Source organism: Corvus hawaiiensis, chromosome 17 (assembly GCF_020740725.1).
Source record: "Corvus hawaiiensis isolate bCorHaw1 chromosome 17, bCorHaw1.pri.cur, whole genome shotgun sequence".
NCBI lineage: Eukaryota > Metazoa > Chordata > Aves > Passeriformes > Corvidae > Corvus > Corvus hawaiiensis.
The window spans coordinates 5,662,715-5,763,740 of record NC_063229.1 but is presented as its reverse complement, the minus strand read 5'-3'; the positions used below and the strand labels follow the sequence as shown (position 1 = coordinate 5,763,740).

General features: G+C 47.6%; 4 protein-coding genes and 2 long non-coding RNA genes across 11 annotated transcripts; 4 read left to right on the top strand and 2 right to left on the bottom strand.

The window, feature by feature from the left end:
* Window positions 1–2,715: 2,715 nt before the first annotated feature.
* On the bottom strand, window positions 2,716–11,741 carry ACTR5 (actin related protein 5). The gene is made up of 9 exons (XM_048322072.1): window positions 11,352–11,741; window positions 10,410–10,639; window positions 9,416–9,585; window positions 8,411–8,628; window positions 7,899–8,081; window positions 5,847–5,969; window positions 5,171–5,310; window positions 4,151–4,283; window positions 2,716–3,673 (listed from the first exon to the last, which is right to left on the bottom strand). The coding sequence occupies exons 1-9, from the start codon at window positions 11,733–11,735 to the stop codon at window positions 3,422–3,424; spliced, it is 1,833 nt and encodes a 610-aa protein (XP_048178029.1). The 5' UTR covers window positions 11,736–11,741; the 3' UTR covers window positions 2,716–3,421.
* A 3,015-nt stretch (window positions 11,742–14,756) lies between these two features.
* Window positions 14,757–18,393, top strand: ADIG (adipogenin). Its single transcript, XM_048321997.1, has 3 exons — window positions 14,757–15,019; window positions 16,307–16,602; window positions 17,824–18,393. The coding sequence occupies exons 1-3, from the start codon at window positions 14,893–14,895 to the stop codon at window positions 18,085–18,087; spliced, it is 687 nt and encodes a 228-aa protein (XP_048177954.1). The 5' UTR covers window positions 14,757–14,892; the 3' UTR covers window positions 18,088–18,393.
* A 94-nt stretch (window positions 18,394–18,487) lies between these two features.
* Window positions 18,488–56,494, top strand: ARHGAP40 (Rho GTPase activating protein 40). 4 transcript variants are annotated; one of them, XM_048321994.1, is made up of 16 exons: window positions 38,173–38,731; window positions 38,826–38,998; window positions 41,073–41,275; window positions 46,292–46,512; window positions 47,052–47,127; window positions 47,933–48,081; window positions 48,693–48,858; window positions 49,201–49,292; window positions 49,410–49,487; window positions 49,745–49,904; window positions 50,585–50,667; window positions 51,208–51,414; window positions 51,683–51,823; window positions 52,740–52,900; window positions 53,723–53,778; window positions 54,120–56,494. In XM_048321994.1, the coding sequence occupies exons 2-16, from the start codon at window positions 38,832–38,834 to the stop codon at window positions 54,224–54,226; spliced, it is 2,067 nt and encodes a 688-aa protein (XP_048177951.1). In that variant the 5' UTR covers window positions 38,173–38,731; window positions 38,826–38,831; the 3' UTR covers window positions 54,227–56,494. The 4 variants fall into 4 exon arrangements, with proteins under 4 accessions (XP_048177952.1, XP_048177953.1, XP_048177951.1 ...); XM_048321993.1 differs by having other exon boundaries at window positions 38,175–38,731; window positions 47,930–48,081; XM_048321995.1 differs by lacking the exons at window positions 38,173–38,731; window positions 38,826–38,998 and adding an exon at window positions 18,488–19,258 and having other exon boundaries at window positions 47,930–48,081.
* Window positions 56,495–81,234: 24,740 nt separating this feature from the next.
* Window positions 81,235–89,105, top strand: LOC125334776. 2 transcript variants are annotated; one of them, XR_007207229.1, is made up of 3 exons: window positions 81,235–82,185; window positions 83,988–84,113; window positions 86,770–89,105. It is a non-coding gene; the product is annotated as an uncharacterized LOC125334776 (long non-coding RNA). The 2 variants fall into 2 exon arrangements; XR_007207228.1 differs by having other exon boundaries at window positions 83,988–89,105.
* A 1,245-nt stretch (window positions 89,106–90,350) lies between these two features.
* On the bottom strand, window positions 90,351–93,701 carry LOC125334775. 2 transcript variants are annotated; one of them, XR_007207227.1, is made up of 3 exons: window positions 93,017–93,701; window positions 92,077–92,176; window positions 90,351–90,850 (listed from the first exon to the last, which is right to left on the bottom strand). It is a non-coding gene; the product is annotated as an uncharacterized LOC125334775 (long non-coding RNA). The 2 variants fall into 2 exon arrangements; XR_007207226.1 differs by having other exon boundaries at window positions 92,077–93,701.
* On the top strand, window positions 90,795–97,629 carry SLC32A1 (solute carrier family 32 member 1). The gene is made up of 3 exons (XM_048321937.1): window positions 90,795–90,880; window positions 93,881–94,641; window positions 95,461–97,629. The coding sequence occupies exons 2-3, from the start codon at window positions 94,270–94,272 to the stop codon at window positions 96,646–96,648; spliced, it is 1,560 nt and encodes a 519-aa protein (XP_048177894.1). The 5' UTR covers window positions 90,795–90,880; window positions 93,881–94,269; the 3' UTR covers window positions 96,649–97,629.
* Window positions 97,630–101,026: the final 3,397 nt, after the last annotated feature.

Sequence of the window (101,026 nt, the reverse complement as noted above, 5' to 3'; positions counted from 1 at the left end):
CGGAGGGGGAAAAGGTGTTTGTCAACTACATACAGGAAGCTGAGTGCCTGAAAAGAGCCTGGAAAACTCTTGGCAAACCATGCCTGGGGCTTGAGCCATTTCAAATCGAGTTCTGTTGAAGCTGCTGCTCAGGGAGCAGCTCACTCCCTGCACAGAGCAGTGGGAGTGAGCAAAGGGAATCAGCACAGCTGCTCTGTGCCTGGCGTTCTGAACCACCGGGTGGAAATCCCACCATATGACTTTGGGGATAATGTTAAATCCATTACAGCATTCTCCCCTCCTCTGCTCATCCCACACAAGCTTCAAAACTTGTGGTTTATGACTGACTGCCAGAGGATCATTGTGGGCTGTCTCCGGAGGGATAATCCTACATTTTTAGTGACAGTTCACGGGCATCTTCTCTTTCTTCCGAGATGCTGTCTTACACAGCACATTAAGTATTCCAGAGATTAATAACTGGAGCAGAGAGTTCTAATCTTAGTGTCCTAGCAGAGATTTAGCAAAGAACATGTTTGAAGTTGCTGTGGCACAAGAAGCATAAGAAGCCTTGAAGCCCCAACGCGAGGCTCGCCGGCAGCTCCAAAGGAAATCTGGGACATGGGACACGTGATGGATGTTCAGTCTCCAGGGCTGCTCACTGACGTGGTGTTTCCACCCAGAGCAGGTCTTGGGGACCCTGTGAAAGGTGGGACCCAGTTTGAGCTCTCTTTTAAATAGACCAAACTCAGCATTGCTGTGAAACTGTACTTTTGTATTCTTTGACCTGAATTAGGGCATAGCTGAATTGTATAACCAGGTTACAGGTTGCTTTGAACTTCATTTACCAAGGACCACATGGGGACCACTTGACCATCTCAGACCTGGCAATGGCACTGGGTCAGCTGGGGGGACACGTGCCAGGATAAACACAGCACTGATTCTGAGGCTGCTGGCACAGCAGCTCGCTCAACAGCAGCCCTGCCATCACTTGGCAAAGGCCCTCACAGCAGCACTTTGAGCTTCCTGTCCACAGAAGGATTATTTTTCCTCCTACTGCTCCTCACACAACCAAAAGTCCCATTAAAAGGGGGCCCAGCTGGTGTCTTCTGGCCTGCTCCCCTCTCAGGGAGCATAAACCAATGACAGGAGATAGTCCAAGCCCCTTCTGGGTTTGGAGAGCCCTGTGCCACTTACATGGAAAACAACCAAATTCTTCTGCACCTGGGGATGAGAAAACCTTGCCACCAGCGTCACAATGGTGAAGCTCCACAAGGACTCCAACACTGCTGTCCAAAATTACACCGTTGTGTCCTCCTGTCCTCAGCACCACACCGTCCTTCCATTTCTCTCCTGCCAGCACCAATGCTCAGGTAGCACCACAGGAAATCATCACTGGGAAACTGAACTGAAATGGGTAAAATTCATCCCATTCTGCAATGTTCGTGCTTTTCATGGCGCTGCTCCAAGCACCTGAATGGCCATCAGCACACTGAGAGCAGCCTGTGACAGTGATCCCCTTGTCCAAGCTCATCAGTTACTCCAGCTACTGTGGGCACAAAGTAACAAATTAACAGCTAATACTCAGGAGATTATAAAATTATGCTTCCTTAAAGCTGTTTAAGCAGCTGCTCTGGCACCTCTGTGCAGAATTAGACAGCTCTGCTTTGAATTAATGCAAGAGAAGTGGCTGGCACCATTTGGACAAAGATTTAGAAGTCGTATAATCACGCATTATACACGCCCTTCCAGGCCCTCATTCTGGAACAGTTTTATGTACAGCACACTTAGCAGCCAACACCAAGTATCAGAACAATTTCCATACCTTGAGTAGTCCCTCTGCCTAAAGCAGCTAAAGATGGGCCAGAAAGGAGTCAAATAGCAAGGGGACGTCATTTACTCTGCTCCAGGTCACTGAGATCAGGCAAGACATGTTGGGGTGTAACTGTGCTGGTTTCACCACAACATGTTTTTCCACATTCTTTACCACCCATAGAATTCCAGTCCTAAAATCTGCCTCCAGGCAGCCAGGGATAGGATCAATAATCCAAATTTGAGGTCACCTGGAGGCAGCCAGCTCCCTTCTCCTGCCCTGCCCAACAGCCTGTGAGGAGCAGGCAAAGGCTACCAAGACCTGTGTTCCAGCTGGGACTGGCCAGTGCTGGGTGCCACAGGAACTGCGTGAGAGCAGATCTGCAACAACCCTCCCCTCACAGGCTCTCTGAAGAACACTCAGGACACAGGTGAGACCTCAATATTTGCCCACAAAATCCTCTTTTTAAAAAAACTGTAAATCTCAGTAATACTTTTGAATCCAAAAACCTCATCCTGTGGCAACAAACTTCAGCCCAAACAAGTTCCTCATGTTCTTTGCTCTGAATCTGCCAGATGACAACTTACCTTGATGGTCTGCAGCCCTTGGGGCCAGCAAATCAGCACCTCTACACCTTCTTTGTATCAGTTATTGTCTGGTTATTTTCCCCATTACCTTGCCTTTTCCAGTTTTTGCCAAAGTGATGGAGTCCCCTTAGGTTTAGGTTCAGCATTCAGTATGGATTATTCTTTTGAGAAAGCAACAAGTTGATCAGTACAACAGCTGAATCCCCAGTCGAATTTAAGCTGGAACATATTGTACAGCAGGACAGCAGCCTGGCTGCAAACCTGTGTTTTTAAGCAAGGTACAACCAATCAAATCCATCCTTATTGCTCTAAAGAGGTGAAATCACTGAAACAGGTAAGTTAGTGGTAAAGCAAAAAGCTCTGCTTTATTGCTAAAACAACTTTTGATCCAAAAGTCCCATCAAAGAGCTGCCCTGCTCAGCATGGAGAACCACTCGAGGGCTGCACAAAGCTCGCAGTGCCTCTGGACTGTGCTTTATGGAGGGTTGTGTCTTCATGTGCCCAGCTCTCCAGTTTCAACCTCAGCATCGATATCTCTGACACCAACGGAGACAAGAAGTACCCACTGCGTATTTGGTGGTGGTTTAGCAGAACGCGCGTAGCAGGAGGGAAGTGGAACAGAGGCCTCGGGAAGCGAGGCTGAGCTCAGCCCCTCTGGTGCCCGGCAGCACGAGCTGCCCGACATGTCCCGACAGACGACTTGAGACGAGCAAGGGGGACCCCTGCTGGGCTGCCGGCCTTGCTACAGCCCAGCCGCAGAAACAGCCATGTAAAACCAGGACACTTCATTACATTTTCAAAAGCTGTAAAACATACACTCTCCAAAACCCCTGAGCCTTACTACGCCAGTCTCTAAGAGGGTGCTTTCCTCTCCCCGAGCTGCTGTGTGTGAGCAGCACTGAGCGCTCCGGCCGTGCCAGCGTGTCCCATCCTTCTTGGCCAAGGGCCTGGATGGGATCTCAGTGCTCCTGAGCAGCCAGCGAGGCTCTGCCCTGCTGCACAGCAGGAACTCTTCCCTGCAGCTTTGTGGGTGCCAAGGGCAGGGCTATGCCTGCTCACTGGGGTTCCCTGTGCCCGAGGCTCTGCTGGGAGCCGACGCCTCGGCCGCCCGTGGGGCCTGCTTGGGAAGGCGAATGGGAACATAGACGTTGGAAGCACAGTGCTCCTTGAGGTATTCCCCCCCTTTCTCCTCATAGTCCTTCCTGGTTATCCAGCCTTCCTCACGGTTCATGTATTCCACTGCCCAGTCCCTAGCCCCGTACCAGGCATCCAAGACAGGGCTGGAAGCAAGGTGAACCTGGATGGAAGGAAAACAGAAGAACAATGTCCATTCAGCACAGGAGATAAAAGCCCTTTTTACTCTGATTACAGTGGTATGTGACACAAACAACTGAATTTCAGAAATTTGAGCTGATTAGTCAGTGTCTCTCAGAAAGAGTAATGTCAGGAATGGGTTCAAGTGTGTTTTCACCTTGTTATCAATTCCTAAGCAATCAATCTGCAAATTTCCAGCCAAACACACTTGGGTGTGCACGATCCTTTAGCAGAAGCAGACTTTCCTTTTTTAAGGCATCGTCCCTACTCTCTATGCTGGAAGAGCAACCATATCTTTGTTTAACCTGCACCTTCTCAGGCCAAAGAGCTGTTTGCAGAGTGTTGTCTTAAAACCCTCTCCATGCCCATGCTCTAAGTAGCTCTGCTCTGCACCTCACCCAATTACACCTGAACACAGAAGTGCAGGCTGTTCACACAAACATCATGGCAATACACACACCTGAAAGGATGACTGGAACGGCCTCATTTCCAGGAGTTCCTTCTGGATTCTGGCTTTCAGTCCAGGGTACATCGTATTTCCACCAGTGAGGAAAACATTCTGGACAAGAAGAGCCTGTTGCTCCTTTGAATACCTGTGAAGAACAAGAACAACTTGAGCCTTTCTCAAGGACATCTGCCCTACGAACTGGAACAGCTGTGGGGAATACTGATACCTTGTCCCACGATTCACTTGGAGAAGCTCTCTTCATCTTCCTAGCACCAAAAACTTTTGTTTGTTTTCTGGAAATTCAAGGGGTGGCAGAAAAAATCCTGAAAGCACTCAGTACCCCGTAAATCAACAACTGGATTTCTCCCTTCTTTCCAGGGCTGGAATTCTTACCTTTCAGAAAATGTGATCTCCTACGTTCATACCGTTCAGGGGTGACATTTCATTAATGCTAATTTGTCTGGAAATGGCCAGCAAATGTGCCTATATCATAACTTTAAAATGTTACCCCTGATTTTGGTCTCTCAAAACCAGAGACTGCCAGCCCTGGTGCAAGGGTTTGTTGTTTCCCTCAATAACACGTTGGACCAGGGATCTCTAAAGTGGAGTGTGTGCAGAATAATCCAGTGGGGTGCAGGAAGATAAATTGATAAATACATTTAAATAGTGTTTACTTCACCTTTGTCTCATCATTTTTTAAATTCTATTTTTCTATATGTTTTAAAATGTTTGTAATACATTTGTTTAGTAGTAGCTGTAATTTATAAGTATACATATATTGGAGGGGTGTGCTCAAAAAGTTTTCATTGATGGGGCAACTGATCAAAAAACTTTGTAGATCCATTGACTTAAAACAAGCAGAGTTACACGTGGCTTTCAGAACAGGAAGGCAAGTCTAACCTGCAATGCTTGACCCCAGCAAAAAGAATTATTCCAACATATTTTCTCAAATTATTGTTAAACCCCCAGCATTTCAAAAGCTGGTATCAAATGAAGAATAGCTTGTCTGGCATAAATAGTTTTGTAACTCACCTCTCAAGGACATACTGCATGGTTTCTGCTATACCAGCCTGGTCCTCTCCTATCAGGGAGGGCTGGAAAACAATCTCTGGAGCCCTGATTCTTTCAGTGCCAAGGAAAAGCTGATGGTACTCTGCCAGGTTAAACACGGGCTTTAAAAACATTGAGAAGTAGTGGGCAATTATGTTAAAGAACAGTAATATTCTAGAATAAGCAAAGTTTCCAAACAATTCTGTACGAAACCCAGATGGTAATGCTCTCATGGAGAAACAGCATGATGCTAAAGGTTCAAAAAAGGTCAGGGAAGCTGGACTTTTCCTAGGATTTATTCTGCTTGGAGCCCCCCAGTTCTAAGGCTCAACCTCACAAGTTGAAAGCTGTGTCCACTGGGATGAGATACCAGGTATGGATCACAGACAAAAAAACTTGAGCAGGACTTTTTTCCCTTAATAACACAGCACTGCTACACCAGGCAGTGCCTGCAGAGTGAGCCAAGTGGGAATATTGTCCTTTTAAACCACCAGCTAAGATTGCCAGGACTTCTCCTCTCTTAATGTCCTGTTCAGGTAGTTTAAGCATCTCTTCCAAGAGCAGGCAAACAAAGTTTGCATGAGGAGAAATGTCAGCAGACTGGCTGGACAACTGGGATGCAAAGCCCTGGCACGAGGTGTAAATACAGAAACCAAACCTGCACTGCAGCAACAGGCTTCTCAACTTCAGGCTGCTCCTCAGCAAATAAAGGTTCAAACTCATTAATGCTTTCCACATCCTCCAGGGACTGTTCACTGCCCAGTGGATCCAAGTCAGGAGTCTGGAAACAGAGCAGGAATGTTATGGTAGGTTAGCTCAGGTGTGACTTCAATTCTGGTGACATGGCTGGAAAACTCAAATCCCAACTTTTTAACATGCCTGAAAGCAAATATCCCCAGAAAATAGAAAGACAGACATTCACTCAAAGCACAAAAATCAAACACTTCCAATAAATTTATCCCAATGCCAGGTCAGAAATCCAGGCCTCAGTCACCAGGCTGACTGGCAGGATCCCAGGCAGCCATGCCCTAAGCATAACAGCATATTAAAACTTAGTAAAATAGCTTTTTATATTGGTTAAAACTTGGTGCCCTCCCAGCACATCTAACTGCTCTATAATTACCATAAAATTCCCTATTTTGCTTGTGTGGGACTGGAAAACAAATATTTGCTAGTTACAAAGCCAGCACACTATGTCTGAGAGTTTCAACTGTCTAGTATTTGCTCACAGGATGCACCAAACCCCCTATTATTTTACACAGACGTGAAGCTCTTTCCTAATGAAAAGCATCACTCAAAATCCTACAAGACTCCTGTTGCGAGGTAGGAGCAGCATGTAATTATTTTTTGTGTTACACTGTTACCTCTGGGATTTTGTCGCAAAATATTTGTTGTGGTTATTTTAAACTTGAAACATTTGTTGCAATGCCAGGATGAGCTAAAATTATGTTCTTCAAAAATTCTTAAGTATCTATTTTATATCTACTTAACTGCAATTACTCAAACTGAAGTTTAGCAGTGTTCGTCGTTTACAGCAAAAAATGCAGTAAGGTGAAGTTCTGTTAAATCCATTTCTATCTTTAAAAAAAATGACAAAACCAGAAACACACAGAACTCAGCTCAACACTCGCTCTGACAAATGGATTCTGTGACAATTGTAGATGTTCTCTCAAGGCATCGACCACACAATAAGGCTTGTGGATTCATTCTGAGGTCTGAGATTGCACCTAGCAAAGAGCAGGAGTGTGGGAGATGTTGGAATTTAGGCACAGTCACTGAGAAAAATCACAGGTAGCTGCTAATCTTTCAATTCTCTTTTTTTTAGAGTATCTTCTTTTGACAGAAGGCAGAAAGATTCTTTACCACAATAAGCCCATCATCTCCTTGAATTTTGCTGAAGCACAATCATTCTGATTCTTGCACTGATAATCACAGAATCATGGAATGGTTTGGGTTGGAAGGGGCCTCAAAAGCTCATCCAGTTCCACCCACTGCCATGGGCAGCGACACCTTCCACTAAACCAGGTTGCTCCAAGCTGGCCTTGAACAGGGATGGGGCAGCCACAGCTTCTCCGGGCAACCTAAATAAGTTTCTCCCCTCTGTGCTTCAGTTTTCTGGTTTTCTCTCTACCTTTTCCCTGAATAGAGGCTGATAAAACTAAAAAAGCTCTGTCTTTTGTGACTTGAAAGGCAATTAAAAGCACGTGCACAACCAGCCTTAGAGCACCACTTAGCAGCAGCTGCTGTGTGCTGGGCCTGTGTTAGCCTGGCAAAGCAGACAAGGAGCTTCTCATCTTCAAGACAACTCCAACAACCAAGTGTAGCAATTAATCTTTCATTAAGGAACCAAAACAGAACATGCTGCTTAATTGCACCAAAAATAGCCAGAATGAAGGCAGGGTTGGTTGTTTACCATAAAGTTCTCTGCACCTGAAGGGGAAGAACAGAAGGGAAAACAAACACCGTTTTTAACAAAAAGATTGATGGGTTCCTCTGTATCTTTAATAGAAGGCTACTGAAGATTCAGGATGGTTGTCTCAGGACATTCTCTCTGAAAAGAGAGAAGCAGTTGCCAACTTAATAATGACTTGCAGTGTGTTAAAGAAAAAGCTTAGTTCATCAATGGAAGTCTGAAGCGACACATTTCCAAGCACAGAAGCTTAATTCCTTCAGAGACAAAATGAGCATTACGTTGGTGAAAACATCCTACCTCTGGCTTGCTGTCCACAACATCTACTTCAATATTGACTTCTGACTGTAGGATCTTCTGCTTCGTTTGTTCAACAGACAGACTCAGTTTGTTGATGTAAGACTGAAGCTCTTCTGCAGAGTCCATGTTCAGCTCCACCAGAGCTTTGTGGAATTGATCCATCTGACCATCTTCTAAAAGTTCCTGCGGACAGATCAGAGTTGGCTGTGGTGAACAAAACAGGGCAATCACAGCTGTCAGCACTGCATGTACAGACACTCTGCTTGCACTACTAGACACTACGATGTGCACACTTTGACAGCATTTGAAGTATTTCCCAAAAGAAGTGCTGTTCAGGAGCTGAAAACATCCCCTGCATCAATAATCTCTGTTATCTAACCTTGGAAAGCTCCTATCAGAGAACACTCAGGACAGTCACAGCTTCTTTACCACGATGTGTGACCTTCTGATAAAGCTCTGAGGGCAGCCTGCCCTCCTCCCAAGATACCACACTGAAACTTTGCCCTGATTACCTGCACATACAGCAACCTGTCCAGCCTCTCCTGGTCCAGCTGCAGTTTCTCCTCTCGGCGCCGCGCGTTGAGCTCCTGAAGCCGCCGCAGTTGCTGCTGCCTCTTCTCCTGCTTCTCCTCGGATGCCACAGTGCTGCCCAGCAGCTTGTTGGAGAAAGGCAGCTGCATCTTGTGCACATTGTTCTCATAGTACTCTGGGCACCGCCACTTCTGCAGCTCTGGAGGTTTGGAAAACAAAGTAACTTTTTCTTCTGTCGGCCCAAAACAATGATTTGCGCATTGTGCCCACCCCACGTGAAGGATGAAAGGTGAGGAAAGAAGGCAAAAATAGTCCAGCACAGAATTGTGCCGCCTCTTGGCAGCTGTCCCCAAGCTTGGTTGCCCCCTCTGAGCACTGCCTTCAGGTCACACACCCAGTGCAGGTGGCTCTGAGTGCTCCGACCTCCGGGAAACACCAAGTACTACAAAGTGCAAGTGCACACTGAAGTCTCTCTGTCTAAGAGGAGGGAGAGCTCTCACACATTTCTAAGGAAGGCCCATTCACAAGTGACAAATTTAAAAAACCACTTTTCCTCAGCTGCTACTTCAGATAACATTTGCCATGGAAATTATAAACCTTATTTAATTCACACAAAGTCATGAGAAATGTCCTGTGCAACTTTGGAAACCTTAGATATGAAACACAGAAATCCTAACCAACTTAGAGGTTTTGTTGACGTATAAAGGAAATAATAAGCTAATTTCAAATTCTTTTCTGCTGAAACCATCCCAATTTTTATGTACAGCATAATACAGGTTTTTTTGTAATAGTAGTAGTTAAATTTTATTTCTGTCTTAATTTTAAATGTTAAACCATTGCTAAGCACGAGGCAGGTTTCCACAAAGAAAGCAAAACAGCAGCAGAAAATTTCTGGAAGAATTCGAGCCAACTTCAAAACAAGAGGTCGAGAAGACAAATTCAGAGTGGGTGAGCATTATCTGGGGGTGAATTAGAGCTGGCTTTACCTTCTGTGTAGTCCTCTGCGATGTAGCTGTGCTCGTGCAGGATCTCCTCCATGCGGCTGAGGGTGATGGCTGCGAAATGCCCGGGGTACTTCAGCTGCAGCAGCCGCTGCAGGTACACGGCAGCCTGGCACCCGCCCAGGTTAATGCGCTTGCAGTTCTTGGCATCCAGCCTCAAAACGCAAACAGACACAGCTCACACTGGGGGAATCCACAGGAAAGCAAACACAGCTCCTGCTTTCTCTCGAATTATTTGGTTTCCATAGATGAATATTCACAGATAAATATTTCAAGGTTCAGTTGCCAGAGAATCTAACCCACCTGCTTTTCTCAGGCAACAGCACAATCACTGCTTTGTTTACTATGGTTTATTCTGAAAGGCTCTGTTCTGCCTTAAAAAAAAACCCCAAATACTAAGTAATTTTGGCTACAGCAAGGAGATGTTCTAACAAGAGAAGTGATGGTTAGTGGTGCTAAAAGTAGTTTTTTAACCTTTGTAACACTTCATGGTTGGATGGGTGTAAACCTTGAAAATTTGAAGCATTTATCAGATGTAATAAAGCCATTTCCTGCAGTAAGGATTAAAAAAGAGAAAAAAAGTAAAAAGAGAAAGTAGAGCAATGTAGCAGAATAACTGGAATGATAAAAGCCTCAAGCACTGCACAAGTCCCACACACAGAGCACTTCATTTTGTCCCAAAGCTGCTTTAAAACCTAACATATGTTTTTTAATGCCCAGTTTCACCTGGGGCAGATAGCCCCTTCTCCCTTTGAAAGTACACATCAAGGCATGAATAGCAACTAAAACACAACATTTACAAGAGCAGCACTGCTTCTTCAATTCAAAACTCAACAGAACTTAGCAAAATCTGCAGAGCTGGTTTTAACTCATCAGTCTAAATTAATACAAGAGTTAATAGTGCAGGGCTGGAGGAACAGGTATTTGCATCACTTGAAAAGTCAGTGGCTGCACCAGACTTAAGACACCCAGAACTCACCTGCCTTCTAAGACTGGCAAAATGTGTGTACACTGGTACCCTGAGGATATCACCAAGCCACTGCAGGGCCAGCTCTGCCTTCTGCTGTGATAAAAACTGTACAGGCTGTCCACGCCATAGGACACTTTTGGCACTTGGTAGCATTCAAAGAGGAGCTCAGACATCATTTGCCTTGAGTACAGAGGATTGCAAACTGCTTCAGTCAGAACAATTGGGTGATCCACACAACCCTGGGAGAGACAAGGGGAAAGAACACTAACAAAGGTATGAAGGGAAAATCCAGGGTTAGTTATCCTTGCTTCTTCTTTTAAGCATCAGCAAAAACTCCTCCAAAATGGCCACGAGAAAGCACTTTATGTGCAGACTATTAATCATGAAAGTTAAAGTACATCTAGTGTTTAAGAGGGTAAAAAAAATGTTAATGTTAATTCAACCAAAGAATAAACTCATAATGGTGGAGGAGAACGGGCTTTTAAAGGCATATATAAATTATAAAAAAATCTAAGTAACCAAAACCCATGCAATGGGGAGGTGAGTGAAAACCAGTGGCAGTTTAGCTCCACTCTGGGTAAAGCTTACAAACTGGTGTTGTCACGCAGGCAAAGGGCTCCATGGTCTGAGAAGCAACTCTCAACACAGCTGGGTATACAGATGGTCAGTAAAGACTACTGATAAGAGCATTAACCAACAGTAAGTTTAAGGCAGATTAGACATTAAGAAAAGATTCCTCCCTGTGAGAGTGGTGGGGCACTGGAACAGGTTGCCCAGGGAAGCTGTGGCCACCCCATCCCTGGAAGTGTCCGAGGCCAGGCTGCATGAAAATCTGAGCAACCTGGTCCAGTGGGAAGTGTCCCTGCCATGGCAGGGGGTGCAGCGAGGTGGTCTATAACGCCCCTTCCAGCCCAAACCACTCTGGGCGGCTCAGCCCCGGCCCGGCGGTACCTGCGAGGAGACGCCGAGGCGCTGGAAGACGTGGTCGAGGAGCAGCTCCTGCAGCTCCAGCTGGACGGGCACGTTGCGGTCGAAGGGCGAGCGCAGCAGCCACCGCAGGGGCTCGGGGCTGCCCAGGTCGTTCCCCACCTGCGTCTCCGCGCCGGCCCCGCCGCGGGCCCCGCGGCTCCGCGCCGCCAGCGAGCGGAACCGCAGCAGCGGCTCGGCGGGGACGGCGGGGTCGGGGCAGGCCCATCCCGCCCGCGTCTGGAAGGAGCCGTTGTCGATGACCAGCGGCACCGGGTGCGGGCTCCGCACGGCCGCGCTCGGCGCCAGCACCGGGTCCGGGGCCCAGCGCGCGTCCCGGAACGCGAACACCCGCGTGGGCGCCGCCATGGCGGGCGCGCCTCCCGCCGGCGTCCGGCCGGGAACGCGGGCGCGCACGGGGGTTCCGGGGGAAAGCGAGATTGTCTTAGGTGAGCGCGTTCTGTGATGGGAGATCTTTGTGTGCTCCCAGGCCTAACCGGCAGGAGAGCTGACCTAACCCGTGGGACAGGCAGCAGTCGGCATAGAATCACAGAACGGACCTTAAAGATCTCATTCCAGCCCCTGCCATGGGCAGGGACACCTTCCACTATCCCAGATTGCTCCAAGCCCTGTCCAGCCTGGCCTTGGACACTTCCAGGGATCCAGGGGCAGCCACAGCTTCTCTGGGCACCCTGTGCCAGGGCCTCCCCACCCTCACAGTAAAAAAAAATTCTTCCTAAGAGCCAACCTTAATTTTCCCTCTTTCAATTTGTACCCATTACTCCTTGTCCTGTCACTACAGCTCCTGAGGAAGAGTCATTCCCCAGCTTCCCTCTAGCCCCTCACACACTGGAGAGATGCTGTGAGGTCTCCACACAACCTTCTCCAGCTTGAACATCCCCAGCTCTCTCAGCCTGTCTCTGCAGAGAAGGTGGTCCAGTGCCCTCAGCAGCTTTGTGGCCTCCTCTGGACTTGCTGCAGCAGTTCCATGTCCATCGGATGTTGGAGACACCAGAACTGTGTGCAGTATTTGAAGTGGGGTCTCACTAGAGCAGAGTAGAGGGGGACAGTCATCTATTCCCATCTGCTATCATCCCTTGGAGAATCATTTGGGTTAGAAAAGACCTCTGAGATCATCGACTCCAACCTGTGACCCAGCACAACCTTGTCAATTAATGATCAGAGCCTCATCCAGTCTTGGATATTGTCCTTCCTGAATCGAAGGGCCCAGAACTGGACACAGGACTTGAGGTGACCCTCACTGGTGCCCAGCACAGGGGAGAAATCACTTTCCTGGTCCTGCTGGTCACATTATTCCTAAGACAGGCCAGGATGCCATTGAATTTCTTGGCCCCCTGGGCACACCTGGCTCATGTTCAGCCACTGTCCACCAGCACCCCCAGGGTGGAACCTGTCAAGATTATTTTAAATCAGGATGTTCTTTGATGTAAGACCTTTGTATGCTTTCAAGCCTAATGAGCAAGAAAGGAGACCTCGTCAGTGGAACACGGAGCAGGATCATCCCTTAGTCAAGGACATCCTGAAGCTTTAAGGACGTCGTAAATGAAGATGTTGATGTAGATCTACGTATATATTATATATTGCTAACCTCAAGGTCCTTGTGTTCTAGGGCTGAACATGTTCATTATAATACTAAAAAAAGACTCTTCCCCTGAGAATGCACAGAAATTGGCTGGGCTGACGTAACTTGAATGGAAATTACTGAGCAATCCTAACAGAGGGGCTGTGTTGGCAAAGTCACTAACTCTGAATTTCTGTGTATAAATAGCAGGGAAAGTCCATGGGGGTGTGCTGGATTTGTGGAATACCACTGAGCACGCAGGCTGGGGCAGCTCTGAAGTAAACAATCCTTGTCTCTCTCAAGTGTGTCATTATTGGCTTGTTGCACACCAGGTAACAAATCCAATTTTGTGGGTATCACCATCAGCCTGGGGGCTCGGCTGTACCCCTGTTCCCCTTCACACTGGGCCCCCCTGTCCTTTAAACTTGGGCTGTGAAACCTCCCCAAGGACTGTGGCTCGTGTGGAGGTGAAACCCCACAGCCCTGGCCCATGCCACTTGCCCAGGAGGTCACTGACACAGCTCAGGCATCTCCCACTCCTGTGCCCCCAGCCCCTCTGGAGATATGGGAAATGGGGAGGGCCTTTCCCCCTTATTTCAATCCCCCATTCCCTGGGGAGATGGGTTCCAGGGGGGATCCATCCTGCCACAGCAACAAGGAGGCCCCAGGCTGGCTCAGCTCGGTGAGAGCCAGCGTGGACTCCAAGAGCTTCCAGTGATGTGACTGAGAGACACAATTTGTCATTAAAATTAAACGGATCACAGCTTCAGCTCCTTGCCATCCCTCTCAGCACTGCATCTGTAGGCAAGCTATCAACAGCCTGATTTCCAGAGGTGCCCCCAACCTGCCACCCCCACTGTGTGAAAGGGGGACTCAAATATTGAGCATCCTTGAAGCTCAGGGCATTAATGGCTTTTCTCACTTGTTTACTCAAAGCACAGAGCAGGGCTAATAGCTTTCTTTTATCATGCAGAGGTGCTATTAATGTGAATTAATAAGAATTTGCAGAGTTCATTTAGATCTTGGGATTAAAAGGCTCATTTCAAGGGGCTGCTACTACATAAAAACAAACACACGCTCATGAGCAAGAGCATTAAGTGCAGGCAATCATCTGTAACTTTACATCACTGCTCTCTTCTCCTGAGAGCTACACAAACAATTAATCTAGCCAAACAACACTCTGTGAGGTAAGCAATAGATTATGGCTTTATTTTATGGAAGGAGGAACTCACAGCGTGATGAATATCAAGTTATCAAGTACATATCTGGTTCCTTCTTTGATCACTACTGAACTCCTTTACTCTTAAGCAATACTTTTATTGACACACGTCCTATGACATCTGCTAGTCACCTTTCTTGGAGGGGAGACAGGAGGGCAATTGAAATACAGAGGTTTATTTCCCTAAAGGATTAACTAATAGATGAGGATATACAGAGTAGGTTAAAAATAGAGTCAATACGGGACGTATTTGTGCTCTACATTGAATAAGAGCCTGGGAGAAGTAGCTTGTAGCTGCTCATCCCCTACACATCTCCGGAGGGTTGAATCTGTTTTACTGCTTTCTCAGCAGCAACCCTGGCTACTCAGTCTCAAAGTGGCCGAAGCACTTGGTTATCTCCCCTCTATCCAAAGACAAGAACTAACTCTAACTACAGTTTTAACATAAACTGGTTTAACATAAGCCTCAAAAGCTTCCTAACCTGTATTTATCCTTTAAATAGCAGCTCAAGAAAACATCTGACTTGATTGGCCGCTCTCTGGCTCTCAGTTGTTCTTATCCCATATTAATCCCTATTGCTCCCTCCCCAGCACGGGGCTGTCCCCTTTGCTGTGATATCTCTGCTCTTCTTGTGACCACCAGCGCTGCAATGAGAGTCATTAAAAGGCTGTTAGAAAGGGGAGCAGCCGAGCTGTTCTAAACTTAGCGTAACCTGAAGCAAGCCATGAGGTATCCCCTGGTTCCTCTGGTCAATGAGCTGACCTTTCCTCTGCTCTTCTTCTGGTTCTGTTTGCCTTTTGTAATGCTGCTGATCGTCGTGATTATCTGGCTACAGCTGCTGCTTAATGAAGGTAAGTTTGGCAGTTGATCAGATAAAGTGCCGCTGCATAAAGTTAACTTCATCTTTAAAGCACTCTGCTGGCTATTTTTAGGGTAATGCCACTTGTCACAGGAGGAAACTAGAGGTTTGTTAGTGCTAGTGGTAGCATATAGAAAAACCAAGCAAATTGTTACGCGTTTCTGTTGAAGATGTTCACAAGACAACCAAGCTGCCACCTACCCTTCTTACACTCTCCCTTCATCTCAGAGGTAATTTGGTTTAAGAAAGGCAAAGACAAGTAATTTTTATAGGTTTCTGTTTTAAAAATCTCCCAGAAAGCAAGCCTAATCCTCTAATTTGGTACACTTTAAATTCTGTCCTCACAGATCTCTTGCACCTCTCCTTTTTGGGAGGGCATGAAGGGTTTTACTGGGGGAGCTGGTAAGAGATTCTTTCATGCTGAGGCTGATAGAAAGTTTTGAAGGGAGTAAGACGTGCATTTTCATTTATTTGTGTATTTTGCCAGTTTGTTTTTCCTATCCATCCCTGATTCTTTCCTCTAACATGTCAGCAACCAATAACAGGCTTTGGTTTAGTTTAATAATAAGCTCATTGTTGCACTCATGAGGATAAAGTCTTGCTACTGTGCTCTAATGCTGGAGAAAAAAATCTAATCCCAGATGAGGAAGTTCAAAATCAGTCACAAAATACCTATTTTACATAGCTGTGCCACATCCATATGCTGCAGTTGAGTGCTCAAGCTTTTGTATGGACAGAGTAATTCTCTTGATGCCTTGAATGAGATTTTCAGGTTATTCTTGCTACATTTACAGCCACAATTTCTGGCCCTGTAGTGACAGTTGTTAGCACCAGGCCTCCAACTGTTTCCACAAATGCTCTAAATTGCATTTTAACAAGTAAGACATTACTAAATTTTTACATACCAGCATATTTACAGAATTAGAACATTAAAGCTTTTCTCAGTTACTAAGAGATAAAAATAAAAGTGCTCTTTTTAATATTTTCCTAACTGCTGTCCACTTCTCAGTCATATCCACTTCTTTTATGCTAGTTTATAGCAGGCACAAGTGAAAAATAGTTGCTGATTAATATAGTTGCTTCTTAAGAGCTAATTAGTTAAAATTAAACACTTGTAAAGGCCTTTTATTGTCTAGTTTGGTTTGAAAATCCTTTATTTCAGACGGAAAAAGTTCAGAGGAATCTTGTCCAGCTCCTAGATGGAATGTGCAAGGCTTGCAGCCAGGGAGAAAAAGTCCCATACAGGTGTTTTACATGTTCGTTTTAAACCTGCTTCTAGCACAGATGCCCAGCACAGAAATGATTAAGAAAGAATCTCCTGATGAGCCTGATTCTGACTCTGAAGATGAACTAACAGAGGAAGAATACCAGAGTGATGCATCCAGTACAGAGATGCAAGAGGAGTCACAATCCAGTGGACCTGTGGGAAGACTGAGGCCCAAGCCTGCTTATCTGAGCTCAAATCCAAAAAGCCAAAAGCAAAGCCTTCTTGCTGTGGCCTCGAACAGCTGGTCCCAGAGGCAGAAGATAAGATATTCCCATGCTGGAAAGAGCATTTTCTGTAACATCGTGATGGTGAGTAGGGGGACCAGGCTGCCTCCTTGTATATCTGCTGCTTTTGTGCCTCAGCTCTGACTTTTTCCACCTCTGCCTGACTCACAGGCCTCTTGGGTAACACAAAGCTTCAAGATTGGTTTCTGCCTGGTTAATGACTAACGGGAGGTTTTATTTTCTGCCTTCTCTGTTTGTAATGACTCCTGTTGTAAACAAGGTAAAGGTAACATAGAATTGTGCAGAATGACTGTCATGAATATATGTGTGTATATATATTTAAAAGTATGTATGCATATTTTAAAAGTCCTTGAGAGATGCATTTAAAATGGCAACATCTGCTACTTATTCCTCTAAGATAAGAAGTTAAACTCAACCATGTGTAGAAATTCTCCTGGTATTTATGGCTGATATTACATCCTTTTAAAAGTTGCTTCAGATTTCCTACAGCGGAGCATGTGACTGAAAATAAAATGTATTTCACTTGCTCAATAAGCACTGAGGCCAGAAGTCTCTTTGCAAACACAGCAACCCTAATCCTTTCAGGCTTTACACAAATCCCAAAAGATAAATTTCAAGCAGTGGAAGAGCTTCATGTCTTGCGTGTCTTCTCTTTCCCTGTTCTTTGACTGTTCCTTTGCAGAAGGGGCTCACAAGGGAAAGCTGCTCTGTGCCTCCACTGTCACTATTCCCAGTCCTGTCTGCTCAGTTACATTGCTGGGATTTTTGAATTGCAGCAACTGAGGTACTCACTCCTGTTTCCTTCCACCAGTTCTGGGGCAGTGCTAACCTTGGTTAGGCTGGACTAGCCAAGGACTGGAATAATCTTAAACTGCTGCAGTTATTTGACTAACACACCCTGAAGCTGAGCTTTCGCATGAATAATACCTCAGGTGAAAGCATTTTTAAGACCATTAACACCACCAAGGCAGTACCAAGTCAGTGTAGTAACCATTTATTTAACATTAATGAATTTCATACTTTTTTCAAAGGCTAACAATGAGCTTGGTCTTGTCTAGGGCACCATTTGGTTCTCCTAGAGCTCTTTATATGTACAACTGTTGACTTGAACACAGCAGCTTGAGCTTGTCTCTTGTAGGACATCATATTTGTTGGTTGTGTTGGGTGGATGAGGGACGGGAACAAGCACTGGTGGTTTCAAAATCCTGTATATCCCACTGAAAATGGAACCTCTTCCAAAAGCATCACTGCAGTGACAATTCTGTTCTTCCTTTTCTTCCCCAGCTGTTGTGCACCTTGCTTTCTTCTCTCACCTGGAATTTTGTCTGCCTGTTGCTCCAGACCTTTAACATCCTGAGGACTCTACTGCTGCCATCCTATCTGGTTACCTACATGGCTCAGCTGTTGGTTTTGCTGGGTGAAAAAGCTGGGAAAATCCTGGGCTCCCTGAGGCTGGAGAGCAGAGGACTGTTGCTTTCAGTCCTGAGGGGGAAACTGGAGCTGAGTCAAGCTTGGAGATCCTGCCTCAGGGTGAAAATAAAGCAGTGAGTCCCATGGCAATCCAGGTCAGCATCGGTGACAGCTGCTGCAGAACAGCAGAGGGAGGGGAATTGTCTGAAAAAGAAACCACTCAAGACTAAGTCAGCACCTACTCAGATCACCACAGCTGCTTTCAGTGTCGACTGCCTAAATATGAAAAGGATGACAGCAGCCAGTTTCTTGTCCACTCTGCTCCCCTCCCACCTCAGAGGGATAAGCTCCTTTTTTATAAGGACCACGCACTCCACCAGCACCAGTGATAGTTTCTGCTCACCTATACTAATCTTTGATTTCAAATAAATAAGATCAAGGCAATTTCTCTCTGTAGCAGTTCTTACTGGGTTTTAAACGCAGTTCAGCCCAAGGATTATTATACTCATAGTCCAAATAGCACTTTTCTGATCTGCAACTTGGCAGTTCTCAAAGTAGGAAACTACTTTTCAACATTTGGGTCTAACAGATGAACCAAGCCTGCTCCAATTAACAATAAATAATTAAGCCCTCAGCAGATCCTGAGCATGCATGTCCCTGATTTCCGTTCAGGCTTTGCTTCTCAGCACAGCTGGCAGGCTGATGTAAGGCAGGTTACAGCCTAGAGAGGCACTCACCAACAGCTTGATTTAAGCAGTTATTGTAACTACAAGGAGGGTGACGAGCCTGAGATGAGATTTTGTAGCCTAAGGGTTTATCCAGGTGCCGGGCTGTGAACGGAACAGCTGTGTGCTCTTGTGTTGATGCACACGCTCAACACACTCCTTTGTTTTAAAGAGGACCTGAAATACGAAGTCCCGTCCCAATGAATGCGCTGGGGCTTGTGAAAACCATTGTTTCTGCTGCCCATGGGCGGTGCCCGCCTCTCCAGAGCCTTACACGGGCACACCGTGCAACACCAGCCCGCAGCAACGATGAACCCTGCCCTGCTTGTGCTCGCCTTTCCCTCCCCATCCCCTGAGCTCCGCGTGGCCAAATATTTATCCACGCTCTTAAACAAAACTTGTCTGTCCGCATCTTTATTTTCTCAGCTCCTTTCTTTAGAAAGGAAAACGAAAAGAAAAAGAAAAGCTGTTTGCCGATGACATCCCCCTCTCCCGGGAGGGAGCTTCGGGGCTCTTCTCCAGCGGGGTTCCCCCGTTTCTTCCCCCGCCTGCCAGCGGCGAGCAGGAAGGGTTGGATGCTCCCGGTAGGTGAGGAGGGAGCGGGGCGAGCTCCGGAGGGGCGGGACGGGGGCGGAGGGAAGCGGGGTCTCCTCTCCTGGCCTCGCCTCCGCCGAGCTCCGCGCCCGGTCCTGGGTGGCTCTGGCCAGAGGGTGCCGAGCCGCGGGGTCGGGAGAGCCCCCCGCTCTCTGCTCCTCCTCCTCTCCCTCCTCTCCCTCTCCTCCGGCCGTTGTCCGCAGCGCTGGCCGCTCCAGGTAGGCGCTGGCCGCTCCAGGTAGGCTGATGCTCGGCGCTGGTGGGGGGCTCCGGCCGTGCCCCGCGGGTCTGGATGCCATAACGTCGTACAGTGCTGAATTGCCGCTTTTCTCCCAGAATTTGGCTTCTGCCCCGTTGGGGAATGGGGTTATTGTCTCGGCTGTGCTGACATCTTAAAGCTGTCTTCCCTGAGCCAGCGGGAAGGGCATTTGCTATATTCTCAAGGTTTATCTCTTTACCTTTTCTATCGTATGCACTTAAAACGTGTTGGCAAGAAAGGCTTAATCTTGTAGCGGCATCGTTGAGGCTGCCTCTAATACTGCAGCTGAACCCCTGGGGATGATACCTCCTGTCTCTATGGGATTTCACTTGTTTAGGCTACTTGGGTATTTTAGACTCCCTGTTAACCTCACTTCAAAAAGAAACCCTGCTATCTTGAGGCAGTTGCCAAAATGCCACAGCTTACGTTAAAAATGTTATACTGGGATCATCACTGCAAAGAAGTAGATGAACTGAGGTGAGTAAATAAACAATCTAAAGGTCTAGGAGAATATTGCTTCTTGTACTGCATGGTGATGTTCTAAAGCCTGGGGCTACCAAAGTGTATGCTTTGTGTAGTTTTTAGTCTGTGTAAATACACTCGGAATAGCTTTAGCTTGGCTGGGCTGGCTGTCCCTGGCAGTGTCACTGTAATAGCAGGGAGCTTGGTGCCAGCTTGCAAAAACCTGCTTGAGAAAGCTACTTTGAGGACTCCTAGTTCCTGCAGAGTTCCCCAGTACCACAGCTATGCTGATGGCACTAGTGGTTTAAACCTGGTTTTCCTGTCTCTGAGCTATGAGAAATAATGCACAAATAAATATTTGGCTGTTAAGAATAGGACTTTTGTGTGTGAATTTAGCTAAAAGTAGTATGGAAAGGGCATTTTGGTTCTGCTGTGGGTCCGTGCCTCTTACAAGAGGTTGGTGCTGTAAGAACGTGGCCTGGAGAACTGACACAGACCTACAGATGAGGGGTCTCAGTTTGAACCCTGTAGACTTTGTATTGTGATCCACATTTGTTAGAATGTTTCCTTTCCCTGAATCTGGCTGTAGTGCCTGCCCCTGTGCCTGTCTTTGCTGAGCATTTGGAGTTCACAGCATGAATGTAGCATGACCTTGCAGCTGCCTCGTAGTCTCCAAGTGCTTGAACAGCATCCATGAGTTTGTACTTTAATTTCCTTTTGCTGTTGTGTGCAAAAGCTGTTTCCTGGGCATCAGCAAGAGAACTTGCAGCCTTGGATGCTGTAGTAGAGCTCCTGCCAGTGTGGTTGTTTACAGTGACTGCGAATAGTTTTGGATTTAATTCACCTGAGGGTCTCTTGTTCACCTGGTGCATCATTTCTCATGTGCGTCCAGCAGCCTCCATCCCATTCCATACTGCAGCAAGCAGCTATTTTTCTCAGCTGAAAAGATACCAAAACCTGGACTGAACCTTTTGGAGCACAGCATTAGTGAGAGTTGTAATTTGGTAGTTCCTTTTGGCTGAAGTTAAGCCTCCTGGGAGGTGGAGGATGCATTTCTGTGTGCCAAACTGTGCTGTACTGCTTTGTGACCTTTTGCACATCACTTAATCTCTCTCTTTTTCCCCCCTTCTTATTTGTAAAGCCTTTCCTTTGCAAGCATGTTGCAGGGGTGGGTCTGTTAAACATTAAGACTCCGTTGGGAAGCATTGTATGTATAAAAACAGAGATAACAATTTCTTTCTCCTCTGAGCTCAAAACTCTAGAAGAAGTTGGTAAAAAGACCCGAACTCTAATATGGTGTAAACTGAAGTGACCTAACATGTTTTGGTGGATTTAAGTGATAAACGAATCTCAAGTCACTATGTCAGAGCATTTTGAAGGTCTTGCAGCATGTGGGGATCCCTAACTTGTCAGCAGGGCCTCTCTGAGTAACAGCTGGGTGAGCTGTGGCTGTTTACATCCTTCTCCTGCAGGAGTCATAGGATGATTTAACTTGGTTGACATCTGTTTCCAGTAAGGAGGAACTGGGGTTCTTGGGTCTAAGCTGCGTGAAGAAAAATAACACTGAAGGTTTGGCTCAAGCTCCCAAGAGAGCACAGCAGCCGAGCTCTTGGGTTAATCAAGACGCATTTTTGAAGTCAGGTTTTTAATACTGAAAGGAAAAAACCATAACTGCTGTTTCCCACTTCCCAGCATCTTTGGTTGGTTGGATAGAGAGCCATGTTACTTGTCAAAGCTTTATAAACTGAAATGGGTGAGTGTCCAGCTTGCCTTAAGGGAAATGTCACTCACTGGAGTGCTGAAATGGGAGCCTACAGAGGTGCTGGCACCTCAGTTCTTTACAAGACCCAACTGGCCAAAACCTTCAGAATCCTGCTCTGGCTTGTGCTTGACCCTGCTTTAAGCTGGGGGCTGGCTGACGTGGTGACCTGAGAGCCTCTCACATGTGCTTGTGATGGTGCAAACTGCTCCAGCAACAGTGCCCTTCCCTGTCTGCAGGGCAAAGGAGCCCCCACCCCTTCAGGGCCTCCTTAAAAATCACTGTGTGATTGCACTGGGATCTTCTCTTTTGGGTAAGGAGGCCAGTAGCGTGTACGTGCAATACACTCTTAGCTTTTTATGTACTTTAAAAGTTAAACTACCATCCCTGACCAAGAATGTGGTCTATTTTAGCTTCATATAGCTTTTAGGCTCCTAGTTCAGCAAAGTATTTTCTTAATTGGGGATGTTACGGCCCATATGCTTCTATTCCAAGCAGTTTAAATGCTTTCAGTTGGAGACATAAAAATATCTTAGTTGTGACATGATGCTTGAGCCTTCCTGCTGCGGATGCAAAATCCATATGGCAATGAGGCTTAATTGAAACCTGCTGGAGTTACTTCTCTCCTGCAACATATTATATGAAATATTCTTTATGCAGCTGGCCTGAAAGGGCTACCCTTAATTAGATATCTCTAATCAATTAGTGCTTTTGGAAATTCTGCTCCTTTCCAAGACTCATGATTTTGTTTTATGCAAAGTCCTTCAATTTGATGAACTACCTATCAATTACAGCCTGTGTGATTTATTCATTATTTTATTCCACAGACTTTAGGTGTAAGTCATCCACCACAGCGTTGTCGATTGTGTGGGTAAGTCCTTCCAGGTGTGTTGTGTAGTGAAAACCTTGTCTGAAATCAGAACTTGTTGCTTGAAGAGTTGGGTCTCTAAATTGGTTTGAGATTCAGATGTTTATAATATTTCCTGGTATTTGTTGCTGTTTGGTCAGACCGTTGGGTCAGTTTGCAGGGGAATATGTTTTGTGATTGCAATTAAGATTGGAGAAAGAAATACAAAAGCTGATGTAGCTTAAAGCATACTCCCCGAAGTAGATTACTCCAAGAGTCTGGAATGTGTTGGTGGGAGGCTTCAGTTTGAGTGAGATGTTGCTCCATGCATGCAGGAGTCCTTCCCTTCCTAAAAAATTGTTTCCATCTGCATGGCTTATTCCATCAGCCCCCAGGGCTGCCAGTGCCTGGACTGCTGAGCTATTAAAATCCATGTGTCTTGTAAAAATGAGGATCTTTCTCACTAAATCCTCTGTGCCAGCTGTGTGCAAAGGGAACTTTGCTCTGGTCATGCAGAAAAATAATAAGGCAACCCCCACTGGGGACCTTTTAAAATAAACAATGTTCTGGTATTTCTTAAAATTTTTAGCGGGAGAAATTTCAGGACCCTCGAATCTTCCTGCTTGCAATCTTCTGGCAAGCCCATTATTAATTCACTAGTTCTCTGAGGGCTGCCTTGTTGTTCTATAATATGGAATTTTGGCCATCTGGATATCTTGCAGGGTCTCTGGCTACTTGAATTGAAGGTTGCGGCTTCTGGTCTGTGCAGTGTCCTCGTGAACATACACACTCCCATCATATGGTGGAGCCTGAGCACAGGAAGTGACACGAGCCTGCTTGGCCAGTACGCACTGGTGGTTCAGCAGTAGCAGACTGGGCAGCCTGGGCATGGATGAAGCACTGAGAGGAGGCTGCTGGCCAAGAGTTATTTTATACTTCTCAGTTACCTCTGTCTGGGGCACCTAGGGAAGTGTGGAAGATGTACCATTGTAACTAAGAAACATTGGAAAGGCACAAATCTGGAGTACTCTTCACTCCCTTGCCTCTGCACTTTTCTCTCTGAAGGGTCTCATTTCTGAGTTAGATTTCAAGAGATGAACACTAGAAATAAAGGTGGAATTCCTTGTGTGTAAGCCCTTGAGCAAAGGGGAGCCTGGAACTCTTGTGAAGTCCATAGCAGGTGGCCAATATATAATGGAACTGGAAGGATATCCTCTTTAGGCAGCAAATAAATACAGCCTTGCTGATGAAAGTTGTTTTTCTCAGTCAAGGTAAAGCTGGGACAATGTTCCTGTTTGAAAACAGCGGGGCTGACACAGTGGAAGGAAATCCCTGCGTGTCTCCCAGCGGAAGCTGAGGCATGCAGGGCAGTATATACATCCCTGCAGCTGATCTCCCAGCCCCTCATTTGGGGCAAACATTCCACAATCCTGGCCTCCCTCCAGCTTGTGCACAAGCAGGGTAAAACTAGATAAAGGTAACAGCTGTATTTAGCTGCAGTGTTTCCTTTGCCTAAGGGGAGAGGAAGGATCCCTCCTGGGAGCAGCCCTGCGGACGATATCCCTCATCCAAGAGTTTCAGAGTTCATTCACTCCGCGCTTCCTCCGCTGCCTTGGCCAGCGCAGAGCAGGCGCGAGGCTGCCGGATGTTTGCAGGCCAGGAAGGGTTTGGAGCAAGCTCAGAGCTGCCAGGTCCCTTAGGAGAATCCAAGGCTTGATGAAATACCAGCACTCACTGAGGAACAAGCTTTTTTGGAGAATGGCTTTTTGCAAGGCTTATTCTAGCTGCAACAACGTCTTAGATGGAAGGAAACGTAACTGGGGGGTGCAGCTGATAAAAAAGATCAAGGAATTGCTGCTTGAAGGCATTCCTGTCAGTTCTGCTCGCGTGGTCTGTGCAGTTTTGTAAAGGATTAGCATCACCTCATTGCTCACTAAGCAGATGGCAAAGGAAAAACAGTCTCTGTAAAGGTAATGAAGCTGCTAGCTGGGGGTCAATGAATATCATTTAACCCCATAAAAGTTCTTTTTCTGACACTGGTACTGAGTCAGGCATCACAGTTCATTTGGAGCTCTTAGAGTTCCAGAAGGATGTGCACTGTGAAACCAACTTCATTATGTGAGCTCATCAGAAAAAATTCCAACAAAGGCTCTGTCCCCTCTCAGTGGGATAGTGTAGCTTGCTAATTCTCTAATTAATTGGTTAATTGACAAATTCCCTAATTCCCATGCTTATGAGGAAGCCAGATTCCCAGCTGATGGTGAGAATGCTCATCCCTCCCCCTCTAGCATGGTGCAAGTATCACAGTGGGCAGCCTGGGAGCCTCAGCACTGCAGATAGTGTTGGGTCAGCTTGAAAGCTTTTTGGGAAAGGTGATGTATTTACAACTTCCATCATGGAAGCTTGATTTCTTCCACTCCTGTGGGTTGTTCCAGTTATTTCTGAAGAGTTTTTCTTATCAGAAGCTGCCCGAGAGTTGCTTTTGCAGAGCTGCAAGACCAGCAGCTCTCATCTCCTCCTCTGCTTTGTCTCTGCCATATGTGTAGCTCTTGCTTCAGCCCAGTGGCTGCTCCCAGCATAGATCAGGCTGAGCTGTATCACCACTTTTTGGGCCAAAACCTGAGTAGGAGTTAGGTCAGCAACCACAGCCAGGTGATGCCTGTGTCAGAAAATGGCCACTGTACAGAAGTTTGGTTGCTTACAGCAGGGTTAAAATGTGTTTCTGAAGTTGGTTGGGTTAAAGAGTTTTATTCATCCGACTTATTAGCACTGTGAGGTAAAACAGAGTTGCTTTAGTTCTCCTGCTTGTGTGTTTTTAGGTTTATTTTCTGAAGTCTTTGTACTTTTCAACTCACCTGTGAGTCCAAGTTGAATTTCTGCTTCTTTCACTTGTTTGTTTTGACTGTGGTTTTTCAGTGGCTGATCTATCTGATGTCTGCTTTGGCCTTGGCACCCAGCACTGCATCACTCTGACCTTGCACAGCAGGTGCAAACTGAACAATAAAAATCAGTCTTGCACCACTTGACACTGATACCCGAGACTCTGTGTCCCATCTCCTCTCTGGCCCTCCAGTTAGAGCAGTGGATTTTACCCAGTAAACAGCACGTGGGGATTTATAGACACTGCTCTAATCCCTGACTGACCTTTGAGATGATCTTACACCAACCTCCCCTTCCCTGAGTTCTTCCTGTAAATTCTGCACTACAAAGCTGTTTGGGAATGTCTGTAGCAAGCTCCTCCATCCCCTCTTTGGCCCCCAAGCTAGATCATGTCTGACATCTTCCAGTCCTGGTTTTCATGAAGACTCCTGTAATTTGTCATTAAAATTTTGGAAAAACAAGCCCTCTTCTAATGAGTTAACAGGCTCTTGACTACTAATGGCTCTGTAAGAGCTGTGAGCTGTATTGTGCAATCAGGTTCAGCATCTCAACCAGTTTTGTTCCAGCTGTTGCATCGTTTATAGATGAAACCAGTACAGACAAGCTCTGTGTGGTGACTTCAGAGCCAGGCACCAGCAGAGCAAAAATAGTGGATGCTGACTTTTTTTTTTTTTTTTTTTTCCTTCACTTCTGAGCCTTTAAACAGCTCTCTTCTCAAGGACAAATGAGGAGAATGCCCATAAATATAAATTACAGGCCACTTGTGATCTCTCCCCACACAGAGAAGTTTGGATTCTTCCTGATGGACTTGTTACAGCTGGAGAGATGACAAAGTGGAACAGAAGCCTGTTAGGATAAGTGATGGTGCTTTGGAGTACAACAGAGCTGTTGCTTATGAGTGGGATAATTGGCACTTACAACTGCCTGGCTGCTAAATAAGAGCTTCTGCTGCCTGACTGTATCAAATCTTCTTTTTATTTTGGAAATAACTGATTGAGCAATTGGGATCTGTGAAAATGCAACTCCTTTGGAGACGGGAGTGTCTTTCTTTTCCCCTGCTCGGAGTCTAGTGGATCTCCTACCCACAGATGGGCACGGTGGCATTTCATTCCCAAGTAAACTCCCCATTCCCATGTGTGTAGAGACAATGTGTGGGGACCTGCCTGGTAATTATTTTTCTCTGAATCTTGGAGTATTTAGGTGAGTGGATTTAGGTTTTAATGTAATCATTCAACATGACAAACTTCAATAAGGGGGGGCGGGGGTGGATCCAGCCTAATTTCTGAAGTAGTTTCAGCTAGTCTGACCCAGTATAAAAACTTAGGAGGAGATTTTTAAAACCATAATAAACTAAAATCTGTTAAACAAACAAACCCTCCTAAATGAGACATTGCTTTGAAAACTCTATTTGTGCTTAGTCCATGCTCTGGTCTTCAGGTGTTACACTTTTAATCTTAACAAATAGCTTAGCTGTGTAGCTATGAGCAGGTCACTCCTACTTTTCTCCTCCCCTTGTCTTACCATCCTTGCTAAAACTCCAACTTATCAGCAGCTATCAGTAGATGTTGTTGAGCTGTCTCATAACCTTGGTAGCTGCACTGATTGTGGGGCCGTGCCATGGGCATGACTTCTCCCAGGAGTGGATGTTTGGCATTCTTCGGGCAGCAGCTCTTGTGGGATGCCCGAAAACAGACTGACTCATGGTGAGTTCAGCCCAGCGAGCCCATCCCGCTGCTGTGATTATGCTGCAGGAAATAAACAAGATGACAACCTAATCTATCACATCTTTGGGCTGAGAACTGGGGCACCAGAGTAAGAAAGTCCATTTCTGGCACTCTCTCTCTCTTTGTAGCTCTGTTGCCCCATCCCTTTCCCAGAAGGGAACAGAAACGTGCAAAACTCAAAATGAGGTTTGTGAAATCTGCTGGGGTGTGAGTTTGGGAACTGCAGCTTTTGCATATTCTTCTTCTGTGAAAATTAAGGAGGTGCAAAGTGCTCCGTGGAGGTGGTGCTGGGGATGAGCTGCGCAGTGTGGAGCCTGGAGAATTCCTGTGTGTGCTCAGCTGGCACAGCTGGGCTGGCACAAAGTGCTGGTCACTCAGTGCAGCTGGAGAGGGGACTGACCACTGGTCCCTGGTCCCACTGGCCTCTCCTCCAGAGTGATGTGTGGCTCTCTGTCACCTGGCTGCAGGGATGATAGGTCCCTGTGCTTGGAGGAAGTGAGCAAGCAGCTTGCTGGTCATTACTCTGGTGCCTGTCACTTCTTTCTGCCTTCAGTGTCCAGAAGGAGAGCGATTTTTTGCAACGCACAGCCCCCTGTAGATGTCAGGCATGTGTTTGAGTGGGAAGGTAAACGAGGTCATCCTTTGAAACCCACTAAGACTTCTAATTTTACACAGTCTTAAATGCCCAGGAGGCAGAGGCATATTCAATTTACATTAATAAGTAAGTCTTGGTTATTCATCAGAATAAGTGTTTTTGAGTGTTAAGAATAGCTACTATCTTAGTGCTTCCTCCTATTGTTACAGCTCTTCCTTGAGCAGTGGAAATGTTTTGGGTGATTTAAATTACATTTACAGTAGTAATTAGGTTTAAGCAACTTTGCAGTTGACTTATCTGAACACACATCTGTGTCTAAAGAGAGTAGGACTTTTTTTCCCCCTCCGCTTTCTTCTTCATTCTCCCAAGCCGTGACATTATCAAACAGGGTGGGCAACTGGAGATACTGACATTTATTGATATTGATATATTGATACTCTGACTCTCGTGGGCATGCCTGTATCTCTCCCAGTAGAGTGACAAGTTAGCTCTTGTCTCATTCAGTAAAGTTATGAGTGGAAGCCCTTGGTAGGGTCTGAGTGTTGCTGGGGCTGTTTCTTGGCAGCTCTTTTCCTGAGAGCTGCTGGTTTTCTCTCCCAGCTCAGGGCAGAGCAGAACCAGATGTGTTGCAGGCCCAGCTGCTGGGAGCTGCTGCTTTACCTAGACCTAGACTAGATTGCAGCTCATGCTGTGCCCCAGGCCACAGCCTGGCTGCTGCTCCCTGCCAGACTGGGAACAAGCTGGGGCTTGGATAATCTCACCAGTTTAGTGACTTCAGAAACTGTATTAATCTCTTAATCTCAATGGGTCAGTGTGATGGGTAGGTAAGACCACTTGAGGATTTTCTTGTGTGGTGGGATTGAGGGGGGATAAATGATTTTCAGGCTTCCCTAATGCTATGTACCCTAAAAATGAACCTGCTGGAGAAAAAGAATCTCATGTCACGGTACATCCAGGTTTTTCCACCCCACATTGCAGTGTATCACTTGCATTCATTTTTCAGGGTAACAAATTAATTTGCAGGTGCTTGAAAAATGTGATGCTGTCATAAGATCTCACAATGCAGCCTGTGGATGTTCTATTCCAGCTGATCTGAAGGCTCTGATGCCCAGCTCTGTTGGGCACCATGCAGAGTCAGCTCTCCCAGGCTACAGAGAGTTCCTGCAGTCTTTAGGTCTAGCCTGCTGAAATTCCTGACTATACAAAAGCACTTTGGATGTTTTTCCACCTCCTTTTGATCCTGAAAAAGTCAGGCCAAGTCATGTCAGTTTGGCAGGATGTGTGGATACCTTCAGAAATAACTTGTGCACTAAAGTGGTGACGGTAACAGCGCTGGGTCTGTTCCCATGATTCATTTGAACTAATTGGCTGCTGAGAGCATCATACGGCTCTTTGTCTCTGTATTTGAGTAAGATTCAGCTCCTGTGATCCGGATAATCTCATCCTAGTGAGCTTATCTCATCTCTAATGATGCCAGGAAGACTGTCCTGGAGCGTGAAACATGCTGGAGAGCTCAAAACCAGAGTTGGAATATTTACCCTGATTCACTCTGTCTGAAAAAGCAGACTCAGCTGGCCTTTATTCCTCCACCTTTTTTTCCTCACAAGCACAATCTAGGAGAAAAACTTACTGATTACTCCTCTCAAATACCATGAATAACTGAAGGGCAGACAGGAGTGAAGACGTGAAAGGCTGTAGTGCAGCTGTTATTATCCACAGAGATCAGAAACTTTCAGCAGTGCTTGTGTACTCTTTGTGTGAGTAATCAAAGCTGAATGTTCTCTTAAAGAATTCTGTCTTCATCTGGATGTTTTAAATTTGCCTCAGTTGTGCAACAAGCCTGGATGAGTTATTACCACTGCATGAGAAACCTGTGAGGATGAAACTGCCTGGTACGAGTGTCTGGGAGCTTCTGTCTCTAAATTGACCCATTAAAAAGGATGATCAGCTAGCTGCTGAAGTTATTAAAAGAAACTTAATGACAAGGAACACCACTGAGGGACAAAAGAAATATAGTTATGGGCTGTGGAGCCCATCTGCTTCCAGTGCTGGCAGGTTAGAGGTGATTTTATGTCCAGGAGAAGGAATGGCCTAAAACCTAACCCCTTGTTTCGGGTCGAGGTGTACTCAGTGGGGAGTGGTTTGGAAAGGCTGGGTGCTCCCTGGGGAGGAAAAAAATGCTTTTCAAAGTCTGTAAAAACAGCAAGTGAAGAGCAGCCACCTCTTCTCTCACAGAGGTTTGTGTTGTCATCCCTCCTTGCTCTCCCCTCCCATGTCTCACATCCTGAGCAGTGTGTGTGGTCACACATGATGGTGACGCTTCTGCAGCAGCTGTTGTCTGCGTGTCTGCATAAAAGCATGAGAAATCTTTAATTTGCTTTCTGTGTGCTCCTACAGTCTTCATTAGTGGATGAATTTTATGATTGGCTGCTACAAAGAAATTGGTCCCTGTGAGGGTGGGGAGGCCCTGGCACAGGTTCCCCGGAGAAGCTGCCCCATCCCTGGGAGTGTCCAAGGCCAGTTTGGACAAGGCTTGGAGCAGCCTGGGCTAGTGGAAGGTGTCCCTGCCTGTGGCAGGGGGTTGGAACTGGGTGGTCCTTAAGGTCCCTTCCAACCCATTCTGTGATGTGCTGCCAGTGAATTGTTCTGTGGTGCTATAAAACCTGTGGTCTGTGTGTTTTGGTTATTAACTGTGAACTTCACAAGCTGGGACTTTCTGTGGTTGATCTTGGTTTGGGGCTGATGTAGGAGGAGCTAGGTGGATAAAGCTGAGTTTTGAATTATGGGTGGAGGAATAAGTTTTACAGGAATTGTGGGTAAGGGGGGAAAGAGAGGAAATTCCCATTAATACTTTTGCATAGGGAGTGTGGGGAGTTGCAAATGTCCCAGACCAAACACCTTCCCAGTGCGAGCCCTGGGTCTGAAGCTGGGGAGTGGGGCAGTGTTCCTTCAGCAGCAGGGCGGGGTGAAAGCAGCTGGGCTCAGCAGTGGCTGGAAAAATAGCTGTGTGAGTAGGAACAAAACCAAGATGAGCTCTTTTATGCTGAGGGATGTCTCTAAAATAGCTGCTGCTGCCCTTTAAACTGTTGGAGGCAAAGCAGGCTGAGCTGTAGATCCTGCCTTACTGGGAATATGGGAAACACAGAGTGGAATTAGTACTTGTGCTGGATGACCTTTGCGTGCCCTCACTAAAAAACTAAAAAACTAAGTTACTCATCCCTTTAACTTCGGGATTATGAATAATAAATGTTAGAAGAAAGGAGAGTTACTGGAACACTGTGGAGACAATAACAAGGAAAGAACAAAACCTGTCAGGAATGGCTGCAAGGAATCCGATTGCTTTAACCCTTTGCTCACTTGTGCATTGATTGTTGATGAGATTTTTAAAGAATAATCTGGATCTTGCAAAATATTCTCTGTGGGTGTTACGAGTTTACACTGCTCTTTCCACGCCAGTGCCTTACATCCAGCTGGGGTTTACTCACTGCTCAGCTATGGCAAGAAATGCTGAATCGCTTTTTTAATAGGCACTCGCGGGGAGGGGGGGGTTTCTGCCCTCCCCACGTCCCTGGGCAGATATTTTGCGCTTTTCTCGACGTTCTCTCAAGTACAACTTTAAGGAGCGAATAGGCTGCTTGACTCCTCCTTCCTCGGGAGTTACTCTTCCACGTGGGCTGAGCCTTACGTTAATGTTTAGCAAGCCCGAGCTGCAGCCCAGCCTTGGAAAGAGCTCCGTGCTGTTTTCTGCTCTCTCTGGGTGCTGGCTGGGGGCTGTGTCCCCGGCGTGGGCGGCTCAGCCTCGGGCACCGCTGCCCGGAGGGCTCAGCCGGATTTGCGGTCACTCCTGCCGGGGCAGGGGGACACAGGGAGGGAGGAGAGGATGCTCCTCCAGTGGGCACCTCGTGGGTGACAAGGAGCAGCTCTCGGTTCCCAGCCGGGCACTCCGCAGCGGGTGGACAGGCACGGATGGACATGGACAAGCGCGGCACGTGTGGCTCCAGGATGGCCAGAAGTGGGATGGCCAGGCCCCGGGTGGTGCTGGCACCTGCCCGGGCAGCCAGCTGTGCCCAGCTCCTCAGCAGGTACGGAGCGTTCCCGTGGGATCCGGGCTGGTCCCGGCTGCTCCGCTCCCTAAAGCGGGACACGGGGCAAGGCAGCCCCTGGGGCGGGGTAGGTGGAAGCAAGGTGAATTTCTAGAGGTGAGCAGGCTGTTGTATGCTCTTAAAATAGCGCTTTGAGTGCATTGATCCTGAACGGAAAGCTGTGGAAATTCCCTTTCTTTTGCTTATCCTAAGCCTACGAAAATCCCTGCTCTTTTTTCTCGTACTCACTCTATAATTGGGCTGAGTGCAGCAAGCTGGGGAAGTGGGACCTGGGGGGCTGAAATGCTTCCTTGTGATACAGTGATAACCTGTCTTGGGGTTTGAGGGCTGTTCAGGGGTTTGTGGATCTACATGAAGGTAAGAACTGCTGATTTATCATGCAAGTAGTAGAGGATAGAACTGAAATTTGAACTGCTCTGCTTGGCAAACACCATTCTGCTTGTGTGTTTACTGGATATTATACGAGTTAAGAATTCATCTAGTGTGTATTTGCATCAGCTTAGGAGTTTGCATAGAGTTTTAGACTGTTGACTTGCTGTAGTGATCAAAATCTCTTGGTTTTGTGTGAATGTACTGACAGTGATTTTACTTCTAGTCACAGCTCACATTTTCATGTGTCAGAGCTCTCATTTTTTCTCGACTGATTTGACTAGATTGTGTGTTCAAAGCAGACAGGAAATCTTTAGAAGACCCTAGGCAAAATTTGAGCCGTGAAAAAAAAAATAATCGTAGGGGGACTGAGACAGGAGTAATATGGTAAATTACTTTAAAATTAGCCACGTGTGAGAGAAAGAGATTAAAACCTGGAGCATTGCAGGGTTTCTTTGATAAAAATTGAAATATTTGTTAACAACTTAAGGCTTTTGCCAAACGAGTCCATTGAGTTCCAGTGTCTGTGCTGGTGCCAGAACACCTCTGTGGCCAGCTCTGAAGAGGTGCTACAGCAGGAACCTCAAACTTGCTCACCAACTTTGCCCGAAACATTGAACTCCAGCCAAGTGACACTTCCCACCTGCTCGCTCAGGACTCACCACAGGCGAGAGGTGTCTGTGTGTATATGTGGAACTAAGCCTCTTTCCTAGGATTGCCCTAAAACCCACCTGTACTATAGGGCAAGGGTATGCCACCCTGGTCTTCTAATTAATTGACCTAATTAATTGTTTATTTTTGATCAGCAACTCTGCCATGCTCATTGAGTTCCCAGTAAGACTCCTACTGGCTTGAAAGGGGCTGGTGGTGCTGTCATGGCTCCAAAACAGCACTGAGCAAAAGCATTGAGCCAGCTGTGCCTCCCTCCCACTCCTCCTCTCGGTGTTGCGAAGCTCGTGGTACCTGAGGTGGCTCACAGACAGGGCTGGTGGCCTTGGGCTGGCTGGTGACACTCCTGTTACAGAATTGGTTATAAATCCCAGCCCAGGGTTTCCATGGCAGGGTAACAGCCAAGCACCTCATGTTATGTGTAATAACTCTGCCCTGAGAAATCCACGTGAGGAGCCTGTGACTCCTCCCTGTCTTCCTGCATCCCTAAAGCTCTCATGAGTGAAGCATAGCTGGATTCCAGCACACCTCTCCACTCCTGCTTCCCTTGTGCTGGTCAGCAAATCACTCTTGTGACTTCTCCAGCACCTCTGGGCTGTTCTCATGCAGCTGAGCAACAACTTGCAGTTACTCATTCTGTCCTCTAATGGAGGTACAGCTGGTAGATTGGGCTACAAGAAGAAATAAGGACAAGTTCTACCATCCTGATTTACTCCAAGTTCAACATTTAAGAAGCTGCAGGACAAGTGTTTAGTATGTGTGAACCTGCTCTAGTAAAAAGCCTTTGGGTTAATGAATAATCAAAAAGAAATAAATTCACAGCCTTTTTATAGTGGATTCAAACACGCTGGCAGCCTTTCCTCTGGAAGCCAAGTGGTTCCTCAGCCTTTTGTCCCTCAGCTGAGTGCCTGAGGTGTGCACAGGCTGAGCATCTCACCTGAAGTCCCAGCAGTGATGGCAATGAAGTGAAGGTGCCTCAGCTGAGGTAACGGTAGCGTGTTTTGAGGCTGTGTTTAGTGACTGGGAGGTATTGACTCATTCTGGCCTCAGCAAAATCCCTGGCAGTGTGTGCTCGGGACTGTGACAGCAAGGTCACCAAAGGGCAGTGATTCCTGGCCTGCTGCTTTCCTCATGGGCTCCTGTGCACGGGCTCAGCCCGAGGCAGCTTCTGTGTGGCAGAGAGGGGAGTGGGTGAGGACAAGATGTGGGAGCTACTGGGCTGTGGGGTTTGTAGCCCCACGCCAGCTGGGCTGACGGGTTTGGGATTCTGGTGCCATACTGATGGGTGGAATTGGAATGGCAGACCAGGTCCTTGTGGGAACTGGATGGACAAAGCTGCTGATGTATTTAAATGGATGTGGATTCAGTGGAGATGGAAGTAGGGTTAGGAATGCCACCTTTTAATTAATGACGGTCATCTAATCATCCTGTAGATCAGCTTTATCAATTCACAATCACATTAAAGATCCCAGTACTACTAAAGATTTGTTTTGCCAGGTACCCCTTTCTCCCAGCAGGATTTCCCTTTGGATAAAAGCCCTTTCCTGTTCGGCTTACCCTGCTAATGCAGGGAAAGTGAACAACAGGCTCGTCTGCAGTGACCTTACAGTCAAACACAAAACCATGCACAGAGGGGGTGTCTTGTGAGGCCAAAACAAATCCTAGTGTGATGGACAGACACCCAGCTAATAGTCTGAGCTAAACATGGCTTTGAATATTTTTAATTTGGCTGTATCTGCATGGGGTTATCAGTCATGTGTTTGTTCTGCTGAGTTTCTGGCTGAGATGCCTCCAGGCAGATCTGTCATTAAAGGCAACTTTCTCTATTCCTTGGCTTGCTTATTTAGCCCCTTACTACACTGAGTGAGGACAAATCTATTCCAGATGAAGGTCTGAGACAAAGAAGATGAGATGGAGTTTCTTTGCCCTTAAATACTTTGATAGAGACACTTATTGTCAGGGAAGTTACAGCCTGTGCTTTAGTTGAGATCTGATGCTGTGGTGGAGGTAACATAGTTCCAGAATAATGGAATGGTTTGGGTTGGAAGGGACCTTAAAGATCATAAAGTTCCAAACTGGTCCATGGGAAGGGATGCCCATGATCAGATCAGGTTGCTCCAAGCCCTGTCCAATCTGGCCCTGGACACTTCCAGGGATCCAGGGGCAGCCACAGCTTCTCTGGGCATCCTGTGCCAGGGCCTCAGCACCCTCTGGGAACCCTGTGCCAGGGCCTCACCACCCTCTGGACTTTTTGTCTGGCCCAGAAATTACTGGAGGTGCTAAGCTGAAGTCCTATGATACACACACATCTTAGGAGTCACATCTTTCTCTCCACACAGTCCTGGGCAAAGGATTGCTGTTTGCCTTTTCTGGTGCCACAGAGGATGCCAGGCAGGAGGTGAGGTTGTGCCTTCTTGCTGTTGGAAGGGGGGAAAGCTGGAGCTGGCAGGAATTACTCCACACACAGAGCACGATCTGGCACGTCCTCTTTATCACTTGCAGAACAGGCTTCTTCAAAACAACCTGAAATGACGCTGCTCCCCGAGCTGCTTGCTTAATGGAAGTTCTTGATGAGCTGATTGCTGTGTTACTGAAAACAAGCTGTAATCTTATTAGCGAATTGTGGCAGTGACATCTTAGCTATTCTCGCTGGTGCTGTAGAGACAGACCTTCAACTGTGCCATCCCCCATGTGCAAAGTCCTTGATAAAATGCCTTAATAGGAACACAAGTGGTGGTTGGCAGCAGTGCTGGATAAAATAGCCTGGGCTAAAGGCATTGTGACTTCTCACAGGCGATGCTCTCAGTGAAACTATTGAGTATGTGAGCAAATCTCTGGTCAGAGATATGCAGATGTACGTCAGCAGTGGCAGACTGCTGCTAAAATTGCTTTAATTCTGGCTCTTTAGCTGCTTTGGTTGAGTTAAACCAGGGAAAGGAAAGTGTGGTAAGAGTCTGTTGGGTAAGTTACTGTTCATTGCCACCACAGTAATTTGATAATTAATCTCTCTTTGCTTTTATGGTCTGGTCTGAGGAATCTGAACCAGCCACGTGCTTTCCATTTTCTCCTAAGAGCAAGCTTTGGTAGTTCTTTCCTGCATATTGGTGTGTGGAGAAAGGAGGAATTGGTAGTGGTACTTGTGTACAACATTTGGGGGATTTTAAGTGTAACTAATCCAATCCAGGCATTAAAGATTTGCAGCAGAGCTTTCTTCTGGTTTAGACCTTTGGTAGAGAAGTTGTGGAATTCTTGTTCATGAGGCATCTCCTGCATAACTTTTCTCTCTGTGGTGGGAATAGAATTTTGTGTAGTTCTGTGTGTCTGAATGAAATAGTGATCATGTGTATTTCATGTAAGGTTTTGATAAGCAGTACATTGATTTCTTCCATACAGGAACCTGTTTTTATACTTGCATTGATAATTTTGATAGACTGAGGTTTAAACCTCCAATACTGAGAATATCTACAGCTATATCTATGTTCAAAAAAACCAAAAAACAAACATATATATATATATATATATATGTGAGTTACTGCTTCAGGATTTTCCCAGTTTTTCAAATACTCCTGTCTGTTATTCCTGGATGCCTTTATCCCACTACGTGATTTTAAACAAGAAAACCTAGTGAACATGAACTGTGATGTGCTCGCTTTAGGTGACTTTTTTCCTCTTCGGAATTAACTACACAGTTCATCATTTAGGTTTGAACTGCTTGCTTAGGGTAAGAACCTGGAAGCAATGTGAGAAGAGCCTGCATGGACTTTTTGGTTGTTCCTTTCAATTTTTTGCTTTTGTACTCATCTGTTGTTTTTGGCCTTGAAGTAAACTGCAAGCAGGTAAGATGTGTGTGGTTTGACATTAATGTAGTTTTGTTCTCTGACTAAAGGTCTTCATCTGTCAGAATACTGTAACCAGTTGATAGACTCATCTCCCTTTTTTTCCTGCAGACACTTGCATTTCATGCTCATGTTATGAATGATTGTTATGATTGTTATGAATGGTGCTGTGGCTTGGTGTGCTGCTCCAAACTTGCTCTTGAGGTTAATTCAGACTTTCTGTCTCTTTCGTTGTTCCATGTGGGCCTTTGTGCTTGCTCCAGATCTTTGGGGATGTCTTTAAAGACTGGGTGCTGCTTGTGTGGCAGGACTGCCTTGTCTGCCTGAGTTCTTCTGTTCTTGTTGCCTTTTTCTCATCTTAGCTTTTCTGGAAGCAGTCTTAAAGGAATTCCATTTTCTTGGCTTGCACTTGTTTCCTCCTGGTCTGTTTGAAATGCTTGAGAAGGAACCTTTTTATTTATTCATCTGCTAGAGAGGGATTTCAATGAGGGAGGGATGTTGAGCAAGCAGAAAAGTAGCCCAGGCAGCTCCAGGTCCTTTGAGAAGCTCTCTCATGGGAGTGATTCAAGCCTGCAGTGAACATAGCAACAGAGTTTATTGTATTTTGCCATTCAAGAGGGTGAAGAATTACATGAGTGTTTGCAACATATTTGCGGTGTGCTGACAGTATCTAGGAGCAGATCAAAAACTGCTCTGAGAGTGCATTTTCCAGCCCAGGATCACTGAGCCCTCAGCAGTGAGCCAGGCAGGCAGAGTTTCCAGGGATCCACACGGAGGGGACATGGAGAAAAAACAGTCAGAAAATGAACTCTGTAAGGTCTGCACCAGCCTTATTTCTCATAGCTGTGTTATTAATGCTGTGAAGTCAGGCTTAGACTGAAGGTGCCAGGTGAATCTTGAGCCTTGTTAAAACTGGCTGTGCTCTTAAACAAGAGGAGAAGGCTGGATTAAGGTGCTCAGTCTCCCCACAGAGCCCTTCGTTTATGGTTGTCCCTAACAAGATCTTTCTGACAGTCTCTTTTTTGTTGGGTTAATTTTTAAAGCTTCATAATCTGCTGCTTTTTGTTATATTGACAGTGCAGTGGAGTGAACTTGATTATTCCACCTACTCTTTGCCCAGTTGCACTGAGCCATTAGCATTTTAAGCCAACAATCTCTGCTTTCAATCTCAACTGTTGCTGTGCTTGCACGTCACAGGTTGCCCTCCAGTTGACTTGGGAATGCAATGAGGAAGAACAATCCTTTAGGTGCACTGAAGCTAAAATTAGCCTTCCACCTGGGCAGCTGGATCTGCAAAGCACCGTGCACTGAGTTCAAGGAAAAAAAGGAACTTAGACCAGAAAATAAAACATTTTCTAAATGTGAAGGCCTGAGTTTTATGTTGTCCTGTGAGACAGGAGCAACAGCTCTAGTTTAGCATTTGCAGAGCTGGGCTTTGGGTCCTGCTGCCCCTCTGTAGTGCTTCTGTGTGATATTAGCATCCTGCAACTCGGTGAAATCAAGCTTAGTGCATCAATAAATGGGCCAATTGAGTAAAAAATTAGGATGGCTTTTGTTTGACACAAAAGTAGTTCAGCTATGGCTTTCCTAGAGTAGGTTTATAGTGTGATTGGTGGGCTTTTGGTGTCTGAGAACATCTGTATTTCCAGCTGTGGAAAGAAGCAAAGTAACTGTGGGTGACGTGGAAGCACCAGTTGGAGTGGGATGAGGTGCAGCAGTTCCCTGTTGTCTGGCAAAACTCTGTCCTTGCACCAGAACCCTGTGTAGGAGTCTTGATATGGACTGAAAGCAGATCAGACCCAGCTGCTGGCGAGGGCATAGCCTGAAACCTGGGCTGTAGGGACATTGTGACCCTCCTCAGATGTGCTCCAGGAATGTGCCCTAGTGCCTTGCACAAATAAAACTCCACTTGCAGTAATATCTCCTGGACTGAAACCAGCATTCAGAGCCTGGTGTCTGGGTAAGTCATGCAGAAGATCTAAGTCAAGAGCCACCCTTTGGAAAGAGCTGAAGATTTTATTTATGTTGGCTTAAAAATGTGTTGTTTTTTCCAGGCAGGCATGGGGAAGGGATTGTCACAGAGCACATCTGCTGGGTGCAAGCTGCTGGGCAGGTCTGGGGCAGGTCCTCCTGGAGCTGCAAACCTAAATTCTGTTTTGGTGTTGATCCATGGAGATTTCTGGGGTTTTATGAGCCAGCTCCAAACCAAGCTGAACACAAAGGAAAGGTACATTTCAGAGCTGCTTTAATCTGTATAACCTGGATCCCACAGGAGTATAGGGCAGTAATTTAAGGCAAGAAGAGTTGCCTTGTGCCTGTTGAAAGCCTGTAGTAGAGCAATTAGGAGAGCTCCAAGATGGTTCCTGAGTGTTGTGCACTGGGAGACTTCTTCAGTGCAAGTTTCTCTTCCAGTGTTCCTGATATGGACAAAACCAACTCCCTCAAAATAATCTGAATTCCTCCTTCCACTTAGTTTCACGTTGCAAGTGATGAGTTCTGTTGATTGGTTCATAACCGAATCCTAGCAAGGTATTGAACAGCTTTTTTTGATGCTAGCAAGGTGTCTTTGTTTAAATCTAATCTTATGAGATGGTTGTCAGCAAATGTGAGAAAATAGAGAGCAGTATTAAGATGAAGAGTTCATGTGAAGGATGCAACCAAAGTTTTTAACTCTTAAGATGGGTAAAGATAGCAGTAAAAAGTAGAAAAGAGAAAAAATAAATTGGGTTAGTAGCTGCAATGGAACTGAGAGAGTTGGACACGAACTGTGCAGGTAAAAATAAGTAAATCTTAGATTTATTTAAGTGCTCCATCAGGCTATAAATCAGTATCTTGTGTGTTACTTGAATATCCAGAAATAGGAAAGTGAGGATGGGGCTAAACAAGCAGACTACTTCTGTCCTTGCCTGTCGTGCGGCAGACTAGCTCAACTCAGTCTTTCAGTTTTGTGTTCCTGTAAAACAAACAAACCCCTCTTATTCTTGCTCTCAGTGCTGTGGCTGTCTCCAGATGTTCCTGGAGTGATGGTTATCACTGTGCTTCTGACCCTCAGAAGAGAGGGGCTGCCTGTGTGTGCCAGAGTCAGGTGTGAGTGTGATGTGCACGCACATGTGTAAATACAAGTGCAGAATGGCCTACAACATTTGTCTCTTAGTTGTTAGATCTTCCAATTTAGCTTTTTAAAATTTGAGATGCTTCTCATAACTGAAGCAAACTAGTGCCAGAACTGCTAATAAGGACTTTCTGGAATGAAAGGGGCTAAAACTTTCCAGATATTTCACCATCTATAACTTTTGGCTCCTAGGGCCAGGAGGCTAAAGAGCATTTTGTGGGTGTTTTGTTGTCATGGTTTTCAAGGTGTAAGGCTTAGACTTGATCTTTTTTTATTTTTTTTTTATGACACTAGAAAGGAATTTTGGCCTGCTTGGTGGTGGTGGCTGTTCATGGGTGTTTCTCAAACCACCCACATCCATCTCCTTAATTTTTTATTCATAAGTGGAACTACTGAGGTGTTCTCATAAGTGTGTTCCACTTATCCCATTTTTTTGGTAAGTCTTTGAAAAAATATGTGTAACAGGGCTTAAATGGCTTGGAACTCTTTGAAGACAATTATAGCTCCTTTTAGGAGAGGCACTGTTTTATGAAGTGGGGAGAACCTCACAGCACAGGGGCTGAAAGCTGAACGAGGCCAGTCTGGGACTTCGGCTGCGCGTGAGTGAATCAGCAGGGTGGCAAGAAAATTCCATATGCTTGGCTTTCCCAGGATGCTTCATGTTGTTTCACAGCTGAAAAATCTGGTCTGGGCAGGAAAGGGGGGCCTCAGCCCTGTGAGTTGTTTGTTGTGTGAGCTGAAGTGCCGGAGACGGAGCTGTGCCAGTTTTTGCATAGGGAGCACAAACCTGCTGGGTTTGGGCTGCTGTGGTGGGAGCTGCCAGGCTCCTGTCTGTGCCAGGTCCTTGGAGAACACGTGCACCGAGCTTGGAACATCCTGGGTGGCTGTGAATGCAGAGGGTGTCTGTGCTAACTTGCAGGGAAGGTGGTGTGTTGGAGGTCACTGGAGGGACAGCACTGAAAAGACTGTGTTGATCCTGTGTCCTCTCGCATGTTTGGACAGCAGTTTTCCCCATTCTCCAGGGGATTTAGTCCCAACCTTGTCTGTATTGCTAAACACTCAGCAAAGGAAGTTCAGCACTTACCTCTGTTTGGCTCTGCTGCAGTCATTAATCAGTGAAGGCTGGATGTGAATGCCGTATGTAATACGTGTAGCTTAATCTCTCTCTCCTTATCTCTTCCTCTCTCAGCACCAGACATTGCCCTTGGAAAATGAACCAGCTTCCTCCGAAGAGCCCTGTGGCATCCCCGGTGTCAGAGAGCACAAATTCCAGGGTAGAGGCTTTGGACAACTTGTCAATGGACAGTTTTTGGCTGGAAGTAGAGAACATTAAGCAGAGCGCTGAAGCCGAGCAGGAGGAATGCAGCCTTGCAGATGTCAAAACACAGGAGGGTAGGTTGCCAAAAATGTTGGGAGTGAGGAGAGGAATGTGAACATCTGAAACAGAAGGTTGGCTTAGGCACCTGAACGATTCAGAAGCCTGTTGGAGTATGGTTAGGATATTATCTGTCAATCAGAGATAGAGATATTATTTTAATTGGGTGGTGGATAATGCCCTGCAGAAGGGGAGGGGAGGGTTGGCCTGGCCTGGTTTCGGCTTCTGAAGCAAAGCTGACTCCAAAGGTCAGTCCCAGGAGCACATTCAAGGCTCTGGGTTTTTCAAGCAGCCACACCAAGGGTGGGGGCTCTCAGTCCAGTTCAGGTGGTGTATGGTAAACACTCTGTGAGAGCTGGGGCTGCTCTGGAAGCCTTGTTTGTGTGCATGGTTCTGAGATTCATCATAGTGGCTTTCGTGGGAGCTTCTTCTGTGGAAGGCAGACTGTTCCCTCCCTAATTCACTGTTCAAGAAACCACAGTAAACATCCAGAAAGCCTTGAGTCCAGCCACACAAGGTTTTTCCTGCACATCCTTTTTTGTTTCTTTGGAAGAAATGTGCATGGGGTGTTTCTAATGCACTTTCTGTATTGCTGATGTTATCCAGTGCTTTGGAATAATTGGAACCTGGGCTAGTTATTCCAAAATTTTTTGAATACATTTTCCTGCTATAGAATCATAAAATCACAGAATGGTTTAGGTTGGAAGGGACCTTAAAGCCCATCCAGTCCCACCCCCTGCCACGGGCAGGGACACCTTCCCCTATCCCAGGTTGCTCCAAGCCCCGTCCAACCTGGCCTTGGGCACTGCCAGGGATCCAGGGGAAGCCACAGCTTCTCTGGGCACCCTGTGCCAGGGCCTCCCCACCCTCACAGGGAACAATTTCTTCCCAATATCTAACACAAATTTCCCCTCTTTCAGTGTGAACCCGTTACTCCTTGTCCTGTCACTGCAGTTCCTGATGAGCAGTCCCTTTACACATGTGAAGTACGACACCCCGGGCTGCTGGAGGGGGGATAAATGGTCATAAACACCCGGTGATCCCACAGGTGGGGATCACACTTTTCCTGGGCCCATTTTGAAGAAATTGAGGCAGTTTGCTGTACATCCCCTTGAGCACAGGTCTGCAGCCTGCACAGCTGCTGTGCTGCCTGATACTGAGAACGGTCTGTGTCCTGGGGAAATGTTTGTGTGACAGTGCCAGCGTCTGCTGTGCTTGGGAAGGGCCAACAGCTCTTCTGGGGGCAGAGAGGCTCTGGAGAGCAGGGTGGGAAGGTCATCATCCCTGTCTGCCATCGTTGGGACATGGTCAATGTGAAGGTCTGCTGTTAATGTCCCTTTATAAAGGATGTAAGTTTGATTTTTAGAACTGGAAGAGATGCAAAGTGATTCAGAAAATGAGTGCACCAGGAAGGAGACTGGAAAAGAGACCATGCCGTGAGATGAAAGACTGTCTGGGATACCCTAAAGACTGATATGCTGGAGGCCATTTGATTACTGTGTGTAAGCAGGGACACAAGGAAAAGTGTCTTTTAATGCTGTAGATTAATCTAGCAGGCGGGAGCTGAGTGCTTCATTGGCCAATGAAACCAGACAGACTTGAAATGATGCTCCAAGTAGTGAAGTCTTCCCAGCAGGCTGGGGAAGGAGGTGGGGCAGGCTCAGGCTCCTGGTGCCTTCTCTGGAGGAGCTTAGGCAAATAAACCTCGTGCTGGGAGTGTTGGTGGCGAGGGGAAGCTTTGGATGGTGTGCAGGGTTTGGCTTTCACATCTCTGCAGCTCCTGCTTAGAGCATGGAGGCTGTGGGGCTCCCCGGAGCCAGAGGCACCTTCACTCTTTGCATAAATCCTGGGAAGCTGCACTTGGGCTGTCTGGAGACAGCGTGGCCCAGCCTGGGAGATGGCTGGTGATAACCACGGCTCAGGGACAGCGGGGAGGCAGATAAGGCACTGCAAAAACGTTGACCCAGCTGGGAACACCAGTCCCCTGTGCCAGCCCTGGGTGAGGGGTGGTGTCCTGGGAAGCTGCTGGTGACCTGGTGGCAGCAGGAGGCCAGCGTGTGGCTGCAGGTCTGGGGCAGCTGAAAGGTGCTGAGGGTACTGGTGGCCTTGCTAACAGCTGGTGGGAGCAGGAAGTAGCTTTTTCCTGAAATTCAGTGTTGTGCTGTCCTTGCTGTCACTGTTTCCCCAGCTCTCTCCAGGGCCTAGCAGCACAGCCATCTGAGGACACAGGCACTCTGCCACTAAAATACCTGTTTGTGACCTTACAGCATGTAACCATGGCTGAGAACTGTCTGCAAAGCACGATTCTTCACCTTCAAAAACTAGATAGGAAGCTGTGCTTAATGTTTAGTCTGAAATCGTAGGATGCTGTAGCTGTCCTTTAAATATTTGGGAAGTGATTACTTTATTATGAATGTTATTTTTGGCTAGGTTACGTTTCAAATAAGTTTATGGAGCTGGTTTTCTTAGTTTTGCAAAATCATTCCTAACTGTGCTCTCCCGAAATGCTGCTAGCCTGGAACTCACAAGGCAAATCTCAGCAGCTCCTCCTGGCTTGAACCTGTAGCTCAGCTTCTGTGGATCTCTCTGTTCTGACCTGTTTCTCTCCCATTTTTCCCTTTTGCCCATAAATAACCCATTTTGCTGGCTTCCTTTTGTGTTACTGGCAAACATAATGGGGCTAAAATAGTAAATAGAGGAATTACAATCTGGTGCTTTGGCATCAGATGGGGCAGCAGGCTCACACGGATGTCCGATGGAGGGGCTGCTGTTTGGTATTGTCTATAAGATTTGTTTCCTGTTATGACTGGAATTGGCTATTTTCAAAATTTGCAAGCAATACACTTCACTTCCTCTAGTTCTCAAAGGCAAAATAAACCAGGGGCGTTTTGTGTGTTGTTCTGCTGTGAAACCACGGATGTAGGACAAGAAGGGCTTTGGTGAGGAGCCCAGGGGATGCTGTTACTTGTTAACTTCTGTAAACCAGACATGGGAAAAGACCAAAATTTAAGACCATGTAGGAAAACCACACAATTTGCTAGAAGATTCACTTGGGGAAATACTTGACTTCAAGTTCAGCTCTATTTATTGTGGAGTGATGATGAAAACAGTTCTGTTTCATTATGACACCTAAAATCTCAAAGACCATGCTCTGAAGGCTATTTTAATTGTGTCACAACATGTGTTTGCAAGCTGCATGGACATGAGGTGCCTCCAAAAAAATTACATTCTTTCATCTCTCAAGGAGAGCTGCATGGCTGCTTTTTGTTGATGCAGCAGTGATAGCTGAGGAGGTGGATGTTTGCATAGGACAGGAAGAGTGGGAATGAGCTGCTCCGTGCCAATCAGATCAGTTGTGATTTTTCTTTTTCCCAATATAACCTTTGGTAGGGCTGCACTGGAGCTGCCTGCAGCAAATGAACGTGGTAGATGGAATTGAAAAGATAAAGGCTTTGTGGTGTTTGCTGTGTTGAGGTTAAAGTCACCTGCTAAGTTGTTTCTTTCATCTTTGAATTTCAAGTAGCTGCCTTGCTCAGGGCGCTTTCTCACTTGCACTTCCTTATGAGTGTATCCCATCAGAAAAAGAAATTGTGCTCTGTGTTTGAAGTGCAACTTTATATATATTGAAGAATGAAGTGGAATTGAGCTTGTTTGAGTAATGCTGCTGTACTGTCTCCAGGCTTCTCACACTTCCTTCTGGAACTGGAATGGTCTTTAATTTTAGTGATATTTTGAATAGGCCCAGACATAAAAGGAATGCACAGAGTAAAAGTAACATTTTTGCTTTAGTTGAGTGTATGGATACCAATCCACTTAAAAAAATTAAAAGAGTAGGGATGATGCAGACAAATAGTTCAGCAAGTATATTAAGTAAAATATATTTGAACCTACCAGGTCAGGATCTGGATATTTAAAAAAAAATTGTTGATGCCTAGACATGCATATAGATAAATAAAAAGTAATAGAAGCAACCAAGCCATTTGGAAAAGTACAAAAGCCAAACATGCAGTGTTGTGTGTTGTGGCTTCTCACAGACCTTTTGTCCATTCTCAAAGCTGTTGAAAGATCAGGTGGGATCCAGGGAAGCCCTGCCATTCCTTCTGGGGTGGCTGTGTGCTGCTGCCAGAGCTCCCCTTTGCACAGGCAGCCCACAGAAAGGCAGATTTATCGAGCCCACCTGACTTCCCTCCCATATCCTGACACAATCCTTGTCTAAATAGCACCCAGAGTCACACTTGTGCCCTCTTCTACCCAGCTTCTGTGGGAGCCTGAGTTTTTGTGCCTCCACAGTTTTTTTTCTTCTCCTTTTTCCTCACCTGGGGTGAGCAATAAGGACTGTGTGGGCAGCTACACCTGCCCAGAGAGCTGTGTGTCCCCTGGTGTCATCCCCGTACCCAGCTGGGCACTTGGGAATAGGGTTGAGATTTTGAGAACAGCCATGGCTTCAGAACAAAGCCATGCCTCCCTCTTGGTGATGTCCCGTGGCCACCCCACACAGGGAGCCTCTCAGGCTCCTGTTTTCTGCCCCTGAAGCATTGCAAGTGTTGCAATTATTAAAGGATCAGGAGCATGGATCATTGATAGAATTATGGGATCAATAAAAGAACTGTAGCAACAGCCTGCAAGCAAAAGGCCTGTGTGAGAAAAAGGCCTGGGAAACAAAGAGGGAGTTTTGAAACGATGCAGCTGTACTGATAAGATGTGCTAACCGGGAGAGAAGGGAGGTGACCTCTGAATTCTTTTAATCATAACATAACTGTAGAAGCTTGCCAATGTAAGTCCAATTAGGTAGAAGTAGAAATGCGCTTTGATAAGCTTTAAGCCACTTAAGAGTTAACAAGCTGGTATACTATATAAGTGCCTTTGGATTGCTAATAAACGGAGTTTTGCTCTTATCAACCATACTGGTTTTGGACTGCAATTTCCTCCCCCCGCCGGAGTCCCCGGGCTTCTCTTCTTTTTACAATTCCAACATGCAAGCACCCGGATCGCTGCTCTCTGCTCACTCTACCTTCTCATGCCCCGCTTGGCAGAGGGAGAAGCCGAAGCCGAGTGGCTGCAGGACACGGGGCTGTCCGAGCTCCTCGGGGACCCGGGCTCGGACAAGGACAACCTGGTGCTGCTGTCCACGCTGACCAAGACGCAGGCGGCGGCCGTGCAGCGCCGGCTGGACACCTACTCCCGCTCCCGGCGCAGGAAGAACAAGCACCCCGTGCGCGACGTCCGCGACATCTTCGGAGTGGTCAGCTCGGAGGTTTGTTGCTTTAGTGGGGTCTCCTAAAAGAGCTTCTTGCCTCCTGGGAGCTGACTTGGCTTTCTGGGTCTGGAGCTCCTGTTATGTCTCTATCTCTTGAGCTGAAAGGATGCAGAGATTGGAGAAGTCCTGGTTGCAGTGCTGAGAAGTTTTTGCAGAACCTGCAGATCCAGAGCCTTCCCGGACTGGAATAACATTCCTGCTGGAATGCTTCGGTATGGTGCTGACAGCAGGGCAGCCTCGTGGAGCACTGGCGTTGTTTGGAGCCTTTTTGTGTTTTCTTTGTTCCAGTGACATGTTAAAGCACCATTAACCCAAACAAGAGAGCTTCCCAAATTCCATTCTGATAAGCTGACCTTGTGGAGCTGGAAATCCTGGAGAAAGACTAACACTGCCTTTTTGGGGGCGGGGGGGGTTTGGTTGGTTTATTTAGATTTTTTTTTTCTTGGTAGAGAACTCATAACCACTGGCTTTTCTGCTGTTTTCCTGCAGTTCTGCTCTTTTGGTTGTGGCTAAACAACTTCTTTCCTATTTTTCAGGACACAGCAGCAGAGAAAGAGGAGTCCAGCCCAGATCCACTGTGGCACAATCTACGGACTTCAAACACCCAGAGAAGTAAGGAGGAAATTTTTAAATGCAGAGTAGGACTGAGTGGGGAGCAGGGTCTGAAGGAGGGCTGGAACTGGAAGGAAAGCCACACACTCACATGTATAAGTATATACAGGTTCTGAAACATTGACCTTGTTTATACTGGGGTTTGGGGATTTTTACATGATTATTCACACCTGTGGATTGATAAACTTTCCCAGGCTCCAGCGTTGTTAGGATTGCCACTCAGGCTGATCATTGTAACTTTCTGATAAAGCAATGGAAAGATGAAAATTAAATCAGTCTAGTAAAGATGATGAAGTGAAATCTTATAAATGCCACGTGCAGTTGTGTAAAGAGATGTCAGCCATAGGTGTGTCCTTTAATTTAAGGCTGTGGTTGTGTCTTACCAGTGACCTGGTGATTTTAACAATAATGTTATGACTTCGCACTAATCACAGAATCATTAAACTTGGAACAGACCTCTCAAGTCATCAAGTCCAACCATTAACCCAGCACCAGTGTGTTTGTCACTAAACCATGTCCCCAGGTGCCACATCTGCATTATTTTTGAACACTTCCAGGGATGGTGACTCTACCATGTCCCTTGGCAGCCTGTTCTAATGTTCTGATGCCTGACCACCCTTCCAGGGAAGACTCTTACCCTATTGGTCACTCTGTGCTGCGGGGACACTGTTTTCATGGGTTACTGCAGGATTTTTTACAAGCAGTGGTACCAAACCTGTCTCAAACTGCATTTTTAGCACGTTTGCTTTCGAAGCTTCACCCTCCTGGCTTGCAGAAATTCAAGACAATTTCTCCTCTGCAGCAGAAACCCAGGATTACTCCTGCACAGTTCGAAACCTTGGGAAAGAGGAGGTGTTCAACATGGATGTTGCCTACTCAGAGCAAGCAGCTGTCCTGCTCAAGGGATCGTTCCTGTCTGAATCCAGGAAGTTAAAGGATGGAAATGCCCTAATTGTAAGCACTGAAGGAATTTATCCTGTTAGAATTTGTTAGTCTCAGCTTGTCAAGAGCGCACAAGACCCTTTGATTGTGTGATCAGCTCTTGGAAACTTCTTCTATGGTCGCTGTTGTGATGGGTTTGTGTTAGGCAGGTATTTGTGGGCGGGTAGCACTGTTATCCTTGCAGTGTTGGGCAAGGATAGACATTGTGTAGTGGAGGGTCAAGAGAAGTAAGGTTTCTGTGTGAAACTAGTTATTGTAATACAGATTTGGGTTGTTTCCACTGAAAAATTATTAATAACTGGTCTTTCTGACTCTCAACTCTGACAGTTTTCTTCCCCACAATTGTACTGGATTCCTTCCAAAGTTCTGTTAGATTAGGATGCGTATCAGACTGTCTTTAACTTAGAGAAATTGAGATCTTCAGTATGATTATTGAAAAGGGAAAAGATTTATTAAACTGGTGGTTGAGTAGGAGTCGTTTTGGGCATACGTCTGGTCTTGAACACAGCAGGAAGAACAGATGCCTGGCTATGACAAAGAATAATAAAAATACAGCAAAAGTTTTCACTAGGGGGATTAATAGTGATAACTTGAACTGAACTTTTTGTGTCTCTTTCCCTTAGAGATATAAGATCCCTAAGGGCAGACTAGGAGTGACCAGGATTGGAGATCTCTCAGCTCAGGACATGAAGAAGATCCCTACACTGGCCCTCATTGAACTTACAGCTCTCTGTGATATCCTGGGCTTTGAGCTGAAGAGAAACAAAGCAACAAAACTGAAAACAACAGGTTAGTTTCACTTTTTTTTTGGTGCCTTTTTTTTTTTACACTCATCTTCTCATCATACACTCATCAGTTGTGTTTCAAATGTTAGAACAGAGGGTCTTTGATAAGAAACCTTGTGACAGGTGTGTTTTCCTTGGGCAGGATTTCTCCTGGAAGTCAGTGGATCATGACATCAGGACCTATTACCACATTTATGTCTGGCTGCACTTGTCCTGTTTAACTATTCCTCTCCTTCTCCAGTATCTGTGCTTACAGAAGTGCCTTCCTAGTCTGCAGTGGGGGGGTTTATCTCTTACACCTGTATTAGAGCTGATACAGGCTTACACACTGTTGTTTCTATTGTAGAGAAAAGGCTCTTTGGAGTTCCACTCAACACCCTGTTGGAAAATGACCAAAAGTTGCTGCCCAACACCAAGGTCCCTCTGCTACTCCAGGCAGTAAGTTCTGTGCTGGTTTCATTCACACCTCTGGTCCTCAGAGTCAGGAGCCTGTGATAAGGATGGGCTGACTCCTCATCCTCGGTGCCTAAGAGCTTTCTGTCTCCCCCTTTATAGCTGCTGTCCTGCCTGGAGAAGAGAGGGCTTGAAACAGAGGGTATCCTGAGAATTTCTGGGTCCCAGACCAGAATCAAGGTATGAGTTCCTTAGCAGTGTTTGAAAGTGTCAGAGGTGATCAGGGAGCATTTGCTGAAGCAAGTGCTTAAATGACCTAAATTGTCTTGTCCCCTTCCCAGTGCAACGAGAAACCTCTATTGCTGGGAACTCCAGGAGTGTGTGCTGAGGGTCTCTGCACTCTTTTGACTCGATGCGTTGCCTTCCCAGTGCTCAGCTATAAAATTTATCTCACATTTGCTTATTAAAGTGTGTGACAAGTTCCATCTTTTTCATAGAGCCTGGAACAGAAGCTGGAAAGGGACTTCTACAGCGGCCTGTTCCGCTGGGATGAGGTTCACCAGAACGACGTGTCCGGGCTGCTGAAGAGATTCATCCGAGAGCTGCCGGCCCCGCTGCTGACAGCAGAGTACCTGCCTGCCTTTGCTGCTGTCCAGAGTGAGTCCCTGCTCTGCCTGGCTAGCACCAGGCTGGTTTGTGCAGAGATCCACTGGTCCTGGGCTCTCCTGTCAGGTGTGTTGTGAGCCAGTGGATCCGATGAGGACACGGAGCACAGCTGGGAGTTGTAGTCACTGGTGCTTGGTTGAATATGTGCTTGTGTAGCTGCACTGTCCTGGGGTCTTCAATTATGTGTCACTTGAGGCTGCAAGGCTGCTGCCATCAGTTAGGACAAATTGATCAATCATGACACCCAGACTGAGCTGTGGTGATTGTCCAGGGCGCACAGGCTTGGCTTGTCTGCGTGTATTTTGATGTTCTGCAAGCACCTTTCTTTGAGGTAGGTGCCTCAGTAAGTAGTTTGGGTGTGTTAAGCTGTTTGAGTGCACAACTTTTTTGTTCAGAAAGTGGGGAATTATGGGTTCTTTTGCTGCCTTTCGAGGACATCAGAGTTGCTGGCAGACAGTGTACTCTAGAGGAAATGAGCTAGGCTTCAAAATATGGGTAGTTCACTTCATAAGGAGAGTATGAGTTTGAGTCACTTCTGTGAAACAAGGTCTCAGATTCTAGATGCCAAACAATTCAATAAGTAATTGTCTTATTCCTTGGAGGATTCCTGTGCTCAGAAAGAACAGTATCAGAAGCCTGAATCCTCTGTCCTGTTGTTATTCTCCTTCTAGATATTCCAGACCTGAAGCAAAGATTGCAAGCTCTAAACCTCCTGATCCTGATTCTGCCAGAGCCCAACAGAAACACTCTGAAGGTAACTGCTTGCTTTTTTTCCTCCTTGAGTAGTTCAGTTCCCAGGTATTAAAGGTAAGGCTGACTTAGCACCCTGCACACTCCATTTAGAGCACTGGAATATATAATCCAGTCAAGGATGATCTGTCATGGCTCTAGTGGAAGCGTGAGGTGAAAGAGATAATCCAAAAGGGTTTGTTTTTCCACATCTGGGAATGGCTTTGAGGGGACACTGAAGGAAAACAGGGGATTCAGCTTTGGATCCAGTGACTTTTACAGCTAGACTTTGTAAATTACCACCTGCCAAGGAGCTAGAACTCATCTGTTTCTCACACAGACTGTCTTTCCTGATTCATAAATGCTGGATAAACCTCTCTTGGTGTGGTTATTTGTTGCTATCCTAGTATTAGAAATTGGTCACTGTACTTCCTGACTGGAGAAAAAGGATTTGTGGATATGTATCAAGAAAAAGTGCTAATTAATGATCTCTCCAGCAATTGCCATGGTAGTTTTTTGAGTAATAATAATAATGGATGGCTTAAGTCTCTTTCCCTCTCTTCAGGCCCTGCTTGAGTTTCTCAGCAAAGTGGTTGCCAGGGAGAACAGCAACAAAATGAACCTCTGGAACGTTTCCACAGTCATGGCTCCAAACCTCTTCATGCACAAGGGGCTGCCAAACAAGATCCCTGAGGGGAAAGAGAAGCAGCTGGCGGAGGGGGCAGCTGACGTGGTGCGGATGATGATCCATTACCAGGATCTGCTCTGGACAGTAAGTTCCACAGGAATTATGTGCTGTGGTGTAGCAGTGTCTTGGTCTTGTTAGAACTGGGATGGGGGAAGGGGATGGACTTGGAAATTTCAGAGGAGTTAAACATCCTGTGTTGCCTGTAGGAAAAACCTCTTGTTGAACTCCAAGACTACCTGTCCTCAAGGTACACAGATATTTTTGTCTATTTAAGGAGTGAAAATGATGATCCTAAATTACATCGTCATCTCTGCTTGATTTAATTCCTGTTTTCACCCTCTCCCCTGCCCAGGTCTCCTCTTTCTTGGTAGCTCAAGTGAGAAAGCTGAACGAGAGCAGCAGCAAAAGGTACCAGTTCTGCGACAAGAGAATTAAAAATTTGTTGCGGAAGATTCACGCTGATAAAGACAAGGTGGAAAAGAACCAGGGAGAGGTGAGTTAGGGCTTGGGAAAAAACCCAAACCCGTTCATGGCAGTGTAAAATATTTTCCTGAGAACTCAGAAAGATGTAAGGCGTGATACTCTTGAAAAGAGTAAGAGGGACAAAAAAATGCAGAATAATAAGGAACGGTTTCCCAGACATTTTTGGCCAGGTTGTGGCAAAAACTGATCCCAAGAGCAAGAGCACTTTGAAATATTTGAAATACATTTCAGGCTACAAAACTCTTGGTTAAAAGCAGGTGAGGAGGGAAGAGATCAGGAGCAGAAATGTTTGTTTTGCCCCATGTGAAGAGCAAACTTCATATGGCTCTGAGTGTCCCGTGTGTTGGCACAGATATGTCTGCTCTGATAGAGACAGACTTATTTTCATGAACTTAAAACATAAATTTAGGCTGTTGCCTAATTTTCTTTTGCTCCGTAATGTCTGTTAAGGTGGCACATCACTTGGTGCTTCCTTTCTTTGGAAAGGACCTTTCTGGAATTCAATAGCCTGCAACCCAGATCTCTAAATTCCTTTCCGAGTAATTTAAATGAATTTCAGAGGAGTCGTTCACACTTGTGCAAAACAGTTCGTCAAAATTTCTTCTGACAAATGCTATTTTCATCCGAGCTGGTGTCAGTGCTGGGTTTGAACAGCAGAGAGCACCAGCGCACGCTGATGGGGAGAGCACAGGGCTCCTCTCGTGGCCACAGCACCGGAACACTGATGATTTATTCATAATGCTCACCTTGGTGCTTCCATAAGCTTTCAGCCTGTACTCCGTGTGTAAGAAAGAAGTCTAAATTCCCTGAACAGCTGCCTGGATAGTTTTAATTCTTCATATTCTCCAATCTGTTTTGAAACTTGATGTTTTGGCTGATAAGAGTCTTTCTTTAAGCACTTTTTTCTTTTTGCCTGCCTCATTCAGCCTTCCAAGATTGTGAAAGTCCACGCATCACTCCTCCTGAAAGACTCTCTGGAGGTGCACTTGAACAATGCAACCAGGGTTGCTGATGTCTTGAGGCAATTTCAGAAGAACCTGTGCCAGAATGGCTGGAATATTGTTAACACTGTCAACCTCCTCAGGTGGTAAATGGTTTTTTCTCTGCTTAAAAAAAAAGAAAAGAGGAAAAAAACTAAGTGGTCTAGCTGCTGTTTTCTGTCTTGAGGTAGAGGTGAGGTGGCAGCACAGTGAGTTGTGAGGAGAGACGGTTTTCTGCTCCTCTGTTCTAAGCTTAGGAAATGGTCTTGGATGGGGAAGGCAAATATTAGCTCCTGAGTGATTCCACTCAGTGCTCAGGCTCTCAGGAGGTCAGTGGTCCCCTCTGGGCTGCTGTTCACCAAGTGAACTCCAGAATCCTTGCTGAAGGAAAGGGGAAAGGGCAGGAACATCGACCGTGACAAGCACCCCCCCTCCAGCTCTCCTGCAGAAAAGCATCACCTGTATCATTTGCCTGGAGTAGTAATTCCAGTGTGCTCATGTTAATGTCGGGATTTCCTAAAATAAACTCTGCAATTCCCTCCTGTGCTCCTGTGGTGAATTGCTGAACTAATCCAAAAAAGGAACAGAAGAGTTCCTGCCCCCCTCTGCCACAGTTCCTGCAGACTGTCTGTAGCAGGTCATGTGGCAGAGCCTCTCCTGTGTCCCAGGAGGTGTCCAGACAAGGAGGGTGGAGGGGAAGTTAGTAGATATGGGTCAGCTGCTGTCTCACCAACAGCTTGCCTTGTTTTCTCTTTCACCAATTTTGGGTGCCCTGCACTGTGCAGGAGGATCAGCAAGGTCTCTGTACCATGGCCTCTTTGCTCATTGCTGGCCTCTGAACCATAAACAGTTCTTTTGGAAGAAATGCTACTAGACTACCTAACCTGTGTTTGCAGAGGTTTAACTTTGGTGTGGTTTTCTTTCTGCAGTAACAACTCCACAGAGTGCACGAACTTGCTCCTGTATGAAGTGGGAGGCAATATTGGTAAGTACAAGTGGTAGCTGACAATAAGGGTTGATACCCAGTTTTTATGCTTAGCTTCTTTTAGGAGACAGTTAAAAAACTTCTCTGGGCAACTGTGCCTCACCACCCTCAGAGTGAAGAATTTCTTCTTAGTATCTAATGTACATCTACCCTCTTTCCTCTCAAAGCCATTACTTCAGATCTGTGGAAATGCTTTGAGCAGTTGTAATATTGAAATGAATGTGAACAACTCCTAGTTTTTAGGTGGGGGCAAAAGCAACCAAAAAAAAAAATATCTAGCAACTAAAGGAATAAGGATATAAAAAATATGGGGTTTTTTTATGAATGTCTTGTTTTAACAGGTGAGCATTGCCTGGACCCAGACACTTACCTCTTGGACTTGTACCACATCAACCCCCATGCTGAGTGGATAATTAAGCAAAACCCATCTTATCCTCGGATGTTCTAAGGAACACATGAGCAAAACAAAGCACTTGGTTGCAGTTTTTGGAAGGTGTGGAAATAGAGACTTCCCTGCTGTAGTGTCACAGCAGACACTGCTTGTTTCCTTGAAGGAAAAGCACCTTTATTAACTGCTCCCATGGCAGCTGGCAGTGAGAGCACAGTAGCTTCTGTGCTGACAGGGGTGTTGGAAACAAGCAGCAATTATCATTGTGTAGCAGAGTTTGCAGGGGGAATGACTGTTCCTAAACAAAATATCCCCCGAAAACAAGCCCTGAAGGCAAAGCTACAGTGGTTGTGCAACAGAGATGGAATGGAAGAGAAGAAAGATCATCTTGAATAGGGTAGAAAGCACTTGTGTATTCTGGATTTGCTCTTTCTTTTGGAGAAGTGACAGTCAAATGCTGCAGTGGTGCTAGGGACATCCTTTTGGTAAGGTCCCTGGTTGCCTGTGGCACACCACCAGAAGAGTGTTTGATGCTGGGCTTCACTATTAAGCTCCCGCTATGTTCTTTGAAAAATAAAAAAGGATGTTTCCAAAAAGGCCAGATGGGATGTGACACTAACATCCTGTATTTCATGTCTGCAGTTAAATACCTACATACAACACAAGAGAATAACTTTCCTTGGAAAAAGGTATGGAAAATACAGCAGCCTTTCAGACATGCAGTGTGACAGGAAAGATGCCTGTCCCATGCAGCTCTGCTGGTAATGCAAACCCACATTGCCCCTGATGAGGGTAAAACATGCATTTATTTTGATGGACAACCTATATATCAACAGACAAGGGAAAAAATATCCTGAAGTTGCTGTGTAGTTGGTAATCTGACCTGGCCACGTGAACTGAACTTCTTTGTGGAAGATTCTGTGTGAATGTGTTTGTTCAAAAATCAACAAATGTTCCCTGAGATGGGAGGTGGCTGTACTGAGCCAGGCCCTCACTGCTCTGGTGGCACATTTCCATCCCACTCAGCACAGTGTGGCCACTGTGGGCTGGAGGGGCTGAGGAGAGAGAACACTCACACCTTGCTGCATCATCATCATCATCACCACCCAGCCTTGGCTGCAAGAGGACTGTGCCTGTGGAGAGGAGTGCAGAAGTGTTGCTTTCCTCTGTGGTGATGCTGAAATACCTCATGTGAGGGACCCCACTGTGCAATGCCAGGGGTGGAACACTCAGCCTGTCTGGAAATCTGGGCATCTTTCTCTAAATCCTGTTTTTAAGCACGGTTGGATATTTATTCATGCAGCAGAAGCAGGGCTGCCCTGCAAGTGCATACTCAAAGTATTTAATTTGCCAAATCCTAGCTGCACTAGTGACAATCTCCAGTATTATTTCTTTTGTTAAAGGAGTTTTTCCACTGCAATCTGAATTTTCCCTCTTCTCCTTTTTTTCTCCCCAGGATGATGTGTAGTTTTCCTTATTCATTATCTCAGACTCCTAGATTCTGTTGTAAAGGTGCTTCACTCTGTAATTAGTCTGTCTGTGTGGTTAAATCCTCTTGGTGGTTAAGATCCTTGAGGAACAGGTGAGCCACAGTCCATATTCTTTCCAGCTTGTTGTGAGTACTGCGTGAGTGGTGGTGATATCTTAAAATTATCCCTATATTAGAGAGTCTGTCTATTCTTTTTGGTTGAGATGATGCAGATGCATTGACTGGTTGGATCACATTCACAGATGTCTTCTTAAGAACCTGTAATAGAACCTCCCAACCCTGACCCAGATGTCAATAATTCTTGAGGTGCCTCTTTTATAGGGCCTAAATTGTGCCTGAAAGAGCCTGATTCTTTTCCTTGAGGATGGGTGATTTGTGTTGCTGGAAAGATCAAGCTGCTTTAAAACAGGGCATTAAAAACCAAAGGTACCTACAGAACATCCCTTCTGGAATTCTTTGTGGCAGTGATGGAGTAAAGATTGCACAGAGAAAATGCCAGAGATGTGATACCCTGAGAAATACCCAACCCATAAAGGTGTTAGTGTGAGCTCAAAGATCCTTTACAAGCTGAATTGCACCCTGCAGGATCACACAGTGCTGTGGTTTTTCCACCCCTCATATGCTGGTTTATTAAACATTCAGTCCATGTCTACTGAGGGGTCAAGACTTACATCACTGCTGCTGTGAGCTACGGATGAGTGGGGCTTTTTGAACACCAAACAATGTGAATCAGTGCTGTGAAAAACAAAGTTAGTGCGAGATTCTCATGAGACAAATATCAGGTCTTCAATATGAAAGGAAATGTAAAAAATAAAACCAGAACGGCTTTTTTCAGATGATGGATATGCTTTTTAAATTTTTTTTTCCTATCTTTGTATCGAAAAGTAAGTGTAAATTTTTCAGTCACTGATATGCAACCCACTTCTGAAGGCTGGCTTTTAATACCTTTTATTTTTTACGAATTTTTAATTCCATATTTAAATTTCATTTATTCGGTGAAGCAATAAAAATACAGTAAAATCTCTTGGCTCCATTTTCGTTAGTGCTTGAGAACAAAGTTAAATGGCACCACATCTGTGAATGCAGCAGGACTTGCTTCGTGCCTGAAGAGGGATGTACCTGGGGTCTGAGTGAGCTGGGCAAGAGTTTTGTGTTACAGCTTCAGGAGAAGTTCCTCTTGGCCTGATCCTGTGGATGATCCAGAAGGAGGAAGGGGGAGGTTGGTATTGGGTATAAAAAGCCCAGAGAAAGGTGGATGGGAGCTGAAGGTGAGCACCAAGGATTAGTGACTTCTGAAGGGAGAAGAGCAGTTGTTCAAGATTTGAGTGTGAGGATACGTGTCCATATCCCATGAGAAATCCCCTTCCCATTCTCTCAGTCCTGCTCAGCTGAGCCCTGCTCAGTGACTTGGGTGCTGGACCAGCCACACTGGCCAAGAGTAACAGGAACCAGTCTGGATCTTTGGTTAAATCACGACTAAGACTTTAGTGTTCAATAGTGATGAAATGTGGCATAAGTCCACTGTGAACTATTAGATACAGTGCAGCAGCCTGGCCAGCAGTGCTGGTGGAAAAGCAGGCCTTGCTCTCCTACCCAGACACAAAAAGAAAGGGGGTGGAGGATCCAAGCAGCTTCAGCAAGCTTTCAGAGCAATTATCTGAGGAAAACACCAGTTTATCAAACTCATTCCACCCATTCATCTTCAGTAGTATCAAAGTGCTAATCTCTCCCATCCCCAAGGGCTTTTGTGATTGATCATCACACAGCTCTCCCCTGCTTAGAACAGAAGCCCAGGATTTATTCTGAATGCAACTGTATGTTGTACTGAGATAAGGGACAGAGCATAAAAGAATCTTGCAAATGCTGGTTAGACATAGTTGTGGATGAAATGGAACTGAAATATCCAAATAATAATAATAATAATTTAAAAGAAATTGTAGTTTGCCTTAGGAAAAAGTATTTGCAAAAATACAGACTCTCCACAGGAGCAAGTGAAGCTTCAGCTCTTGGAGGGAAATGCCACAAGTAAATGCACTTCCTGGAGCAAAGTAAGTGACAGCAAGTATTGTTGTAAAGAGAATACAACTGCATTTGATTAAATCTATTTCTTTACCCCCATGCACTCCCCAGTGCTGGAAACAAGACAAATGACATCCATGGTTTTGCACGCTGAGAGAATGGAACTTTAAAGTTCTCTCCAAATCCTGTTTGCTCTTGTTTGCACATGAGGGCTGCACATGTCTTCACCTTGTGGGGGGGAAATAGAAGCTGGAGTTCAATATTAAGTCACTGGAAAAGAAAATATGCAGCTGCACTGATTTACCAGCTGGGAAATGGCCTGGGCAGTCTCTAGTCCCTCTAATCTCAGGTTTGTATGCTTTTTTTGTTGTTTGTGGTGGCAAACACCCTTTGTCAGAGCAGCTTTGTGTTTGTTGTCCTTCCCCAGGACAGCGAGGAATGGTGACCTCCCCTGCCAAAGTCCTTCTCCCCTGCACCTGGCAGGACCTACTGAGCTCAAGGGGTTGAAGCCTTTCCCTCCACACTGAGCTCTGTTATCTAGGCCTGGCCAGGGCTGACCTGAAGAATGGGAGTGGAGGAAGGTATTCCTTTTCTCCTTAGTCCTTGGAAGGGAATTTGAAGTGGTGATGTTTTCATCTCTGTGAGCACCTTGGCCGTCTGCACTTTCTAGCTGGTGAAGTTGTAGGGGTAATTACCTAGGGGGTAAAGCAGGAAAAGAGGAAGAAATCCCACAGAAATGGAGGGTGTGAGTGTACCTATGTGGGTTGTGTGTCATTTTGTTTGTTTTTCAGCGTTTGGAAGAGACACAGATGCACATGAGCTCTGCTGCCCTCTCCTCACTCATCCCAAACCTTGCTCTTGGCAGGCTGTAGCAGAAACCTGCTTCAGAAATTCCCTATCCTGTGCAGGATGAGGATGAAAGGTTGGTTTTCCCTTGCTTTCAGCTTCTGCCAGCTTTCTGTGCTGGAAGGGTGAGGTGAGCCCTCAGTACTGAATATACTTCTTGTTTGTCTGTGTGAGTGGATGGAAGCTGTAAGGTGAGCATGGACTGCTTGTGATTTGTGTTGAAACTTAATCTTTTAAGCCTTACTCAGAGTTTTAAAACTCCCAAGGAGGGTGGTTATCCGTAACTTTCTGGTGTTACCTCCCACCTCAGCTTTTTGTATGTGCCCAGTCAGTGCAGGAGGAGAAGAGTCACTTTTACCTGCCTTGATGAGTCCGGTTAAGCCTTCTCTGGACACAAGAGCAGCCACAAAGTGGAATAATTGCCTTTTACTTATAACAAACTGGCAGAGCTGTCTCAGGGTTTCAAGGAGACAATTAAAGATTTTACATTGTTTCTTTCAAAAAGAGAAATAGACCTGGGGGCTCCCTAATAGCCCTCCTGATTCTTTGCCGCGGTCTCGGAGCGTGTTGTTGTGGGTTGCATTTATTATGAGCCACTTATTATCCCTAATTATTGAGCAGGGGGTAGGGCTCTTGGTAACAGGCGGAGTTGTGACTTGATGAACACTCAGCTGTCTCTATTTAAGATAAAATTACTGTAATTAACAAATCGATCAACCCTACTTTCACTTTGCCTGGCTGGGACAGAACAAATGGGCTAAATGAGACCTATTTAGCACAAAAGTGGAGAAAGGGGTTTGCAGACCTCAGGATACACAGGCTCAGAGCTTTTTTTGTCACACGCTGCTTTTAATGGTAATGTCTCATAATTGTCCCTTGTTAGGCAATTTTGTCTCCAACAAAAAGCGCCCACGCTGCACTTTGTTCAGCTCAGCCCGGAGAGGCAGAGTCACGGCGGGTGAGCAGTCAGGTGGGTTGTTTGGTTATAACCTCCCCCTCGAGCAGGGCTGGCTTGGATTCCCTGTGTTCTGGGCTCACTTGTGACTCTTAGCAGGTTGTTTGCAGAATTTATGTCTTTGAGAGTAAGATTGATTCCTCAGGTTGTCTTTAGCTGGGCAGATGTTGCCTTCTCCATCTTCCCAGCTGCTGCTCTTCGTGTTACTTTGCTGTCTGAAGGTACCTGTGCTTTTATCGCCAGGAATCCTCCCAGCTCGCTGGTGTGGGAAACACTTGTCCCCAGCTCTTCTTTCAGAGCCATGTGCTTTCTAAAAAGCATTTGGCTACAGGAATTTGTCCCTCTTGAAGCTTGTGTGGTGTGTCCGTGCTCTCTGGCAAGCTGACACTGCATGTGTTGTCACCGACCTTCCCTGCCTGGCCACGCCAGGATCGTGTCACATCCCCACATGTATGGAGGGTGATCCCATGAAGGAGATGAGGTGCTGGAGGGCCCAGGAAATGCTCTGTTTCACTGTGTTCTGCCCTCCTGGGAAATGAGCTGATAAAGGGTAGATCTGCTGCAGCTGGGGAAGGGTCTGGAGAACAATATGGGGAGGAGCTGAGGGAGCTGGTGGTGCTCAACCTGGAGAAAAGGAGGCTCAGGGGGGATCTTTTCCCTCTTTACAACAACTGGATAGGAAGTAGACAGGTAGGAGTGGGTCTATTCTCCCAGATAACAAGTGATAAAATAAAAGGAAATGGCCTCAAGTTGTGTCAGAGGAAGTTTAAATCAGAGAATAGGAAAAATTTCTTCACTGAAAGAGTGGAGCAGGCTGCCCAGGGAAGTGGTGGAATCACCATCCCTGGCAGGGCTCATAAAAGGTGTGTGGAGGTAGCAGTACAAAATGGGTCTGCTTCAGCCTCAGGTCTTGCAGGAGGATGAAGCTGGTGCTCCTGCCAGCAGTGGTTGTTCTTGCTACACCAGCTCACCTAGGTTTGCCCACCCGTGCTGCATGAGACCATCACAGTCACATTTATTTCAACAGATTGTTAAAAAAATAACCTGTAAGTGCTTCAAGGGACTGAACTGCTTAACCTGGAGAGTTGTCTTCATTCTGGCCCTTTTTGCATAGGCCAGAGGAAGTTCATCCTCGCTGTCCCCACACCTGCAGGCAGCAGTGAGGTGTGGTGAGGGTATTAGGGCAGATGGACAAATGGGAACCAGAGAGTGTCTGGCTTGACCTGTAATGCTGATGGCTCAGCATTTCAGAGGGCTTGGTCATCACTGCCCAGTTCTGTCGCAGGCGTGGCTGCTCTCCGTTTTAGGGGCTGCTCTTCTCTTCCCTAGTGCTGTCCATGGCTCTCCACTGGGCATCTCTCCTCCATCCCGCTTGGAAGCACCCCTGACTGGAAGGGACAGCCAGTCGCTGCTGTGACTGTCACTTACGAGCAGGGAAAACCCGTGTTGAACTGTCAGAGGCAGAGCCAGGAGCATCTGAGAGCTTCATTAGCCGGGCTTTGTTCTGACGGCGCAGTCAGGCGGAGAAATAATGCCGGGAGTGTTATCAGCCATGTGCAGGAGGTGGTTGCGTAGCAACCCCGGCTGGGGACCGGGCCGCTGCTCCGCCGGAAAAAGAAATACTCATTTTCTTCAATTTAGAGGCATTTCAAACAGGAATTCATTGCTGATGGAGGATTTGCTTAAGTTTAACATCTCTTAAAGAGATGGCAGCTGGTGTTGGCCTTGTTTTATCATCGTGTGGGTGCAAACTCACAAGGTAAATGAACCTAAGATAATCCAGGTTTTGTCTGGGTTTTCAGCGCTGGTTTTCATCTTTTTGTCCTGCTGGGGTTGAAATGGGATGAGTACTGGAAATTGCATTGCTCCTTTCAGGCCTGATGTAAAGGCATGTCCAGGGAGCCCTCCTTGGCACCACATTGGTTACTCCAGGTGAGGAGGGTGATCATGGTCCCTCTTTCCTCTGTGCCCTGTTCAGAGAGCAAAGTGCAGAAAGGGTGTGTTTCTGCTGCTGCATCCCCTGGTCAGGCTGGAGAATTGGTCAGACTTCAGAGAAACTACAAACCCGCAATACCTGTGAGGCTGGGAAGGAGCACTGGATGTAAGGATAGGAAAGAGATTCATCAGTCTGCTTTTGTCTGGACACTGAGATGTTGAGATTGAGGCAGAGGCTGCCCAGGCCTGTTTTGAAGGGCAGCATGATTATATAGTGCAAGTAAGAAACAAATCCCAGCTCTGAGTGGGATTGCCAAGTGTGCAGGTAGGGCAGGGCACCCTGTGGTCTCCCTGTCCTGCTGGAGCTCTGGCTGTTTCACACACAAGGGGCTCAAAGAGCTTTTTCAAACTTCAGCTTTGGTGTGTGCTGTGCAGTAAGAGCAGTGGGGGAGAGTCAGCCTGCCCTGGAAGAGGAGCTGGGATGCCCAGACATCATGAGGGCGTCCCTAACGCATCTGTCGAGATTTGGTAGCTGTGTAGAGGGATTCACATTCTCCATGTGCCATTTATCTGGATGATGTATCTGGCTTTCCAAAAACTTGTGTGGACTTGCACCTACCCTTGTGCACTCCTCTCTGGTGCCTAGGACAGGCAGGGCATGCCTGAGTGCTCCCAGATAGAAAGATTAATAGGGAATTAACAACTACAGGATATTTACTGGTCCCATACAGTAATGTGGAAATTACTGTTTCATTCTTTGTTCACCTGTTACTGTCTCTATTGCCAGGGTGAGCAGGTAACAGCAGGAGGGTGCTGGTAGTGGCATTGGGATTTGGGATCCGTGACGCAGGAGAGATTAAATGAACATCCTCTGTGTGGCCTCACCTGCTGAGAATGTGGAGGCATTTTCTGTCACTGATCAGCTTGTGCATCAAGTGACAGCAAGTACAAAGAATGTCATTTGTACATGGAAAACTCCTTTCTCTGCTCTGTCCTCTGGCTTCAGCCTTTCAATATTGAACAATAATACATCTTCCCTTCTTATTAACAATTCAGTTTGAAGACTGATTCAGATTAACTTGGGCTCTCACTATATTAAGCACTTTAGGAAAAAAAAAGCCATACGAGCTCAGGATGTTTATGAAAAGCAATTTCCTCAGTGCCAGGCAGTTTAATCTCCATGGCCATGGCATTCAGGCTCATTTATTTTAAACTGTGTTTTCAAACTGTGATGGGTCAATAATAAATAAGGCAGGGTGGCAGACTTTGTGTGGAAGGGAGCTCAAAGGACACAGGCACGTTCAGACAGGAGCACAGAGAATCGTGTGGTTCTTGGGTCTGACAAATTAAAGGCTCATTTGAAAAACAAATCCTTCTTATAATCAATATTTCTCTGCTGAACTATTGAGAGCAAGTGAAAATTTGGAGCTATATATGGCAAAAGGGAGAAAATTCTGATCCTCTCTCTTCCAAACTGTTCTCTTGTAACAGTAAAATTGTTCTTCTGCGTGTTGGTCTGGATTTTCCCTTTAATCAAGTCCATGGTGGAAGGAGACACATAGCCCCAGGCGGGTTTTTGCACCTGAGACCTCCAATCTACTCAAGCAATAAATACAAGCGTCACAGAGTGCTTCAAAGGACTTGTTAAAAGTATTGGAAATCAGTACCTTGTAGGAAACAAAATAGGTTAATAGTATTTGTTGAAAACACCTTTTACAAACCACGTGGGACACTGAGCAGGTCAAGTGGAATGTGTAGAAACATTCACCTATCTCTTGCTTCCCTCTGTGGATATTCAGACAGAGATTTTGGTGGGTTTAGGTTTTATTATCTCCCTTTGAAACACAGAACATGCAGAAGAGCCAAGGTGAATTGCTCTGCTTTGCGTCCTGCTCTGCTTGCGGGAGCTTTGGGCTCTCCAGATCAGGAAGGGCTTTTCTTCTGCATATCCCATGTAGCAGGTTCAAAATGTAAACAAGCTTCAAAAAGCTGGAGTAGTCAGACTGGTGTTAGTACACGGATATTGGAAAATTGATTTCTGTTGGTCAAGTTTCCTTTCAGATTATTCCTGGTAGAAAGACACCCCCTCCTCTCTGTGGAGCATGAAGTGTGGTGGATTTTTCCTGGATAATCAAAATATTGAGTTTGATTAAAGTGTTATCTAACTCAACAGACCTCTTTGTTAGACATAATTTGTTAGATATCTATTTGTTAGATAACCTCCCTGCTCAATTACTCACAGAAGTTATCTCTGCTGTTCCCACCCAGCTGGAGGTTGGGCTGTGGCTGGCCAGGGAGGTGAGCTGCTTCTGCTTTTATTTTGGTTAAACAGAATATTTATAAATCAGGTGCTCAGCTTGAATGCTTATTTAAAAGTCCTAACTTTTTCCTTAATGTTCCTGAGTGCTCACTTATTAGAAGCTCACACTGTGAGCCCCTAGGAATTCACGAGATGTTTTCTGTATCTGGGTACTTTAAATAAATCTCACAAGTGCGGGCTGCAGGGTCTGAGGAGATGAACTGTTTCTGAACAGGCTTCCCACACTGACCTTCCCCTCCTCCAGCTTGGCAGGAAGAGCTGCACCAAAATCTTGGCGTCTTTTGCCTGTTGATGGACTTACCTGCAGAATTTCTCATTTGAAACAGAGGCTTCAGTGGTGGTCAGGGTGACACTGGAGCTGCAGGTGTCGCTGCCCGCAGAGGTTGTGTGAATAATGGTGTGAGCTGGGGTGAGTTGAGCCCGGCTGGGTGCCAGATGTCACCCAAAGCTGCTGCATCACTCCCCTCCTCAGCTGGACAGGGGAGAGAAGATACAGGAAGAGGTTCATGGGTTGAGATCAGGGCAGGGAGAGATCTCTTACCCATTACCACTGCAGGCAAAACAGACTTGACTTGGGGAAATTAGTTTAATTTATTACCGACAAAATCAGAGTGGAGTAATGGCAAACACAAACAAATCCTAAAAATACCTTCCCTCCATCCCCTTTTTTTTCTGGGCTCAGCTTCACTCCTGAATTCTTTCCCTCCTCCCCATGGTGGTACAGGGAGTGGGGTTGTAGTCAGTTCACCACACACTGACTCTGCTGCTCCTTCCTTCTCAGGGGAGGACTCCTCACAACCCTCTGCTGCTTCACCATGGGGTCCCTCCCCCAGCAGACAATTCTCCATGAGCTTCTCCAGTACTGGGCTTTCCCACAGGCTGCAGTTCTCCAGGAGCTGCTCCAGCATGGATTTCCCACGGGGTGCAGCCCTTCAGGAACAGGCTGCTCCAGCCTGAACCCCGCCAGGGTCACAGATCCTGCCCCAGCATGGGCTTCTCTCTCCGTGGGGCCACAGGTCCTGCCAGGAGTCTGCTCCAGCGTGGAGCTCTCTCTCAGTGCTGCAGCACTTTGAGGCTGTGTCTGAGACCAAGACCTGGATCTTCAAAGAGACAAGCCCCAGCTCCTGACCTTCTAAGGAAGCTCAGGCATAAAAATATCTTCACCCCCTCCTTCTTCCTTCCTCCTGTTCTGAAGCCCATGATCTCTCTGACCCAATGAAACAGGACTCTGGGCAAGTATCCCTTGCATGAGAGCGCTGCAGCTGGCAGGGTAATGAGACAGAAAAGTGATGGATCCTGAGCTCCCATCCCCTCCTCTGCTCCTGCTCAGTGCCCACACACTGCCTTGGCCGTGGGCCTGAGCCTGTGTGAACCTGCAGCAGGATGCAGGTGCAGGACACAGGGACACACTTCCCTTCTCTGCTGGTTCAAGGACTTTATTTTTTAAAGCTACCACAAGAAATGTCCTTACACTGGCAGGGATCAAGTGGGGAGAATGTGTTATGCCTCATCCTCCTGCAGTCCTATCCTCAAGGATGCCTCTGCTCTCAAAGCCATTCCTGAGTCATCTCTTGCTGGTTTGGCTACAGGGCACTGACCATGGGCTCCCGGGGTTTGTCTCGGTGTGAGGAGGGAGGGATGCCTGCTGCTACATCAGGTGACCAGAGCCTGCATTGCTGGCTGCTGCTTGGCTGCTTTTTTTATTCCCTTGATTTAAAACCATTCTGCAGCATCTGGGGATTCATTCTGTTTAGATGTGTTACTTACAGATCTGTAGAGAGCAAGAATTATCACCTTAATTCATAGTAATATTCCCAGGCAAAGCCTTTGATTGTGGGTGCATGTTTTTCTTGTCTATTTTGGCTCACAGAGGATTTGCTTTCTATCTGGGTTTGGAGGGATATGATTTCTTTGTTTGATTTTCCTTCCCAAATATCCCCATAGCTGCATACTGAAGGAAAACTTCTGTCTGAAAAATAGAATTTTACCTTATTTTAGGCTTCCCTGCCTTAATCTCTGATCAGGTAGCTGGAATTGTATGTAAAAATGAGGGAGACAGGAGATAATCTGCCAGTCTTTACAGCGTTCAGCTCTGGTGGTGGCATCCCAGCTGTTTCCAATCTTCACCTTGCTGGAGAACCCATTTCCATGATGATAATCATTTGTCAGCTTTTAATCTCCCAGTGCAGATGTGACAAAATAGTTTCATAATCCGCTTGCGTGCATCAGGCTGCTCACTTCTATTCTGGGAGAGCAGGGCTGACTAATGTGTAGCTCTGGCTGATGGTGTGTGACACTGCTGTGCCAAAGGCTGTCACAGTGCAGCAAATGCCTCCAGAAAGGGGGTAAATGCAGGGATTTTTTAGTATGAGTTGGAAACTGAAACAAAAACATCACACAAAGTCATGGAGAGAACCCTGAATTGTGACTCACAGGAGGAGAAGTCACTGTGTCCGTGCAGTCATCAGGGGCAGGGCAGGGGAGTGACATCCCTTGTGCTGTCCGTCTGCAGCCTGGCCCATCTCAGCAGTGTTAGAGGGAAACATGGGCTCCAGGCCAAAAATAGGGAATGGTGACTCACTCCTGCTTCAAAGGGGTGCAGAGCAGCAGGCAACAGCGTGTTCCCCCAGTCACAAGGGATGCCAGCTACTCCCCAGATCCCCAGGGACGTTTCTATGATTCATTTGTGGGATGAGAAAGTGGAGGGATAATGGGGAGCAATTTGAGCATTGTGTCATCTGAAGTGTGCTTTGCTGCAGAACTTGTGGGAAGGGGATAAAGCACCAAAATCTAACGTAGCTGCACTGAGTGTGGGGGAGCACTGGATTATGTGTCTGAATATTCCATCAGAACTTGCACACGTGGTCATTTGACTGTGTGGGCTTATCTGATTTGGTCTTGTTAAAGCTCAGAGAAAGGATGGTCAAACACTTGGCCCGAGTAAGTGCCTAAACATTCAATTGTTCCTAAACAACCAAGTGTGTTTGATTAAAAAAATAATTGAAATTTCAATGGGTCTCAATGGGTAGACAGTTCAAAATGAAGATGAAATGTGGTTGAAATATAATCAATATCTTGGTCAGTCAAGGAATTTATGTTTGGGAAGTGGCAGTGAGTTCTATGGGGGAAAAATGGCAAAAGACCTCGTTAGCTTGAGAGCATATTTGATTAAACCAGAAAGTTGGGAGAAAGAAAATGCAATTTCCAGTTGTGCCTCGTGAGCCCACTAACAAGCCTGTGGGATGTGTGTGTGGAAGGTTCTGACATTGTTGTTTTCCTAATAGTAATAATACTTAAATATAAGTAAAGATGGAAACTAGTCCACGGCGGAGTCCAGGCATAAATCCCACCATTTATCATCTGTGCTCTCCTGGAAATAAGAAGTGACTGGCATACATGCTTAATTCAGACTAAATAGCCTATAAAACAAGTTCCCCAAGGCTAATAATAATAATATCAGGAGAAATGAATATAAGGATGATTGAATACAGGATATGCTGAGGAGTGAATATGGGATATAGATACATATCACGCTGGCAAAGATGGGCTGGTGTTTATGGTATGCTGGGAACTCCAATCCATCATCTGACCAGAGAATATAATGCAGTTAGAATCAAAAAGGATGCCTCTGTCTGAAGCAATGCATGGATGTTATAAACCAGTAAATGCAAATAATCAATCAAAAGCAGCGAGTGGGCCAAAGTAGAATATCATCAAGCAATAATTCAAATCACAGCTGTGATTATGAGAAATAACCTTAAATCTGCTATTTAATTAACATTAAGCTCCTGACACCCTCTGGGATGGGGCACACAAACCTTCACAGGCTAATATGATAATAAAGAAAATATTATGTTCCTTAGAAATTTCAGAAAGGTTATTAACCATTGAAGGCTCTCAGATCTGTGTGTATAAACCGTGCTGTCTGCACCCCAGCACTGCTCAGGTAATTGCTGGTTTCCTGGGATCAAGCACCCCTTGTCAGAGACCCCAGATCAGGCTGGGGCAGGCTCAGTACTCCCATCACCTTAGGGGTCCCTCTTTTGGTGTTGATCCATGGTTTCTGTGTAGTCTGGTCCTTTTTGCCTCGCAGGAAAAAAGAGAGATGCCCTATGAGACCTTGCTGACTGAGGCTGGCAGCAGCAGCTCCTGGTGACTGAAGCTTAGCTGCCTTGGTGTGGAATGAGGGTGCCCAACCAAAGCACTGAGCTTCAGAAGAGATCCCAGAATAGATTGGGTTGCAAAGGACCTAAAACTCATCTCCATCCAACCCCCTGCCATGGCCAGGGACACCTTCCTCAGGAGCAGCTTGCTCCAAGCCCTGATGATGATCTGACACCTTCAGTAGCCCAAGGGACATGTAGAGAGGTGCCTTGCACCTGCTCCCAGAGCCTGGTGTTAGACACAAGCTGATCCAGAGCATGAAGCTCTTCCTAGGCAAGTGCAGATAGAAATACCTTTGTAGTAAGATTGTAGATTTGCATTTTACACTTAATGGAGTGACTGACTCCTGTGCCTGGGAATGAAGCAGCTCCCCCCACCTTCCTCTGCTTTGTGAGTGAGTGAGTGTGTGTGTGGTAAATGACCTTTGGAATGAAAATATTAACAGAAAAGGAAAACATGATTGTAATTTATGAAATGTTAGCCCAGCTGCCTCTGGGGGGGAACAGACCTTTCAGCCCTGCAAGCTGATACATCGCTGGGGGTGCCTGCATTGACACAGGTGCGTTTAAAGGGTCAATTAGGGGGAAGCTGTGTATTTACACAGCCTGGATTAATTTCATGTTTTGGCAACTTTCTTTTTAAACAGTCGAGACTCCTGATACTGCTAAAAGAGGTTACTAGTTGAGAAAGGACTGGATGAGGTTCCAGAGCAAAGAGGTGAAGCCCAGACTCTGGTAACAAAGCATTTGGGTGGTCACTGCACCCTGAGAGAGCATCAGATTGAACAGCCCCTGCCTGTGCTGGAGCAACTCTTGATGGTGGGATTTGGGCTCTTGAATGTTGGTAAATGGCTGCAAATAACTCAAATTTCCAGGGATGTTGTCTGCAGGAGAACAAAGGAAGTGGGTGCTCTCTTGGCAGTAGCTTTGTGCAATTCGATTTTCTGGGTAAAAACCCTGAGTTTCTGTCTTCATTACTGACCAGGGGCTTCCACATAGGGCTATTAAAACCTTAAAAGACTCTTTGAGGTAGATCAATGCAAAGTGAAATGGGGGAAAATTGTTTATTGCTGAGGAAAATACAGCACTGTGAATAACAAAGAAGAAAATGCAGCTGAAGGCTCAAATTGAATCTCTATTATGCCTGTGATTAAAGAAAATGTGCTAGGAGAGGGGATTACAGGAGGGTTTCTGTGCTAGGCTGGATGGCTAAAAACATGGTGATTGTGGCTGCTGGGCCCTCATTGGCCTGGGTTTGATATCTAAATTATAGGGCTATTACCCAGAAATGAGTTTGATGCTCTGTCTGAAAGGCAGAGCCCCTCCATGGCCCAGCTGGCTGGGGACACTTGTCCTGCTTGAGGCTTGGAAACTCCATCTCTCTATTTTCCTTGGCAACTAAGGGTTTGTAGTTCTTTGCATAACAGTTGTGGGGTTTTTTAATAGGCTTAAGAAATTAAAGATGGATAAGTCCTTCTAGTCACCTACATTCCCATGTAAACCCCCTGACAGTGGATGAGTGACTGCTTTGTTTTATAGCTGGGGTTTTTTCTTGTTTATTTTAATGAAGTTGATGTCCTTTATTGATGAGGGTGATGTGTGAGGTGACAGCACAAGATTTGTGATGTTTTCCAGAACAAACCTGCACATTTGTAAGTAGTTGAGGTTCTAAGTGATGGCTGAAGGGTTGTATTTGGCAAACTTAACTACATTTGAAACTACTTTGGGCTTGAACTCGGGAAATACTGCTTTCTGTTTTAAACAAAACTGTTCTCTAGGATGAGAAGAAGATTTCAATGACATGTTTGTATTTAGTAGGCTCAAGGCACTTTTCACAAACTTCAGAACCATTCAGCATCACAAGTTGTTTTCTCCAGGAAATCTTTCCTGCTCCGCATCCTCAGCCCCCACATGCCCTGATCTGGGAATTGCTGCTATCAGCTGCCTGCAGTGTTCTGCTCCCGGCTTATCTGCTGCTGACACAGAAAGGACGCTGGCAACTGCTAATCAACCTCGAGCATGCAGATCTCCCCAAAACATCAACAGCATCTGCACTGCTCCCTCTTCCTTATTCCCTTCTCATCTTATTGGAGGGGGGAGCATCCTTTGCTGTCTGCAAGCTCCCTAAGCTTAAAAATTGGAGCACAGTTAATTATGATTATTGAGTTGCTGCATCAACAATTAGCTGAACCTTAATTTGAAGCGCAGAGCTATTTGAATTTGTTTTATGCTACCCACCTAGTCTTTAATATTAAGGTCAGCTCTCCCTCTGGCCCCAGTAACACCAGTGTTTGTACTGTGTTGCTGGGTGGTGTAGCCCTGCTTCCAACCCCTTTGCTTTAGGGGACCTGCTGCAAATCCTCTTCTCTTGGAGCTCCAGCCTGGTTGACGGCTGCTTGTTGTCACCTCTGGGTCACTCTCCCAGTTAGTGCCAAGCGTTTTTTTGGTGACCCACAGAATCCAGTCAGCACCACTGCAAGGGGCTTGTGTGACAAACTGTAGCTCCTCAGCAAGGGACAGCAGGAAGGATGCTCTAGTGAGATCTACATCATCTGCAGGAGGACGGCCCACATTGGGATTTGGTCCATCACCCACACAGGTATCTTGATCTGGAGTTGACCAGTTCTCTGACCTTAGTGTTTCTTGGATTATTTTGTAAAAAAACCCACACAAACAAAACTCAGTTTCTCTTTCAATATTCCTGTCACCACTCCTATTTCTCCTGCTGCTCTGGCTGCCTTTGCCTGGGACATTAATATCCCAGTTGTTATCAGTGTGCCAAAACATGGCAGGAATAGCAAGTGTTTCTGCAGGAGTGTGGAGGCAAGAGAGGACTCGAGGGGACTGAAGGCATCTAGGGAGGGTTTGGCTGATGAACTTAAATGTATTCGGTGTTTCTGTGATTTTACTGAAAAATCACGAAATATCTCCAAGGTAAACCTCCAGCTCTAAGTTCTGTGCAATTTTTGCTGTCTTTAAAGAAAGAAAAGGGATCTGAAGAGGAAGGTGCAGCTGGTGGTTCCAGGGTGTAAAGGCTCAAATCTCTGGTAGGGCAGCACTAGTGCAGCGTGGCTTGGGTGATGTTCAGCTCTGTGGTGAGGGCAAGGCAATGACTCCTGCCTTGTTCTGTGGGTCTTGTACGACTGGTTCATGTGAATTTCCCAACACCTCTTGTGGCTAATGGAAAAGCCAGCATGAGTCCACAGAGAGGTTCAGCCTGGCTGTGTCAGACCCTCCTGTGTCTTGTCATGTAATGTGAGTGAACAAGGTCAAAGATAAAATAATCCCCCCCTCCCCCTTTCACAATTCTTCTGCTGTAATTTTTTAAGAACCAGCCATGTGTGAGATCAGGCAAAGGTTAAATTGTCAGGCTCTCTTAGCCAAGGAGAGATTTGACTCCTAGCCCGAGGCAGGGGTATCTAACCTGAGCTGTTACACTGCTCGTTAGATCCTGGTTTTTCATAGCCAAAACATATCTATGGCATAACCCCACTATCCCTGCTGGCTGTGAGGGGTGTGGGTTTTAGTCAGTCTGTGTAAACCTGGTCTAACACACCCTGGTAACCTGTTATCCAGAACTCATCCAACTGTAGGCTGCCAAAAACTGGCTGGCATTGCACTTTTATTGGCTTATGTCATGAGGAAGTACTTTGTTTCTCTGCATCCAGTATCTGGTGAGTGGGGACTGGGGATTATTAGATGTATTTTCAGATTTATGCTGCTGCAGCTGAAGAAGGCTTGTGTTTCTCATGTGTGTACACAGGGCACAGAGTCAACTCGTGACATGGCTGTGTGTGCTGGCTGATTGCCTCTGCTTCGTCAGGGAATTGAGAAAATTTAACTCCCATTATGCAAGTTCACCCTCTTTGAAATTTATACGAATACAACCTGGAGGTGTACTGCTGCAAGCACCTGAGGTGCTCGGGGGTGCTGAGGGGGAGCCTGTAACTTGACAACATCAGGTTTTGCTGGTCCTGACAAGCCTTTATGTGGCTTTTCTTATACAGAAAATGCAGTTGCAGCACAGTAAACTGCATTGCAGCTGCAGTGGGGGCCCATCCGTAGGGACCATCTGGCAGAGCCAACTGAATGGCTGAGCCTGCAGGCTCGGGGTGCTGCGACACATGGAGGGAAGCCACGCATGAACAAAAGCACTGCTCGTCTCATCAGCAGGAGCAGTGCTTAAATACAAGGAGGATTTTACAGTGACAGTCATTTCTGTGAAACCTATTGTAGTTAATTCTTCCCAGTGAGGAAGGCAGAGCTCGCCTCTGCCACGGGCTGGATTTCTCTTGACCCATCACAGATGTTGCTGTACTCCATTCTCAGGTCCCTCATCTCATGATGAAGGTAGCGGTTTCTTTAGCCCATCCTTCCAGATTTCCCAAACATAGAGTAGATTCATAACCAGGGAGGAAAAATTGCAAAAGTCCAGCAATGTTGCATCAGTCTTGAGTATTCTACAGACATGGGGTGGTTTTCTTTCTGCCTAGTTCTTCTGGGCATCCCTCTCCAACTAATATACCCATTAAATAAATACTTTGGTAATCAACTCCCAACTGCTGTTACAGAATAACTCCAACCTTCTTTAAAAAGCCAGCAGACTCATTTTGGTTATGAGTGCTGCAGTGCAAGTGTGGACAGTGGTACAGCCACAGAAGGTCAGGGTGAAAGCCCATCACTGTTTCAGCTGAGGCCGAGATATTGATAGGGACCTTCTGGGTGGTTTACTGCATTCTGGGTGCCAAATTAAAATATCTACAAGCCCAAAAGAGTCAGAATTTAAGGCATTAAAGCTGTCAGTGTCTAAAGTGGATTTTGGAAGAAAGTGTAGCTGATCTGTACTGGCTTCAATGACATGTTGGATGGCACTTTGAGCAAACTGGTCTAGTGGAAGTTGTCCCTGCCCATGTCAGGGGGGTTGGAGCTAGGGGGTTGTTAAAGGTCCCTTCCAACCCCAACCAGCCTGTGGTTCTCTGACCTTTCTTTCCCTGACTTGGACTGTTTATTTCTCCAGTGTCTGTATGACACATGCCCCTGCAGACAAAAAACAATCTTTGCTTTCACATTGGGACTCAGATAAACAAAGGCATCAGCAGCAGCCCCCAGAGAGGCTGGGCTGTAATTGAGGTTATTAGCTTTGCTATTTTTCAAAGCACAGAGCAGGCTGGCAAGAGGCCAACCCTTCCCTGCTCCGGCAGCATCTCCGCTGCTCCTGCACCCGCTGCGTTCGACACCCCCTGCATCCTCCCCAGCCCCTGCTGTCTCTACTCTCTCCTCCCCAGACTGCCAATCCCCTGCTCACCAGGGAGCTTTTTAAACGGCAGCATCTCTGGCTAAAAATAAAATGAAATTTTAATGACTGCAAAGTATCCCCTTTCCACCCAATTGCCCTCTGGAGGAAGGGGAGGGCTGCGAAGCCAGGGAATGTCCAAGAGATGATGCAGGGGTTGATGCCTCTCGCTTTGCTGAGGTGTGTGATGGTAGGGAGGAGTAAAGAAATAGAAAAGACATTTTATTTAACCATTTAAAAAATTAATTTTATTGTCTTCAGGTGTTGTGGATGGAGAAAATTCGCTGGGAATCATTTGTTTGACGTGGTAGTGGCATACCCAGGCTCATGGCTCTGTTCATATGGCTGTGATGTAACTGATACCTGAACACAGAACGTGTTTTGGACTCTGACCAGCACCTCCCACTCTGCCCAAGCTTGGGCACTCTGGGAGAGCCAGACTGGCAGAAACTCCTGAGCACCAAGTCAGAGCCTCTTGCTGGAGTCCCATCGACATCCCTGGACCTTGCGACTGGTTTTTGGATAGAGCTCAGTGCTGCAGTAGCCAGCAGAGTCTGCTCAGTCTAGGCTGAATCTGTCACTTTCCCCCAGTTTTTCCCATGGGAAAACACGGTGTTATAACACTTGGTGTTTGTGTTCACTTATCCACAGTGCTGAACCACTGCGTGGCTTCCTCCACCTCCCTGAGGCCGCTGTGATGCAGCACCTCCCTGCCTTTCTGCTGGCAGTACTTTGTATTTGTAACCTATTTAAGAAATTACATGGAGACATTGGATTAACCTGTAAATCAATAGTAAGGCAACATGTCCTACCAGGATGGGACTGGGAGGGAAAACAGCCAAGGGTGTTACCATCCTCACAGGGCTTGCTGTGGGAAGAAGCATTCCCTGTGGGCAGAGCATTGTGATGACCTTCCTCACGTGAAATCCTTCTCTGGGGATTTGCAAACCCCACCCTTTCTGCTCAGAGTTGATAAAAAGCCTTTCCATGCCTGTATATCCTTGCTCAGAAGGGCAGAGAGAGCCTCAAAGCTGGAGCATCAGAGCTGCTGCAGTGCCACAGCCAGTGTGGGGCAGCCAGGGGTGAACTGCAATGAGTCACCCCAAGAACAGAATTGTCACACAGCACCTCCTGTGCTGGCTGCTGGGAAAGTCAGAGGGAATCCTGGGGGCTATCCAGCCTCCCTGGCTGCTCCTCTGCCAGGTCCATGCTGGCAAGTTCCCAAGGGTGCAGCTCAGCCCTGTGGGGGACAATAATCACATCTCCCTGCTGGGATTCCCCTCTTTCCTCCACAAAAACCCCATCACCACACTCACTTTTTCATCCTGTGTTTGCTCAGTCAGAAAAGATAAAGGCACTCATTATTTTTATGTGCTCTGTGACTTTATAGGTGAACGTGACATTTCTGACTGACATAATCTGATGAGGAAAACAAGGTATTGGCATCTAAAAATTAGTGATGGGTGCTTTACAAATGTCTGCATACCCAAAAATAGCTGCAGAAGACAGTGCTTCCAGTACATTTTAGGCACAAGAACAAGCAATGAAAACATTCCCAGAACTGCTCGAGGGAATAACAGACTTTTCATTTAAGGCTGTATTATTTAATTGGATAATCTGATTAAATATATAGGTTATGTGAGGACCTGATGCTATGACCTTAAACTGCTGCATATAGACAGAAATAAAATAACCAATTGCATGTGAGGCAGAGCTACAATAAATGCTATTTTTGATGCAATTGCTCTGGAGAAATTGGTGGCAGATGCATCGCTCTGCTATTTGGTTAAAAGGGCTGTTTTCTCCCAGATGAGTCAGTTTGTGAACTGTAGTGAATTGGCCTTTGCCAAAATAATTTATTAAGTCAGAGCCATTGAGGCCAGGTATTTTGTTGGAATTTCCATGTTTTATTTATCCTGTGCTTGATTTACATATATATTTATATAAATGCCCAATGTACGGGCTCTTGCCAGGGCTCTGCTGCACGAATGGGTGTCAGTGAGAGACGCTGGAGCTGCTCTTAGATCCCTGTGGTTTTGGGTTTGGTAGCAGTCACACCAGTCCTGCGAGTTGAGTAAGCTGAATACATTTAACTCAGCTTTTGCTGTGTCTGAGCAGGGGATTTGCCATGGCCTGTGGCTGGCTGTTTATTAGCATAACTTAATGGCTGGCTATAAATAGAAGTGAAGGGAGGTGCAGACAGAGACTTGCCTCACTAACCTGTCTCTTGGGCCCTTGCCTATGATGTTCCTTTTTTCTAGGTTGTTGTTTTTTTTTTTTTCCCCTTTTCCACAGTGATAAATAGTTAAAATGCAATTACAATGTTAATTTGTTGTGTTAATGTGCTACAGCAGGAAGCCAAAGGGAGCTGCTCTGGCAAACTGGAGAGCCAGTCAGGTCCCATTAACCATCCAGGCTGCCGGGAGGAGTCCTCTGCCACGGGAAAACCGGGAAACACAATCAGCATCTTATCAAGGCTGACACCGAAAGTGATGCAATCAGGTTCAAGTGTCCCAGAAGGACCAGGCACGAATAAAGATAAAGCCACTCAGCCTTTTCTTGCTTCACTGGGGTCATTGGGAAGGGAAGGATGTCATTAACCAAGCCATAAATCTCACTCCTGAGGCTTCCAGTTTTGGTTTTCTCCCCTGCAGCTCCTTGGTGGTGCAAAGAAGGGGATGGCACCCAGGACCCCCTTGTTCCTGAATGGAGAGTTGTCCCCAGGCACCTCTGTTTGTGCAGAGGGAATCCTAGTGGGGGCAGTTCAGGGGTTCATGGGCTCCAGCACAGGCTGTCGTCCTTCCCTCAAGTCCCTCCCTTTTTTCTGCTTCTGCTGCTGTGTTATCAAGGGCCTCGCTCACCATGCTTTTCGTGGCTCTCCTCTGCCCCAGCAGCAGCTAGGAGCTGTCCAGACCTCCAAATTGTATCCCAGTGTCCCTGAACACTTTTTTTTTTAAGAGACAGCAGGTTTTTCATCTCCTCCCCATTTATTTGGTGTTCCAGGCTCTCGCCCAAGGAAGATGGCAAGAGGCAGAAGTGGTTTCTTTCCTGTTCTTGAAACTGGAAGGATTTCTCCTGCCATGGGCAGACATGGAAACCCTCAGGTGGAGAGCCCAAATTGTGAATTAAAATCTGACATATTATCCTAGGCTTGAGAGTGGGAGTAAGATCCAGCTGCTGCTGTTCTCCTTGTAGGGCCTAAACCACTCTGTGGGTGTTTTAGTGCTCTCAGCACATGAAAATTATGTATATACCAGGGTGCTGGTAAGAAATGCTCAGATTTTTCCCTTTGGCTAAAATGTCTATTCCATTCCACCTCTCCTTCCACATAAATGTTTACAAAGTACAACCTGCTTCAGCAGCACTCCTTAGAATTTATTGAAAGACAAAACACAGCCTTAATCAAACACTTTTTCAGTCAGGAGTTACATAAATACGTAAACCTGTCTCCAAACCAGATGATTTTCTGGTAGTAGAAAAATCTCCTTTTACTGCAGTAGCTGGCTTTTCAAGGAATTAAAACTCATTAGCCTCTCCCATTTAGGAAAAAAAAAAAAAGGCTTTTAAACATCAATTTAGAATCCATTTACAGGCTCTCTCAAGGCCCTGTATTACCAGTTGGATCCAAGGTTATGTCTCCCTAATAAAATGTTGGGAAGTGTGGAAAAGCAGTAGGGGAACTGGAATTTCGAAATATTTTTTTCTTTTTTTTTACTAAAATATATGTTCAGATACTAAATTACCATAAAAAAAAAACAAAACTAAGAAACCAAAAAAAAAAAATTCCCAAAACCAAACAAAAAACCATCCCCACAAACTCTTGTAAGCAGGAGAGAATTAGAAATTCACTGCCAAAATATGCAAATGATGTGAAGTTCAAAGAGGGCAAATGGCACATTCCTGTTTATCACAGCCCTGGCCTGGCACAGTGCTCAGTGCTTGCAGAGAGGATTAATGACAGATATTGGCATTAAAACTAATGTTATCAAGCTAAAGAATATTTGCTTTCAAAAAACTGCTCACTAAAGGATAAGTGTAGAGCTGTGTTAACATTTTGCAACTTGATACTCTGAGATCTGGTTTTTCACTAGTCCAACTCCTCCAGTCTGCAATTAAAGCCAAGAGATTTGGATTTTGAAGATAGCAGAGGGTGAAGAATATTAAAGTCCTTTGGAAAACCAGGAGATCCTGTGTGTTTCAAGCTGACTCCACGGCCAGGCACTCTGCTTCAAAGGTAAGATGGGACTGATGCTGCCGGGTCCTGCTGAATCGTTGGGCAGATGTATTTATTAGTGCTTGAAAAATCTGGTTGCTCTATTGGCCATGAAAAATGGCCTGTGGGGAAACACGAACTCATCATTGAGAACGGCCTCTGCCTCTGTGCAATGAATGAAGCTCGTGGCCACGGAGTGAGCAGCAGAAATAGATGATGCTGCTGCTCTTTATTGCCTCCTGGAGCAGTGTCCTTTCCGTGTGTGATGTGAAGCAGGACCCATGTGTTGGCTGGAAACCTCGCCATGGGGGGGATACAGGGCATGGGGAAACTTTCCAGGGCAGAGAGATAAAATGAGGTAAAAATCTCCACTGGATATGTAAATGTGGCAGGAAGTGTTTAAAAAGTATTAGTATACATTTGCCAAAGTAGCATTTGCTCCTCCTAAGGTAACCTGGAGAGAAGGGCACTGTAAATCAGTCAGTGTATTCCTGGTTTACAGAGGTCGTGCCTTGAGATAGCTCTGTGTGCCTGTTCTTTCGCCTTGTTACACCTCACTGTGATGCCTTGGGTCCTGTTCCCTCTACTATCATCACATTAATGAGCTTATGCTGCTCCTGAAGGTTCTTTTACAGTGTCCAAAGGCACTTCAACACACCAGACCTAAAGACCAGGAGGTTACAACAACCCATCCTCTTTGTGAGCTTAATGAAATTAGTGATTGCTGACACAGTGTTGGTGTTTTCCTGCAGGCTGAGGGGTTCAGAACCCGAGCTGTAGCCTGTTCCAGAGTTCTGCCCCTCTCAATGTAAAGAAATTCCTCCAAGTGTTGAGGTGAAATTCCTTGTATTTTAGTTTATGGCCATTACTCCTCATCCTGTCAATGGGTACCACCAGAAAGTCTGGCACCATCCTCTGACATCCCTTGGGGAGGTTTGTATGGATTGATGAGATCCCCTCTCAGTCTGCTTTTCTCCAGACTGAACAGGCCCAGCTCCCACAGTCTGCCCTCGGAAAGGAGATGCTCCAAACTCCAAATGAACTTTGTGACTTCCAGTGGACCTCTCTAGAAGCTCTTTCTTGTTCTGAGGAGCCCAGAACTGGACACAGTGCTCCAGATGTATCTTTTCATATGCCCCTTTGCCATAAAATCCTGTTTAATGGTAGCATATCAGTACTGACAATTATTTTTAAAGGGTATTTCTCATTTTATGTAGGTTTAAACACTTTGCCATGTTTGCCTAGAGAGACAGATTGTTAAAGGCCAGAGAAACCCTCTCTCTTTCTTGGCACTCCACAGGGCCACACAGCTGGAGTGAGTTTTAAAATTATTGTCTCCAATTAAAAAAAAAAAAAAAGCCAATTTTAGGAAAAAAAATTAAGCAGTCAGGATTTTCCACTAAGCCTAGCTCACGCCTGCCCTTTAAAATGTTATAAATAGAAAAACATCATCAACAAACTCCTTCACTGTGCAAGAGCCTAATTTCTTCCTCTCCTCTGGGATCTGGTGTGTTTTTCAGAGTCTGTCATTAATTGTGCTGTATTGTGAGCATTTTCTGCTTCACTGGTTAGTCAGATAGGCAGCAAATGGAGTCAGCTCTAGGTCAGAGAACACAAAAAGCCAACTCCTGCTGCCTCCCCATCAGGTAGGGATATTGAATTGGGCTCCACATAATTGAAAACATTAGCAGGCTGGACAATAAGCCAATTCTTAAGCACACAAGCCTGAAACACAACAAAGAGACAAGGTCTGAAATTCCCAATGAGCCTGATCCATCTGCCCATGAAAGCAACAGAATTTCCTCCACCCCTTGCAATGGGATCAGAGTAGGGTGTCTGGAAAGAAATACCAAGGGCCCAGTGATCTAAAGGTAGAGACCAAAATATTTGACTTCCCCAAAAGCTGTGAACAAAAGTAGGCTTAGCCAGTTTTTGAACAGGCATGCTGAGACATAGAAACAGATATGGGGTGTTCTGCCATGTTTTTAGAAGTGGATGAATAAAACCTTTTTCTATGGATAAATAGGCACATCGTACTTGTACAGAGCATCTCCTTCCCTAATTTCTTGTCTAGAAGTTGCCTTTAGCCTCTTTCCAACAGAGAGGAGAGTTCTGAAAGGCAGAAAATGCCCTTCTGTTCCATGGTGTGCATTTTCCCAGACACCTGCTCTTGTTTAAATGAAACCTGGGCCTCCAGCTTTCCTGGACATTGTGGTGTTTTCACCTTGACTAAAAGCACAAAAGCTGAGGGATATCAGCTGGCACTGCAGACATGATACTCACAATGTCTGCTGACTGCGGCTTCAGCCCAAAAAGAGCCACACTTGAGAATCAGACATTGGCGACTAAATGAGTGATGGACACTTCTTAGCCAGCCTCCCTCGTTTCCAGCTGAGGAGATATCACAGGCTGACCCTTTTCCCTCTGGACAGTCCATAGCTAAATGCTAAAGATGGGCTCTGCAACAGGGAATTGCAGATCCCAGCTGATGTCTCTGATGGGTACAGGCACAATTTGCAGTAGCTGAGTGTGTCCCATTTCAAATGCCCAGTAAGTCTCACCTCGGCTGCTAAAATATGGGGAAGGGAGAGGCAGAGAGGGGAGTGTTCACCACATCTTCTCGGGCAGGCAGTTTTTTTCTGGGGCAATTATCATATTGCTTCCCATCAAATAGCAATTTGCATGTGATGCTGTAATACGAGGCCTCCAGGCCTGGTCCCCACCGTGGATGCTGTGACGTGCATTTTAATCAGAGTTCATTGCATGTGCTGTCTTCCAGGTGTCTTTTTGTATAAGAAATGTGAAGTAACAGTCGTGGCTATGCAACATATATAAGGAAAGAAGCTGTACAAACACACATGATGGAGCTTCCCTTATCAGGTGAGCAGCACTGGCAGCCACGTCCTCTGGGACCTGTGAGATCGGGGAAAGGCAGGGATGATGACGTGCACTGAGCAGAGGAGATAAGGCAAGGAATAATTCCCGGTTGCCTCACACTGTTTCAGGCCTCCTATCTACACAATCACAGCCCCTCGCTCTGTGTAGGCCGAGCGTTTGGCACTTGGTCCAACAATACCCACCCAGCATATCAGCAGCACAACAAAGTGTTCAAAATTCAGAACTCTGAATCTGCCCAGCTCGACCCTTCTGAAGGGTGTAAGTCAGTGCTGGCTGCTCCTCTGCGATTGGCCCCCAAGGAGCAAAGTGATTTCCTGAGCAAAGGGGCAGCTGGAAGAAGGATGGATGGAGGGACGGATGTTGGTGAGTGGCTATGCCTCCAGCATCTGCCCAGGAACCCACAGAAATTGCCCCAGAGAGAATCTGAGGGCACAAAACCTGAACCAAATCAGGTTTACCTGATTACATCCGTTACATCAGTTACCCTGCTGTAACTCCACAGGGAAAAAAAAAAATCTACTGTAGCCACTGTATTCTGTACATAATAGATGAATCTATTCAAGGCTGCCAGGGCTCAAGGAGTGCTTGGACACTGCTCTCAGGCACAGGGTGGGATTCTTCAGGGTGCCCTGTGCAGGGAGGGACAGGACTTGGACTCGGACTTGATCCTTGTGGGGCCCTTCCATCTCAGGAGATTCTTGACTCTACGTACAAGGCATATGTGTGCATTTCTCCACCTCCACATTTGAAGACAATTCATTTTATTACGTCTCGGTAAATAAACTTGCTTCTTTCATAAGGCAGTACTCTGCTGACGGGGCTGTGCCCATTCAGAAATTCCTCTTTACAACCTCAGGCACCGCTTTTCTGTTGATGCAAATCCCACGTCAGAGGCATCGTGCAGCAGCTCTGCAGCCCCGCTGTGGGCACAGGGAAGTGCTCCAGTTGTACAAACCACAGCTCACAGCATGCCTGGCCAGGCACGGGAAAAGTACAGGGGGTTGTAAACGCCAAGCTGATGAAATCTGCGTGAGCTGTTAAATGTTCAAACAGCAAAACCCATTTTAGCTTTTTATTTTCTTCAGAATGGCTCTGGAGAGCACCTCCGAGGTGTGTCCCAGTTCCTGAGAGCAGACGGCTGAGGGGGAGGAGGAGGGAGAAGCACGGCTCTTATGCAGGTAAGGGCTTGAATGCCATCGGTGACGCCAGCAGAAATCCCTGGGATGCAGCGACGGAGAGGGAGGTGGGAACCTCTGGAATTAGCTTCTTGGGATGCTGCTGCTGTCTGCACACATTGACGCTGCTGTAGAGCCACATGGGTTGTGAGGATCACATAAAACCAGGTGTTTGCAAGCAGCACAGAAACACGGGTCACCGTCATCGAGGTTCCGAGCAAACACCACGCAGGGGATGAAGGAGGCAGTTCACACGGCTCAAAGAATGGTGAAAGAAATTACTTTCAGGCTTTGCAACAGTTTCAGAAAGGTGAAAATGAATCTGCGCCTCGCCCCAGCCGTGTGCTGTGAGCCGACACCTTTAACGATGTGCTTTTACTCCTGCCGTAGTTGCAGCTGAGGCCCCTCCACAGCCCCCTGTGCGTGAATCCTGCGCTCAGGTCCGCGTGGGAGAGCAGTTGACACCTTAGAGGAATGAAACAGCTCTGCTGGGATTGCTGGCAGGGGAGGGAGCCTTGTGCTTTTACAGGCGTTGTAAATTTGATGATGGCCCTGGCCAGAAGTGAGAAGAGGATCCCTGCCTTGTTTCCAATGGCAGCTTTCACCTCATGGCCATTAACCCTCCTTCCACCCTCAGCACGTTCTGCAGGAGCCCCTGCGTGCTCCTCATGCAGTGCTTGGAGGCTGACGAAAACCGAGCCCTCAATGCACAGGTGAGTCTGTCCCGGGACACGGGTGAGTGGGAAATGCTGAACTTCCCCTGTTGAGGGGAGGACAAGGCACCCAGGCAGAAGAATCCCTTCTGTTGTTATAGATGTGTTTAGTCTGGCCCCACATCAAGGCATTCCTGTAGAGACCTCCATCCCTAGAAGTGCCCGAGGCCAGGTTGGATGGGGCTTGGAGCAACCTGGCACAGTAGAAGGTGTCCCTGCCTGTGGCAGAAGGTTGGAATGAGATTTTAAAGTTTCTTCCCACCCAAACCATTCTGTGATTCTATTAAAATAGTATTTTCTGTGCTATCACTAAGGCTTGGATCACAGCAAGGTCCTGTGTGCTGACAAAATGGCATTGGAACTACCTGAAAATCAAAGGAAACAATCCCAGAGTGACAAGGAACCTGGAAAAAAACAGAGAGAGAGATACAGAATTTGACCATAAAGTAAAACTTTAATTCTTATAAAGCCCTCAATGAGACACAGGAAGAGCAAATATTTGTTCTGCTGCTGACCTTCTCAGGCAAATAGCACGGGAGGCCCTGTGGGGCTGGAGGCATCGTGCTGCTGGGAAGTGAGAAATCACCAAAAGCCAGAGGGGGCTGTCGAGAACCAGCTGATTACTCAGGGGAGTCAAATTCCAACGCAGTGAGAAGCCCTTACCTGGATGAATGTGCCCAAATAACAGATATATATTTTTGCCATTACTTCTTTGCTGCTGAAGAGAAAGGAATTAATTTCCAGTGTATGTCTAGAGTCAAAATTCAAACATATTTTCAGCATATCTATAATTTTCTGCATGTAATTGGTCCTGCCGTCTCAGCTAGAGAATAGTTTTTAGTATTTTGATCTGAAAAATGATCTTCTAAAAGTTTTTGATAGAATTTGCCATTCTATCACACTAAGAAGCTGATTTTGGTGATGTCTGTACCTCCAAGGGCACAGCACTGCTGCCACAACAGGGAAAGGTGCTCGCCTGAGCTGGGCACATGGCACAGGCACAGAATCACAGAATGGTTTGGGTTGGGAAGGACCTTGGAGAACATCTCATTCCACCCCCCTGCCATGGGCAGGGACACCTTCCACCGGACCAAGTGACACCAAGCCCTGTCCAACCTGGCCTTGGACACTGCCAGGGACAGCATATCCAATCAGCCACTTATTTTCAGCTCCAAGAAGTGATTTTTTTTGCTCCTACCTGGAATGCGTGGCTTGGCAGCTGACACCAGCCAGCAAAGCAGTGGTGGCTCTGCTCTCTGCCCAGCCTGGAGGTTAGGGCAGGTTTAAGATACAGAGGAAAAGACTACCGAGATGAGCTACAGAATTAACACCTGGCTGACGGGTTAACAGGGGGTGGGCATGTTACTCATAGCTCCAGGTCTCTTCCTCACAGCCCTCCTCTTCCCGAGAACACCCCTTCCCTGAGCCAGTGTCTTTATTGGGGCAGCTGATCACCCCGGTAATGATGCCATTTGTGACTAATCTTCCCGGATTAAAAATGAACTGTAGCTGCTGCGGCTTCCACCTTTGCCGCATAGCAACGAGAGCAGAAAGTCAATTAATTACCTTCTCGCTGGAATCCGGGGGCCCTTTCGTCCTCGGCTCAGCCGAGTGTGTAATGGAAAAGGGATCGAGGCAGGCTGCAGCTGGCCAGCTGGGAATTGCATGACAAAGTGAAAGATGAGCTCTGGGAAAAAGAGGAGAGGGAGGGTGCTGGGGGGAAACCCTCATCCTACAGGTTCATTTAAAAAAAGTAAGATGCTAGTGATTACACAATTATTGACTTATTTCCCTGCTTTCAGCCCTGCTGATGGTTCTGCAGACACCCCGTCTTGTTGCAGGGCACCACCTGAGCTCCTGGAGACATGGGATTATCTGCTCTGACCTCCTCCCTGCTTCAGAACTGGTCTTTCAAGAAGTTTATTTGGGTAATAGTCGCTTTTCAGCTGCTGTTTCCTTGGGTAATGGTCCCTTTTGGTTTGTTGCAGCCTCTCACATTGCCCCAGAGTTTCCACCCAGCAGCTGTTTGGTTGCTCTGAGAGCTGTTTTTGAGTGTGACTGTTTCACTGCTCTTTCTGGTGGCTTTCTGTGGTGAAGGTTAATGGGAAAATCATTCTAAAGATTGAATTTCCTTGGAAAGATTTGACGGATGGGTACAAACAAACTGAGAAGCCATGGGTGGTGATCTGAACAGATACGGGGTTTGACTCAGCAGGAGAACATGCTGCTTTTAGCAGCCTCTGTGGAGACAGGGGCTTGTAAGGTCACTCTCAACCTTCCCAGATAGAGCTCAGTACCCTGTTCTGAGGGAAACTGCAAAAGTGAAGGAAGATAAGGACTATTTTAATGTCCATTTATCAGATCTGACAGCTTCAGAGCCCTCAGTAATTATCTGTTAATGAGAGCAAATAAATGTTACCTCTGGCCCCTCTAGTTCAGCGGTGTCACTCAGGTCACCTCGCAGGGGCTGGGAGGGGGGACATCAGGATTGACACTCCCTGGGACAGGAAAGAAGGGACAGTAGAAGGGAGGAGCATGGATTGGGAAGTGCAGAAGCCTCCAGCATGGCCAGTGGTGGATCCATGGGGTGAGGAGGGGCTCCATGTGCAGGGCTCTGTTGCAGCGACAGCAAGGTAATAGAGGGAACGTCAGGTGCCCAGAAAGGAATCCTGGTCTGTAGAAAGAATCAAACCTAGAGAGACCAAGGAATGTGAGACCCTCTACTTTAACTTTCGCTCTGGACACTTCTGTCCTATTATCAGTTGGGATGTGAGCTGAACCGGGCTCCAGTGATTTATCTACAGTGACAGAGCTACAGTGCCTGAAATGGAACAAGGAAGCTTAATCTCTGCTTTTCTGCACAAGTTGGAAATTTGGAATCCCAGGTTTCCCTTTCCCCGTCAGGGGTTTGCACCACATAGAGAAGTTTTTGGCAAAACCAAGTGTCCAGTTTAACAGCAGAAGACCTTTGATGTGACAGGGAGGATGTCAGCTCCTCAGGGAAAAACTGAGAGTGCTGTGCCCAGTTTGGTGAGTTCAATGACATTTTCAAGCCTTAGGAAACAAGTCTTGAGGATCTTCTACCCAGTGCAACCACTACATGTGTATTTAATAGCTAGGATGAGTTGTTTTAGTACTGGAAGGTCTATCCTGAATCACAGTCCTGCTGTGGGACAGCACAGCCCTCTCCTTTCCCAGCCTTGCAGTCTCCTCTCACTCAGCTTTCTAACGTGGAGAAGTAGTAACTTTAAGTCTCACTGTTAATTTACCTCATCTGCAGTTTACATGTGTGCAGGGGGAGGTAATCACAGAGCTGCCTTCCCTGCTGTTCTCTTCCTGAGGTTTCACACTCTCCAAATTTCTTTTTGTCATAAATCAAATTAACTAAATTGCTTAAGAAGTACTGTTCTATTAAAAGCAGATAGTGTTGTGATGCCAAAAGGTTTATTAGGAGAACTGTATTTTTAATAGTAATACTTCGAGATTACTGACTGCTAAGTCAGAGTTTCAAAGTTTAAAGACTGCTTAAAACTCCTGTGAAATAAATATTTTGGTAGGTATTTACAGAGGCCTACAGCAAGGTACAAATGGATGAAAACATATAAATGTGGCTAAAATATTGGTTATTTTATTTGCTGAAGATCCTTGGATCCCCACACAAAGCTGTAGAGGTGCCTGAAGTCTTGGTAGTCCTGAGTGGGTTTGGGAAGCTCCTGAGGCATAAAGAGTGAGCCCAGCTGGTGCATCCATGGACTCCTTCACAGGATGCAGCGACGCACTTCATGAACCAGCTTGTCCCCTTTATTAGGAGCTGTTCCAGGAGGAAAGTGGTGTGGGAGAACAGCAAAAAAAAAGCAAGGCTCCCCCGTGTTTGAGTTTCCTTCCTGATGGAAAAGCAGCAGCAGGGGAGGGTAAAGTCCCCTCCATATCCTGCTGTGTGTCCCAAAAGAATGCACCACGCTGGGCTGGGCTCCTGGAGTGCTCAGGGGCGAGGTGGTGCTGGTACCATGAGCACCTCTGAGCCTCGGGCAGCCACCCTGTGCTGCTGCTCTCTGCTCACTGCAAGGATGGAGGCAGTGGGCAGAAATGCTGCTTGAGTGCCCAGAAGGTACTTATTTGCGAATATTTTTAAATCCCATTTGCCCTCCTCTCTTAATTTGAAGGCTTAAGCTAAATTCATGGAAAGGCACAGAATCTGTCCCTGTAATACCCATGAAGCAGAGACCCTCAGGTTCCTGGCAGCCGCAGAGCAGACCCTGGTGAGAACCACCCTGCCTGCACCTTGCCCAGTCCTGCACCCAATTCTGCCTGTTATGGAGCAGAGCATCCCACCAGGAAGTGACCAAAATCCCCACAGGAGGTTTGCTGCAGTGGTAACAGGTGAAATTTCTATTTTGCTGAGAGATTTGCTGTGTGTCAGTGGGAGCTGCACAGCTGTGCACTGTTCTGCTGCGTCACCAAAAATACATCCTCTGCTGCAGCTGTGATTTCCAGCTCATGGTCTGTTGCCTCCTTATTGTCTCCTGGCAAGGGATAATTTCAGTCCTGCCCTAGTACCTGTTCTCTTTCTGTACATTATCCTAGATGAAAGAAAGAAGGCCCCTCTGCGAAGATCTGGTGTTCTGCCTGTGGGGTTGATGCTGAGGCTCCCGGGGCTGGCTGGACTCTTCTGGTGCCTCTGGACAAGGAACTGGCTGCTTGCCTGCTTGTGAGGACAATAAATATTACCCTGTCCCAGCTTTGCTAGTCTGAAACACTGACAGGAAAGCTTTTCAGGTCAGAGTATTTGAGAAACTCTATAGAAATGCTACATTTAGGCTGTAATTACTGAGTGCTGTCCCCGTGACTGGCTCTGGAGTCACCACGGAGGAGCTGCCAGCACTGTCAGGTATCGAGGGTTATTATGGGCACCCCTGCAACAGCAGACTAAGAAAATGTGATGAGCTGGTCTCTCTGAGACATGTAAAAAACAAGCAGGTATTGCTTGTGTTGGACACAGGTGACTGGAGCTCCTTGCACCCTCTCAGTGCAGGACCAGGAGGGCTGGGTCTGCCCCGTGCCAAGTCCCCCTCTCGCCACAGAGAGCTGGGCACTCACACCCTCCCTGTGCTACAGTGAGTTTTCCCAGCACTGTGCATTGCACTGCTCACACTGGCATTGTGGGATAAAAGGGAATGATGTGTGTGGAGCCTCCCTGCAAAAAGAGGTTTTTTCTCTTTTTTTTTTTTTTTTTTGCCTTTCTTTGCTAAAAGCAGGACTCTGCCCGCACTGCAGAGCAGGGGCAGCCAAGGCGAGTGCAGAATCCAGTCCTCGTCCACAAGCACCAGCATCCCCTCAGCTGGCAGTGGGCATTCAGGGGACTCAGTGGCAGCAGCACGAGGTGAGGTTTTCTGTCTCATCCTCTCCAGCCGCACAGGAAGTGTTGCTGTGGGCTGAGTTCTCCTTCCCTTTCGATCAAGCTGTGACGTACCTCGCTTTGCCCTTTGGCTTTCCTTAGGTCACAGCAGCAGCTTCACGTGGTGTTTTTCTGGGCTCAGGTTTTGATTGTATCCTTTACCTGGAGTTTATTTTTGCTCTCTAGAAAAAAGACCCGACTAATTGATGATACCTGCACTCAGAAGCTGCACATCCAAATCCTGCTGTGGGAAACAGCCCCCTCCACATGTGAGACTCCACAAACTGGTGTGGGAGTCAGGTCCAGAGACCCAAGTGCAATTTTGCCAGTAGCTCCAGTCCCTGGCTTAGGTGAACCTGGTTTCTGTCACTCCAAAACACTGAGAGAGGTCCTGTTAAAGGAAGATACACAAACCTGTGCCTACTGCCTTCCCTTGTTAGCCTTGCCTGAGGTGTCAGGAATATCACAAAGCAGGGGCTGGAGTTTCCCAAAGAGCTCCTCTTGGCTTTTGGGTAGAGCTGGAAGAAGTTTGCAGGAGATGTGAGTAACTGTGTGTTGCTGACCTGCTTTTATCAGAAATGAACACATAAAGGAAGAAGGAAAACGGACAGGTGGGGGATGGAACAGGCTGAGATTGAGCCCTCCTGACAAGAAACACCCCAAAGGCAGGCTGGCTGCCGGCCAGCCCTCTGCTCTGAGAGGCTCTTCCCACAGCACACACAGATTAAATACAATTAAGAAAAAACAGTATTAAAAGAATAAGAACAAAATATAGATTATATAAAAACTCTCCAGTACTGGGGCATCATCTGGCCACAGGGAGAAATTTCCTGTACAGACCAGTCACTGTTTGTTACAGCCTCTACAACTGCAGCAGAAGAGCTTTTTATTTGAAAGTTGATACTAAAAAGCTTGGCAACAATGAAGTGTGCACCTTCCTTTCCTAGTCCACAGTCATTTCCTGTGAAATACAAGGGCAAGTACATATATGAATATTTAATTTGACAGTGATGAAGCTTTATATATTAAGTCAGTGAAAATGCTGTTAAAGCTCATGGGAGCAATACTACTTGTGTAGTGAGTTGGGAATTTGGTACCCAGTGGCTACCATTTAATTTTGACATGAAGCATAAAGACAAACATTATTCCAACCTATTGAAAGTGTTTTTGGGAATGTGTTGTGCTCAAATTGCAAATTAATTTTTAGTTTATAGGTGATAATGGTTTATCAAGGCTTTTCCCCAGGGGAAGCAGAAATCACAGCAATTCTTGTACAAATTGTATCCCAAATTACAGATCAGAAGTTATTTATTTTGCAAATAGTGAGGTTAAATCAAGAAGCCTTTTTTTTTCTACATATAGTAAAATTTTCTTATCATAATACACATTAATCTAAAATTATGATATTCCCAGTCCTTTATATGTGTGGTCTTTTTTTTATAAGTCTTTAATTTAGGCAGCCATTTTCTGTTCAGTAAAAAAAATGAAATAAAGAGGGGACATCCACTGCGGGCTTTCTCCTGGAGACTTTGCCTTTGGATTTCGCTCTGTTATGGTTATTTTACTGCAGAGTATCTGTCAGTGTGGCTGCAGCTGTCTTTGTCTTGAGCACTGTCCTGTGGATCCAGCCCCAACAGCCAGAGCACAAACCCAGCAGCAGCTTCTTTGATTCTACATCCAGAGTTTTCACTTTGTACTTTCACTCACAGCTGCTGACGAGCTCTAAACACGACCAGGAGGGAGAACCCAAAGCTTGGGGCATTCCAGCACCCTGTGCTGCAGCCCACAGCCCTCCCTCCCCTCCAAAACCCACTCACTCTGCACCACGTCCTGACAGCAATGCCTTTTCCTTCCCTAACAGCCCAAATTTCCCAGGGCTATTAACTAGGTCACAGGAGCTGGTCCCAATCCAGCAGTTTATCTAATTGCCTTTTTATAGTATATCATGCAACTCTTCATTATCCTGTCAGAGTTTCCCAGCACGGTGCTGGAGCGGGGATGAGGAGGCCGAGCTGGGATGAAGGGCAGTGCTGTGCAGCCTCTTGTGCCTGTGCATTGCTGGTGCTGCTGGGGTGGCATCGGCCTGGCCATAAACGCGGGAGCTGCTTTTGGCAACGGCTGGAGGAAGGTGGAATAACTCCCAACTCCTGGGATCACCTCCCTGGGTGGACATGGACGTGTCCAGAGGGGTGGCTGCTGCTCCAAGAGTGCCTGCTGACCTGCATGAAGTTTGCTCCTCGGGCAGATGTGACCATGGAATTTTCTTGGCTGGTTGGGCAGAAGGTGCCCCTCAGCCTTCCTGTCTCTGCAGCCTGGCATCTGTGCTGGAGGTGCCCTGCAGCAGGTTAGAAAGGTGTGGGGAAATATTGTGGCATTGGCCAGGAGGCTGAGCAGGAATCAGGGGGTTGCATGCCTGCATTTGGACACCCACGTTTTTCCCCGAGTGTTACAGGGGAGGATGAGGGTGAACATTCAGGATTTGCACATCTCCTTTTTTCATATGGTCACAATTTGCAGTCTGGTGTGTTTGTAGCAGTTCACAGTCCCCCAAGGCCCTTGAAAATCAAATCCTTTGGGGGCTTGGAGCCTGACTGAGCAGTGAACTAGGAGTGATGCCCATCCTGCTCCCAAATAACTGCACCTTCGTGCAAGCAGCACCTTCTATGCCGCCCAGCAACCTGCAGAGGGGCTGGTGGTGAGGGATTTAGAGAGACAGCACATCCAGGATTGGCCTTCCTGGCTTGCTTTAAGTGATTTTTGACCACAAATAGCTTTTTCCCTTCCGTTTATTAATCAGAAGACCCAGCCACAACCCTCACGAGCCTGCTCTGCAGAGATAAGGCAGAGTCGCTCCTCCGGCTTGGACGTGCCAGGGGAGGATGGTGGGGTCTGGACGAGCTGCTCCCCGCAGGAGCAGAGCTGCACACCCCTAGGGCTGCTCGGGGGGGTACAGGAGAGCCTCAGCCCGCCCCGGGGAGCGGCTGCAGAGAAAGAAGATAGTGCCAGAGCCCCCCGGGGTCAGCGCTGGCAGAGGGGAGGCTGCCGCTCGTTCGCGGGCTCGCTCTCGCCTTTTAGCTTCGGCTGAAACGATTTGCAGCTCAAACGCCCCCCTGAGAGCCGCTAACCTTTGGATAAGGTCTGGCACCGTTATCCTGCTTGGGTTAATTGGGAGTTAGGGAGAGCCCAGGAGTGTCGCGGCTGCCTCCATCCGTCCGTCCGTCCGTCCGTCCGTCCGTCCATCCAGCCGCCCCTCCAGCCTTCCCCGGCGCGCTGCGGGCAGCGATGGGGAGAGAAGCAGAGGTAAATGCCCCGACCCTCCTCTCCATCTCTCCGGGTTTTCCTCTCTTGCTCTCCCTCTTTCTGTGTCCCGTAGCCCTTCCCTCCGCCCCTGTTCCTATTTTTGTGCTTTCTCCCCGATTTCAGCCGCCGGTATTAGTTCGGGGGGAGGGGAAGGGAGGAAAAGTCTTTTTTTTCCAGCCGCTGCTGCAGAAAATCTTTTTCTCCCTCTCCTGGAAACGGGGCAGGAGCGAGCCGGCGTCCCGGAGGCAGAGGGACCCGGGTGGGTGTTCCCAGCCGGGCAGGGGGTGGCGGGGGAGGTTCCGAGGTGCGCCCCGCCAGTGGGGACAGGGGAGGCGGGTGCGGGCTCAGCTCTCGGCTTTAAAACCGGGGGGGCAGAGCGGCACCCCCAGCTCCTGTATCCCTCGGAGCCCCCAGACCCTGACCCCTCAGCATCCTCTGCTTCCCCGCGCGTCCTCGCACCCCTCACAGTTTCCCACTCACCTCGGGGTCCCACGAGGCTCGGCAGCCCCCCCGGCGCTCTGTGGGCTCTCGGCTTGAGGGGTCCCCCGGGCAAGAAACGGGCACGGCCCCGTACAGCAGGGGGAAAAGCGACCCCTGACCCCCGGGCATCCCCGGCCGGCGGAACGGCCCGAGCCCGCCGAGCGGACGGAGGGTGCCACGGCTCTCGCAAGGCAGCCCCTGCCCCGGGGCATTCTCTGCGCACCGGCCCCGCCATCCTGGGCTTATTTTCAAGCTCCCTGTGACTTTTTGGTTTTTTTTTTCTTTTCTTGGTTAGAGTTTTTTTTATTGGTTGGTTTTCTGTCGGTTTGTTTTTTTTGTTCCGGTTTTGTTTGTTTGTTTTGTTTGTTGGGGCTTTTTAATATTATTATTTATTTCGGTTAGGGATTTTTTTTTTTTCTCTAAGCGCTATCTCCCGAGCCCGACCCATCCGTGACATTGTGGATGCTCAACGAAGAGCCGAAAGCCCGCTTCCTCCACCCTTGGCGTGATCATAGAAAGGCTTGGGTTGGAAGGGACCTTAAAGGTCAGCTGGGTGGCTCCCAGTGGAGCCCCCTCCATCCCCCGGCATCGAGGGCTGCTGGCTGGGGTGCGGCGCGATGCCCGGTGGGACCATTTTGGGTCTCCCAGCCGACGTTCGGGGGTGCCGGGGCAGGGGCGGGGATGTGTCAGGGCTATTTGAGGAAATAATCACGCACCAGACAGAGGTTTGGATGCATTTTCGTTCCTTCTTCCCTGATGCCCCCTGCAGCCTCCAGAAACAGAGCTCCTTCACGTCTTCCTTCATAACGAACTCGTCTTAGGATGAATAAAAATTAATGTTAATAAAAAGAAAAAGGAATCGTTGGACGAGTCCCTCAAGGAGTCCGTCGTAGCAGTGGTTTTCCCGGGCTGTGAAGAGGCGAGACGGCGGCTGCGGCAGCCGAGGGCAGCGGGGACGGCCCGAGCTTTTCACTTTCGCCCGCTAAATCCCAGCCCTTAGACGCTGCTAAACCCGAGGCGAAGCCGTGCCCCGCTCGGTTTTCTCGACCTATTTGTGCACTGACATGTAATAATTCCCACGCAAAGCCAAGGATGCGCTACGCTCAGTCGCCATTCTCCTCTGCTGCCATCAAACCCGCTATTTTTGGGGGGCCGGCTGTAGCAGCAGCTCCCCATCCCTCCGCCGGGAGCAGCGGCCGAGAGACTCCTTAGGGCTACAGCTCTCACCGGGGATATTTTAGGTTTTTTCTGGTTTTTTGCGCCCTTCAACCTTTTTGCACCCAATTTGCTTTTGGATTGTGACTGGGAAAAAAATTTAAAAGGTGTTTAAGGAGGTCATTTAAGGTTTTTTTCCTAGGAATCGGGTTTTTTTCCCCATCTCTGTTCGGTACCGGATCCCACCTGCAACCGCAGCCTGAGCGCTCTCTCCCTGCTCCCTCAACAACGATATTAGGAAATAATTTAGTGGTGGCTTTTCCTCCCATCTGTAGTAAAATAATGTTCTTCTTTTGCCTTCCAAAATAGCAAAGGTAACAGAAATTCCTCCCCCCACGCGCCTTTTAAAGAACATATAGATATAATTTTTTTGTTTTGTTTTTGTTTTAACAACGATTCAAAGGCTCTCCCGCCGCAGAGGGGACGTGCTTTCCCACACACCTCCCGCAAATGCCATCGCTCCCACTGCCACTCTCCACTTGTCTGTGCCACAGCACAGGACCGGCATTTCCCGTTGCCGTTGTTGGCTGTGTTGGCCGCTCACCTCGGAAAAAATTAAAATAAATTAAAAATCGTAAGGCTTTTGACTTACAAACGAACATAAGCGCTTGCACGGAAGCGGAAAATATCGGTACTTTGTTTAAAGAAAGGAGAACCTCAGAATTGGCTGGTGGGGACCGAGAGCTCTGCACGGAGCATCTCCCTGGTGCCGGTGCCCCCCGCGGCCGGGCGGTACCGGTGCGGTGCCGATGCGATGCCACCCGGATGCGGGCCCCGACCGGGAGCTGGGCCCCTTGTCCCGCCGGTTTTGGAGCTCCCTGATCCCGGGAATCGTTAAAGAGAGCTGAGCCTTCGCTCCTTGTGCGCGGGTGGCCACGCTCTGCTGAGTCCCCTGGGCAGGGGCCGCTGCCCAGGCCGCCCCCCGCCTCCAAAGGAGCCGCGCGTTTCGGGGGGCAGAGAAAAGAAAAAGAAGGGGGTGCGAGGAGGAAAATCCCGTTCAGAACCTGTCGAAAGCTGCCTGTCCACCTCCTCAGCAGGGCTCTTTTGTTTCTCCGTGGGGAAGGGGCTGGCGGCCGGAGGCCTGCGGGCGAGTGCGGGGCAGGTGAGGGGCAGGGCGGGCAGCGCAGGGGATGCGGAGCCGGGTGCGGGGGCGGGGGGGGGGTCCCGGGCTGCGGCGCTGCTGGCGGGGCCCGGCGGGCGTGGGTGGGGCGGGGGGGGAGTGCGGGGGGCTGGGCTTGGCCGGGGAGGCTGGTACCTCCCCCAGAAATGCAGCAATTCTCTCCCCTCTCCTCTTCTCTCCGCGAGGTGGGCGCACTGCGATGGAGACGCGGCGCGCTCTGCCAGGGGCTTGCGCTGCCCGTCTGGTGACATCCGCCGGCTGCTGACAGCCCCCATCCCGCCCGATTCGCCCTCCGATCCCGCCGCGGGGCTCGGCGGAGCGGCGCGGAGCAGCGCGGAGCGGGCGGCGGGGCGTGCGGGCCCGCTCCCCCCGCAGCGGTGTCATGCCCCTGGGCATCCCGGCCGGGAGCCGCCCGCACTGCGCCGGCACGAGGAGGTAGCGGCTCGGAGCAGATCCCCGCAGCCGCCCCTCGCCGGGCGACCAAGTCCCGTCCACCGCCCCGCCGCCCGCCCGCCCCGTCGGGTCTCTGCATCCCCGAGGGTCCGCGAGCAGCGGAGTCACCAGAGCCGCCGCCATGGCCACCCTCCTCCGCAGCAAGCTCTCCAACGTGGCCACCTCGGTGTCGCACAAATCCCAGGCCAAGATGAGCGGCATGTTCGCCAGGATGGGCTTCCAGGCGGCCACCGACGAGGAGGCGGTGGGCTTCGCCCACTGCGACGACCTGGACATGGAGCATCGGCAAGGGCTGCAGATGGACATCCTCAAGTCCGAGGGCAGCGAGGAGGGCGGGGAGCCGCCCCTGGAGGGGGACATCCACTACCAGCGGGACGGCACAGGGCCCCTGCCGCCCTCCGGCTCCAAGGAGGCCTGCTCCGAGCTCTCGGGGCAGGGCAAGCCCAAGATCACGGCATGGGAGGCGGGATGGAACGTCACCAACGCCATCCAGGTACGGCCGCCGCCGCGCCGCCACGGCCGAGGGCCGCCGGACAGCGCTCCCTGATCCCGGTCCTCTTACATGCTCTGTGTCTTGGCCAGCAGCCGTGAGCTGATTGCAAACCTGCTTCGGGGAAAAGGGGGAAAAGAGAATAAAAGGGGGGGAAAAAGAAATAAAGATAGGTGAAAGATAGAGGAGAATAATAGGGAGAAAGGAAAAGGTAAATAGATTTTAAAAAAGGAGATTAAAACTCCCCAGGCCGGCTTTCTGCTTTTCCCCCCACCCCCGACCAGGGCACAGCGCCAGGGAGGGGCCCCAGCCCTGTGACACTGCAGCTTCTGCGGGGCGGGGGCTGGCCAGTGACCCCATCAGGCTGCCCCCAGCAGGGTCAGGGAGCAAGGAGGGACAGGGGCCCCGCGCGTGACTGGGCTGCTGGTGGGGCTGCACTGGAGTGGGCCAAGTGTGGCCCCACTGGATGTCCCCAGCTACGGAGGTCTTGGCACACCGAGAGGGGCTGGGGACAGAGACAGTAGAGACTGGGGCAAAGCCCGGGCGCCAAAACCTTGCTGGCCTGCTCCGGGCGCTCGGGGGTGCGATGATGCGGGTGTGACTGCGCGGGTGTGACTGAGGGGGCTGCACGTCACAGGGACACGGGGCTGCGTCACCGCGGGGCCGCGACTGCATGGCGTGACTGTGTGACCGCCTGCGTGGGTGTGATGGTGCGCGGACGAGACACAGAGCACGCACATGACCGCCGTGCTGCAGCTGCGTGTGCTCAGCCTGGGCCCCTCCAAGACCCAGCAACACGGTTTCTATTTTGTCTCTTTCTAGGGAATGTTTGTTCTGGGCCTGCCCTATGCCATCCTTCATGGTGGATACCTAGGACTCTTTTTAATAATTTTTGCTGCAGTGGTTTGCTGCTACACTGGGAAAATTCTTATTGCCTGTCTTTACGAAGAGAATGAGGATGGGGAGATAGTCAGGGTGAGAGACTCCTACGTGGACATCGCGAACGCGTGCTGCGCGCCCCGCTTCCCCACCCTCGGGGGCAGAATTGTGAATGTGGCTCAGATCATTGAACTGGTCATGACCTGCATCCTCTATGTGGTGGTCAGTGGGAACCTGATGTACAACAGCTTCCCCAACCTGCCCGTCTCCCAGAAGTCGTGGTCCATCATTGCCACGGCAGTGCTCCTGCCTTGTGCGTTCTTGAAGAACCTCAAGGCAGTCTCCAAGTTCAGCTTGCTCTGCACCTTAGCCCACTTCGTCATCAACATCCTGGTGATCGCCTACTGCCTCTCCAGGGCGCGCGACTGGGCCTGGGACAAAGTCAAGTTTTACATTGATGTCAAGAAGTTTCCCATCTCCATTGGCATCATTGTCTTCAGCTACACCTCCCAGATCTTTCTGCCTTCCTTGGAGGGGAACATGCAGAACCCCAAGGAGTTTCATTGCATGATGAACTGGACTCACATAGCAGCTTGCATCCTTAAGGGACTCTTTGCCTTGGTCGCCTACCTGACCTGGGCTGATGAGACCAAGGAGGTCATTACAGACAACTTGCCATCCACCATTAGGGCAGTAGTCAATATTTTCTTGGTGGCCAAAGCCTTGCTCTCATACCCCTTGCCGTTCTTTGCAGCTGTAGAAGTCCTGGAGCGGTCCCTTTTCCAAGATGGAAACAGGGCTTTCTTCCCCAACTGCTACGGGGGTGACGGGCGGCTCAAATCCTGGGGACTCACCCTCAGATGTGCCCTGGTAGTTTTCACCCTGCTCATGGCTATTTATGTCCCCCATTTTGCCCTCTTGATGGGTCTTACTGGGAGCCTCACAGGCGCAGGGCTCTGTTTCCTGCTCCCCAGTCTCTTCCACCTCAAACTCTTGTGGAGGAAGCTCTTGTGGCATCACGTCTTCTTTGACGTTGCCATTTTCGTTATAGGTGGTATCTGCAGCATCTCTGGGCTCATCCACTCTTTAGAAGGCCTCATAGAGGCTTTCAGAACCAATGCTGAAGACTAAGGAGGGGCCGGAGTCGGGTGCAGGAAGAGAATCACACTGAACATCCACATAGCCAAATAATTCTGCATCCTTTAATGGAAAGAATCATTATTTTCGTTACGTGCATCCAACAAATTCTATGTCATAGAATCTGCAAATTAAGGAAAACAAGAAGAGATGAAAGTGCTCTCCCTGATGTCTTTTTAAATAAGCTCAGATTTAAATCTATTTTTTTGTTATTTAGATTTTTTTGAAGGAAATTATCTGGTGCCCCGTCCCTATCTCCTCACTCGTTGCCTGAAGCTTGGCCCCCCCACAAACGGCCTGTTGGGAAACAGTCGCAGTTTTCAACACTCCTCACAGATATGCAATTCAGTGTTTCAGGAGCTGAAACACAGGTGCCGATCCCATGGGATTGGGTCGCTGCGCTCACAGACGGAAGCAAACCCGCCTTTAAAGGAGCAGGGACCTTTGTTTTAACACTTTGAGAGATGGATGTAGATGAGACCCAGATTGTACGACCAGCCCAACAAGCCCAAGCAGCAGCTGACAACCAGTGATGCTGCTTTCCTGCAATGTTTACACCGTAGTCACACAGATGTCAGGACTGCTTGATTCTTTCATCCGAATCCGCACCGAGGAACGGCGCTTCCCATCGAATACAAATGTGTTGCCTCTGGTTGAAATCGCAGCCCTGGAGTCCACTTCTTTGTGACTTATGTTTCGTTTCGTTTTAACAATCGTTATTTCTAAATTATGAAAAGCTAAAAAAAAAAAAATATATATATATGGTTGGATTTGATGTCGTTCAGGATTACAGGAACAAAACTACGACACAATTCATTCTGTGCAATCTACCAGATCCGTGGAGCTGTTTCCAATGTACGTGTGGTGTCATTGTGGTAAATAAGATGAAAAATGTATATCAGAAAAAAAAAATCTATCTTTAACATATAATGTGGTACATAAATATATCGAACAATAAAGAGAAAACATAGATGATGAGGCTGGCCTGGTTCGTGGGGGGCCGCGGAGAAGCAGGGCAGGGGCAGGAGGTTCATCCTCTCCCTGTCGGGGCTACAGCACATCCTCGGGTTAAAGCGAGGCAGTGCTGGGTTGCCATTGAAGGTGGCATTAAGCTGTTTGCGAGAGGTAGGACACGTTTTTTTGGGAAGAGGTCGTCTTACGTCTGGGGGTGGTGGGGCTGCTTTCACCCCCTCCTCACAGTTTTGCTTTCCCCCGTAGTGCTCAGACTCCAGGGATGGAGGGAGTTTGCAGATGCACCCCGAGGTTTTTGTTCTTGTGAAGGAGGGGAAAAAAACCCGTTACAAACAAATAAAAGGGGAGAAAAAACCGAAAAAAAGTGCTGGATGTACCCCTGGCTTGATCCAAACTCATCAAATCCTGCCCACGGCTGTGGAGCACCGCGCTGATCCCCGCTGCAGGCAAAGCCGCCACCGCGGGGAAAATCAGCCCCACACTCCACTCCTGTGACAGAAACCACCTCGATTTACACCATTTTAAAAGCCACAACGACTAATTGTCCACCCGCTGCCGCTACACAGCGAGGATGAGGATGGGGGTACCCACCGGCAGCACTCTCGCAGCACAGGCACGGCTGAGATCCCCGTGGGGGTCTTATTTTTGCCCCCAAATCGCGTCGAGCCCCGGTAGGGCCGGGATGTCCCTCCATGTCCCCCGTCCGGTCCGGCGCTAGCGGGCAGCTCCGCAATGCGGTACCGGGGGCGGGAGGGGGGTGTTGGCACAAGCTGGGAAAGGGGCTGCGAGCGGGAGCGGGGGATGTCCCTGCCCGGAGAAAAACGCATTTCGGGCGGCTCTCCGAGCAGCCTCCGAAAGGAAAGCACAGGGGAGCTGTGGGGTCTATTCCATGTGGAGACAGGGCGGTGTGGCGCCGGGGGTGGATGAGTGTGGGGGGCATCGTGGTGGGGCGCCTGCGCCCCCGGATTAGCCACGCTTCCCTCCACGCGGGCGCCCTTTCCTGGGGACATCCAGCGCTGTCCTATCCCGTTCTCAAGCTCATCCCCATCATCTCCATGCTCACCCCTACATGCATCATATTCATCCTCATCACCCCTGCTCCCACCCCGATGCAGGTTACCCGCGATTGCCGCCCTGCCGCAGGCACCGACAGCCCGATCCGACCCCCCGCCCCGTGCGCTCCCCGCCCGCAGCCGGTCCGGAGCCGGCCCGGAGGCGCAGCGCCCTCGCCCGACGGCGCTCCCGGCCCGGAGCCACGGCATCCACAGCCGGGAGATGGGATGTGCCCGGCCCGGAGCCACGGCATGCACAGCCGGGAGATGGGATGTGCCCGGCCCGGAGCCACGGCATCCACAGCCGGGAGATGGGATGTGCCCGGCCCGGAGCCACGGTATGCACAGCTGGGAGATGGGATGTGCCCAGCCCAGAGCCACCGCGTCCATCCGCCCGGGATGAGGGGAGCCAGCCCGGCCTGGGAGCTTCACTTCAGGGGTGCTCACTGCTCTTGCTTCTGCCCTGAACTCTCTGTCCCCGCTCTGTTTTCTCCTCAGGGCGATGATAAGGGGCCAGTGTGGGAGGAGATCCAGCCCGTCTCCCTGCCCTGAGCAGGGTTGAGATAACCCCTCGGATCCTGGGAATGAGAGCTGAGGCTCCCCGGCAGGTTAACACACTGCTCTGCACATCTGTGGTTTGCATCGGCTTTGCACAAGATGGTTTCAGGGTGGTTTTGTCTCTCTGTTCCTCACCAGGGAAGCAAACGGACCCATGCCATGCCATGCCATGCCATGCTGCAGCAGCACGGCAACTGGCTCTCCTCTCCTGTGGGCTTGTGTCTGGATATGGGATGCTCACAGACTAACCTGTCCTGGTCTTTGTGCTTTACAGGGGCCAAAACTTCTCTGGTTCAGGGTACATGATGATGGAGACCCTTTTATGAAGCTTTAATTTTGCAGAGGTTTTAAACCTAATTCAGCACTTTTTTTCCCCCTCTGTTTTGCAAGCAGAAGTGGCTCCTGCTGTAATTGGGGCTGTAAGGTTTGTCCCCTTTTTGTGACAGTGAGGGGAAAGTCAGGGATCCTCGCTCCTATCCCTCAGGGTGAAGAACAGAGAAGCATGAGCAGAGGGTGCCCTCAGCCCCTGCAAGGACACCTCAAATCCCGGAGCCCCCCAAGCTCCTGCATCCAGGGAGATGCCTCTGGCTGGAGGAGCTCCGCGAGGCATTCGTGCCTCCCGCTGCCGGCTGGCAGCAGCCGGCGGTGCTGCTCCCGGGGACGACAGGGCATCTCAGCGTCTGGCTCGCTGCGCTGCAGATTTCAGCTGTGGCGAAGCCAGCGATTACCCAGAGAGCCCCAAAGGGCTTTGTCTCGCTGTCAGCTCTGCTCAGGCGCTTCCCTGCGTGTTCCTGCCGGGAGCCGGCGCTCGCTGGCGGCTGACGTGCGACCAGCTTGCGAAACGAGCCGGCTCTGCAAGCCGGGCGATAAGCGGAGCCTTTGTCCTCTAAACTTGTCCGTGGCTGGAGCGAACGCAGATGTCGGTGCAACACTTGTGCCTTGGGCTTGGAACACGGGCAGCCCCTCCAGCCCGTCGCAGCAGACATTTTTATGCTGTGCTGGTGCCGGTGAAAGTCTTCGTGAGCCCAGCGCTGCGGGACATGTGCAGCCCTTACAGCAAGGGATGCAGCGGAGTGAGGAAAATAACCCCCAAAATAGCAGCAGGTTTAACTTGAACAAAGCAGAGATCTCCTGAACAGCCAGCGCAATGGCAAAGTCTGATCTGTGCTCCAAATGGCTTTTGTCTGCAGCTTCGTAGCTTCTGGTCATGTGCTGCAACAATCCTCTAAACCTTCTCACTCTGAAAACCAGACAAACAAAGGCCCTCTCTGCACTACCAGGGAATGGATTTATTTCTCTCTCTGTCCGTACAGTTCCTCAAACACAATGGGGACCTCTATTTGGGCTCGTTTCCTGAGACATGAGGGTAATACCAAATCTCTGTTGCCCTCATGCACCCACACAGTCGTGCCACCCAACAGGACCATTGGTGGGAGCTGGAGTGAGGTGAGGGCTGAGCCCAGTCCTCCCTGTGGGCAGAGGGCAGGTGTGGCTCTGCCTTCTCCCCACACACAGGGAGCCAGAGTCCTTGGCTGTGGTGGCAGCTGGAAATCTCGGCCTCATGCTCCGTATCACATATTCCAGGCTATTTTAGAAAACGCCTATTTTGACAGTGGCACCAATGTTCTCCATCAACTGTTTCTGTACATCTTTGGAGTTTGTGTTTCAGGTGAGGAGCTGGAGGCTCCACCAGTGACCCCACCAATGCACTCATCTGTCAGACCCTCATTTGGGCCCCCACATAGGGATGTGTGACCACTGGTGCTGGGCTTCTGCAGAGGGCAAGGAAG

Coding starts and splice junctions, on each gene's coding strand:
- ACTR5 (XM_048322072.1), bottom strand. CDS start 11,735: ATGGCGGCGCCCACGCGGGTGTTCGCGTTCCGGGACGCGCGCTGGGCC. Junction 10,640..11,351: donor GCCTCGGCGTCTCCTCGCAG/GTACCGCCGGGC, acceptor TGTCTCTCCCAG/GGTTGTGTGGATCACCCAAT. Junction 8,082..8,410: donor ACAGGTTGCTGTATGTGCAG/GTAATCAGGGCA, acceptor ATCTGTCCGCAG/GAACTTTTAGAAGATGGTCA.
- ARHGAP40 (XM_048321993.1), top strand. CDS start 38,832: ATGGGGAAGGGATTGTCACAGAGCACATCTGCTGGGTGCAAGCTGCTG. Junction 48,082..48,692: donor AGGATGGAAATGCCCTAATT/GTAAGCACTGAA, acceptor TCTTTCCCTTAG/AGATATAAGATCCCTAAGGG. Junction 51,824..52,739: donor TGGAAAAGAACCAGGGAGAG/GTGAGTTAGGGC, acceptor TGCCTCATTCAG/CCTTCCAAGATTGTGAAAGT.
- ADIG (XM_048321997.1), top strand. CDS start 14,893: ATGAGGTATCCCCTGGTTCCTCTGGTCAATGAGCTGACCTTTCCTCTG. Junction 15,020..16,306: donor ACAGCTGCTGCTTAATGAAG/GTAAGTTTGGCA, acceptor ACCTGCTTCTAG/CACAGATGCCCAGCACAGAA. Junction 16,603..17,823: donor TTTTCTGTAACATCGTGATG/GTGAGTAGGGGG, acceptor TTTCTTCCCCAG/CTGTTGTGCACCTTGCTTTC.
- SLC32A1 (XM_048321937.1), top strand. CDS start 94,270: ATGGCCACCCTCCTCCGCAGCAAGCTCTCCAACGTGGCCACCTCGGTG. Junction 94,642..95,460: donor ACGTCACCAACGCCATCCAG/GTACGGCCGCCG, acceptor GTCTCTTTCTAG/GGAATGTTTGTTCTGGGCCT.